The 144,179-nt window shown below is 37.5% G+C and overlaps 2 protein-coding genes, 1 long non-coding RNA gene and 1 pseudogene across 3 annotated transcripts in view; 1 reads left to right on the forward strand and 3 right to left on the reverse strand.

The window, feature by feature from the left end:
- Positions 1-264, reverse strand: part of FABP7 (fatty acid binding protein 7) — a 3,771-nt gene extending 3,507 nt beyond the window's left edge. Inside the window, exon 1 of the mRNA XM_037139630.2 lies at positions 42-264. Within this exon, the coding sequence (XP_036995525.2) occupies positions 42-114 (73 nt within the window). The 5' untranslated portion in view covers positions 115-264. The remainder of the gene's footprint in view (positions 1-41) is intronic.
- Positions 265-5,787: 5,523 nt separating this feature from the next.
- Positions 5,788-15,221, forward strand: LOC128627371 (uncharacterized). The gene is made up of 3 exons (XR_008391552.1): positions 5,788-6,175; positions 14,696-14,859; positions 14,975-15,221. It is a non-coding gene; the product is annotated as an uncharacterized LOC128627371 (long non-coding RNA).
- A 19,778-nt stretch (positions 15,222-34,999) lies between these two features.
- On the reverse strand, positions 35,000-114,355 carry PKIB (cAMP-dependent protein kinase inhibitor beta; the record flags this gene model as incomplete). The annotated part of the gene is made up of 3 exons (XM_037139642.2): positions 35,000-36,179; positions 39,112-39,288; positions 114,217-114,355. Coding segments are annotated over 3 exons (384 nt in total), but the record flags the coding sequence as incomplete, so codon positions are not given.
- A 12,518-nt stretch (positions 114,356-126,873) lies between these two features.
- On the reverse strand, positions 126,874-129,466 carry LOC119045017 (60S ribosomal protein L7-like 1; annotated as a pseudogene).
- Between the last annotated feature and the right edge of the window lie 14,713 nt (positions 129,467-144,179).

Here is a 144,179-nt window from a genome sequence, read left to right on the forward strand (position 1 = left end):
GAAGCTGTAAATGAAGAAGGGGGCATCTGATTTTTACCCACCTAGAGCCTTCATGTACTCATCAAAGTTCTGACTGTCCGTTAGCTTCCAGGTAGCACAGAAAGCCTCCACCATCCTTACCCTTTCCCGTTAGCCTTGAAAACAGAGTAAGGACAGGAGCGAGGATTTCTGAACCCTACTGCAATTCAAAAGACCCCTGTGCACTTCAGAGCAGCTCCAGCCTTCTTATTTGGAAAAGGGGCGGGCAGAAAGCCAAGGACTTAAATTGCAAACACACTCACCCCTCCAGTGTCCTTTCCAGGAGGCTGTAGCAGGGGGAGGGGTGTGGGGGGAGGCTCAAGTGAGGTTCCAATCCTCTTTGTGATTGGCTCAGGCCACTGGGTTAGCGGAGTAGGTCGAGGTCCTCCCAGGACTCACGCTGCAGCCCTTCTGCCTGAGAAAGCTCTGCAAGGATTCAATGGAGCTGGACGCAGGGAATGAACGGGAAAATGAGAGGGGGGTCTTTCAGGTTCCGCTCGAAAACTTGGCAAAGGCAATTTCAGACTGTGAGGAAAGAAAAAAGATAAACAATAGGACATTCAGATTGATTTCCGTTAGTTAGTGGCAAAGCTGGTTCCACAAAAGAGGAACCCCCCTTCAAGAAAACCACTGAAATGCCAGCCTTTTCAAAGAAGGCTGAATGGTGTCTTTCATTTTCTCTCATATTTACAGGAAAAGTAGAATACAAACTAGGATATGCCAAACTAGAAAAAGAAAAAAGGGGAAGATTTAAATGCCTTTCCTAGATTTTACAGCTAGAAGGCTATTCTGACTATCAATGGGACACTAATTTTGGCCTCTTCCCAACACAAACTGAGTGAATTTAAAGACCCCATTGTTCTTTCTAAGAATGTGAGAAGCAGACTAAGATAGAAAGGGGACCTAAGGAAGAGTATAGTTATGATTCACTAACAAGGTATAAAAATAAAGGAGAATGTTTTTTTTCTTCTTTCTACATATTATACAATCCATGTTGTGGAAACTAGACAGATTATTTAGTAAAATTTTAAATAACCTGCACAATAGACTTTTTTTTCCAAAAAGGTCTATTTTAGGATTTTTCCAAAGCCACAATTACATAAATGCAATCTACATATTAGCTGGGAGTTAGCAATGGAGGAGGTTAGGAAGTGGAGGAGCAGTGAGACAGACTTTAAGATCTTTGACTTCTCTTCGTCCTGGGTCGAGGTACCCCAGACTGGCAAAAGGCCTGACAAGTTTCAAGCAGAATATTTAAAGGAGGTCTCTGAACCTCCTCTTCACCAAGAGGTTCTTCCTGCTTTTCTAGTGTTCACTGTGTAGGAAAAGCGTGTTTCCTTCTTGTTTACAGAACAGGGGAATCTGCTTTGGCAATCCCTGCTCTTCTCTTCCTTCCCACTGAAACTTCATCCACACTGCCTTTCAGTTTCCAAATAGGAGGCAGAGCTCAGGATCCATCTTATGACTGCCAGCTCCACGATTCTACTTTGGTGTCTCAGAGGTACCTCTAAGGTGCTCATTGAACATAAACTCAATCTTTCCCCACACCTAATCTTCCTCCTGGCTCCCCCCCGTATGGGAATGGGACCATGATCCACTCCACTTTAAAAACCAGAAAATGTCAAATTATTTCTAACACATTACCCTCTGAAATCAAAGTCAATGTCAAGGCCTATCTATTTTGCTTCCTGAACATTTCCCTAACTTGTCATTCTCCCCTTGTCCCCACAACCACCATCTTAACTCCAGCAACCACTCTGTTTTACTAGTCCTATGACAATAACCTCTTACCTGTTCTTTCTGCAGCCGCCCGGGACCCCCAGGCCTTCACTGCACTGCAGCTCGAGTGACTTCGTAAAATAGAAACCAGCATCTTCCTGGTGCCTAATGATGCTCAGCATCTTTTCATGTACTTCTCTGATATTTACACATCTTCTTTGGTGAAATGATGATTTAGATAGTTTGTTCATTTTCAATTGGGTTATTTTTCAGCTTACTGAATTTTAAGTCCTTCATCTATTTTAGATAAAAGCCATGTTGAATATGTGTTCTTCAAAAATTATTTTCTTTTCCTTTCCTCAATTGTGATAATACTTTCATTAGTGTGTCAAAATTTATCGGTTATACACATTAAATATGTGCAACTAATTTATGTCAATCATACTATAGTAAAGGTATTTTTTAAAATCTGTTTTTTATCTCATCAGTCTCCTTCTTAAATTCCAAATGGCTGTTTCCTGATTTCAGGTTGAAAAGCAAAATTTCTACTGTTGCCTAATCCAGGCCTGCCCCTCACAAGTGAAGGGCTTGAAGTGAGAATCCAAACAGAGTTTCATATGCCATATGTCTAACCAATAAAAATGATCATTCAAAGGATGCTAACAACCAGTAGGTCTCAAAGCTTATTCCTTCCCTTGTTCTGATAGGCTACCCTACAGCTGCCTGAGAGTAACACAGATGAGGGTAACACAGGACTGAGCAGTAACACAGATGTGGAGCAAGCAGGAGCTGGTCTGGAACCCAGGGTTTCCAGTCAGTGCCTGAAATACCCTAAACCTGGGTTTGGGGCCAGGTTGGTGTTATGCTGGCATGAGTCTGATAATGCTGGAGGCCACTGTGAAAAACCAGAAGAAAACTATTCACACTCTGTGGCATTATTTGAGCCTTTGAACCAAGTCCCTAAAGCCATGAACTTTTCATAAATTCTCTTTTTTTTTCTATCTAGATGACTACTTAGTTCATTTATGTAATTATGGTAGAGGTTTTCAGACCAATTTATTTTGTTACATCAGAATATCCTTATATGTCTTATTTAGTATAAAACATTTAAAAATCTAGACTTTTTAAGTCCTGGCTGGTGTAGTTCAGTGGATTGAGCGCGGGCCTGTGAACCAGACAACCGCGGTTCGATTCCCAGTCAGGGCACATGCCTGGGTGGCAGTCCAATTCCCAGCAGGGGACCCATGAGAGGCAACTATACATTGATATTTCTCTCCTTCTCTCCTTCCCTTCGCCTCTAAAGATAAATAAATAAATAAATAAATAAATAAATAAATAAATAAATAAAATATAAAACAAAAATTGGACTTTTAAAGTATTATTCTAAAATATAATGCAAAATTATTCATGTTTTCATAGTCCAAAATGTAAGGTCAGCAAGAGCTTGACCCATGTAATAGATATCTTCGTCTTAGCGCCTTATAGATTGTGGTGCTTAAATACTCATTCATAATCACTTATTTCTTCTACTCTTTATATAAGGAATATCAGCTGATGATATATTTATTCTAACTTAAAGCATATATTTCTGTAATTCTGATCTCTTCATACTTTATATGAAATATAAAAGCCCAGCAATTCAGAGACATGCTTGTTGTTGCATGTCTAGTAATAACTGGAAGAAAATATTGCTATAAAGATTTCTAGCGTAGAAATTGTAGGAAAAGGCCCTGGCTGGTATAGCTCAGTGGACTGAGTGCAGGCCTGTGAACCAAAGGATTGCATTTTGATTCCCAGTCAGGGCACATGCCTGAGCTGCAGGCCAGTTCCCAGCAGGGGACACACGAGAGGCAACCATACATTAATATTTCTCTCCCTCTCTCTTTTCCTCCCCTCTAAAGATAAATAAATAAAACCTTAAAAAAAGAAATTGTAGGAAAAACCGCTTAGCTATTTTGTAATTCTCTGAACTGACATATTTAACCTTACTATTTTCAATCATTATGTAATCAATAGATTTATACCTAAGAATGATTGTTTTCATATAGTAAATTATTTGCTCTGATTATTAAAGATTTTAATGAGAAAAAATTGAAGTAATAGAGAAGATACTGTTTTATACTAAGAAGAATTAAATGAACAGATTTTTTCCAATCTTCCCTAACTTAGGAGCAATGTATGATTTTGTTGTGGCTTTTTTTAACATAAATATATTTACAGGCTTGAAAAAGGAAAGATTGTGACAGAGCAACCCCTTTCTCAGGCAATATGGACTCTAAATAATCCATTGTAAATATTTTTTAACAGTGAAATAAAAGGAATAAATAAGGAGAAGTTGCTTTGGGAAATCTCAGCAATATTTCCATATGGGGCTAAATCTCCTGACATCTGCTTTGTGGCAATTTTTTCTTCTTTAGAAAACAGAGGTTAGGAATCAATTTTTATTCACTACTCTTGGTGAAACTAAGCCAAACAAGGCCACAACACTATTTCATACAAAATATCCAAGAGAGGTAAGAGGTGAAATGACATTCAAAGTGCTTACCTAAGGTTCTTTATTGTACTAGATCATACAATAAAAATGGCAATAGAATATTTCTGTAGTTGGAAACATGTCATTACACAATATAATTGTAAACTACCTCATGATAGGAACGGACAAGATCAGACAGCCCCCTTTTCTGAAACAGTGGCAGAAAGTTACCTGGGGACTCAGCGGTCGGTCACATGCACCCTTGTCATTATCTCCCATACACCAAACAACCAACCAGCTAAACCAGCTTTAGGTGGGAGGAGTGAAGATTTCAACCTTCAAAGGGGGTTTAATGCAATATGCATAGTGGATGAGAGAGAAGGTGTGAAAAAATTGTTTATTATATGTCCCTTGATGTTGTGAAATTTTTATATTATTGCACTTTTTAAAATGGGAAGTAGACCAGAGAAAAGATATACCTCCAGGGGTGGCACGCTCTTGAAAAGAAGTGGTGTACTTCTCTAGTGGAAAATGAAAAGCTAGTAAAGACAATGGGATGAAGTATCGACTATCTTTCCTATGTCCTCATTGTTTCCTGTTGCCTGCGGGTTCTCCTCCTTTTACTTCCCATTAGCTAAGTAGTCCACTCTCCATATTTTCTTGGGTGTGAAATGTAGAGGAAGTCCTTGACCATGTCACCACATGGTTTTATTTATGTCTTTTTAAGCATACTGTAATTTTAATTTAATACTATTGTGATCAATTGTTTAATACCCTTCTCCCCCATTAGAATATGAGCTTCCTGTAGCATCTATTTTAGCATTCATATTTTTTATTCTCCATTGTGCTTTAACTGCATTGTCTAGCACAGTGTTTGTTTAATGAATGTTAATGGTATGAGGCCATATATAGAGTGAACACAAGGAATCAGAGAATTTCAAACAAAAGTAGGGATTTGAACTATTGTACGTATGGTCTTTTCTAAGTTTCTATCTCTTTGCCACATATAGCATATAATTTCCTGGGAAGGATATCCAAAACTTTTCCTCATTAAATCTGTCATGTTAATTTTAGGAGAAAATTACGACTCATTGTTTTCAGGATTTTTTTTTCTTTGAAGTAAAAGCTCATAGGGTAATCTGAGAAAACATCCAAGTACTTGATTCATTTATTAAATGCAAGAGTAGGAAGCCTTCAGGACATGCCATGTACAGAAACCTGGTGCCAATGAGTATGCATGGAAAATGGTCTTTCAATGGACTTGCCAGTCTCCTCATTAAACATTATTGTCATTTGTAAATAAAACCTTTATAAGATTTTCTTTGGGGGAAGGTCTTAAAATCTTTGAAGATCTCTGTTAACTCTGCATATGAAATGCCAAAAAAATCATTACTTTGTGTAATGATTGCCAGATGAGTAGCTAAAAAAGGAAAGCATTAATCTTGGATTAGTTGAAGATTAAAGTAACCACTGTAGCTAGTTTAGAAACGAGGCAAAATGTAGAGAAGTCAATACTTAGAAAATCCTTAGAAGAGTCAGAGGGCCAGGTTTTACGCTGAGCTGAGCTTTTGGGAACACTCCCAGACACAGGTACGTCACAGAAACTGGCCTCAGGAGGAAACAGCCTCTACTACAGTTTCAACGCTGAGGAATCAGGAAGCTCTTTTCCTCCCTGCTGGCTCCAGAAATACTCTGCTTCAACTGTCATTCAGGAATCACGGAGCTTCACTCAGAAATACTGATTCTAGGGCCATGCCACATGGGCCAGATGTCAATAGCAAAGTGGATGTCTGGGGTACATTTTCTCTCACCACTTCACTGAATTCTGAATTCAAGTCTTGCACAAGTGCATGTGACAGGCAGTACCTAAATCAAGTGTAGGTATAGGAGTTTGGGAAATGTTTTACTCTCCGCTGTCTCCGCAAACCAGAGAGGACCACAGAAGGCAGTGGAAACAGAAGTCAGGTGAGTCAGTTTATCACACCCAATCCACTACTCAGAGATGACTGAATATAGTTTAATAAGGCCATTTTTTAAGAAGGCGGAATTTTTAAAAAGGATAGAGATTTTGTATGTCTAGAAGTATTCCACAATAGTAGTTCCTAAAACTGAACATTAGAATCAACTGGGGAGATTTTTGATGCATTTTAAGGTTTCCAAGAGATTTTGATAGAGGTAATCTTAGGTAAGGCCGGACATTGCAGTAAAAAACAAAATCTTAGGTTAAAATTCTATGTATGCTAATGCATTTAATGACTTGTGAGTTATAAAGTCAATGGTATATTTCAGCATGCCAGAATCATATGAGTAAATATGCATTCTAATATTTCTTCAGTGCTTAAATACAAAATAAATATAAAAGACCAGTAATGTGGCTAGTTCTCTGACCCTACCCATGATTCCAGAAATGGTGTGTAATTCATACCAAGGATACCTCCACATTAAAAATAATGTGTTAGGTGAATATAACCACTACCCATAAACGAAGACAATAGTGTTGTGATGGCCTGAGGGAAGGGGTGGGGGTGAGGGCTGGGTGGAGGTAAGCAAAGGAGAGAAATGGGTGGACATCTGTAATAATGTACATAATAAAAATAAAGTTAAATTAATAATGATGATGATGCATTATATGATACTTAGCAAAGAAGAAACATGACCCAATTACTCTAAGGATAAAGTGTGTAAAAACAATCTAACATATAAAGTTCTGTATTGCAATAGAATATATCCAAAATCATAATACAGATTTCCAAGATTCATAAATTTAATCAGCACTCTTTTCATTTATATTGAGGCGTTTCTGAGGACATTGAAAAATCTTATCTCAAGAGAGCACATGGGTCAACCTGCACCTTTAAATGAAGAAGATATTTTCATACTCTTTTACAAAAGAAACAAAACTTTAAGTCTTTGCAACACATATTTTCCAGATAATTTATTGTAGTAGCTCTTGACATAGTGTGACAAATAAAATCACAACAAATTATAAATGAGCCATAGACATTTATAGTACTTTGCACCCATGCTTATTGAAATCATAGTGTTATAAGCATATGTGAATGCTAATGATATAAAATTAAAATAAAATAAATTTGAGGTAGTAATTTCTTTTTATTTCAAAGCAACTTTTTAAGATGGAAATATCCATTGCATCCATTGTTAATTATCATTATATTATTTTTATTGTTGGTTTCACACACATAAAAGTAACTTTACAAATGTTAGTACCCATCAATCTGATAAAGTGTGAGACTCCATTTGATATTGTTAAAAAATGTCAGAATCTCATAAATTTAATGCTTTTTTATATTACTTTTCTATCCATTTAGAAATATTTATTATTTTAAAAATAAAATTTGTGACATAAATATAAATGACCCCATGGAGAAATTTTAGTAAATTACAGTATTTCTGCAACTTAAAATCACTCACCAAATATATATATATCTTCTACCTTTTGGTACACATAAGAAAATGTTTGTTATTGAAGAGTGAAATGGTTCTATGTAAAACATGTATAATAATACATTTTGTGTATTGATGTGTTTTTACAAATACAGCTTAGAAAAGAATTGTATAAATTATATGTTATATTTTTTCTCATAAATATAACCTATAAATTATAAAAAGCAGAAATGTCGAAAGACTATTAATCTTGAGGATTATATGCTGCTTATATCCCTAATCTGTAATCTTTAAAAGAAAACCAAAGATGGATAGATAGCATTATTTGGAAAGCCTTTTCATGTCCTACATCATCGTGAAGGACACATCATCGTGATGATATCTTCAAATTTCCTGAGACAAGTTTTCATGAGTCACTTCCAGATTCCTGTTGCTGTCAGCCATAGGAATTTCAGGGTATGGCCTTGTAGCCCTCAGGTACTCAACATGATTTGCAGTGTGTCAGACAGATGAGGAACACAGAGAAAATAACTAAAAGGACACATTTGCAAATTCGGCACATTTTCCTAAAGTTTTGAGAAGTCAAAGTGTACGTTACAAAAAATGTGTTTGAATTGTGTCATATCCTCACTCTTTTCCCCATTTTTTCCTACAACCAAATTCCTATTTATTTCTTTTTTTTTCCATGTACATTAACATTTTTTAATTCAATATCTTGGGACGACACTAACCACCTCTTTTATTTCCTCGACGTCTGCAAATCCATGACTATACTGTTAATTACTAAAGTATTTCTCAACCAAATTCAGGTCCTTCTCTAAGAGAAAATTCTGATTCAATCTGATTATTATCTGGGACACCAAGTTTGTTTATACTCTTTGGTTATTGCCATAATCTTATCATTTGTCTCTACATGGCCAATTTTAATTTACTTGGTAAGTTACATAAGTAATTGTTTTCATTAATATAATAAATGAACACATGTCAACCTTTCACCCAAAACCAAGCCTAAGACTTTGACAACAACCAAATGGTTTTTCTGCATCCATGTCCCTGCCTCTTTCCATCAAAATATTCATCTTCCTGAATCTCGTATTTATCACTTCCTTGCTCTATGTAGCTTAAATGTATGTATATGTTTTTCTAAAACACATATAGTGTATTTATCTTTATAAAATATTTTACATCATTATATAATATCCTGAAAATTAACATTTACATCTGCAATATTTTTGTTATATTTTGGGGGGATTTTTTTGTACATAGCTTGAATTGTAATTGCTGAGTCATATGTCTAGACAATAATGTCAAATTATTTTCCAAATTGGCTTTGCCCATATGGGCATTCACCAGTGGATCCACATCTTCCCCAACGCAGTACCGACAGGTTTTTTAATGCTGGCCAATCAAAAGCATGTAAACTGCTAATTAAATTTGTTTTGATTTATATTTTCTTAACCACTAATGAAGTGAACATCTCTTCACGTGTTGATTGGCCTGTTGTTTCTTCTTCCGTGAAATGTCTGTTTATCTTTTGCTCATTTTTATGTAGGTAGTGTTTTCCTTATTATGTATTAAGTATTTCTGAGTGTGGGTGTCATGAATATCTTCTGCAGGTCTGTAACTTTCACTTTCTTTGATGTAGCTTCTGATGGCCAAACTTTTCTTTTAGTATTTCCAAGTTTATCAATGCTTTATTTTATAGTCAGTGTGTTCTGTGTGTTGTTTAATCAAACAGTCTGCACAAACCTCCAAAATAACCATCTATATCTTCTACCAGGAGTTTTAAAGATTTAACATTTGAGTCTTCAAATATTTGGACTATTATAGTTGTTTCCTCTTTTCTGAACTTTCTTTTTCCTCCAACACCTTGAAATCAGAGAAGGATCAAAAGTAGCATATTGTATCCTAATAAGTGTAGTTACAGATACAAAAAAACACTTAAAGCAGTAAATTATGAATATGGTAGTTTTTCCTGCTTATGTGTCAAAAGCATCAGAGACTTAGGCTGTAGGGCAGAGAATATTCCAACTCATTGCACAGTGGTTTCACAACCGGTAGCTGGTCCTAGCATCCTCTAGCTAAGCCAAGCTAAGCTCTTATATCTGAGAGGAGGGTTCTACCAGTTACCCTCTGGGAAGTAAGCTTAGTTAAAAAATTTTAAAAACTCACCCCTATTGTTTGTAACAAATCCTAGGTCTGGATAAGTATTTCTCTTCATTTAAAGAGGAGAGGCAGAAAATAATAATCAAATGTAGGGTCAAATCTGTGGGTATATCTACTAAAAAAGTAGCCAACCATTATCTGGACAATAGAGAATAAGAGTATATCCTTGAAAAATGACTTATCAAAACAAATAGTAGAAAAAAATGTCTATTTGGAATATCAATAGGTGCAAATGGCTATACAAAGTAGAAGCAAAATGCCATAAGAATAAAATAGATTGAAATAAAAAGATGATCCGGATGAGAAACTTTAAAAATAAGATGGATGTATTCAAAAGACCCAAGGAAATTAATAACTAAATAGAAGGAATTAGGTCAACCAAGGGGAGAGTAACAAATAGAATGATATTGTTTGAAGAGAATTTCCAGAATGAAGAGACATTATGAATAGTGGAAGTGAAAATGTTAGACACAAAGAAAATGTAAATACAGCCCGATAAATATAGATATTACTAAGAAAGACATTGAAGCAATTAAATGAAGATGTATAATAAACAAAATTATAATTGAGGAAAACTTTATGTGACTGAAAATTGGTATCAGTCTATGGATCAAAATGCCACTCCATTTAGTGTAATGAAGGAAAAGAAAACAAAACTCTAATTCTAGCAATATTTTTGAATCAAATGTAATTCAAATAAATAAATCTAAAAATAAGAAAAAAATCCAGTAAACATTCAGAGAAAAAGATGTGTAAAATGGTATAAGTATGACTAGCCATAGTTTTTCTTTCTTCATTGTAACATTTATATACCAAATAAATATGGAGCAATGTTACAGAGGTTTTTTTTTTTTTTTTGGGGGGGGGTGTGACTCAAGTTTTTTGTTATATGTAAAGGTACAAGAGATTAGCTCTTAAAAAAAATCAACCAGCATTCTTGTGATATGGTTTTCACATGTTGCTTGTCTGCAAAAATGAGAATACTTTCAGCAATGAACTTGAGAACTCAATTTGCTCTACAATTATATTTCTCTTTCTAATGAGAACATTCTAATTACATACTTCAGTCCTAACAACCTAGTTGACTTGTGTCTGCCACTGAGACAAGATCAAGTTTTACTCTCAAATAATGTTTCAAAATACTCAGGATCAAGTATAGATTCTGAATAATGACAAGCACTTTAATTAAGACATGGATTTTTAATTTATAGGAAAAATATGCATACATATCCCTTCCCTGGGGGCAGGGTCTTGGGTGTAGGACTGGCGGATATGTGAAGTTTAAGAAACCAAGGTCAAAAGGACCATTGTTTGACTTGCAATGGCAAGAGAAAACATTCAGTTTTTATCAAAGAGAGAATAGGTTGTAACAATTGAAATAATGCCTCAATTCAGGATTTTGGGGGATCCTTCAGGAGATAATTGTTTTCTCTCTTTAATCATCTTCTTTTCTATGTTTTAACAAATAAGAATTGAGTTAAAATTTATTTTTTAGAAATGATTGTATCATTGTTACATGTAGTCTTTCAGTTTAGACACCAAAAAGTTTTATCTCCAAGCATTCAAAAGTGTAATACTTCTTTTGTAGCATGTTTATTTCCTGCATATAATTCTGTGTTCTTAATCCTTTTACTCTCTTCAAATAGCCTTGGGTTACAAAAATAATTAAAACAAAATGAAGCAAAACTCCACAACCCAGATATTAGCATTCTTATTGTGTTCAAATCCAGTGCATAAATAAGTGAATATAATAATCTCTGACTGCCCTATATTATAATACTATGAGATGATTTTCTTGTTTTGACTTTGAAAGATTACTAGTCAAGTTCAAAACAGAGGGCTCTTCCATGGACTGTGTATTTACCTTCAGAGAAATTATTTAATCACTTCAGCATTTGAATCATAGTCTGGAAATGATGGTTGCTGGTCTGGATCATCAATTATGCTCCTTCTTCTCTAATGTCCCAGGGCTTTTGGTTGTTTCTACATTTAGTTGGTCTGTTTTCAGATGTTAACTGTCACCCAGCCTTAGAATACTGAATGCTTCAGGTCTGAAGAGGCCTCAGACCTCACACCTCATGAAATGGTCACCCTGATGCATTCAGTATTCTAAGGTAGGGTAACAAAAAATTCTACTAAAGTAAAACTTTGAGATAGAAAACACTTTAAATCCTCTTCTGAGGATGGAATTGAGAAAGAGAGAAGGAACTAAATCAGCTATTTATGATTGATTTTCTTGGGTAAATCAAGTTAGATTTAACATGAAAATTTCATAAATTTTGCTTCAATGAGAGTTGACTAAAACTCTAATTATTTAGTTAATAAAGAACTATGTACCAATCACTTAGAAAACTACAAAAGATTCATTTTAACTTGTTGTAGTGATATATGCCCAATTCACTCTTTTAAGTATTACAGCCAACAAAATTGCCCTAATTGACATCAAAGAAAAATCTCACCAAACACTCGTTTTTCTGTTTATATCAATTTTGAAACAAGTTGTGCATTAAGGAAGTCACACTTACAGTTTTGTCTTTCATAAAAATCCATCTTTTCATTTCTGGTGTTTTGTAGTTTTTGTTATATCTATTTTGGCAACCATAACAGTGTTATTTAATTTAGATAAAATCATTTTAATCTAATGTTATAACAAATCAAGCTATTCACTATTATTTTTAAAAGCCACTTATAAAACATTAATTGCCCAACTGACCAGTTTAATAATTAATGTAAATTAGTCACCAGTCATATTTTTGTAGTCAAAATATGAAGTGAAAAGACTCAGAGCTAAAATGTTTTTTAATTAATTAAAAAAATAGAGGGAAAAAGGAACAAAGAACAGATGGACTTGGACCAATAGAAAACAGAGTAAGATGACAAAACTTATATCTATCCCAAGTACACACTGCCCACAAAAATGTATTTAATTATAAAGTCACATATGTTAAAAGTAAATAATACCCCAAATATCACGCAAATGCTAATCACAAGAAAGCGGAAGTACTGTGTTACTGGGAGACACAGTGGAGCAGGACAAGGAACTTACCAGAGATAAACAGGGACATTTTATAAAGATGAAAGGGTCAGCTACTCAATGGCTATTTCTTGCAAAGGGATATGAGGGAAATCCATCTTAATTAGTTTATTGGATACTTAGATGTGTACATTTGTCAAAGCTATCATACAGTGCACTTTAAGTGGCTTTATGTATTGTACATACATTATACCTTAATGCAGTTAAAAAAGAACAACTATGGTCATTTGCCAACTGAACCATAAGTGAGCTAGGATAGTATTACAGCACAGTGATTCAGAACATTATACTCGTTGGCCAGATTGCCAGGGGTTAAATCCTGCCTCTACTTCTTACTATCTATAACATTAAGTAAATTAGTTAACTTATCTGTGCCTCAGTTTCTCTTTAAAATGGGTATTATCATAGTTAAGTGGTCACTGGATTACATGAGTTGATACAAATGAAGGGCTTATAATAGTGTTATAGCAAGTACTCAGTAGTTGTTAGCTAGCATCCTATTTTGCATCCTCTGCCTAACCCTGATTAACAGTGGATTCTTCTGGTAACCAGTAACTGTTTTAATGTAGCAAAAGGAGAAAAATAAAGGAAGAGGAGTAAGAAATGTAGCTCTTTATTGGAAATCAGTTTTTAAACTAGGAATTAACTAGAATTAATTTGCATGCCCAGATTTTTTTTAGCTTGAGCAATGAGAAACTCTTCTTGTAATTTGATTTGCATAGTGTGCACACGCCCTATGAGGAAAGATAGCAACGGAATACAATGTAAAATTTATGCCAAGAATTCTTGTAACTTGGTTTGGAAACTCTCAGCAGAAATGTGCTCTTTCCAGTCACATTCTACACATAGGGTATGCTTAATATGTCTGTTTGAATAAATTAATGAACAGGAGGGTATGGGAGTGGTTCTGAGTATGTGACACCAGTGACTCTGCTTTATAACTTTACAAAGGAAAAACACAAAGGAGAACAAAACATGATATTGGTCCCAAGGGAGTTTGTTTCTTTCAGAAACTTCTTACAGCACTGTGTAGCTCTAAGATTTTCCACTGCAGTACTTAGAGACAGCCCTGCCATTCTAATTGCTGTCCTATTGAGAGATGGTCTCTAAATATATTTTATTTTGTGCTCCATCAGAAAAATGTTTGTCCAGCTCATATATGTGTATGTATTTATATTATTAATATTACAATGCATATAAAATGCAAATTAAAAACAATGAGATGAAGATAAAACAATATTTTTATATATTGTCTTGTCTCCTATTACAATTAGCACTATTGTAGCTAGCCCCATATTGCTGTTAGCTATTATTCCAAGACCAAATATAAATATGTACTTTAGATTGAATATTATTTTTCATAATAATAGATGTAATTCATAAGCCAAGTGGTCTTCTTGTAAACTTTGTGAACCTTAGCCAACTTTTCCTGCTAAAGTTATTTTTATGTTCCCAACTTACACCTTAGAATATGGCTTACAACTTATACTAAGAGTAAAACACATATTAACACATTTTTGTTGTCAGCTTGTACATTATTAGAATTATTCTAAATCCTCAGTTTTGTAAAGACATTTTTCCAGTCTTTCAATCTCATTTTATAATGCTTAGCTTAAATAAAAATGCATAACACTATTTATGAATTCACATAATTGGGTCTACATACAAACAGTAAATCATAGCTGAAATGTATGAAAAACGAGACTGCCCCTGTCTATCATGTACTCTTTCCTCAGGACACTTTGTGCCAAATGACTGACATGTCTGAGTAAATGACCCATGACAATTTATATATAAACCTTAGTAAAGATGAATTTACATTTCATTTATATAAAATTAGATATGAATGGGGGCACTAATACTTTCTTTTGGAACCTCAGTGTGTCATATTGCAGACTCGCAGGGATTCACGTCACATGCCCTCCTTCAGAACTCAGCCAGAAAAGAAGGCCCACATGCCACATATGAGAGAGAAGTCCCAAAGATAATGGGCACATATTTGCAGTCCAAACCTACACAGAATAATGTGCATCTTTGTTTTTATGTAAGTGAACTTGATTATTGACTCAACTTTTCATATTTAACTAATTGTAAAAATTCTTATATAGTCCCTTTTTTCTGGAAACTTGGTGAAATCTATGATTATTAATGCATTTCAGGTTTTCATTAAGTCAGTTCAAGGCTCCCCACTTCCTCCTTCATGAGACTTCATCTGAGATCTGAAGACAAAGAATGAGGTGAAAGGGCCAGGGGCCAGAAAGGAACTGGCTGTTATGGTGACATCACAAATATCTAGTCCTCAGTCATCTTCTCTGACATGACATCTAATGTCAAATGTTGCATCTCACAGCCACCGTACATCTGATGCTGATATCACCTGTCCTGCACGCGAGGAAGGCCAGTGTAACGTAAGATCACGAAACATTTGGTTGGGGCAACATTGAATTGGGATTCCATTTAGTGCATTGAGGAAACGAAGGGAAAGACTGGATTAGAAGAGGTGAATCAGCATTTATCTTTTAGAAATCATAAGTTTAAAATGTCTATTGTGCATTTGAGGCAAACATCAAGTAGACTTTAAATATGTCTGTCTAGAACTCAGAAGAGAGATTTATGGCTAAAATATACAGTTAGGAGCCACCAGAAACATATAATTGATCTTTAAATCATGGAAATGAATTAGATAATCTGACTTTTGAACTCCAAGGAATGAGTGTAGAAACATAGATAAGTGATTCATTAATAAATTGGTTGAAGTTCCAGACAAGGAAGCTGAGAAGTGGCCAGTGAAATGGGAGGAAAACTAGGGCAGCCCCACCTATCAGAAGCCAAGGGAAGAAGAACCTCAAGAAAATATGACTGATCAATTTTGTCAAATGTGGATGAGAAATGTGGAGAGATAAACACAGTTGATCTCCAGATTGGGTAACATGGAAGTCCTGGATACTTTTGAAACATTTCTGTAGACTGGGTGACAGTGGGTTTAAGAGACACTAAGAAGTTAGATGCTGTGAGTGTAGGGAAGTCTTCTAAAAAGTTTGTCATGCAGACCGGAGCAGCTGATACAGAGAGATCTGACCCAGTCACTGGGAAGGAGTAGGGGGGGGCACAGGCAGAGACAATGGTCTAGGGTGCGGTTGGCTGAGAAGTTAAATGCCTCCAGAGCTCATGGAATTATGGACGAGAAAATGTGAAATAAAAGGACTTCAGGGCTTTCAGACCAGCTGGCTCTCGGGCTTGCTGACTCTCTCTTTCTCTAGGGTGCCTGGATGATCGTGATGAAGCTGCCTGCATTTCTCAGCGTACAATATTTTAGATGGGAAGGAATGCTTTAGAGCCATAAAGGATGAGTTATGAGTTATAAAAGATGACCAGGGAGGCTTGGACATCATGGGCAATAAGACCATTCCTAATGATTGTCTGCAAGGGGATGTCAGTTTAGTCCTCATTAAAGTCTCTTGGAGATGATGATATGTTTGACTATTTGTAGTAACAAAAAAGTGGAGTGGTGGGAAGCAGTGGTGGTCTCAGCAAAGGTACTGTCAAAGTTCAAGGAGACACGGTGACATTGCAAATCAAAATGCAATAGGATAATACATTTTCTACTGTTTAATCAATGTGTTTTTCATCCTGGAAATTCTCTTTTACTCTATTACTCTTCAAAACACCTCTTACTACCACCAAGGAGAAGGAGGGTTGGGCGAATGGGGTAAGATAAAAAAAAATTAGAAGTTAATGCTTTTGAATTGGAAAGCCTGATCTTCCAAACTGCTTGATGGTCTCAGGGAAAATTAAGAAAAAGAGTATAATTTCAGGAGATGAGACCTTGAGAAGTAAGAAGGACCTGGGAACTGTAGCCTGTAAAAGACTTGCTTTAGGAGCAGTAGGGACATTCCCTTTATTGAAAGAGATGGGCAGGCCAAGCATGTGGACACCGAGGCAGGGAAGCTAGTAGACTTAATGGGAGAAGATGAGGAAATAGTTGCCTGATTTTCTTTATAATATATGACATAATCATCAGCTAAAAACCAACCTGAAATGAACTGAGATTAACTAGAACTGACCGAGATTATTACTTTGTAGAACTCCTATTTGAAATGTGGATGAGAAAGGGGTTCTGTAGAAAGTAACTTCATAGGATAATCTGATCATAAATTCCTAACTAGCTAGGCATTGTGGGTGGTGCCCCAGGTGTAGAGCTTGTTTAGTAAAAGGTTATCTTTACCGAAAGCACTTCCTGCTCATTGTTTCTGAGCATCTAGATTAACACATTTTGGAAATCTTTCTTTTTAGACACCTCCTTCTCAGTTAATTTTAACTGCCCTTTAATTTAATTTCCATCCTTGTTTTCTCCCACCCTCAGGTAATCCCCTCTACATTCCTTAATTTGTGCTTTAATCCCTAATGTGTAAAACAAACTGTTGTTCTCCGAAGCATTTGAGATCTTGTTCCCTGGCTGATGTTGTAAATTTGGCTAAAGTAAACTCTAAAAATAAATTTTCTACAGGTTTGCACATTTCTTACATCAACAGAAACTAACTTTGAAATTAGAAATGTAAAGTTACATTTTTAATACAACTGGGTCTTGTGGGCTAATAGTGGTAGCCACTATGCTTAGGAGTCTTTCTGTAACAATACATGCTCACCTCAGAACCAAATTATCTTGAGCTGATAGATGGGAGGGAATTTTCATGTGGGGATGAGGCAGAGTCCAAAGTTAATACTAATTTCAGATAAACCACTGCATGTGAGTAAATTATTGAATGCTTTAAATTTTCTAGGTAGTTGCATAGGAATCTCTGGACAAGAAAAAAAACGAGAGGCAACAAAGCCTTGTAAATTGCTGATACAGACAGTCAATTCTCTAAATCTCCAGAGAGCACCTAGGAAGGAGTGAAAGTTATGTGTAGAACCCATTCCTCAGATTCTGAATTTCTCTTAAAAGCTGTCTACAAGAGCACAGAAGGACAGAGAGCCTCTGTTGCCTCATGGAGCTGCCATCAAGGCAGTGGCCTGGAATCTGCAGTGGGAGACAAACTGTGCCTTGGAAGGGGAGCTGTGACTTGTGATAAAGCCAGAAAGAACTACTTAGTCCCAGAGAGAGAGAACTGTTCTAGACAGCTGCTTACCATTTAGTCTGGAGTAAGCACTCTTTGTTTTGTTTGCCTATATAGACACAGCCTTTTGTTCTTAGTTGAGATTCTTAAAAAGAAACCAAAGCTAAAAACAACAGAAACCATGCAGACTCAACAATCAGAGAGTGGCCAGTGGCTCTATGGAGCCTATCAGCCAATATTTTCTTGAAGTAGACAATTGGTAGAAAGACTGAGCCGTCCCCATGTGGATAGAGTGGATCTGGTTAGAACTTCAAGTTGGGAAATCAGCTAGATTGCCTGTGAACTGTGAGCGCTACAAAGCTGCGTTGGCAGAATGAAAGAGAGTTTATCCCAAATCACATTTATTGTCCTGGAGTAATTATTAAGTGTCCCCTTTTACTTTCAAAAGTATCAGAAGCTAAGACAAAGGGTGCAAATCACCCTATTTATAAGCAAAGCTAACTCTCATGAAGGACAGCTTCCTCCTGCATAATGGCCAACGTCCCCAAAGGAGGGAACGGAGGGATGGGAGAGGCCCAGGCCAGCACTTAGAGGAGGCAATCCCCTGTCAAATGACTGGCAATTCTGGTCATGGGAGATGCATATAGAATCCACTATTTAGACTTTAACCCAGGAGAGGGAAAGAAAATGTAACCCAGAGAACCACAGGCTTCATTGCGTAATGAGGAAGTTACTCCTCCAGAGAAACAGATTCTGTACAAAAACTGGTTCTTGCCCTTTGGATTACAAACACAGCAAAAGTACCTAAATGAGAAGTCGTTTCTTTTTCAGAGCACAAAGAGTTGCTAGAACAAAGTATTATTTTAAAATATAAATTTTGGGTTCTTTTTGCTCCTTGGCCTTTCTTTCAACCAAACTAACAGATTTCCTGCTGGCCAACTGAGTCACTAGAAGAGGTTTGCCCACAGGAAAGCAGGGAGTGGGGGATGAATAGAAAGCTGGGGTGGAGCAGTGGATTTGCAGTGATAGATATCAAGTAACTTCGGTTTGGGTCCTTGCTGAACCCCATGTCCTCCACTGTCCTCTTTTCTACAGGCTGAGTCCTGAGATGCAGTACGAACAGCAATCCTACACATGACTGGAAAGATCTGAGAGGCTATGAGTTGGCTCCTCATTTCTCAGGTGGAATGAGAGGTGATAGCAAGCTTTCCTGGGTTCCCATTTTACCCAGCCACATGGCAGAACATTGGAAGAACGGTGGCCATTTGCATTACTTACGTAGATGTGTCTGACACAAAATTTTCCTGAGCTAAGTAGGTTCCAAACGACCCAAAGAGGTGTGGAAATTGGTGAGTGTGGAGTGAACCCAGAAAGGCCTTGGAGAGAGCATGGGGTGGTAACCTGAGTGGAAACAGGAAAGGAACATGACTGTTCAGCTGGCGTGCACAGGTGATAGAAATCAGAGAGTAACACACTGGCGCCCTACCTTGCTCCCTCAGGAACTACCACTGTCACCTGGAATGCGTCCCAACAGTGAAAATGAGGGTGGAGGCAATGATAATGGTAGCAAACATATAGGGCTTTCCCCAGACTGGGCATTACTCTGTGCAGTTTAATTCTCACATCTCGCCTATGAGATAGGCATTACTATAAAACCCATTTTACAAATGAAGAAACTGGCACACTCAGGTTAGCAATCCTGAATTTACTTAATGAGGTAGAATTAACTGACATTGGTTTCATCACACCTTCTAGATGAGTGTGTTCAAAGAAAAACTTAAGGGTACATATTTATTTGTGCACAGATTTGTTACACACCTGCATTTCTGCACAAAGGTTTAAATCCATTAAACAGATATCTAATGTGAAGGTTTAATTATGAGTTTGTTTTGTATACCAGATAACAAAGAATTGAAGTAACCGCATATTTAGCAAAAAAAAAAAAAAAAAAACAACCCAAAACAAAAAAACACAGAAAAAGTCATAGTAAACTCAAGCAACCCAGAATAGGAAAAGTTCCACAATCCATCCTTTCCTCATCTGCACACACCGGTTCTTTCCACTTTCCCTTACTCTGTCCATATCAGCTACCTCCTGACTTCATTTTTCTCAATTCACGGGCCTTGCCCTGGAGTAAATCGTTCCAGTGTTCCTTTTATCACCACTGTAAACTCTTTCACAACATCCAGGTTTAGACCAAGTTTCTTCTCTGTTCGTCTTGCCTTTAACACTACTGGGTCCCAGAGTCAAAATAAAAGCAGAGACATACATACTATTAAATACATGTTCTATCCCCTGGCTTTGACAAATATGCCTTCATAATCTAACACAATATTTTGAAAATTAGCAAAATGTGGAAGGCAAAAGAATTTAGTTATTATTGCATGTTTGGATTGTACTGCTAATAAACTATCAATGTATGAATAAATTATAATAAGAGGCACTATCTATGAATTATTATATGACTATTCTACAAAATATATTTTTGCCTTCATTTAAACAAAATAATTATGTAGTAATAATGAAGATTTTCTACCTCTTTGGTGTCCTACTCACAGCAATTATAAAGAATTAGAAGATATGTAATCTTATTAATTGTATACAAGCTTGAACATAGCTTCATTAAAAGTGAATTAAAATAATAGATAAAAAACTTAAAAAATTAAAATTATTTTTATGTTTTCAAAGCATTTTTCCTGAAATATCAATGCTATCTATGAAATTTATAAAGCAAATTCAAATTAAAAATTGAGTGTTAAACATATTAAAATAAAAAGCAAAAATTTTATTTAATTTTTCAAAGATTTTATTTATTTATTTTTAGAGAGAGAGGAAGGAAGGGACAAAGAGAGGGAGAGAAACATCAATGTGAAAAGAAAACATTGATTGGTTGCCTTTCATACGTGCCCCAATCAGGGACCAAACCCATGACCCAGGCATGTGCCCTTACTGGGCATCAAATCAGCAAACTTTCACTTTGAGGAATGGATGGTACCCAAGCAACTGAGCCACACCAGTCAGGGCCATTTTATTTAATCTTTAAAATTTTCATAAACCTTGTATATGTCAATAAAATTACAACTACTCAGAATTGGAGCATGCAACCTTCATCCAGTTTGAACTGGTAGCACAATTCATGTTACATCTAAAAGTAACACAAATTGCTTAATACTATAAAATGTTCCTTGACCATCAAGTGCAACTGTTGTGAATTTTTATAATTTATGGTTAATTCTAGAATCACAAATTATGACATGAAAAGAAGCAAGAAACACTATGTCTGGTATTATGGGAAATATTTTATAGTGCAAGAGTCTACTGCAATCTAACTGCCTGTGAGACAGAATTTGTCAAGTGCATTTGTCTTTTTTCTCAGCTAAATGATCCTCCTCAACATCCCCTGCACCAGAAGCATTTTTTGTCTCTGTCAATGGCAAGGAAACTGCACACAAACTTTCAGGCATTAAGCATTGTTGCCTTTCATTTCAAGAATACGGGCTATAGGCAATGATATGTTTTATGTCTATTATCTCTATATTTCTTGGAAATTATGTACTCTAAATATGAGTAGCTGTAGATTTATTGTAAACATATTAAATAACCTAGAAGATTCTCTAAAAATTTTATATAAAATAATAAACAATGTGGTTAAATCATATAGTTATATGATTAGTAAAAATGTTCTGGGTTTTCCTGTAAATAAGTAAGTTTATTGAATTTAAGTATAAATTTGCAAGCAATTGTGTTTTTAAAGCTATATAGCTCAAAATGTTAGGGACCTGCGGCATTTCCAAAAATTTTTTTGAAAAAGTTATACCTCTAAAAACACACCAAATACATTTCTTAATTTTCATAAATAGAATCTCATGTGAAAATTTTCCAAATAAGATATAGAATTTTTAATGAAATGATAATAAAACATACTCTTCAACAAACATTGGTAAGTTCACTGCCTTTGCCAAATGATTAACAATCTAGACACATTGAATTTATTGGGGTTCTCAGACTGAGACTGCTAGATCTCTTTTCCAATATTCTTAAAAACTATTGAGAGCATGTTAAGTACTCCTTAAGATTTTATTAATACATTATCCCAATTGTTTATTAAAATATGTGTCACTATACATTTTCACCAGCATCAGAGCAACAATAATATATTAAGATTAAACTCTCGATATATGCTACATATAAGCACATTAGAGTAATCCTATTTAAATTGTCATTAATCCCTCTATGGGTAAGTGTCATGGTTATTCCCAGTTTACAGTGGGAAAATGCAGACTTGCCCAAAGCTTGCGATCTGTGTGAGAGACACAACAACAATACAACAACAATACCCAGCACATTGCGCATGCTGTACAGCTAATGCACTTAACCAACATATGTATTGCCTTAACCTAAGTAAACAGTCAAAAGTTAAATTTCTGTTTTTTCGCATTCTCATATTTTCCAAACTTTTGTTTTTCCTCCTTTGTGAACTATTTCTGGTATTGTCACTTATTTCTTTCTTAATCTGAATACTAATGCTTTTCTTATTGTTTTGTATGTCTAAGTAATTGTAAATTTTTCCCAAATTTTTATCTTTCCTTTAATCATGTAAGAAATTCTTTCTTAAATAGTAAAACTTAGAGAATATTTTCAGAATAAAATGATTAGAAGAGTATCTAAGCCAACTGCATAATATAATATTTGAGGAGAATCAAGGTCATACACCCAGGTAATTGCCTTTTTAATTCTATTGTATTTAATTGTTATTACAGTTGTTACAGTTTTTCACCCTTTGTCCCCCTCCACCTATCACCCCCCATTGTAACTTGGAAGGCAGCAGCTAAGAAATATACTATATTACCTTTATAATACAAATTTGATTGGAATTTTCAGAATTATTTAATGTAATCATTATTTGAATTAGATTATTTTTTACTCTTTTGTAAGGCTTGCTTAGAATTAAAATGTGTGGCTGCCAACACTGGGATAAAGACCTAAAAAAAATCTATACATACATACATAAACTATGCCTAAGTAATTCAAAATTAGCAGAGATATATGTATACCTGACTTTTCTTTCAGTGTTACCTACATCCAGTAAAATAAATAAATATAAAAAGACAAAAAATCCAACCTATTTTCTTGACTGTCTCTGCCCAATTTCAATTTTGGAAAATATTTTGGCCTTCATCCAGATAGGTGGCCAAAGATTAAGTACTACATTTGCTTTACTACTAGTCCTGCTGTTAGCTTCTCAGACTAAACTTTGTTCTGTTAGATGAAAGTAAGGAGGAGTAAATGATTGACGAAATCAATTCCAAGGAGGAATTTCAAACATTTGCCAAAAGCCAGAGATACTTTTTTTGTTTTATGCTATGCCTTTGCAAGTCATTGTCTATAAACATACATATTTATGATCTAGGATTCATTCTATCCTGCAGAACAGAATATGATTTTCCCTTATAAGAAACCTGTGTTAATGTGAAGGAAAACTTCGGTGATATAATCAAAGTATGTTTCCAAACAGCAGCAGAAATTCTTACACTCTTAACTTTTATTTTTGTTTAGGAAAAAGAGATGATGTGAGAAATGTAACTGAGTTTGGTAGCTTCCATCTCACTGATTCACTACTCATTGTGTAAAACAGTCTCTCTAAACCCTGTTGCCCCCTGCCCTGCCCTGCTCCAGGCTGCCATAAACACACACATTCGCAGACCAAGAATTTAGCCCAAGATACACAATAGAAATGGGGTTATTTGTAAAAAAGTAATACTAACATTTCCTGAAAATACCGTAAACTACAGGAAAGACGAATTCAAATGGGAGCAGTCAGGCTTTTTTTTAATGCTTTTGTTCTTTAATATGCTATGATTTTTTTTAAGTTAGAATCCATGAAACCTGCATACAAATGGAAAATAAAAACTACTTTGTAATATAAAATTTCATTTGTCTCTATACTACACAACCTCAGGTATGTCAAGCTCTTTACATGGAAAAATGTTTTTCAGCAGCATACTTGTCCAACTGTAGAGTTGATCTTACGCTGCCAAATGGACTTTGAGCTGCCTCCTAATTTACTTTTTCCACGGTGTGTTGCTCAATGTTACACATACTAATGTACCATCCTAGGCTAATCTGACTTCTCAAAAATTTCACCATCCTGTATTTCAATCTTACTACTCCTCTCCTTTTACCCTCTAAATTATTGAAATCAAATTTCTCTACTGTTAGGAAAATAGTATAATATGGAAAATAGGGTGCTCATAACTATTATGTCTGAAATATGTTTGTTTTCCAGCTGATACCGGCAGAGCCAACAGACTCTAAATACCATGTGCTCTTCAACAATCATTCAGTACCAATAGAACCACCCCAGTCAAGTTTCCTAGGCAACAATTTCATAAAAGATCTACAATTATATTTTTCTCTTACTTTTTTAGATTGATTAGTTCCCCTTTTTTTTCTAATATTTATTCCTCCTCACATTTCTCTTTGTATGTTATCTTTAAGATTTCTTCTCCTCTTGCTTTTTATAGTCTCTTTGTTAGATTAGGTACTTAGACAGAATGAGGGGCCGGGTACAGAAGGTCACCAGGGTGGAAAGCCCTGGCTGCCTAGCAACAGGCAAAACTGGGAAACACGTATTATAGGATGGGACCCCACCCTCAGGGTAACCTTTCCTCCCCAAGCATGTTGCTGATCATGCAGTTTAGATTCCCTGACCTTTCGTTTTGCTGGTCTTGTGGTTCAGACCTTCCCCTGACCTTTCTTCTAACACTGGGGTGTTGCTAGTCCTGTGGTAGAACCTCTCAGATGAGGAAAAATGGGGGCAGAGAATAGCTTCACATGACTCTCACGCATGCTCTTGCACAAGCACTCCCTGAAACATTAAGCTCTCAAGACATGTTCCAGTCCCCATCAAATAATCTTAAAAACAAAGCCTTGAGTCTATTGCACAGAGATGGTCTAATTGGAGATAACATCTAAGCCTCAGTTGTATTTCAGCTTCAGGTCCAGAAAAGTAGCAAAACCAGGCTAAGCAATGCCATGGCTGACATCAGGACCAGCTGCAGGGACTAATGACCACCCACCCTAGTGCAAACCAATTATTAGAGACCATGACATTTGGAAGGCTGATGGGTATTCTATTAAGATCCTCCCCTGAATCCTTCCCTAAAATCCCCACCTTTAGAAACCAGATAAAAGCCCTTAAGTCAAAGGACCCAATGCTCTCTCTGTCTCTTGCTAGTGCACCCATGCCTTTCTTCCCCCTTTGTTCTCCTTCAAGGCGTGTAACTGCTTTCTCTCTCCTAAGTTCCAAGGGCCCTACTTCTGCCTCTGTAACTTGTTTCCTGAGTTCACACAGCTCAGCTGACTCATTTCTTCTACTCCTGTGACTGTCTAAATAAACTTTCATTTGTATTTGAGTTCTTGGCTCTGAATTCTTTCTTAGCTGAACTCAAGGACCAAGGTCTAATTGAGCCAGTAACATCTGGTGCCATTCACTATTAACATCTTTGCTTCTATTAATTATCTAATTTTCCCCCTTAGGAAGGCCATCAAAATAAGTACTTGCCTTTAAAGTTAGCCTGTCAATTACCATCTGGTTACCCTTTTGTTTCTTTAAAAAAAAATCAACAGTCAACCCTTCATGATTATGGAAATTATGCTCATTTATACTACCAGAGCATGGTTATTAAAAATGGTTTTTTAAATCCAGCTTATTAAAATGCAGAAATCTTAATTATAGAGACAACAGTGATGCAGATTCCAATTTCCACATCTGCCTGCTTCTCTGAAGGCCAAGGGAAATTGAAATGCTATTTATTAAGGTGAAGAGGTTTTTATCTAAGGAGAAACTGTTTTTTGTTTTCAGATTACCAGCTATGCAAAAGGTCAGTCAGATATGCTAGAAACACATTGAGTGTTCTGGGAAGGGAACATGTGAACATTGACTAGTCATTTGTGTGTATTTGGGATTCTTACAGCATCCAGGTGTTGTCCTTGGGTGTGGAGATCTTTTCAATGAAGTTTGCTAGATTTTGTTAGGTGCTACCCGTTTATATGAGAAGAAAGTATGAAATACTTCCATTACCTAACTTAAAAAAATAAAGACGCATGATAAAGTTTATCTCTACTACTCAAAAATATTTTTGAAGCATTCCTATTGCCTACAGGATAAGTAAGGTCCAGAGGCCTTCCTCTGATTTCCTCAGGTCTCTAGAAATCTATTCTTAATCTCACTTCCAGTTTTATTTGCCAATACCCCACTCTGCACCTCAACATCAACCACACCCACCTATTCCTCTCCAAGTCTGCCTGGGGCAGGCATTTCTGCCTCTCAGCTCCTCAGCCCCATCTGACAAGCTCTCCCAGTCTCACAAATTGTGCCGTCCATGCCCTGCAGCTCGGCTTGTATTCAGAGAGGAAGTAGATACTCTCTCTACAAGGATGCCCAGAAAGGCAGCCACAAGTGGTTTCCCTTCCTCCCTTTCCTGACTACTATTGCCACAACCTCTCAACTGTGGTAACTCCAGAGCCACACAATGAGAAAGGGAGGAACAGAAAGATTATCTTGAGGAATGAAAGACTTAAGGGAGATAAATGTCCTTATATGGTCACTGGCCACTGAGATGGGTTAGTTTCTTACCAAGTGTCATATGGTATTTCAGGACATACAGGTAAGTCGGACAGGTGTCAGTGTGGAGCTGCCTTTTTCCACATCTTGAAAGAAACAGTGAGGAGAGAGTGAGAAGAGCTTCAGGAAAGAACACAACTGAATGAAGTTGAGTGAAAGTTTTATACAGCATTGTTTGCTCTGCACACTCTGATCATTTCGATTTAATACTAAGAATTTTTATCATCACTCACTTGTTAAGTATGCAGTTCTGAAACTGCACACACAGTGTCCAGTCTGCTTCTTCTCAGCCAGGAAACTGAAGTGAGTTGCACAGAAAACAACTTTAAAACAAACAAAACAAAGTATGAATTTGTACATATGCTACTATTGCTAATATTTTTACTCTGTGAGTTTTAGTCTCTCAAAATATCTTTTAAAATGAGTCCAAAAGTAAAAGAACATCAGAATTAGGTAGAATTTAGGGGACTTCTCAATCAGCAACTTCATTCTACATAAGAACACTGAAGTTCTAAAAAAAAAATTAAAGCTATTTTGAAAAGAACCTGTGAATGGAAAAAAATGAAACACTCTTTCTTCTTCTTTTGGATTTTCTATCCCCCCTCATGACAGAATCATGAGGCCCCTTGACCTCATTTTCTGCTAGGAGATGAATGCGTCATCTCCCCGGGTCTTTGCCCTTCTCCTCATGCTGTCTCTTGACCAACCATCTGGCTGTCCATTGCTTTAGGGAGGCAGTAGAATCATCGGAAGAATTGATTTCACTGTGTTAGTTACAGCAAAGAGGACAAACATTTGGGGAGGAGTCCCAAGGCCACTGTGGCTGTGGGGGGAGGGGAAAAACAGGTAGAAAGAAGCATCAACAGAGGGCAGGATGGTGTCCAGAAGCAGGTGAGCTTCTGTGAATCTGCTTCAGAACCTTGTGGCTAAATCATCCCTATCTCCAAATTTAGCACTCAGGGCAGAGGAAACTAGTGTTTCTTGTTCTCCCTCTATATTTAGTGTCTTTCTAAAAAATCCCAAACTTGATAAGAGTCACTAAGAGAAGCTCATCTCTGCTTAGACCAAAGCCACCAAAGAGAGGCAGTGAGATTCTGGGGCAGTCTGGAGGGTGGGGGCAGGGGGCATCAGTGGCAATAGGCAACCCTCAAGAAAAAGGAGAAAAGGGGGAGGAGGTAAGAGCTACTCTCTACCTGCTGTGTAGCCTTTAAATGGACTTTGTTTTAAAGTCCTATCTTTAAGCACATTCTCAACTTTCATCACTATCTTAACCTTTCAACTGATCTGTGCCTCAGTTTCCTCAGGGGTAAAATGAGGACAATACCTATATGACAGGGTTGTATTAGAAGAGTTAATACAGGTAAAACACTTATTACAGAATCAGTATCTGGCACCTAGCATTGATGGCATTGATGCCAGTATCTGGCATCAATGAATAGGGGGCTTCTTGGCCAGGGACAGCACTCCAGAGCCATTGAGAAGCTGTGCTCAGGGCCTTTTGCCTCCCCAACAGGGACTTTGCTGAGACTACTTGGCCAGCACCCCCTCTGTGCACCCAGCTTTCCCACACAACAAACAGTGGGGTTTGCGGGGAAAAGTTTTCCGTCTCTATTCCTGCCCTTGGAAGACTAGGAATAATCTCTTAGTTAACCATTTTTGTGAACCCCGTTTTTCTGCAGAGTGGTGGGGGAAATTGTCAAGTGACAGGTAATGTTTTCAATTAGATCAATAATGAAGTTACACACTCACATATCATTTCCTTGGGTTCAAGGTGCAGGGAGCTTTTCAAAAGTCTCGAAGTCAAATTCAAAATAGTACATTTAAAAATAATAGTATGTTTATATTTAAAACCATCAAAGGTCTGTTGTAAATCTAAGATTGTTGAATACTAGGAAGTGCTTTTAACTTGATTTTACTGACTTGTGTGCATGACTATTTAAATTTTAAAAAGGAAAGAAATCCAGCCACATGGAAGTAAATATTCCGGCCTTTGCATTCCTAATATATATTATTTTGAAAATGCATTGGAACACTCTCTTTTGTTACTTAAGAACGAAGGGTATTCTAAATAACCAATAGGCAAAGATTAGCACACATTTTATCACTTTCTATTATAATTTCCTTTTTGTACAGCCTCTCAGAAAAATTGTGGTTGAAATGCTATAGTTTGTTCATTCTATTTTGTGTTTTCAATAGTCCTGGTCAACACACCTAGCAGAATTGGTAAAACAAAATAAAATAAAACAAAGTGGAAACCTTAGGAAACCTAATTTGACTTTTGTGCAGTGCGTCAGAAGTGTGACACCAGCACCACCTAGTGTCCATTTTGAGTAAATCTCGCAAATGAAAACTAAAGAGGAAAACAATTTATCCAAAAGCATACAGTCAAGTTAGGTTAAATTTAGGTCAAAATCCCGGAATAAAACCTGAATTTATTGACTAAAAAGCACCTAAATTTCCTCCGTTATTTTCCACAATATCACATAGCAAATATTTAAAAAGCAAATACTCTTACTAATATAAATTCAAGTTTGGTGAAAATTGTATTATAAAAAGGGAATATTTGAATGCCTAAAATGTCTAAAGAACTGTGAGAGCCTTCAGGGAGCTGCCAAAATCAATTTCTTACACGGTAAGGTGTGGCAAGACTTTTTTCCGATTTCTTGCTTTGAGAAGAACAGGTGATCCGCATGGAGTACCTCTGGGGCTTCTCTGCTCATCAGTACTGCCAAACACCGTCCAACCTCAGAAACACGTCTGCATGGAGCAAAGGGTATGATTCCGTCTGCCTATGTGGCCCCAGTTTTAAGATATTTATAGAAATGAGGCAATCCCTAAATCCATTCTCTTCATCTGTAAAATGAGAAACATTAATAATTATTTTATATGATGATTATAAATATCTCCCGCAGAGGTCAGTGCGCCCTTTCCATGTTCGTGGTTGGGTGTGGCGTTTCTCTGCCGTTCAGCTTTTATTCCCTTTGCCCCACTCTGGGTACCACCTCCCGCCCAGAGATCCACCGGCTCCTCACCACTTTTCCATTCTTTCAGGGTCCTGCAAGTTGATGACATTGTGCTTACCATAGAAAATCTTTTCTGGAATAAGGTAAAAATATGAATGAATGACAAAATACCAAACAAAGAAATAAAATTGCTGGGCTAAGATAGCAATGCCTTTGATGGCTTATGTGATATACTACCTATATAAAACTTTTGAATTTTCGGTGAAATCCAGACAGATTTGACCATTGAAATAAGCCAGCCAGAGAAAAACAAATATGATGTGATCTCACTTATTTGTAGAATCTCATGAACAAAACAAACAAACAAACAGAACAAAGAGACTCAGATACGAAGAGACTGACAGCTGTGGGGGGGGTGTGGGGCTGGGTAAAACAAGTGAAGGGATTAAGAAAAAAAAAAAAACCCCAAAACCCCACAGACAGAGAGAGTGTGGTGGTTAGCAGAGGAAAGGGCACAGGGGCTGCTAGCAAAGGGTCAAGAGGGATAAATGGTGATGGAGGGAGACTTGGCATCGGATGGTGAAAAAAGAATACAATATACAGATGATGTGTTATGGACTTGTACACTTGAAACATATATAATTTTATAAGCCAATGTCACCCCAACAAATTCAATTCAAAAAAATTTTAAAACATGCACACACAAAAAAAGATTCAAGGATGCGAGGGTTTGGGGCAAAGGGAACTTTCAGTGCAAGGGTGCAAGGGAGGCAGCGTGCTCCTGGGTCTGAGGACCCTACCTCCTACCCACTGCTGTTGCTGCTTTCTTACCTGCATGAATTCTCAAAGGCAATCCCTAAATCCGTTTCCTTCATCTGCAAAATGAGAAACATTAACAACTGTTTTCTACGATGATGCCTATGACGCTTCAAAAGGACCTTCTACTGTGTTTAGTAATCACCAGTCACACAAAGCATGACTATAATAACAAAATTACTCCTGTCGATATGCGCTCAATAAGAAGTCCGTCTGTTCTAGGATCCTAGCAGGCAGCAGTACCACTTTCCCTTAGCCCCTCATTTGAGCCAATGCTTCCACTTTAAACGGCTGCGAAGTTTTGTGCTAAGAATGGTTACCTGTAACTCTGATTATTCAGTCCTAGTTTTAGCTAAGGAGTTGCTGATCATGAAAAGAAAAGAAAACAAAAAAATATAAGGAAAATCTACTTTAGCCAATAACATAGAAAAATATAAACAGATGTAGGACATTCACCTTAAGGTCACGACCACCCTTTTTGCTCATGAAATTAATAATAATAATAATAATAATAATAATAATAAACTTTTGCTATGTACCAGGCACTTTCCTTAGTGATTTATCAGTGTTCAGTCATTTAATTTCCATAATAATTCACTATTTTTCACACTGAAGAAGTTGAAGCACAGAGAGTACAATTACCAACGTCTTAAGAGCAAATGGCAAAGCTGTAGTTTGACCTTGAGGCGTCAGTTTCCGTAGATAAGGCATCGGGCTGGCGTAGTCACGCTTCCTCTTCTTCTGTCTCCGTCGTCATCTGCCCAAGCTGCCCGAGTCACTTGAGCTGGCAAAGCTGAAGTGGACCCAACGTTTCTTTTTGCCTCCCATTGTAGTCACTCACATTCTAAGGAGATTCAAATCTTCCAGCTAGATTACAAAAATATCTTTTGTCACATGACACAGAGCAGTTTCTTTTTGTTCTTTCTCCTCCTTTGTACGGAATCGAGTTTCCAGATAGCTGGTTAATCATCCCCTTTTGTATCAGTTTATCTCACAGTATTAATTAAGACTTTACAGTCATTAAAGCAAGAGGCTCATAAAAAAAAAACAGCAAAGTTTTTCATGGGCATGGAGATTTTTTTTAATGAGCCCCAACTACACAGCTTTGTGGAAAGTGTCTACTTGCTACAACAAAATACTGTACCATACATTCCCCCAAATAGCCTGATTTTTTAAAACAGATTGGTAGTTGAATTCAACTTTTCAAAAAATCCTCCCCCAAGGATATATTTATTGATTTGAGAGGGGGAGGGAGAGAGAGAAACATCAACGTGAGAGAGAAACTGATAGATTGCTTCCTGTGTGAGCCCTGACCAGGGGAGAATCAAACCCGCACACTTTGGTGTGTGGGACGGTGCTCCAACCAACTGGGCCATCTGGCCAGAGAAACTTTCTCTTTAAACTACTGATCTCTTCTTGTTCTCTTTTGTCTGAATTCCTTCACAGAAAAAAAATCTTCTGCTGGCAAATATTCAATAAGCTTGATACCTTATGTAACACAAAATACTTATAAATATGTATATAACGGGACGTTTCTGTGTGCATTGGGATGAATAAGTGATTCAGCATGTACAGCATTCGGAATATATGTCGTCACGAGCAATAATGAGGAGAAACGTGGCTTCCTTTCTGGCTTCTAAATGAGAGATAAGCACCAAACAGCACTGCGACCCAAGAGATATGTTGCTTTCTTTCTCTTCTACATTTTCATGGAACAAGTGACTTATTCAGATACTAACATAAAATTCCGTTTAGTTGCAGCAATCGTCATAAAACACAAGTGAGTGACTCACTATTAAAATGTCGGCATCTCATTAGCATGGTTGAATTGGCATTAATGGCGTAATTACCATGAACTGCCCAATTTCATCGTGGTGTCTTCCTTGTGATAAGGCAGAGGAAGGCAGAAGATGCCAAAGGAACAGATCCAGAGGCCCCCCACCTTCCCTACCGAAGAAAGATGGCAAACACACCTGGAACAAAAATGATGGTGGTGATTGGTAATATTTATTGAATAGTTGTTCTTTGCCAGGTATTAGTCGAGTGTTTTACATGTACAGTAGGTCCTCACTTAATGTCACCAACAGCTTCTTGGAAACTGTGACTCTACGTGGAGTTATTTGTAACGACATCAAAATCCCTAGGCTGATTGACATAAAGAAGAGTTCGGCCCTTGTAGATTATTTCTGGTCACAAACACAACACCAAACTTCTAAATCAAGACCCAAAACACTGCCCTGACTGATTGGCTCAATAGCTTGGGCATCATCCCACAGACTAAAAAGTTGCCAGTTTGACTCCCAGTCAGGGCACATGCCATGGACCTGGTCCCCTGATGACATCAATGTTTCTCTGTTTCTCTCTTCCCCTCGCTCTAAAATTAAATAAAATCTTTAAGAAACAAGCCCCCAAACACATCTAATATTCAACACTAAAATGTAAGCTATACATAAAGTTAAGAAATATTAATAGAAACAATGAAGAATTATTTTCCAACTTGCTTGTTCTAGTTTAGGGGGCAGGTGGCTGGCTATCCTGCCGGCTCAGGCACAAGATGGGAACCAACCCTGTGCCGGCACCATCACCCCCACCCCCACCCCACTCAGACGGATACGGTTCAGACACTCCGAGTCACCTAACACGCATACCTCTGGGATGTGGGAGGAAGCAGGAGTCCCAGAGAGAACCGGCCCAGACACGGGGAGAGTGTGCCAACTCCAGACAGACAGTGGCCCTGGCTGGGAATTGATTTTTCTTCCTCATCAACATTGTAACAAGACAACATTGAACAAAACCAGCTTATTCGAAGACCTGCCGTACTATCTCATTTACTACTTCCATTAGCCCAATAAATTATGGGTCTTATTAATACCATTCCAAGAGGATAAAATTGAGACCTAGAAACATGATTAAATTGCTGAAGATCACACAGGTAGTGAGTAGCAGAGTTCAAACCCTGCTAGAATTCCAACCCTGATCGTCTGAAGCCAAAATCCACCTGCTTGACAGTTAAACCATCAAGTCCCTTGACTTTGCCCGCAAAGTACCCCCATCTGCCACGGACAAAAGTAACACTACCAAGACATGATCTGCTTGGGGAGGAGAGGTGGCCAATTTCTCAGAGGAAAAAGGCCAGGAGCCCCTTCCTACAGGGGCTTTTATTAGGTTGTAATACACAGGAATACGGGCAGTAAGGATCAAACAGTAGATAACATTTCAAAGAAATCTGAGGGCTTAGTCTGAGTCAGTGTCTGTCAGGAAAGGGGGTTGCAGAAACTTTGGGAGACATACTCACTTCCTGCTCAGACCCTTAACATATGAATGAAAGCACTCTTAGCAAAGCAGGCTTCACAGGACTTTTAGGAATTCTTTCTTATGCCAGATCACCCTGGACCCCACTCTAGCCAGGCAAGAGGCTGCACTGCCTCCCCCATCACAGGTTTTCAGGCTTAAGTGGATTAGAACCATGAAGCGCTTCTCCCAGATGGAAATGGGGACTTGGGCTATGTCAGAATAGCCAGGGGCGGGGAACAAGAATCCATCTCTCCCTCTTTGTTACAGCCCCCCCCCCCCCCCCCGCCGAGTCCTTCCACGATGGCCTCCCAAGTGATCATGTCTCGCTTAGGTTGCCCCTCCTCTGAGGAGTCTATGCACCAGTCATGGACTAACTGACAAAGCTTTGGGGGCAAAGGAGGAAGCAGAGCCAGCGTTTGCTGCCAGAGACAAGCTTTGTCTCCTTAGTGGCTCGCATTCTGGAGGTTCCTCACTCAGCCTTAACCATGGGGGACAGTTACAACTCCTGAAACCAGGCAGAGCAGTTCCCAACAACCACACTGCAGGATTTCTCAGCCTCAGCAACTAACACACACACGGCCAGGTAATCCTTTTCTCTGAGGGTCTGCCCAGTAGGACTGCAGGACGCTTAGCAATTCAGCAAACATCGCTGGCCTCCGCCCACTAGATGCCAGTAGTGCCTTCTCTCCCCAGACCCCTCCCCTGCCTGTGGCAGCCAAAAATGTCTCCAAACAGTGTCAGATGTCCTTTTGGAGGCAACATTGCCACCACCCTCCTCCCTAGTTGAAAACCATTCTTCTACTTTAATCCTTCTTTGTAATGATTGTATAATGTCCTGCCATTATATAACTCAGAAATACCATTCTAATGATTAAAATATGTTTTCTTAAATGTTAAATTAGTGTTACAATCAAATAGGATTTTTGATTTTTAAAAAATCCTGACCTGTGAATATCTCTGTTGATTTTTAGGGAGAAAGGGAGGGGGAACATGGATGTGAGAGAGAAACATCAATTGGTTGCCTGCCATAAGTGCACCAACCAGGGATCGAACCCCGAACCTATATGTGCCTTGACCAGGAATCAGCAGCCATTTGGTATATGGGATAATGCTCCAACCAACTGAGCTGCCCAGCCAGGGCAGTAGTTTTGATTATTTTATAAAGAAAAATTTATATTTGAGAACTTAAAACAATCAGGTTCTTTGAAATCTCCCTCTTTGGTGTATTTTACATATAAAGCTAAACTTCATCAATGAAATAATAAGAAAGAGGTGTTTTATATTGCAAAGACTCTTACCTCCCTGCTTTAAATGCGCTACTGTTTTTCACCTGGTGTCCTTTAGAAGATAAAAACGAAGGAGACTTGTTTCCATAACAGATTTGACAGTGAAAGAGTTTATTTGATCACTGTATACAGAGATGGCCTAAGTTATAATCAAATAAAATAAAAATGCATGCATATGTACTTGACAATAAAAATAAATTCATTAGTCAATTATTTTAAAATTCATAATTCTATTATTTTCCTAAAATGTCTAATAAATCAACACAAAAGCTTTGGTTTTGGTTTTGTTTCATTTAAAATATATACTTAAATATATATTAAAAGCAAGTATTTTGCTATTTCTACCTATATCATTCACCAAATATTTAAGTGCCTACTCTTAGGTTACCTACTTTAGGAAAGATATAAAAATTAAAGTCAGCATTCCTGAGAAAATTATTTTAGAAACTAGTCATATATACACATCACCCTAAGAATAAGAAAAGACAGTATAAAGCAACTAATACGGTGTTTTACATAATTCACATTAAAGAAAAACAGACACATACACACACCAAAGTTAAGGAAGATAGTAAAATTCATTTACTAGGCATGTTACATATAAACAATTTGTCACAATTTTTTCCTTTTAAGAGTCCACATGAAAAAGCACAGTATGCATAGACCAGAAGCAACGTACATCAGACAAAAGCATCCTGGAGAGATTTAGGTTGTTAAGCTTTTACGACTTTTCCCCAAATCTTTTTAGGATTTGGGACAAAAAAATTTGGTTAAAAGCAAACATTCTATCCTTATGGTTTTGACCTATTATTCCTTCTTACCATAAAACAGAAAAAAAACATAATTTGCTACAAATTCCATAAAGTTTTTAATTATGGTGTTTAGTCTATAGTTACTAAGAAATGTTTTACCCACTATCATAAAAATAGAATTAAGAACACATCTGGCTAAATAAATCCAAAAGAGAGCGGTGGATTTTATTGAGTTTATACACAATGATATGTATTTAAGTGATGATACATTTTTAACCTTTTCCTGGGTGCAGTTTGGAAGTAAATTGCCTTTTAATAACCAACACGGGGCATCATGGTTGCAATCCAAGCAAGTAGCATCGCAACAAAATTATCTAGTACACACATGTTGCTTAGGGCTGTGCTGTTACCATAGTTACTACCGGATCAAACATCTCAGGAAAGCAGAACCACTAGTCTTTTAACTTGCAGGAAGTCAGCACTTTCGACAGATTACAAGCCTTCATTTTTCTTCATTTGGGGGCTTTTCCAATTGGTCTTGTGTTGCTTCTTCATTTTTCTTCTGTACATCTAAAAATAAATAGTTTTCATTCATATATTGAATATCCTAAGATATATTTTCTATTACATTGTAATAAAACCACTGGTCTTTTTCCTTTATGTACCCCAGTCATTTTCTATTTGGTTAAGACATACTTTGTCATCGGCCCAGCTTTTGGTTTTTATTAACAATTAGGAATGATTAATTTTAAACCCTTAATAATATTTGTAGTTAGATAATTTTTTAAAAATAGGCCTTAGATATGCTTACTTATAGATGTTTAATAAACATTGTCTCTTTGTCAATTTATCTACCTACATCAGTAAATGCATTTCCTTTTGTGTATTCTTTGATATCTGGAGTTATATATTGATTGTATTTTTAGCACTTTAAGTTTCTTAGTTGATGTCTGACTTTATTTCAAAATGATTTAAAGGAACATACAAAAGTAGTAAAAATATTCTTTCAGATAATGGTTACTTAAGTGACTAAAATGAAATGATGAAAACTATTAACTCTCCTACAGTACAGCTGTTCTATTTTCCTTAACTAATGTCAACACGTATTAAGGTTTTGTGTGTTTATTTTGGCCTTTTATATTAACAAGTAGCTTCTCTACCTCAGTAGTTGCGGATGGTCCTTCAACAGCTACATCATGTTCTGATAATCACAGATTAGTCCCCACTTTATCCACCCACAGTTTCACTTTCTGCGGTTTTAGTAACCATGGTCCAAAAATATGAAGTGGAAAATTCCAGATAAAAACATTCACACGGTTTAAACTGCGACTGTTCTGAGACGTGTGATGAAGTCTGGTGCCACCCTTCTCCCTTCCACCTGGGATGTGAACCGTCCCTGTGGCCAGCATCCCCAGCAAACACTTCCGCCCGTTAGTCACAGGGCAGCTGCCTCGGACATCAGACCAAGACCTCGGATCACCTGCTGCTGTATTGCAGGGTTGTGCTCAAGTAACCATTACTTTACTTAAAAGGGCCCCAAAGGCATTCCCATAATTTTTATTCCAGTGTATCATTATAACTGCTCTATTTTATTATTAGTCATTGTTATTAATCTTGGACTGTGCCTAATTTATAAATTAAACTTTACCATAGGTGTGTATGTACAGGAGAAAACATAGTGAGCGCAGGATTTGGTAATAGCTGTGGTTTTAGGCCATTACTGGGGGTCTTGGAACATACATCCTCTAGATAAGGGGGAACTTCTATTATATGACATTTTCAAACTTACAAGGCCAAAAACATTACACATATTTTATTTCTTTTCTTTTTATGTCTTTCATCTCTTTTCATCTTATGTGTATACTATTCTACTTTTACTTGCAGTGAACCATCTGAGAAATGCAATGACCTTTAGAAAAAGGTAAGATAACCGTGGGACTCCAGGATCTGACCACAGTCCCTTGCCTAACAATGATATATTTATTTCATAGCGATCAAACCAGGAACATTTGTAACTTTACCCGGTAATAACTTCCTGAGGTAAAGAACCAAGAGCCCTCCTCTGGGGCTAGCATTAATGGGGTAAATGTACAGAAGCTTCCAGCTCTTTTTTGCCTAATTGCCACCAGGAATAAATTTCCACACACATGGAGTCCACTTCGACATCTAAAATGGGATGACCTGGCAATTCCACTTCAAGGAATATATTCAAAGAAGCCCAAAACACTAATTTGAAAGAATATGTTCACCCCTATATTCATTGCCATGTTATTCACAATAGCCAAGATCTAGAAGCAGCCAAAGTGCCCATCGATAAATGAGTGGATAAAAAAGCTGTGATGCATTTGCAAAATTGAATACTACTCAGCTGTAAGAAAGAAGGAAATCTTACCTTTTGCAACAGTGTAGATGGACCTGAACAATACTATGCTAAGTGAAATAAGCGAGTCAGGGGAAGAGAAATACCATATAATTTCACCTATATGTGGAACATAATGAACAAAATAAACTAACAAGCAAATTGGAAATACAATCATAGATACAAAGAATAGACTGACCGATATCAGAGGGGAGGGGGTTGGGGGACTGGGTGAAAAAAGGTAAGGAGTTAAGAAGAATTAAAAACAGGCGTAGCTATAGACAGAAGTATGGTAATTGCCGGAGGGATGGGGGTGGGAGGAGGTGGACGAGGGCACAGGAGAGACAAATGGCGGTGCGTGTACAATACAGTGTGCAAATGATGTGTTACAGGGTTATATGCTGGAAACCAATGTCACTCCAATAAATTCAATTAAAAAAAGAAAACAAATAAAATAGGGCCCAAGCCATGGGTATTTTGGTAACGACTTAAAACTGAAATTATCTTTAACCTCTTTGAGTGTTTTTTAAATGAAGAAACTCTTTTAAACCTTTATTAAAATTATCATTGCATTTAATTCTCAGAAAACTAACTCTGCAAGCTCTATGAACTGTATGTAAACCATGGGAAGAAAGAACCAAGATTTTCTTTCCTTGGCTTGACAGATCTCCCTTTTTCTTAGTTCAGCTACTGGTGGAAGAATGATCACCTTTTATACAACTACCTTAAAGATCTCCTTTCTAGTTGATAAGTAAACTTCTAAGAGAAATAGCTAAGTTTATAGAATACTGCTGTGAAGCTTCCAGGATGATTTGCCAATGGATGGCAGAAGAAAAGTTATATTGTTTCTGAGTACTTCTTGATTAATTGTATAAGTTTATTGAAGGAAAGAATAATTCCCAGTCATAAGGACTGTGCTTGATAATACAGATCCAATGAATAAATAAATGTTGTTTCCACCTACACACCAGGAGATAAAAAGATGAGATTGTCCACTTTCAGAAAGCCTGAAAAATCTACTAGCCTTAAACAAAAGCTGGAATGTTTTAGTAAACAGTAAGGAAAAAACACTTAAAAAGGAGACTTTCAGAGGAAGGAATTAAGAGAGAAGCTTGGCTGATTTTAATGGAATTTTGCAGTTACCTTCTTTGATGGAGAGGGCCTGCAGTTCAAGGGGCAGCCCTGAAATTCCGCCTGTCCCAGTAGAACCCTGGATGTCTGGGATGGCATTCCGGCGGCCTGCCCTTGCTGAAGATGCAAAATTGTTGGCCGCAGCCTCCACATCAGTCATGTCTGAAGCATCTGTCCTTATAGCAACATCTACAGATAGAATGTGAACATAGAGAAAAGGATGAGCCTATTCTGAGGCAAATGTTCACACCAGTGGCTGAAAGTCATGAGTTGATCAAATACACAACAGCCTTGAAAATCTAATCATGGATCCCACCCTGCATCTGTGTCCACTGGGCTGGCGCTGGAGTTTCCAACTCCACATTCGCTCAGTGGAGCAGGAAGTTCTCAGTGTAAGCCAGATTGCTATAGGTAACCCCTGAGCCAAAAAGAGCCACACGGATGTTTTAAGGTGCAATAATCTCTTACCTTTTGTTCTGCTTTTCTATGGAGGGACCAGTCAAAAGGGACTTGGAAGGAAATGAACACTGACTTGTTTGACCATTCTCTTACAGATTCTGCCTGCCAGGATTTGCTTTGGGAACTCGTTCAGCTTGAAACCAAATCACTGTAATTTGTGGGAGCAAACAAAACATATGCTGTTCCTACTCTTTAGAAATAAGAAATTAAACTTTGTCTCAAAGGCTTTTCCCTCCAGTGACAGCTGTGTATCTTTATCTGTTCTCTTCTTAGACCTAATTTTCAATGCTGCATATTCATGCTGGGGAGAGTAGGACTTGTACAATCTTTTCTTGCTTTCAAGTGGACATGGTAATTACTAGTGCTTTCCTAAGCAATCTTCATCTTCCCAGCATCTGTCTGTCTCTATGAAAAGATTCTCAAGAGATCATTTACCATACAGAGAAGGAAGGAGCAGATATTGCTTATTCTAAAACTCTTTCATATGATTTGTTCTTTTATTAACCTTTAAAAAATTTTAATTGCAGTCGATGTGCAATAATATATTAATTTCAGGTGTACAAGCACATGACTAGACATTTATATAATTTATGATCACCCCGACGAATCTAGTACCCATCTAATACCATATATAGCCATTACAATATTACTGACAATATTCCCCATGCTGTACTTTACACCCCCATGAAGATTCTTTTTTTTGATTTAATTAATTTTATTTAGTTATTTTTCAAGTACAGTTTTTTTGTCTATTTTTCCCATCCCAGCCTCCCCCACCCCGTGCTCCCCACCTCCCTCCCATTTCTACCCCCCTTAGTTCTTATCGCTGTGTCCTTCCTATTTGTTCCTCCAAATTCCTCCCCCTTTTCCCCCTTAACTTCCCTTCCTTCTCCCCTCTGGTCACTAAGTACATCTTTGCCCTTTTTTACCCATTCCTCCAACCCCCTTCCCTCTGGCAACCATCAGAATGTTCTCTGTGCCATACGATGCTTTCTAATGAGTCTTTCCTAAGAAGTCAACACTGAACACTATCTCAAAAGCAGGAGCAGCAGGAACAGGAGGAGCAGGAATAAGCATGTGCCAAGAAGCTGTTAAGTGCTCTCAGCTGGGCAACGAGAGCACAGAGGCACGATGTATTCCCTGTGTTTAGGGGACTTGCACTCTCAAAGAGAAGAACAAAGGTATATGCAAAGACACATCACATCATAACACAGAGTGAGCTGAGTGGCAGCCAAAGAAGGGAAATGATAATCATTTGTGCACTGGAGGGCAGAAATACATGCACCTTGGCCTACAGAAAGCAAATCAAACTTTTCTTTGTAGTTGGAAGAGAGCCCTTCCCAATCAGTTAACTTCAACTCAGGAAATGCTAAAAATGAAGGGAAACAGTTACAAAATATGGTGCATTTGATATGAAAAATGCAACTCTTGGTCTATAGCACTCAAGAAATGCACATTGACCTTAGTGTTGCCCTGAGGAATCCAGGAGTAATCTAAGCTACATTCCAGATATTTTTATCTTTTTAGAAATTAAGGAAAATTTGAGGACAATGCTAGATATTCAGACAAAATTTTGGAATCAATTAGACTTCTGTCTAATATTTGCCAACTGCCTGGCATTGACAGTACAGGGTAATGTACAGAGCACTGGGATATCAGTCAAAAAGAACATTATAGGCTTACAAGGTGATATTGGTTAATCCGTTTAATTTCTCTAAGTGGTGGTCCCTCCCCTATATAGTGAGTATAAAAAGATGGCCTGACTGATTCACAGGATTCTTGTGAAAAACTAATGAAATAAAGGACATAGAAACTCTTTGTGACTATAAAGCCATATGGTTGATTATTGGCCTCATTGTTCATGTCTCACTGAGTTTTATTTACTCTACTACTCTTCTAGGTTCCCCTTTAACAAGAAATATCTTCCTATTGGAAGACCTCTTAAGTTTTCTAAGAGGGAAATGAGTTTTCTAAGAGGAAACCTAGGAGATAGTAAGGAGTAACCCTCACTCCATGGACATGGAAACTGGAGCTCAGGGAGGTTAAGTGACGTATTTGAAGTTGCCCAGCAGCTAATCTGGCATCCAGGGATGTAAATTCAGTTGCCATTTACTCTGAAAGCAAGATGACATGGATTACCACAGAATTAACTTTCTAAATCTCTGAGATATGTATAAATACCCACACAATAGCAAGTTTAGATTCTGCCTTACGTGGCTTTTAAAAATATATGAATAAATAAATGTTGTTATCTTGTGAGCACCCCTGTGATACATGGGTGATCTTTCCATGAGGGATCGCATCTCTCCTTGGGAGCAGGACCTGACACCAGTTTGGAAACGGATCTCATTTGCTGGCCTCCACTCTGTCCTCACTCAGTTCACAGCACATCCGAAGCCATGGCAATGATCCAATGTTAATAATTTCTGTGAAACATCTTCCTGTGAAATTACAACTAATTATGCTAAGCCTGAAGCAACAGTTCTATGAATAACATGATTATTACTGGCCAGATAGTCCAAAATCTTAACAAACTTGAAAATAAAGGCAGATTAAAAATTAAGATAAATAATTATATGCCATAGAATTTATGTTAAGTATATGAGTAAACTGGGTTTTTTTGTGTTTTTGGTTTTAGCAAAACAGGATGAGTGGAAGGAGCAATCAAGTTAGCCTTTGTATGTTGAAAGACAACTTCCAAAAGGTGGTCTGTAGAACAGGCTGTCAACATGGAAGGAGAGACTCTGGGCTCCAAGTGTATTTCAAGGTTTCTTTGCTACTGGCTGCCATTTTGGAAGTTTTGGCTTTTACCTTATTATTTTTCTAAATTAGTTCTTTTGTGGATTGGTGTTAGAGAACAAGCTCATCACAAAACTAAAAGTTTGACAAAGTTAGCTCATTAACTCTCCTTTTAAGATAAAAAACAAAACTGGATATGCGGGGAGGCCAAGCAACAGGCTGCTTTTCTCTGGAGCTTCACTCAGTCATTTCCCAGCCGCCACTCGGCACCACCTTTGCTTCAAGCCCAGCACCGATGCTGAGTGACCAGGTCTTCTGGCTCCACCACAGGATGAACAACTCTCCCAGCCCAGTCCCACGGGACTGTGGGGAGAGGAAGCTTGTACAGTGGAAAGTCGTCTGATCTTCCCGACAGAAGGTATCTGTGACTTAGAGGTCCTTAGATGACTGCAGTATACGAACCCACTGGGTGATTCTTAACTGGATTCATTTAATTCCCTGGCAAGGAGGAATATTGCAGCATTGATAATATTCCAAAAGCCCATAAAAGAGAAAATGGTTAAGAAAGTGGTATATATTATATTATGAAACATTATACAGCTGTTGTAAAAAATGTATTAAATCCAATCAGATCTATCTATGGGGATGTGTCCATGATAGATTTTGAAAGAAAACAAGTTTAAAAAGTAATATGTATAGTCTGTGTATGTTGGGAGCAAATAAGAATATAATGTGATTTCAACATTGTAAAAAGAATAAAATCCTAGCTGGGGATGTGAGAACAAGGAGAATATTAACCGTTTTTCAGTACCTTCTTACATATTTTAACTTGTAATAATGTACCTATTACTTTTGTAATTTAAAATAATTAAAAGATAGTCACCTGGCAAAATTATGAATACACAGATATTCTAGCAGAGAAAGGCTCTAAAAATAACATTTGGGTAATTTAACCAAAAATAGCATCCCTCTAATTAAAAGCTTCTCTGTCTTCCTAATAGTCATCTTACTTGTCTGTTACTATCCTATGCAACAATGATCGCCTATGCTTTATACATATAAACGTTGCTCTCTCCAAATGCTTTGCGTAATTTAAAAAGTGTATAGCCTATCAGAAGATGAAGAAACACTGCTAAAAAAACAAAACAGAGATTAACTTGCAGGTTCTTTTACTGTTCTGAGCTTAAAAAGCTAAGTTTATGTTTGCTCACCAAGACAGCTGACTCACTAGGAATTCCCTTTTTCTTCTACAGAATTAGAAGAGAAATTTGGATGAGTTCTGCTTTATCAACTGTGGCTGCTTGCAGGAGCTGAAACCATTTGAACATTTGGAGATTCCTCAGAAGTCCTTGCATGCCCACAGCAAGATAATGTGGTTAAGATCGCCTGCGACAAATTCCTATCTCTATTGCAGACACACAAATTTCAGGATGCCTTAACCAAAGACTATTACAGAGGCATATACACACATATTGTATAATCCAGCATCTTTGCAGTCTTTGGAGCAATAGCAGCACCACTGAGAAGGACAAATATGTTTAAGCTAAATGGAGCACTGGAGGAATATATACATTTAAAAAAATCACTGGTCAACTTTCAGTGGGCTCAAAAGAGCCTGTAATGAAAAATATATGTTATATAAGTATGCTTTTAAACAAATAGGTTTTGCAAACTATTTTCTTCCCAACTGAAACAGTCCATACTTTTATCTTTCACTTATTCTTTTCTGAAGCCTTTTTTAAAAAGATTTTATTTATTTATTTTTAGAGAGAGGGGGAGGGAAGGAAAAAGAAAGGGAGAAAAACATTGATGTGTGGTTGCCTCTCAGATACCCCCAACCAGGAACCTGACCCTGCAACTGAGGCATGTGCCCTGACTAGGGACTAACTGGTGACACTTTGGTTCACAGGCCAGTGTTCAATCCACTGAGCCACACCAGCCAGGATTCTTTTCTGAAGGTGCTTTACTTGAATCCAAGCCTGCAAGAAGGTGGATACCTCTTTTATACTCTCTGGATGCATAGCACTTGCCCCATCTCCCACAATGAAACTGTTACTTATTCTGCATGTCCAACCTGAAATAAACTTCTTATCCTCTAAAGTAGTTCTTTGTGGGTATGAGTCAGGCTATCTGAAAAAAACACTTAAGATAACAAAGAGGGAAGCAAATGCATTTTGGAAAGACAGCATTCTTCCTGGCCAAAAGACATAGAAAAAAATACTGATACCCACTGGTCTTAGCTGACAACTGTCTCTCCAGCTTTTAACACCTTAGTACCTCATGCCAGAGTTCTTTAGTTCTCTGCCTACAGATCATTCTTTTGTATGACTGTTTGGAAGATACAAACCTCTTCCAAACAAAGAACTATGACAATTGCCTTTTAATACAGACCAACAGCAACAGATAGTTATATTGTCCAGTCAACATTTATTGAGCTCCTACTGAATTATTAAGTGCTGGGCCTTTTGCTAGGCCCACAAGCTACAAAGAGGGACCCCCAGTCTGGTGAGAGCAAACACATTCTGATCTTTTCAGAGACATTTCCTGAACTCAACTCCCGTTCTTTGCAAATAAAGTAAAATTATCCACTCCAAAATGTGAATCTTTTAACATATCTCTTATTCACTTAAGTATCAAGACCATTCCAGGCTAAAGAGAGCTTATATGGAATGTGTGTACATGTATAAAAATTATATTTTTAACTTAGAGACCTTCCTCTTCTGCAAAATTCCTCTGTGTATGACATTGCTGTGGTTCAAGTCTATGCCAAAGGAGAGTCTATCTCTTGTCTGTTGACAGACTTTTTTGCATGCTTAGGTTCTTGCCTGATAATGACTTAAATGGACCCTTCAACACATCATGGTGGACCTATGGAGGCAATTTTTATCACAGAAAAATTTTGACACCTTAAACCTGTAAAGTTCAAAGTGAAAACCCAATGGATTTTCCTATAATCTTCCAGGTAAAGGAATGAACAAATCCGAATACCTACCTTCACAACACAATGACACCGGTTATACTAAGATAGCATCACTCAGGATAATACTATGGAATGATATGAATAGAGAAAAAAAGATTAACTGCATTAATCCACATAACCCTCTTGAGTGTGGGGGGCACATCTAACTGGTCATCCTACTCTCCTTAGTTTCCTGCTAGAAAAACTTCTTTAATACATTAAGGATTGTTGGCATTTAGGTTGACAGAGGGCTTCTCTTGACCCCTTGCAGCTTCCCAAAAGGACCATAAAACTTTGCCCATTATTGCAGGAATTTAAATTTAAAAAGACCTTACAGTGCAACCTTTCTGACCCTAATACTTAAGTAATGGTAAGTAATTTGACGCCAACTCTGTGCAAAATACCGTGCAAGTTTCTGTGGAATTAGCCACAATAAGAAAGGACTTCCCCTGCCTCAGCTGAGAACTGGGAAGACTGTGGGCCAGGCAGCTACTCACATACACAGAGAAGGGGTGGTTAATTGCAGGAGAAAATGCACAGGGCTGCCCAGGGAACACAGCATTGGAGTGAGGTTCCAGAGAGGGAGTAAGCAAATTCCAGGGAGAGACTGCTCTCAGAACATCCATGCTCCATCTTTGCCCTCTTCCAACCATTTTGGACACAGTGTTCCTAAATTTCAAAAGGAGCACAAAGATTCTCCAAGCTCACAAAAGCCCAAGGGCTTCTTTTGCACTAGTGAGATAGTGATACAATTTTGAGGTTCATGTGATGTGCAAGAGCACTTCGCACGTCATAATGAACACAGCCTGTGTGTGCAGGGGGCTTTAAACGCAAGACCTGAGAAGTCGGTTCCTTTTTTAATGAGACTGTGGTTTTAAAGTGACATCAGTGGGAAGGACAAAAGGAGAAGTTAACTCTGACCAATGTGGTCACCTTAGAAATGACTCTGCCTGGCCTGGTACACGGCCTTTGTATTCATATATAATATAATGTTACAATAATACTGTGTTTAAAATATAACATATTTTACAGTAAACTGTTTTGAATTAAAAAGTATATATTACAACACATCCACAGTTCTTACAATGTATGGTGTTAGGGCGATACTAGACTTATTGGGGTGACCTTTTTGAGTTACATAATGTCTAATCACTATTTGTACACCTGGAACTAATATAATATTGTATGTCAACTGTAATGGAAAAACAATAGTTGTTAAAAGGCCGTATGTTCCTTTTGATCACCCATCTCTTTGTACTAAGCAGACTTCCCGCTTTTTTCAAAGCCGCCTTGTGTCATTTAGACTTGCGTATGTATGTTCAGAAGAAAAGTTTTCAAGTCAAGAGTTCAAAGGAAAGCTTTGAGCAATGACATTACTAAAGTACATTAAAGTCCCTTGGGATGACAGCCCTTAAATTAGTCCTCATGTGTGTTAAACTGTCTATATGGAGCACCAGAAAGTTTGGTTGACTAAAAGTGTACATTCCTGAAGTTGAGTCCTGCATTGCCTGCATTTGTGACTTACAATAAGATTTCTCTGTTAATTAAATTCCCACAGTTAATAAAAGTAAGATTAATATTACCTACTTTATTTACCTTGGAACCAAACAAATCAAGAGATATATAAATGTACTTGGTTAGCAACCACATGGATAAAATTTGTTTAGAAATCACTGATATTAATTTATAGGCACTATAATAGATTATCATTATAAACATCAATTATCTTGTTAAATTCTAGTATTGATGTGGCTTAAAAGCTTCTTATATGAATTATAAAGACACAAAGAGATTAACATCGATACATTACCAGAAACTTGGTGTTCAGAAAAAAAAAAGAGAGAAAGCATTAAAAATATCCTTTACAACCCCTCCACCACCACACACACACACACACACACACACACACTCATGCTCACTCACATGCAAATACCATAATGGCTACTTTTGTGCAATGTCTGTTCCAGATAAGCCACCTGTCCTAGAAGTCCCTGTCTCCCTGAACACTCATCAGAGTTTCTCCCTAAGGGTGAACCTTTCATATACTTTGAGCAAAACCCCCCCCAAAAAACAACATATTTAAGTCTTTATTTAATACTTAAAATGGGATTGAATTTCTCAATTTCTTCATGATGCCTGAAAAACAATTTTTAGTCACAGAATTTGTGAGAAAACTCTGCTTTCTCAGTAAGGCTCGTGCTGACCACCCTATTGGAAAAGTGTCTCCTCCTGTAGCTCCTGCTCCCTTTGACCTTGCTCTACTTCCCCCTAGGACTTAGTAGCTTTAATGAATATGACTTATTCTGACTGCACTTGCTGTCTACTGTCTGTCTCCTTCCGCTAGACTGTAAGCTCCACAAAAGCAGAGGCTTCAGTAAGCTGTTAATTGGGGCAGTGAAGAGAGACTTCACAGAAGCTGTAGTACACATTTAGAAGCTGTAGACCTTAACATTTAGAAGGAATTTGTACAGGTAAGAAAGTGAAAAGGCTTACCAAGACATAAAAATAACAGGCTAAACCACTAAATTTTGAGTAAATTGCTTTTGGTTAAATTTGCAGAGTAAAAGCAAGCCCCCCAAAAGGAAAAGGAAACACCTGATTGTAATAGTGTTATATCATATAGAGTTGGAAAACTAAGTTGGACCATAGTCATAACAAGAATCCAGTTGCAAAGGAAATAAATACTATTAAAAATGAGATTGTGCTTCTTCCTGTGAGCATTGAGGAGCCATAAAAAATTTTAAGTCATATAATAAAGGTGTATAAAAGATGAATTGTCTGAAAAGAGAACTAATGTGAAGGATGATCATTAAAAGGGACGTTTTGTAATCAAATCCACCATAATAACAGTGATAGGTGGATTACAAAATTTATATGTCAATGCAACAGACCAAGAATAGCTTCTTACTTAAAAAAAGAGGGGAAAAAGGAGGACTTAAACTATGAGATGTAAAGATTCCTTATAAAGTTTTAAGGACTTACACTTTCAAATATAAAGATTCGTTATAGAGTATTAGTTATTAAGATAGTATGGTATTCTTCAAGGATAGACAAGTAGAATAATGGAATAAAATAGAGATCCCAGAAATAGACACATATGCTGTGATTTGTGACCAGGGGCAAAACTGCTGATGTGGTCACTGAACTATTGCTAGTGGTCTTGGAAAACTCGCAGAGAAAACACCGGAAAAGCTAGATATTGATGGAAAGATTGTCAGTCATAGAAAAAACATGGAAAGTATGCTTATGACAAAATTCTAGGATTATTAAATAAATAGCTTCCAGTGACCGTATCTTCCCTTGAATTTTCTATTTACATATTTTCATAAAGAAAAGTTGAAAGAACAATGTATAACTTTCACTCAACACCAATAATTGTTAAAAGTTTGTTAGTTAATTTCTCTTTATAAACACATACACACACACAATTTTGTTCCAACATTTGAAAGCAAGCTGCTGATACCATGACACTTCACATCCAAATATTTTAGCATGTATCTTTTAAGAACTACATTCATCTATATATCCATATTACCATGATATTTCCACAGTATTCTCTTTGGCATGCTGCAATTCTGAGATAAAAGGAACCCTTTTCTCTTTAGAAATTCCTTTGAGAGAGTTACTGGTGTTTCTATGTTTGAAAAGTTCTATTTTATCCTTATTTTTGCAAGGCACATTGCTCTAGGTTTATGTTACCTTCTAAACGTATGTCATAATATCATCCATCTTTATTCCATTTTTGCTAAGAAGCTTGCTGATTGTGATGGTTAATCTTCTGTGTCAACTTGCCTGGGCCACAGGGTGTCCAGGTATTGTTTGAACATTTTTCTGGGTGTGGCAGTGAGGGTGTCTATGGATGAGATTAACATTTGAATCAACAGACCCGGTAGAGCAGATTGCCCTTCCACCTGTGAATGGGTATCATCCAATCCACTGAAGGCCTATATAGAATAAAAAATCGATTAACGAAGCATTTGCTCTCGCTGCCTGTCTCAGAACTGGGACATTGGTATTCCAGTGCCTTCAGACTCGGACTGTATCTCCAGCTCTGTCTCTTCTCAGGCCTCTGGACTCAGAACAGAATTACCTTACTGGCTCTCCTGAGCCTCCAGCCTGCTGGCTGCAGACCTTGGGACTCCTTTACCTCCATAATACCTTGAGCTAATTCCTTATAGTAGATAAATGTACATCCTATTTGTTTTGTTTCTCTGGAGAGCCCTGAATAATACACTGAGATATAATTGTCATTTTTTTGTGGTTTATATAGTCTTTTTTCTGGTATATTTAAAGGATTTTACAAGGTGCCCATATACCTTCTTTTTCTTCCTAGTATCTGTTAGGATACCTAAACTTGAGATTTTCATCAATTATAGAAAAGTCTCAGGTATTATTTTTTTGAGTATTACTTTCCATCCTTTTTCTGTTATTTCACTGGGAATTTCAATTAGACAAATGAAATTAATAGTCTCATTCTACTGACCAAGTCTCTCAACCTTTCTTTTATATTTTCCAGCTCTTCTGTCTCTCTGTCCTACATTGTGCATAGTATCTTCAAATCTAATTTTCTGTTCACTAGTTCTCTCTTCATCTGTGTCTAATCTGCTCCACTAGGTACACACCAAGTTTTCATTTCTGATTATATTTTTCATTTCTAGATAATCTGGTTCTTTTTCAAGTCTGCCTCATTGTAGTATAGTATCTTATTCTTTAGTCATACATAATTAAAATACCCTCATTTATTCTTTTCAAATACAGTAAGCTCATATTTTTAAATTTCATTTAATTCACACATCTGAATTCTTTATAGTCTGATTCTGTTATTGTTTCAGTAAAATCTCTCTCACATTGGCTTATTTTCTTGCATGTTTTATGACTTTGGGTTCTGAGCTTATGTTTTTCTAAAAACTTCTTTGAAGTTACCTGAGATATGAATTTAAGTGTTTTCCTCTACTTAAGCATCTGGGGTCACTACCAAATTGGTACACTTTAAGTTCTCAACATGGACTTTTTCAGACTACACAGTTTCAAATATTTCAGGTTCTACTTCTGGTAATAAATAATGAGTAGTGCTTTTCCCCTCTTTTCTACCCAAGGCAAGGCTAAGACTGACAAGTATCCTTGCTGTCTTTCTTTGAAAGTTGGGATTTTGCCATGTTACCCTATGGCTGAATATGTCATTCTGCAGCAGTCTAAGTCTTATTCTGGGAACCCAATCTGATTCCCTACCTTGAGTGGGTCCTAAGTTTCCTTCCTTTATTCTTTAAATAAAAAAATAAGATTTCCTCCCTAAGATTCTTTAAAAGAGAAGTTCTGAGGCATTAAGGAACTCAGGGAGCCTCTGACTATAGCACTCACCTGCGTCTAGATTTGTCTTTCTTGTTTTTCTGGGTTTAAGAAGTATTCTCATAGTTATTTGCCAATACACACATTCATTTGAAAAGAGTTTTGAAAGTATGTTATCCTACATTTTAGTGTATTGTGTACTAAGACTTTTTAAAATTTTTATTTAGTTATTTTTCAAGTACAGTTTTTTGTCTATTTCTCCCATCCCAGCCCCCCCCCGCCCCATGCTCCCACCTCCCTCCCATTTCCTCCCCCCAGTCCTCATCCCTGTGTCTTTCATACTTGTTCCTCAAAATCCCTCCCCTTTTTTCCCCTTAAATTCCCTTCCCTCTCCCCTCTGGTCACTGCCCACTTGTTCTCTATTTCAGTGTCTTTGTTTTTATTCTGCTTGCTTGTTTTGTTGTTTAGCTTCCTGTTAAAGGTGAGATCATATGGTATTTGTCTTTCAATGCCTGGCCTATTTCACTCAGCATAATGCTTTCCAGTTCCATCTATGTTGTTGCAAAGGGTAGTAGCTCCTTCTTTCTCTCTGCTGCATAGAATTCCATTCTGTATATGTACCACAATTTTTTGATCCATTCATTTACTGACAGGCTCCTAGGTTGCTTCCAAGGACTTTTTTATTTTTTTAATATTTTACTTATTTATTTTTAGAGAGAGGGGAAGGGAAGGAGAAAGAGTGGGACAGAAACATCATTGTGTGTCTGCCTCTCATGTGTCCCCTACTGGGGATCTGGCCTGCAACCCGGGCATGTTCCCTGACTGGGTATCAAACCAGTGACCCTTTGCTTTACAGGCCCATGCTCAATCCACTGAGCTACACCAGCCAGGCTTGTGTACTGAGACTTTTAAAAAAGCATTGTGTTTCATAGTGCCAGAAAAGAAAGTTCTAGCTAAATTTCTATAATTTCACATCCAAGTAATACCTAGATACCCATTTTGTGCAGTCAAAAAAATGTGCTATAATGTAACTGCATTAATTGTTAACAGAACTTACTTCAACTCACAGAGCTCCATTTTTCCTTCACAGCAAAAAACAAGTCTCATAATTCAAAGTAAAATCATTCACTCCTACATTAATCCACAGGATTTATTCCTCTGTGTGGAGTGAGGCCTAAAATTAGGGTTTAATGTTACATGCTGCCCTGACAGCTAGTAAAACTGAGAGTGCTCCAAATATTGACTCTTCCCTCTGTTCCTGTAGATAAGGCGCTGTAGCCAAATAACACCCTTTTCATCAAAGGGATCAGGTACAATTCCTGCTTATTCCTGAGTGGTGCTTTTCAGTTCCTTGCCAGCCTGTGTAATTACTCAACAAGCCGATTATCATCCTCTTGTTGGAATCAGGAGGCACCACACTCTCTTGTTACTACAGTTTGCTTCCTATAACCCTTGGTTATTTACTCTGTTCCTGAGTACAGTCCCCATGTAGCCCTGCATGACCTATGCTGTCCTCCCTGGGTTGTGAATATATGTCGCTAGTAAACTACTGTCTATCTCACCTGTTCAGCGTCAAGTGTTATGTGGTAGCCAACTACATACCCTTAGGGCAGGAATCTTTCCCTTAGCCATAGGGTGAATAAAAGCCAATATAATCTGTTGGTGTCACAAACCACATGAAATGTCCAGCCATGATCAGTGTTAATTAGCTGCTCTTGGTGAACTGGTTTTGTAATATAGTGAATGCTGCCTGAGAAGGTAGCATTAATGCTGCCGGGCTGGAGCTATGTCCTGTGTGGCATTCTGTTGTCTTTACCAGCCATTGTCATCTCTTTCTATCCTAAAACTCTCTTGCCCCCAAGACAAGACTGGTTGTTATTTGATATTCCCTGGTAATCCCTGGTGCTGTCAGGTTTGGCCTGTGTTTGACAAGCGGTCTCTGAGGCCTCTACGTGTGAAGGCAGTGAAAACACAACACCTTAACCAGTCAGAGCTTCAGTCCTGCTTACCAAGGGTTAGATTAGGCCACTGCATCTAGCCTGATGACCATCACCAGCTGCTTTGGGAAGCTATAAAGACATTGTTGGTGATTGTGCACCTTTGGAACAGGCCCAAAGACAAGTCCTTTGTGAGGTTAATGCAAAGGAAGGAGACAACCACCCCGTGGAGAATTAAGCATGACAATCCCAATGTCGTTTTTCACACAACAGTAGTGACCTTGCTGATCTCCTGTGCTGCTGCTTCCCTTGCTGCTGTTGCTTGCACTCTCCTGACCCCCAATGGTATCGAGATGTACATCCATGGTGGCCTGTGGCCCACGGGCTGATAAAGACAAAAAAAGTATGGGGAGGAAGGAGCTGTGGGTACTTAACTACTCTCCTAATGCAAAATCCACAGCCAATGCCCCTAAGCTTTTTTACTTAACCCTTACCATAAATGTCAGAGATAAAAGGTAGAGGAGATTATCTCTATAATTCAAATGAGATGACAAATTAAATTTTCTAGATATTAGGAAGTTTCTCTAAATTAGGACTTAAGCTCTGTTATATGTGATTTGAAGACATGGGATATGAATGATTTCATTACATTGCCTCCCTTCTAGAGGAGGCAATATGTTCAGAAGAGATTAAAAGAGCATAGAAATACCTAGGTGTAAACTTAAGGGGACCCAGAAGGCATGTAAAACTCACCTACTATGCCATCTACCATATGCATGAGTCATTTCTGCAAGAACACTTCTTTCATTGAACTACATGTTCTCCTTGGTGTTAAACCAAACTTAAAATATTGCTCAATCATTTATCTAATATGAAAACTTTAATTCAACTTTGAATCTTAAAAAATGAAGGTCATATGATTGAAATAATTTGCACAACTTTGAATAGAAATTACTTTTTGTTTTCCTTATAATTGTCATTAACTATCATATAATATACATAGACAGTATAACTACTAATCGGTGACCACACACATTCAGATGTCTTAAAATTCTCCCCCAAAATAACACAGATGCAAAGTCCTTTTGCTGAGGGTATGATTTTTTCTGTAATTTAATTATTGTTATTATCAGTTATGTTAGTTTTAATTTTCAACTAATCTCCAATGACAGCAATAAGCATTGAATATAGTTAGGAAATTAACTTTTGTTTAAAGATTCTAAGTTTTTTGGTGTTATTTTAGACTTTATTTATTGCTGCATTTTATCTTTGCAGTATTTTGTTAAAATATGAAAATAAATTTGCATTTAATAGAATGTCATTTTCTGATAACAAAGGAGAGAATGACCCAAAGAATGTAGCAAAGGAAACCCAATATTACATTCCGTGGATGTAACTGACTGTTGACTCCACTGTATTTATCATACCTTTTAGTGATTTTTAACACAGTAAGAAAAATAAATATGCATTTTACTGTACAATTTTGAACTTTCCCCTTGAAAGCTGTAATTGTGATTTGGTGACCTCCTCCAAACTGCCCTAGCTATGTGCATCTTGGCCCAAATGTCCTTTTAGCTCAGGAGCTGCTAAATGATCAGACACTCAGCTTCATCCATCTGCTCTAACAGTGACCTCCCTCAATTTTTTTAAAAATAAGCTCTGGATATTTTCTTTTTATAGCTTTGCCAACTATAATCATGTTACATCCTGACACCAGGCAGTGTAAATTAATTCCTCTTCCGTCTTATGAGCCATGCCACAGAGAAGAAGTTGATTTTTCACCTTAACCCTTAATTAAAATGAAGAAAGGAGAAGACAAAAAAGTGAGGTCTATGGAACAGTTGAACTCTATGTCATGCTGGAGAATAGCACAGTGATTTTAAAGCAAATTAGCTTTTCTTATGATTAAAAAAAAATCTTAATGGCCAAATTAGCTGCGGGTGGCTGGTCTCCTCCGCATTGCTCTCTTGGTGAGGAGCATGGAGTTTTGCAGCCTTTTTAATCCGTGATTTTTTTCTTGCCAGTGGCAGTAGGGCTCTTTCAGGGGATTGCTGCAAGAAAAGCATTTCACACCCACGCATGAAAGCTTGTGGTGTAGCAAGATTTATTCAGTTGGAAATGGAAGGCTGCCCCTGTGTCCCATATCTGTCTGTTCTGCCATGGAAAAACTCCAACAGTGTCTTTAGCAAGGCCAAAACAAACGCCAGTGTCCAGAGTTTCTGATTCACTGTTCCGGCATTAGCAGTCTCAGCCCCCATCAGGGTAGTTTAGCACTATTGCCAGCTGCCTCACTGCACGTAGGCTCTCACCTGGAGCCTGTGTTTGGAGTCCTTGCAGCCATTGGCCAGTAGACCTGCACAGTTACTATGGAGAGGATGCGAGAACAGGGTGAGCATGGGTCAGTGAGCCTGGGGAGGCCAGGAGCTTTTATAAAATAGCCAATCAACTTCCCAAGTATTCACAGGCTTCTGGTGGATCTGCCTTCCAGTTGGAAGGCAACCAATTCATTGTTTTTCCACAGATTGACAGACCTCAATGGTTGCCATTTTGGCTCCCATTGGACATGTGCTTATTGTTTTATTCCTTCCCCTGCTGACCTTTGGGGTGACCAGTGGTTCCCTGGGGAGCTTATGAAGGTGTAACCTCCTGGTGGAACAAGCAGACTTATGCTTAATGTTGTTTATGCTCAACAATGCCTGATTCCCTATGCTTTCTTTCTATATTAATAGCTAGCTAATGACCAGTGGTAACAATATGACATGATTTATGACATTTTAGCCAATTAATCACATCAAAGTGGCAAAGAGGTGCATCTATTCTTCCACTCCCAAACTCCACATTGATAATTCGATTAGGAAAGGGTGCATCCGTTCTGCTGGTGCTTATGCCCAGAGAGAGCGTGGAGCTGGCTTTCCTCTATTAGTTTAAATCAAAATGAGCAGAGGGAAGAAAAGTGTGAAGAAATGGGGAAAAAAATCTTGACAGAGGAGAGAAATAGAGAAAGAGTGAACAAAGGTGGGCAAAAAGCCTATAATCCTATTCCAGATGAACTGAAGTAGTATTTCCTAAACTTGTCTGCTGGGACATCTATTAACAATAGAGACTTCTAGTGCCTTACCTACAGCCTTCTATTCAGTGTGTATGACTCCGTATGTACTGCAAGTCCTCTAGGAGATTGCTGTTTTCACATACATTTGACAACAACTGAACTGGAATGAAGGTTAGGTAAGATTCTCCTCCATCTTTCTCTAACAACATACTGAAAAAAACCATAAAACCATAAATTATTTTGCCTCAGGGTCTAACAGTCTGTATTGCCCAACAGAATAAACTATTTGCTCATCATTTTAGTGAAATATACCAATGCATACACATAGCCTTGGAGATCTACTCATCCAATATCAGACCTTATTAAAAACTTGCCTTGAGTAAATTAAAAATTAAATGAATCACAAAACTAACTTTGTCCAGACCTGTTCTATCAGAATATATACTGATGGCCCTGGTTATATCAGTCATCCCCTGGACTCTTTCACCTTTTACTCTGATAACTGACCCTGAAGTTCACCCCTAAATGAGATTAATATGTTGTTTGCTAAACATTCTATGTGGATGACTTGTTTTACCCCCCAGAAGAGAGGCAAGAACAATTAGGTTCTAAGTGTAGGTAGTGAACAGTAGGTATTCAATGAGGACTTTCTGAATACATGTCACATCAATCTGACCATGCAATCCACATCATTTAAAGATACTGTCTGTGTGGATAGGAAGTTTATGTTACTGAACTTGAAAAAAAGAGCTGTTATTTTAAGTGAATACCCTAGATTTGCAGTATATCTGAACAAGAAAAGACTTTTCAAGTCATCCTGCCACTGTTACCCAGGTCACTTCAGATTTTTCATTGTTATGCTTTGACATTTGATTAATGATGCTGAAGAATGTTAGTTGAAAAAAATTCTCCCATAATTCATCATAATTAAAAAAGCTGAAGAAAATACTAGAAAGCTGATTCCATTTGTAATAATAAAACATTACTGTGATTACAGACCTTTTCAAAGATCCTCAGTAGCAGGTGTAGAGGAGGCATAAAGGAAGCACAATACAATCGAAAGAGCAGAGAGAATTGCTCACCAAAGCTTTTTAACCCTGGCAAGTGGGCCTGAGAAGCCAGAACACCCTAGATGATATTGAATAAGATCTCTCTGGGTATCTCAAAGATATCTTAAAAAAGTTAACTGAGAAAAAGGCATGATTAAAAAGCTCATATGATTAACTAATATTTGGGGGGTATCATTTTCAGATAGATGGTCATCTTATGAAAAAAATTAGAAATTTTTTGAAAAGCAAAGTAAAACAATTATCAGTAATAGGACCTATACTGATAGTAAGGATAGACAACACTGCAAGACCACTGCAAAACACACTTTAGCACAATTCCACTACACCAATGGGCTCAGCCTCTGGAGAGCACAAATTCCTTGCACTCTTCACCATCTTCCTTCATCAATCTTCTCTTGTTCTCTCTCCAGCCCCACCCCATCCCCTTCCACAGACCTTCCTGTGCCCTCTTTCTCTTCATCCTAGCCTAACTAGCTCTTGGAAAATACAGGGGTGGTTAATAATAATAATAAATAATACAATAATTAATAAATAAATAATACAAAAATAAACTATGTTTTGCATACTCACAACTGTAAACCTACTTTTGCCCACCCCTGCATTAATTTATTCACAGGACTATGTTCTATATGTGGTACCCTACAGGGAAAACTCCAGGCAAAGTCTTACACCAAAGAGGCAAATCATTACTGGTGGGGTGGCATTTCCACAAATTAATTGAAAAGGAATTTTTCACAAATTAATGTTATTGGGAAAAATGAGACATTTTCCTGAATTATCAGCATTTTATCCTCTGCCCATTTTTCAGGTTGGTGGGGGTGTTGGAGTCAAGCAGGCATTCCAAGCAGCACCAAGTACGTAACACTGAGCAGATCTCCTAATGCCTGTGAGCCTCAGTATCCCTGCTTCCTGGAATGTTTTCATGTTTTCTCAATACCTGAAATATTCCTCTATTTTTCATTTGCAGTGTGGGCAAGGGAACCCAGATTTTTTACAGTTTCCTTTCTAGTAATTAAGTAGCTTTTGGCTGTCTCTTCTTTCACTTTCTTTACTATACGCAAATCTACTTAAATAAAACACACCTAAATTTCCCAACCATTGGTCAAAAATAGCCAAGAACTAAAGAGGAAAGTAGTGATCCAAGCATATTCTCATTCATTTATAAGCATTTAAAAGACAATTTATTTTACTTTTAAGACTTATGGACTAGGTGTATTCATTACAATAACCTCAAAACTTGGAATTTCCTTAGCTAGATGGATAAAAATTACTAAAAAAAACCAAAACCTTACTTGCACTAAAACACATGAGCTCAAATAAAAATCTAATCAGTATGTATATAATAGATAGCTCTTGTTGCATTTGAATGAAGAGTGTTCGTTTTCAACTTACTCTTGTGTTACCAGGCAAATGTCCCTAGGTCTTTCAGTCTTGGAGGAGTTGACTCTTAAATCCCTTGATACACACTCCACCTTACAATACTTGCATTTTGGAATCTGCAGGGCAATGACAATAATCCTACATCACAGGGTCCAGAGAAGCAAGCATTTTGGCATTTTCAGAAGCCTCTATTACGGCTGTAGAAATAATAAAAAATGATACAAATATTCATTTTTTGTTTCTGTTTTTACCTATTTGTGTGTGTTGCTGTACTTAGCAAATCCTCAGTCAAGCATGGAGAGAAATCAGAGATGCCCATCTTCTGTTAATTTGAATTGTCTCTGTATTTTAAAGTTTTATAGCCAAGATTACAATTCAAAAGCTGTTGGAAAATTGTAAATCAGAAGGCTTTCCGTAGTCTAAAACACTGTATTTCTCTGATATATTTTTTAAATAATTTTATTTATTTATTTTTAGACAGAGGGGAAGGGAAGGAGAAAGAGAGGGAGAGAAACATCAGTGGTGTGGTTGCCTCTCATGTGCCCCTTACTGGGGACCTGGCCCGAAACCCAGGCATGTGCCCAGACTGGGAATTGAACCAACGATCCTTTGGTTCATAGCCCTGTGCTCAGTCCACCGAGGCACACCAGTCAGGGCTCTTTGATGTATTTTCAATTTAAGATAATATAGTCCAGTCATAGCAAAATATTTCCACTGAGTGTTTTTAGAAGCATTTGTTCTACCAAGGCCACAGATAGTGGTCACTTCACTGCTGTGTCTGTGCAACAGGTAAACTCTTTGGAACCTAAGAATCTTCTCTTTCTTTAAATTCTCTCTCTCACTTGCCTCCAGATTCATCTGGGAAACACCTGCTGAGTCGTTCTCATCTCTATTTCTCATATGCATAGTAGTAATTACAACTATAAATAGAATTTTTAATCTTTTTAAAACTGCAAATTTAAATAAATTCTGCACCCTGGCCTAATCTCTCTGGTTTGTTTTAGAGGTAATCTCCATCTTTTAAATTAAGAATACAGTGCTGTAAACCTACTATTTGGCCTAATTCTACCACCATCTATCACTAGGGGCAACTATCACTTTGGTGACTAATTTTTCAAAACACGTTTTTAATGACCTGTGAGGTTCAGTAGCTGGGTGAAGATTATGTATTTTCTGAATTTAAAAATATGTAGAATTTTATTTATTTATTTATTTATTTATTTATTTATATTTTTATTGAATTTATTGGGGTGGCATTGGTTAATGAAATTATATAGGTTTTATATATACAGTTCTATGATACATCATCTGTATATTTTATTGCATGTTCACCACCCCAAGTCAAGACTTCTTCCATCATCATTTATCACCACATTACTATATGTTGTGACAGCATAGAGGGACTGAGAGTATCACACTAAGTGAAATAAGCCAGTTGGGTCTACGGCCATACCACCCTGAACGCGCCCAATCTCGGAAGCTAAGCAGGGGAGGGCCTGGTTAGTACTTAATGGGAGGGAGGTGGGGAGCACGGGGGGGGGGGGCTGGGATGGGAGTGAAAAACAGAAAACTACTTGAACGACAATTAAATAAATTTTTAAGAAGTTTAAGAAAAAGCCAGTTGGGCAAAATACCATATGATTTCACTTATATGTGGCATCTAAAGAACAAAATAAACAAAACAGAGACAGAATCCTAGATACAGAGAAGAGACTGACAGCTGTCAGAAGGGAGAGGGGTTGGAGAGCTGAGTGAAAAAAAGATGAAGGGATTAAGAAAAACCTCATAGGAATATTTTAATAGCTTAATTTTTAAAAAGATTTTACTTATTTATCTTTAGAGGGGACGGGAAGGACAGAGGGAAAGAAACACCAATGTATGATTGCCTCTTGTGTGTCCCCTGCTGGGAATTGGCCTGCAACCCAGGCATGTGCCCTGACTGGGAATCGAACCAAGATTCTCTGGTTCACAGGCCCACACTCAATCCACTGAGCTACACCAGCCAGGTTAATAGCCTAATTTTTTAAGACTGAGATGGAACGTTTTGCAAATTCAAATGTCTATCTCACCTTCACCACAACATACTTAATTATTTCTTTTTCTTATTTTACAATTTAATGGAATTAATACAAAGTCAAACTAATCAATGTCATAAAAGACAGTCAAGAGAAAAATGGAACAATTGACAATCCATAAGTAACTTAGAGATATCTGAGAATTTTGGAGCTAGAAAAAACTTTAGTCATCAGCATATTAATAAATAAAGAAACAAAAAACACATGATTTTAAAGATAAAGATAGGGTGACCAGATTGTTTGTTCAATAGAAATCTGGTTAATTTCTGAGTCAAGGTTAAATGTCATGTTACTGGATATTTGAGTCTGTACTTATCCCACAGGAAAGGCGGTTTCTAATTATTTAAGGATAAAAATCACTTTTTAACAGATCTCTTGTGTGGACAGGGTGTATATAATTTGTTAAGGGAAAAGGCCCAGTCTCTGAGGGTGAAGTGGGGGAGGGTTGACCTTCTGTCAGCCATTCATGTGCTTGGGGAATGGTTTCTGATTGTTGAATCTGAGAGACAGACATGTCCATATCTTGACCTTGAGCCTTGCGTAGAAGTCAGTCTGTCTTCTAAAGTTTTTTTGAAAAAAATCAGTCATCCCTTTGATTGGCAAAGCTCTTTTACTTAGGAGCAGATTGTTGGGGTGGAGGTGGCTTGGTTAAATGAGAATTGCACTTTATAATAATGACATTCAGACAATAACAGCAACTTACTGTTACAATTTAAAAGTTGTATTCATTGGAATCTGAATTTTGTAGCTGCCCGAATATGACAATCATCAACAGATACTAATTTATGTGGGTGCAAGGAGAGGAATTTTAGCCTAGATTCCAGGGAGGCAGGACAAGCTTGAAACCACCTTGCCTGGGGAAGGTGGGAGAGACATGAAACAAGGTGATAGGCTGGATGCTAAAGAGAGGCAGTAGGGGACCCCTGTGAATAGGCACAATTAATGGATACTAGTAGTAATAGGGTTGAATATCCAATTCAAACTTTTCTATATCTGCACTAAGTTCTCTTAAATTATGCTCAAGATTTTGATAAAGTTCACTATGCACCACAACCATCAATCAGAGTTATATCTCTGATTTGGGCTACAAAGTGAGAATGCTGAGGACAATCTTAAGGTGATATAGATTAGAGAGAGCTGCAGCGGCATCAAAAAGCTTCAGAAGACAGTAGGGGACTGAGCAGAGGGACCAGGGCATCAGACCAGAACAAGTGACAGGTAGTACTAAGGACAGATTCATGGTATCTGAGGATTCTCAGAAATGCTAGGTGCCGGGAAGACAAAAAAATATTGCACATCCTGTAATATGGGAGCCATAACATGTTTATTGAGATTTAAGTGCAAGATGATCCCTTAAGGTTGAAGAACCAACATTTTTATATATCTGTTAATTGAGAAAATATATAACAAATGAAGTTACTATGAAGTATTTAAAAATCAATCCTTATTTTATAGTAATAATCTGTGTTTTAAAAATGGTAGTATATATTTTATGTGGCAGTATTTATTCAGACAGATTCATGGCTCTGCGGACCCCTCTAATAATTACACAGAATCCAGGGAGACCAGGACCCCGTGTCAACAGACACTGGACTGTGTCATAAATCATCACCCTCGTGGCCAGCACCCTGTCCTTTGTAACAACCATAACTTTGACCTCTAACATGCAAGTGTTCTTCCACCTACTTTTAATTCACCCCTTCTTTCATTTAGACTTATAAACTGCTCAAGCTACAAAGAACTGTTTAGAATTCATCTAATCTAATTCCATCCGCTGGCTCTTAGAGACTGGAAGATTACATACTCGTGATGGTCAATGTTCTGCAGATAGTTCTGGGGAGTCTCAGCAATATTATCTAGAAAATGGAATACAAAAATCTCTCACGCTGAGTTCCACTCTACAGTGCAATCGTTTGTTCAGTCCAGAGTCCTGCGAGCCCATAGTAAGCACTGCCAGCCCACCTTCACTTCAGGGCTTGGGCTGACTTGTTAGTGGCGTGCTTCCTGAGGCCATATCCAAGTCCTGTTTGTTAGGCTATGAGAGAGTCACATGGCAGGGGATCATTCTTGAAGGAAAAAAAAAACGAAACAAGATATCACCCCTGAACATTCTAACTTATTTTCAGCAAGTCTAGGATGGAAACGTCTCATTTAATTAACAAGTAAAATAAAGATGTGATATTTAAAAACAAATTATAACACATTTGGTACATCATTCAGGGTACCAAATTCTTCATTGGTACCCTGAATGATGACATATGGTTCTGTTATAGTTGCCATTTCCAAGTTTTAATTGCTTTGGTTTAATTGGTTTCACCCCCCACCCCCCCAAAAAATGTCAATTCAGTAATTACCTGTATGCTGTTGGAATTAGCTTCATTTATGGAGCACACAAAAATTGACTTCAGAAAGGGAAAACAATTACAATATCATACCAGAGAAAATACTATATTATTGAAGTATTGAAAAATCAATGTTGTATGTGACTGAAACTCAGTTTATTTTTATAGGAAAAGACTAAAATGTTATTTTTTCACCTCTAAACAAGAATATACCAAATAAATAGTCAGATATAAATTAGTTGATCCTGAATCACTTTCATTCATTTGTAAATTTATTAACTTACTTGGAAAATATCTAGTGGGTGGAAAAACAGTCATATAATTGCTTTTATGGAATCTAATGGGTAAGAAAGAAATAACCAGTACAAATCCATGCATAACTATAAAAAGTCTTAGATGAAAAATTACAAGGTATTATGGAAGTGTATCAGAACCTGATTCACTGGCATTTAGAGCTGAGATATGAAGAAAGAAAAGACGTCAGCTATAGAGATGGAAACAGAGAATTTCATACAGAGGAAAAGACCACAGGACATTTCAGGAACTGAAGGAAGACCAGCGTGGCCTGAGCACAGAGAAGAAGGTAGAAAACGGCACAAGATGAAGTAGATTAGTTAGCAGGATACACATCACTGAGGTGTGTTAAAGAGTTGGTCTATCCTAACAGCAACTGGGAAGACAGTGAAGGTTTTTAAGCTATGGTATGATGATCGAAATTGAACTTCGTAATGATCACTTTGGCTACAACAAATGGAGTGGATTTGGACAATAAGAAGAGTAGATTCAAGAGATGAGTTTGGTGGCAACTGCAGTATTCCAAACGAGAGAGAGTGGAGAGTACATTAGAAAGTGGAGTTTATACCTTCAATGTAACACTCCATAAAGTCTAAAGTTATCTGTGTTCTGCAAGTGGCCTACTTTCACAGAATTATATGTGTCAGAGCTAAAAGGAAGGTGCAGTGATATAATAGAAGGTACAGGTGCTATAAAAGGAAATACCACTGGCCTGGCACACTGGTCTGAACTTTTGGCTTCACCACTTATTGACTGAGAGACCTTAGGCAAGGCAATAAGCTCTCTGCGCCCCAGCTTCCACATCTTCTGGAGGCACATAATAATATCTCCCACAGCTGAGAAGATTAAATATGACAATGTGTGATATTCTCAGCATGTAAAAGCCAGTTAATAGTGAACAACCCTAGGAGAGGTCAGCAGTTCTCACCCACTCAGGTTGGAGACCTTCATCTTCCTTTTGAAACTTGTTCTTGCTCCTGGGTTGTCTTTCTCAGTGTACAGCACTATGATCCACCCAGGTGCACAGGTCACAAGCTCAGAAGGTATCCTTTCCCCTCATACCTCATAATCATCAAATCATATAAACTTTATTCTTTAAATAGATGTTCAGTTGATGGACCAACTGCTCTGCTCACCCTCTTTTACTACCCTAAAGTCACCAGCCTCTCCATATCTATCCTCTTCATTGATTATCCTGCCCCTCCTGTTGTCCATTTTTTTAAAAATTTTATTTAGTTACTTTTCAAGTACATTTTTTTTAATCTATTTCTCCCATCCCACCCCCCCCCCCCACCCGGTCTCCCCCCTCCCTCCCATTCCCCCCCCCAGTCCTCATCTCTGTGTCTTTCATACTTGTTCCTCAAAATCCCTCCCCTTTTTCCCCTTAAGTTCCCTTCCCTCTCCCCTCTGGTCGCTGCCCACTTGTTCTCTATTTCAGCGTCTTTGTTTTCTGTTGTCCATTTTTTACACTGCCAAGCAAATCTCATCATTTAGTCTTTTTGTTCACTCTCCTTATGCCAGAAAAAGTCACCCGGTTCCTTAATTTAACAGCATCGTACATGAGCTACACTCTGCTTACTCCTCAGGCTTACCTCCTTCATTCCTCTCTGATCCTGCAGTTGAAAGAAACTGCTACCTATTCATCTACAGGTTCGGGCCAGTGGATGGATGCAGCTCCTCCTGGCTGGAGTGCTCTCCTTCCAAAGCTTCTCTTCCCCAGGACAACAACTACTCAAAACTGAGGCCTTAGTTTAGACAGCACTTTGTCAGGGAGGCACATTCCCCCACCTGACTGTATCCCAGTACACAGGAGGGCCTGTAACATGACTTTCACTGTTTGAGTAAACCGAACACACAGACTCCTGGGGAGTCTGATTGGAGTGCTGATGACCACACTGGTTGGGAGCGGTGGTGTGAGGAGACCCAGGCCTCCTGCCACGTGCTGCATGTCTCTTCCTCTCCGTCACACTGACACCTGCCTTATAAACCTCGGTTGCATCCGTTCTCTTCTCTAAGCCTTTGATAATGGTCTTCCCGTGTTTCAATATGTTATACCGCGGGCTGTGATTCTGGCACCCAAAATGGACCACTGTCACCTCCTTCCCGAAGCCTTCTTGGACTCCCCAAAGTAGAGGCTTAAGCTACCTATGGGACTGAGGACTCCTGCAGCATTTTCCATACCAGTGCCCCTCCCCGGATACTGTGAACTCCTCCGAAACTAGGACCCTGCTGGATTCATTTTACCTAAGACTGTTCTCGGGATGAAATAGTAACTGGATAGTCATTGAACTTAATGCACTCAGTAATGAATAGTGTCCCAAAAAGGGCAATGAAAGATATACAAATGCAAGGATAAAAAGACAGTGCATAATGATGATAGCTCTGCCACTGAGTGACATGGATTTTGAGAGAAGGCATGGACAATTCTGGCTAAGATAAAGAATCAAGAAGTTGGTGAAGATGGTGCCACTGCTGGAACAGGCTTGCCTCTCCTGGTGAGGCCTCTGTTCCACTCTCTTGGCGGACTGCCTGCCTCTTTTTATCGGTGGAGTTGGAAAGGAAGGAGTTGTCCCTTTCAGACAGCTGGACAATTAAGTAGGGAAGTTCTTTGCCTGCCTTGAAGACTATAGCCAGCACTGAAAAAGCTGTTTTCACAGGTGTTGCAGTTCTTGAAATGGCAGAATCAGAGCCAACCAATTGTAATGGAAATGGACGGAGCCGGGGGCAGAAATCCAAGTGTAAGACCAGGTCTTGCCCTGTGGCCTTGGGCAAATATCTGAGCCACCCTTTCTCTCTCTGTAAAGGAAGAGGTTTGAAAGAGATGGTCTCTAGCAGTCCTTTCTTACTAAGGAATTCTGCAGTTTATGGGCTTGGCATTTACTTAAAGCTGAGGTACAACCAAGGGTGAGAAGACTGTCAGCATGGTTAACACATGTGAATGCAGATGTGCAAACTCATTCTTTTCACTCCAAACTTGATCTGGACTAGTTGAAACACATACACATGATGATTTCCCCCCTCCACATATAGTAAGTACTGTGAAAAACTTTTTCAACAAAATTTACAGTGAGGCCGTAAAGCAGTGGTTTGCAAATATCAAAATCAGCCTGGCAACTTTTTGCAAACACAAGTTTCAAAGTCTGCCGAATCAGAATCTCCAAGGAGAGACCCTAGGAATATACATACTTTACAAAGTTCCCATGTGATTTTGATGATCAACTACTGTAACTGGGGTATCATTTTCAAAGAAAAGTTAGTGTTTTTTTAAGAGTAGCCTGTAGATCACTTTCATGTGAATTAGCTAAGGTGCTTGTTAAAAGTATCCAGGAATATGGCTAAGAATCTGCATTTTTAACAATTATTTTAGTGATTTAATAAACATCAACTTCACTGACAGAATAGCTTGTGTATATGGATAAGTAAGGCTATTATGTGAACAAAATGTCAAATCTATGAAACAATAAACAGAAAAAGTTATGATTGTAGCATAGGCTTATTTCATTATTGTTATTCTTGTTACTTAGATTGTATTGTTTCATCATTTTATTTAAGTCCTATAACAAGTCTGTTAACACAGTAACAAAAATGCCTGGTAACATAGGGATTTTACCCTCATTTTACCGACCAGTTATAGAATTAGAGAGTTCAGATAACTAGCTCAAAACTGCAAGATTCACAAACAGATGGACTGGAACAGAAGACTAATGCCACATATCTAAGAAACAGACTATATTGCTACAGAATGTGTAATTAAGAGTTCAGTACACCTTCCAATTAAACAATTTTCTGAGATCTTATCTGATGAAGCATGTTAGAACTCTGTCTCAGTTTCTGTTGGTTGGATTTATTAGCTAGTACACAAACATTAATGTAATTATAATAATCACAGATCAGACAACATAAAACAACTATTAACTACCAAAGAACGATGTTTCAAGGACTCCCTGGAATCATAAAATCGCCTAAAGTAGTGATCATTTCTAGCCCAAAACCTGCAAACCCAAATGTTTATTATAGTTGAGAAGCCCAAAACTGTCCAAGGTTTTACACACCTAGCGAGGAATCCATCCAACTCCAGACCTTAGTTACTTAACTCTGCCTCCCAAATCCGTCTTTACAGGCACTGAATTCTACCGCTCTTCAACACGATACACTGACTCTTTGCTTTAGTGCTAGAATAGGACTACATGTCTTTCAAGGATTAAATACAATATTTTTAGGATAAAATTTTTTCTCCCTCACTGGTTCTTCTCAGTTCATCCAATAAAATACCTGTTTATGGAAAGATATGCTTGTCTTGATCTCTTGTTAAATTGAATAACAAGGATTTCCTAGATTCCCCATTACTGAGATGATCACTTTGGAGCTTAGCACAATAATAAGCATTTCAAAAATATGATGAAACTGAACGGACCTTCGTTATCATGATGAAGCTTTTAATTTAAAAAAATCATTAAAATGTTCATGGAAAATAGAAAGTTCTTCAAAGCCATATGACTTTTAGCAAAATGCAAATTCTCCCCTTTCCTGCATTCACACTCTGCACTTTTCCTCTTCCTTCCCATTGATGTTGCAGATTTTCTAAAATATCTGGACACACAGATATTTTCACAAAGAGAAATAAATACTGAAAATGACATCATGAAGAGAAATGGCAAAAAAATAAATCAGATCTTTACTAGCTGTAGATTGATTTGGGAGGGTTTTATGACTGAGGCTTTGTTTTGTTTTGCTTTTTGAGGAGTGATTTTTGTGATTTTTTTTCATTCAAATTTTACATGCCAACTCAGATCATATAGCTATATCCTGTGAAATATTTTACTGAAAGAGCCATTTCTACCACAAAAATCAATATTTAATTTTCCAATAAAAAAGAGAAGGATACTTACAAATTGTCAATTAAAATATGTTATTTCTAAGATAAGTATAGGTAGAAATTCTGATGAACTTTCCTTCCTACAAATTAAAAAATTATTAATGAAGAATCAGAAAAAGCAAAAATCTAGTAGATAATCAAATGTTAATCTTTTTTTTCACTGAGGTAAAAGTAGTAAACGCCATAACTTGGCTGTTTTCTTGGGACAAGTGAAACCTCTAATCCACACTGAAATTTTCTATTAAAAGTTCAAAAGGACTTCATTTTAAGCAACAGCTCTTAGTACCTAGGATTATCAGCTACAAAATGCAGTGGATAATTACTTCATTACTGCATTTAGGGATTAATGCCAAGTTGAGGAAGCAATCCCCTAAAAATGACTGACCATTTCCGAACACATGTGTAGGCATAGAGAAATGACTCTAAGAAAATGCTGGGCTCAACAGCTTTTTGTTTTTTTCACAATAAAATTTTGTGATTCTATAGGTATAATAAAAAGTAATACTTGACATAATTATACCTTTGGGAGGTTATACAAACATATCACACTTTTGGAATATAACTATAGAGAATTTTTACTTTCTTATTCTTTAAGTGCCCTGAGGCAGAGGTACCCTTCCACCATGTGGAAGGTGTCCAATCATCTTTCTCCTAGAAATCAAGATAAACTACCAGATGCAATTACTGTTCACAGAATGGACCTGTATCTCAGGGCTTAGCATCTGACACGAGAAGGATAAAAAGTACTAGGAGTATGAACCATTAGTATTCACAGTAGCCACTCAAGGAAACAGGGCAAATTCCTTCCACTATACTTCTACTGCCTTGTTCAGCTTGCCATTCATTCTTCCTGGACTACTGCAACAATGTCCTAAAATAATTTTCTTGTGCTCCTTCTGGCTTTATCTAAATCCATTCTTGACACAAATTGTAGATGAAACTACTTCAAAGTAAATCTACTCATGATCAGTCTATGATTAATCCTTCATAGCACCTCCATCACCTACAGGATCAATTCCAAGCCCCTTTGCAGGGTGCATGGTGAACTCCAGGAGTTGCTCCCCACCCGCATCTACCTACTCTTCATTTTCAGCCCTATTTGATCTGCACTAATCCTAAAGCTCTCAGGTACACCTAGTCAATGGTACCTATGTGCTTTGTTTATTGACTTTGTGATTAAAATTCTTTGCCCTCATCCCCCCTCCTTATTCCCTAGCTAACATCTATTCATCCAGAGTTAACTTGGACATCTCTTCCCAGAAGCCTTTTCTGTCCCCATGGGCAAGGCAGTTCCCTCCTATGGGCTCTAAATTACTCTAATGTATCTCTGTTGTTGAACTTTTCTCATATATAATAAATTTCTGATTATTGCCTGCCTTCTTACCCCCACTGCACTTTTTAAAAAAGTATATTTTATTGGTTGTGCTATTACATTGTCCTTATTTTTCCTCTATGCCCCCTCCACCCAGCAAACCCACTCCCTCTGGCAATCTCCCCACCATTGTTCATGTCCATCAGTCATGCGTATAAGTTCTTTGGCTACTCCATTTCCTATACAATACTATATATCTCCAAAGCTATTCTGCAATTACCGATTTTTACTTCTTAATCCCCTCACTCTTCACCCATTCCCCTACACCCTCCTCCTATCTGGCACATAAGTTTTTTTAAGCCTTTTGAGGGTATGAACTGTGACTCATTCACCTTGCACAAGGTTTTGCACATGGTGGGAGGAATGCAATAAATATCCATTTGAGTGTCAAGGTGCTGCTTTTCAGGCTCAGTGCTGCCTGACTACACACTCTATCATCCTGGGAGAGTTTAAAATGAGAAGCAGATATTTTTCAACCTCGTTCCTATCCAGCTCCCCACATGGTTTTCACTTTTTCTCTCACTCTGTATCTAGGACTGTTCCCCTTCAATTGAGCCTTATTTCTCCAGGCTGAATATAAGGAACTGAGAAGAGGAAGAGAAACATGAACGAAAAAAAATCATATGGGAAGTAGTAGCAAAAATAAAAATTTATAAACTTTATGTAATGCAATGCAAATATGCACTCCTAAAAACAAGATTAAGAAAACATACTTCTATAGACCTAATTTTTTCACACTTGCATACAACTCTTGGTAAAGATCTAGCAGAAATGACAAAGGAATTCAGTTTAAAGTCAGATAAAGCTAAACATTATCATTTGTGTCTTTAAAATGCATGTTTAAAAATCACTATAATTGTTATACCTAACCCATGATTAAATCTGTTTTGATTTTGGGAATTTCCACCTAACTCTGCTCATAGCAATAGAACCAAAAAACAAAAACAAAACAAAAAATAGAATAACATATTTATTTTCCTTCTCCACTTTTTTGTGCTTCTATTACATCCAAATTTACTCATCCAATGGACTTTGAAAATAATATCCATACATATTTTTGATTACTCACACACATCAAAATTCAGATTTATGGGGATATGCTAAGCCCAAATGTCTAAAATATTAAAAGACAGAGAGTCTATATTCATCTTTTATCAGTTACCAAAAATTTTACTAACAAAACAGAAGTAATCCTGAAATGATTCAAGAGTGGCAGTCTCCTAGCAACAATAAAAAGTTACCTTGGGCACACATCTCTTATTTATGAATATTTACTTTATAAGTATTACTACACTACTAGACTAATTATAATTTATCTTACATTATAATCATCATATTTGTTAAATACATTAACAAAAACTTAAATATAACTAAGTGTTCTATTATACTATGCTCTTCCTGAACTTTAGTACAGAATGCAGAATTCGCAAGATGTTGCTACTACACAAGGCCTAGTATCTTGGAACTGAAATTAAATCTAGAGAAAACCTGGTGATAAATATGACAGCTATGAGATATTCAAGCCAGTGGTCTCACCAAAAGGTGGTGCATGCCTTGCAAGGAAAGCAAATTACAGGGAGGGTGGGTCAGCAGAAATCCAGTGTATCAGAAACACGTGCATACTCAGAGCTGTGAATTAACAGAGATCTTGAAACTCACCCAGTACAGTGATTTTAAAACTATTTCTTTTTTAGCTGAGGAATTTTTTTAATGACACTTTAGCAGGTGGCCAATACACAAGACAGATACAAACAGAACTTCTGGCTAATACAACGTGAGGGTTTGAGGCTCTACCTACTTACTTTTCACCCTCTTCTCCTCCCCCTCCAGGAGCTTCGTTTGAAAACTACATGACCACATTGCCAATTTGGGAAATAAGCCTCCCGGATGGAGGTGTGAAAAGAGTAGACATTTCAAAACAATGTAATAAAGTAGCTTAGAGTATTAATCCTGGGTGCTTGCCCATCTCCCCTTTGGATGCCCCTGCCTTGTTTTCATGGACTGGCTTCCCTGCATATCCCTATCTGATCCCAGTTGTAAATGTAAATAATTAAACTGTGATCCAACAGGATTTAAGGTAATGTTTGTTTGTAGGTTTCAGTAAAAATAATGAACCCTTATTTACCCTGGTTGAAATATATATTTTCTAGATTGAATGTTTTAATGAATGACTCAAGCAGATAGCCATGTTAGTACGCAACTGATTTGCACAAAGAAGGATCCAGTACCTCAAACACAAGAGATTTCAGGGGGTCCCCAAAACCTCAGAAATCAAGATAAATAATACTTTAATGTAATATTTCTCACAAACCAAAATTAATGCAAAAACATCCATGAACAAAATATCAAAACTTTAAACAAAGATTTGATCCTGCACTTGTACAACTTAGCCTCTTGCACCTCTGTATAGCATGGGACCTGGTCCAGAAAATTCTCTGGAAGAATAAAGAACAAATATGCAAATCATGCCAGGTTAGCTGTGTTACATACATGTCTGCCTCTATAATACCTAGGATTATAGAAGGAGAAGAAATGTAGTTTGAAGAGCAAAGCCCGATCAGGGTGAGTTGTGTGCAGAGACCCTCAGGCTGCAGAGCTGAGGATGAGGTTGTTTGGAAACAAAGAGGCAACAAGGAAACTATAACCCATGAAGTAATACTCTGCCCATGTTTGCGTTTGAACAATTTTACAGTTTCAGTGAGCTGCTAAATCTAGTTAGAGCTGCTCCAACAGCATTCTTTTCTGTTGATGTTTTGTTTTCAAAGGCAAATCATAGTTCTAAAATGTATAAAAACCTAAAAGTTTAAAATGCCAGGTGATTACCATCTGACTCCTAAAAGTAAGTTATCCACTTCAACTGCAAGGCCTAGTTTTAAAAGGCTGTCCTTAAGATGCATTAACCTCTCAAGCATTACAGTGGTGAAAGCAACCATGGAAAGATGAATCATGGTGATATTAGGGAGCATGGACATTCATGAGGATGTTTCCTGTCCACAGATCCCCAGTGAACTAGCTTAGGAAGTCAGGTGGCTCCATCCTGCCTAGCACATAGTAGGCACACAACAGATGATAAATAAATGAGTTAATGAACGAGGAAAAGTTGAAAAGCACTGGGAACAAGTAGAAAAGGGCAAGATTATAAAGAGCTTTGAAACACTTTATGCTGTGAGCTATTAAGCAGAGGTTTAACAAGAAAAAAGTAACTCTTTAAAAGAAAGAATGGGTGAATTCATAGTGAGCAAATAGTAAATCCAGCCATAGGTCTCCAGAACTAATCTTGGCATTGGGCAACAAAGGCCCACCAAAGTTCAAAGACAGTAAAATCGGAAGTAAGGAAGCTATGGCAGAAACTGGTTGACTCCCAAGAGCTCTTCTGCCCTTCTCTAAAAATATAAAGTTCAGCTGGGTACATAGCTAAGGACCATATGACCAAGCATCCTGTGCAGCTAGGTATGACCATACAACTGGATTTTGTCATTGAAACATGAGCTATGAGCAGAAGTGGTGTGTTCCATTTCTAGGTTACACCCTTAAAAGGAAGGGAGTGTGGTCCCTTTCCTTCTCTTTTCCCCTTTCTGAAAAGAGGGCCGAAGCTATGGGGGTGAGCCATCATTCTCCAGGTGGACAAGGACAATAACTTGGGGATGGCAGAGCAACAAAACAGAAGGAGCCTGCATCCCTAACATGGTCAAGGATTTACCCCACCTCTGGACCATCTACCGGGGTTGTACATAAGACAGAATCAAACTTACAGTGTGTTTAATCCACTGTTATTTTGGCAATGCCAAAGGTATATGTACAGTAAGTAATCAAAACTATGAGCCTGAAACTCAGACAATAGGAGAAAATTAAAAATGAATATTTCGGTGAATTGTTATAGCATATATAGTTGAAAAGATGAGAACTGACAGCATCTCAAACTAAAAAACATCAGAGTGTGTCAAAAACTGACCTATGTAGCATCCTCACAGAAGGCAAGAGGAAGAAGCAGTAATGAGCAAAAGAAAAAAAAGTAAAAGACAACATTATTATCTTAATAAGGTAATGATTGAAAACATGAAACAATAGAATTAACTTTAATTCAAGATGACAAACCAAAAAGGACTTTGATGTGATCTAAACTTCATAAATCAGTGTTTTAAACAATCATTTCTTGAAATATAAAAGCATTCATTCTGGACAAGCCAAGTCTAAATCATACTTTATTTTCAATTTAAACTTCCAGAAGGCCCAGGGAGCAAAGAGCAAACATCATTCTCTCCTTCCTTTCCTGACATAATAGAGGAGAGAATGAGGTGAAAAAAAACAGGGAAGTGGAAGCAGAAATGTTTTGCTACTGTTGTCAGCCTTGCAAAAGGCTAATGTTTATAAGCGAAAATGACGAAAGGAAACAAAAGCTTCTCCCCAAATGTATTAAGTTGTATTCAAAGATGCGGGGGAATCTAAATTCCACATTCAAACTTTGAAGTTAATATAAGGCTGGCAATAAGGCAGTCAATAGATATCCAGTTTTGTCTATTTGATAATTTTACAGTAGGTCAGTCTCACTAATTCTGATAGTTATCAATGATGCACTTTCCACAGTGACATTTAGATGAATGGCATTTTTAATAGTCACATGGCTTTTGACTGTTAGACTAATCAAAATAACTAAAAGGGGTTAAAAAGAAACACTAAAACTTCAGATTATGTGCAGTTATGTAGCCATTTCACAGTTTCTTTGAGGTATAATGCTTAAACTCATTGTTCTTAATAGCTAAGCTTTTGTTGATTATAAAATTATAACAGGACATTTCTAAGATTCTGAGTTAGCAGGGTTCAAAAGCATTTTGTGAAGGCAAGCAAAGTAGTGAAAAAGCAACAACGTCTTTAGTTTAGCTATACATCCTCCCTTTCCAACCTGAGAAATCCCAACTAGTTTGCACATTTGATTCTGAGAAAGATGATCCCTTCTAGCAAAGCAAGCAACAGAGTTGGAACGTGATGGTCATCTCCCCATTTCCTTGTTGTAAAGTGGAATGTATTCTGTATGTGATTTACCAACACGCATTTTATTTTGTTACTTATTATTTAGACATTTCCTTAGCACTTAAATTTGTGAAATTAAGACCACCGAAGGGTACGGTTTTAGAGAAACGGATGTTTCAATAACCCACAGAACATCTGTGATCTTTCTACAGCAGCTTCAGCTTCATGCCAACATTTCATGTCTTTGAATATGAGTTAAAATTATCTTTATTATAGAAGAACAGACTAATAAAGAAAGAAGCAGGAGTTTGGAAATCTGTGGCACCTCCCAGACACACCCTGATCATAGAAGGTCATCAGCCTTCCACAGTGTTCAGGTACCGTTGCTGTACCACACACTCCCACAGTCCCTGTCCCCCCGGCCCCACCCATCCAACCTGGAAGGCATTTTCATGAAAGAGATCGCTGGTTTTCATTCCACTGCCCACTACAGATTGACAAAGTTCACCATGTCAGCTTTATCTTAAGATTATTTTCTCTCTCACTTGATTCTGCAGACTGTACATTAAAGCCACGCAGGGGACATCAGGGAAAATTTCAGGATTCTTTGACACTGGCTACATTTTCATTGAAACCAATCATACCAATTTATTTTGTATAAGCAATTGATATTCCCTCTTTCCCTTTGAGCAAAAGCCTGTGAGTAACCTCCTGTTCCTCTTCACATAGTGACTGCATTGTCCAAGGTCTTCAAACTCCTTCGGGTATAGTTTTTGCCCTTGTTTTGAGCATTATACTTGAGTTTCATAGTAACTCCTCTTTTAAGTTACTAATACCAGCTTGAGTTTTAGAATTCCTCACCATCGCTCTTTCTTTTTTTAAAGTAATGACCAGACATTACAGTTCCTCCAAGTAAATCAGGGTGGGAAGGTCTGCTTTAAAATGACCGCTCCTTTATAAGGGTTGCAAACTACCCTAACAAAGGTTGCATTACACCATCAAACTAGCTTGAGGAAGAAAAAAGCTGTTTTTAAAAGTTAGTATAAGGGAAGAGTATCTGAGCTCAGTGGTGGCAGCAGGAGGAATTGTGATTTTTGGTACTTAGTATTCGACATGCAAAATTGTCATGCTTCACGCCCATCTGCTCCTCCCATCTCCTCGGGTGTGGTTTGTGTGGGTCTCAAATTCCTGGCATTTAACATAATTTGAAAGCCACTCTGATCATTCAGGAAAGCCCCTTTCTCTACCTTCTTACCATGCGTCATATAAAAACCACAGCACCAAAGCACCAAACAAACATTAACTATAAACTACTCATTGCTTCCTAAGGTTTGCTTGCACAGCTTCAGTAAAGGAACTACCTATACAATTTTTCCAACAGTATTAAACTTCTTATCCTATATTACTTTCTTCGCTGTATCATAATCTTCAAACACCAGGAAATTTGCTCATAAGCCTCAGATGTGTTGCATGTGGCTCGTAACAGTTTAATAGCTATATCTGGGGCTAAAGAGAAAACAGGCACCACAGTTACAAAGGAATTTTGATGTTACTAATAAAATAGAGTTAAATTTCTAAGTACTGACCCTCATACTGTTATATTCATACTAGCAGATTCAGATCTGATGTTCAAACATTTATACATGCAAAGAAAGCCAGTGAAAACTATATTGTACAAGAAAGTGAATATGCGAACTTGGGAGGGAAAGAAGCAAACGGTTCTTGAGTGCTCATGATTTTCCCGATGTCTTAAGTGTTCTCTCAGTGAATCCTTGCAAAAGCCCTCATAAATAAATAGCATACCATTGGATGTCTCAGGAAGCCTGAGGTTCTCCTAAAGTCAGTACCAAACTGGCCACATTTGAACCCAGGCCTGCCTGGAATAAAGTCACAGTGACTCAGTCATTGTAGTGATGCTTAATAAGTCAATGCATAGGAGTAGCAAAGAGCAAATGTGGGAAAGTAGAGTTGGGGAACTCTAGAAGTTGTTTGGAACATAATTAGGGGTTTTTATAAGACTTTCTATTAGTGTTATATTTTAACACCAGATGTTTCATCCCCACCTTAATAAGATCAGTAACCTGCTCAAAGGAGCCTGCTCTATTTTATTAAAAGCACAGAAATGTCCTTGAAGTCAATTCAGGACCAGCATTAAATGTGTTGTCACTTTGCATATTTTCCAGAATGTGATTTGACATACTCCTAGAGTAACAGAGGTGGCAGGTGGATAAGGAGTGCAAAATAACATAATAAATGCCCACTTTTAAAAAAATTTAAATAAATATTATGATAGTGTGGTACTCTTTAGGGAAGGCCAAGATACTCTTATAAAGTGGACATAGTGACCTTCTAACTAAACATTAAACTCTTTGGGCTTTAATTTCTGTATCTCCACACATGGACTTTAGGAGTTTTAAGGATTTTTGTGATGTTTACTTTCTTGTGTCTGGCTGAGAGGCAATGTCAATGGTGACAACATGGGGCAAAGAAAATCAGACAGTCATCACAGTCCGGTCAGAGAAGGTTGCAGCTGTGAGAGATTCTGACACTTGAGACAGTGCAATGCTGCACACATGAGCTTTGGGGCCAGATTGGCTCTGGAACGTGACAGCTATAAGTTGGGCAATTTCAGCCCAACTTTCCTTATTTATGAAGCGGAAATAAAATTTATTCCTCACAGTGTTATAAAGATTAAATGAGACAACGCCTGAAAAGTACTTAGTATAATGCTTGACACATAGTGCTTAACAAACAATGGTCATTATTAGAATTTCCTTGTACTGAAGAAGACACCACACTTCAGAGGATTAAATGACTAGCACAAGATCACAGACCACTTCTTTATTGGGGAATAGGGAATATAAACAGCTTCATCTAAAACCAGATTGCCTCCAGATAATGAATTACCAACACTGAACCAGAAAAGGTCTGTGAAAATCTCCAATGCATTTAATGTTTTTTTCGTTAATAAAACTGATTTTATGGCCAACTTTTTATCACTTTTTCTGACCTCCATTTCTTTTCAAAACAAACTCTGAATTCCTGTGTGTTTTCTTGGGCTGAAGAAATATATCTCCCCCTTGAATCTACTTTGTCCTGATATTGTGAGTCATTGCTATTTCCTTCTCCTGTGGTCTAAAAAAGCAGACATAAAAGAGCAAAGTGTTAGAGGAATCTTATTCAGGGGCACTTATTTTTGCTAATAATATAACATGCTGCAGATGTAGATGCTTCTATGTAAATGAGATAGACTGCTTCAGATTTGGAATCACATTAAGAAAATATGAAATAGCATTTTGAGATAAATCCAATTTAAAGGGTCTATTGAAGAGTGACTCTTGGGCACTATCATTAAGAAGCTCTGAGAAGTCAGTTAAGTTAAGTTTTCATAATTAGTTCATCAGTAAAGAGGCTCCTTTCTGGTTTTCCTATTTATCTTCACTAAGGGACAAAGCCTAGCCTCGCTTCTTTTTTGCTGTCATTGTTCTCATTATAGTCCTTTTGAAAATTTTTAAAAATCCAGGAAAATAATCAACTAAAAAGAAAAAAGCTTCACTTTTCTAATCCACGATCCACCCAGCACTGGAGAGGCAATTACAGCAGACCCCTGGTCTGCCATTGCATTGTCATCCAAAGGACACTCACAGCTGAATTTTGAAGGAAAGAGAGTCTTGTACTTTTTACAAGGATATATTTTGTTACTGTTGTTTAATTAGGCACACTAAATTTCTTACATTAAATATTTTTGCTTTTTAGACATGAATTAATTTATCTAGATTTACTTCAAGACATTAAGTTCAAGACAAGGAGATTATAGACAGGGCAAAAAGAGACACAACTCAACACAAATATATTTAATGCCAAAATTATGTCATTCTTTGAATTGGAGAATGACTACGTGTCTCGTCCTTCCACCAGCCACACTCATTGCTAGCTGAATTCACACCTCCTCTAAGAGCAGCTTGCTCACGTCAAGATTTACCGGACTCAGAGAAAAATGGCAGGTGCAGCGTGACTCACTAAAACTAATTCTCAGTGAGGCGGCGGCCGCTGACGCTGTGCTCCAGGCATCAATCATTTCCTGACTGTCACAGCTTGTGCTGTCACGTCATCTGCTCAGTCCCTTGATTTTGTCATTGTTATTTGGATTTCAGTCTTACTGTTGTCATATCGTACTGCACTAGTGGAAATAACACCACCTTGTGGACCTCCAACTATGAGGAAATCCACATAATCATGAAAATACAACCATTTTGAGATATAAGTGATAAAAAGAAAATTTATCCTAAATGCTAGCAGACTGACTGATTTTCAGCAAAACAACCCCACTCATCTCTATGCTTCTCTTGGGAATTGGCTTCCATGAGTCACACTCCAGCAGTATCACAAATACCAGATTTGGTATCATGGGCTGTTTGTGTCCAGGAAAAGATGTGTTGAAGTTCTAACCCCCAGTACCTGTGAATGTGACCTCATTGGAACTAGAGTCTCAAAAATCTACGCAAGTTAAGATGAAGTCATACCTGAGTAGGTTAGGCCCTTAATCTAATATGACCAGTATCTATATAAAAACTGGGAAGACAATATGAAGACATTCATATGAAGAGAACATCATATGAAATTGGAGGCAAAGACTGAAATAATGCACCTGCAAGCCAAGAATTACCTGGGTTTACCAGAAGCTTGAGGAGACAAGAAAGTATACCGCTGCAGAGGCTTTGGAAGGAGTATAGTCCTGCCAACACCTTGGTTTCTGAGTTTGCAAGCCACCAAATTTGTGATACTTTGTATGGCAGCCCCATGGGGATCCCCGTTTGGCAATGGTGAAGGAATATGAAGAGCTCTTGGAGAGCACGGGTATATACCCTGTTGACACAGGACACCACAGTGACTCGACAGTCTCGTCTCTCAGTCCACATTTACTCAGATTAGAGACTTTTCTCAAATTAGAGCAGCCCTAAGCATGTTGGCCCAGAGGCTCCTTACACTACCCTCAACTTTTTGGATTTTTTTTCTCCTTGCTGTTCTGTTTGGGAGTTTTTGCTTTCCTATGTTCCAAATTGCTGATTTGATTCTTGGCTTCATCCACTCTACTATTGGTTCCCTGTAAATTGATTTTTAAATTTTGATTGATGTATCATTCATTTCTGACTGGTTCTTTTGTATGGATTCCATGCCATTTTTATGCTATTGAAGTTCTCACTAAGTTCACTGAGCATCCTTATAACCTGTGTTTTGAACTCTGCATCTAGTAGCTTGCTTGTCTACATTTTGTATTGTTATTTCTCTGGAGTTTTTCTGTTATTTTCATTAATTAATTAATTTTTTTATTGTGTTCAAGCACAGTTGTCTCCATTTACCCACCATATTCCCCACACCCCAGCCATCCCCACCTCCCACCCTTGATCCTATCCCCCCTTGGCTTCGTCCGTGTGTCCTTTATAAATGTTTTTTGACAACCCTTTCCCCTTTTCCTCCCATTATCCCCTCCAAGCTCCCCTCGGTTTACTGTCAGTGTCTTCTTTATTTCAGTGTCTCTGGTTATATTTTGCTTGCTTCTTTTGTTGATTAAGTTCCATTTATAGGTAGAATCATATGGTATTTGTCTTTCACTGTCTGGCTTATTTCACTTGGCATAATGGTCTCAAGATCTATCCATGCTGTCACAAAGGCTTCCTTTGGGCCATGTTTCTTTGTCTTTTCATTTTGGCAGCCTCCCTGTGTTTGTGTCTATGTATTAGGCAGAGCTGCTATGTCTCCCAGGCTTGGGAGAGTGGCCTAATGCAGTAGGGCTCCTGTAGGGTCCAGTGGCACAACCTTCCCTATTACCCAAGCTGCGTACTTGAGGTGTGTGCACTGTGTAAGCTATGTACACCCTGCTGTTGTAATTGAGACTCGATTGCCTTTGGCACATCCAAGATCAGTCACTGCCTGTGTTCTGACCAAGGTCACACAGCATAAGCTGCAAAGTGACCTGCAGATGGCTGCTACTTGTGCTGGGCTTGGAGGTACCCAGGCAAGGCCAAGCTGTGAACCAAGGTTGATTGCTGCCAGGGCTAGGCCTGGGGCCACTTAGCAAGAGGTATGGGGCTCGCTGAAGCCAGATGCTGCTTGTTCGAAATAACTTAGGAAGATCTGAAGCATGGCCCAAGACAAGCCATTCATATGGAAAAGCCACTAAATATAACTTGGGTGGACCCAGAAGTAAGGAGGGGCAGGGCCACAGGGATCACCAGGGTCAGGTAAACTGTGTGACTCAGATATGGTACCTGCCTGCTGGCTTTGTGGCTCTGTGGAGGAAGGGGCTTCTGCTAGCACTTCTGTCTGGGAGAAAACTGCTTCCCAACTCTCATGCTGGTGCTGGAGAATTCACTTCCTCCCTGTATGTCTCTGATGCCTTCAATCTGTAATGGAGCTCAGAGGGAGTGAGTCTGAGCAAGTCCATGTGTGAGCCCTTTAAGAGGAATGGCCTGGGAATCCAGAACTTTCTGTCTGCCATGGCCTCAGTACATGCTGGTTTTTATAGCCAGCAGTTGACGTCTCTTCCTGTCACTGGAACCCTGGCCTGGGGGCCTGGTGTGAGGCCGGGACCCTTGATTCCTGAGATATTCCTCCCAATTTTTATCAACCACAGGTGGGTGTGGGGACTAGCCCTTTCCATGCTTCCACCTTTCCTACCTGTCACATTATAGTTTCTCCTTTAATTCTGTAGTTGTAGGACTTCCATTTGGAATGATAGCTGTTTTACAGTTTAGTTGTAATTTTGATGTGGTCATGCTAGTACATGAGTCATGTTTACCTACACCTTGATCTTGACCAGAAGTCCATACATTCTAAAAGAGCCTTTTTATAATGTACCAAGAAGGCACATAATGCTAAAACCACCCAACATTATCTTATTTTTTGCTTCCTTTTTACAAACTTTTTAATGTGAATTTCAGGTGTCTAAAAATAGTGCTATAGATAATGTCACTAGAGATTTTCCTCTACCTTGAAATTGGTCCATTCAAGAAAGAAAGGTAGATTTTATAGATACATTTTTGGATCTGAAGACTTAATATGATTAATATAGCAATACTCCCCAAATTGATATACAAATTCAAAAACAGGCTTCATCAAAATGCCAGATTGCTTTTCTGTAGAAAGTGACAAACTGATTCTATGTTTTTTGCATTCAACTGGATGCAAAAAACATAAAATAACCAAACCAATCCTTAAAAAAATAACAAAGTTGGAGTTTACATGTCTCGATTTCAAAACTGACTACAGTTACAGTAATCAACACCAAGTAATCAATACCAAGTGTGGTATTGACATAAGGATAGGCATGTAGATCAATGGAATGAAATTGAGAGTCTAGAAAAATGAATTTATTGCCAAATAATTTTCAACAAAAATGACAAGATAACTTAATGGAGGAAAACCAGTCTTTTCAACAAATGGTGCCAAGAGAGTGAATATCCAGATGCAAAAAATGAAGTTCAACTGACCCATATTTCACACTATACACCAGAATTTACTCAAAGTAGATCATAGATCTAAATGTAAGAGCTAAAACTATAAAACTTTGAGAAGAAAAATAAGAGTAAGTTTCATGACCTTGGGGTAGTCAGTGGTTTATAAATTATGACACTAAAAGCACAATTGACAAAAGAAAAAATAGGAAAGTTGAACTTAAGCAAAATTTAAACCTTTTGTGTATTAAAAGACACCAATCAAAAGTAAAAGGTGAACCGTGGAAGTAGAGAAAGTATTTGCCAATCACAGTCTGATAAATGACTTTTATCTACAGTGTCTAAGAGCTATTACAATTAAATAATAAAGGATTAACAACCCAATCTGGAAAATGAGCCATGAATATTAGAGGCATTTTTTCAAAGAAGGTTGAAAATGGTCAATAAGCACATGAAAAGATGCGCAATATCATTAGTGATTAGAAAAATGCAACTTAAAACCGCAGTGAAATACCACTTCATATCTACCAGGATGGTTACGAAAAAAAGGTGGACAGTAACAAATGTTGCCAAGGATGTAGAGAAACTCAAAGGTTCATTTAATGACAGTTAGAATGTAAAATGGCATAGACTTGTAGGAAAATAGTTTGCCAATTCCTCAAATTGTTAAACATTGACTTACTCTATGGCCCAGCCATTCTACTCCTTGTTATATACCCAAATGTTCCTCAATTGATGAATGCATTAGCAAAATGTAGTGTATCCTCACAACATACCATTATTTGGCAACAGAAATGGATAAAGTTCAGATATGTATCACAACATGGATGAACCTTGAAACTATTATGCCAAATGAAGAAAAACACATGTTGTTTTTTTTATATAAAATGTCCCAAATATGCAAATTTATCAAGCTAAAGTAGATTTGTAGCTTCTTAGGGCTGGTGGGGTGGTCGTTTGAGGGAACCAGGGAGTCAAAGCCTCTGATGATTTTAGGGTTTCTCTTTGTGGTGATGAAAATGATCTAAGGTTGATTGTGGTGATGGACATGAACATACTAGAAACTATTGTACTGTATACTTCAAATGGATGACTTTTATGGCATGTAAATTATATGTCAATAAAGATATTATTTAAATAAATCTACTCAAAGCATCCTCAGAGAGTGTTACAGTTCCGTGTGAATATCTGAGGAGGGGTTAATGTGCAATATGCAGATTAAGTTAAGAGCCATTTATTTGTTCAGCATTTTAAAAACACTTTGATTGCAATCCCATCTTGAGTTTTTCTTTTTTTCTAAACACAAAATATAGATTTAGGATGCTGGTATGCTAGTTTAACATATTTAGTACATATGCTACCTTTTGTTATTCTAAAATATAAATTTCTATGTATATGCATTCAATAAATATAAGTGCTTTATAAAAAGCATTTATAGAAAGGTTTATTGAATGGATAAGGTTTTTACATAAATGGTAATATTGATTGCAGAAATATGACAATCACTGAAATTCTGTAATTTATTTACATTCCAGTTACAAATACTCAGATAGTTCCTGAAGAAGTCACATATTTCCATACAAAGCATGCTCTCTTTGGCTATTTAATTCACACAGTCATCCTTCAGATCAAAAAATAGCATGAAGAGGGCATTGCCTCACCTTATTCTGATCAAGAATTTTTGCATAGACTTCTGCCAAGATGGAGTCGTAGGTGGAAGCACTGTGCCTCCTCGCACAACCAAGTTTTAAAAACAACAAAGTTTTAGCAACAAAAACACAGCCAAGCCACAGAAAATTGAACTACATGGAAGTCTGACAACAACAAACCCTTCAGTCAAACCAGTAAGAGGGGCAGAGACAGCAGCAGAGCTGGGTCGGGCAGGAAAGATCCACCAGACCAACCCAGGCATGGGACCCAGGCACTCCAGCAGCCGTAGGTGGATCCCAGGCATGGAGTAGTGGGCAGACTCACTGAGGGCTGATCGCAGTCACACATTTGCGCACAGATAAACCAGTGGAGGAGCAAGCAGCACAGGCCCCAGGGGCGGGAAGCAGCAGAGGGAACCACCATTGTCCCTCTCTGACCCCGCCACCACATGCAGCATCACAAAACAGCAACCTGGGTGGCCCCGCCCTGGGAATATCTAAGGCTCAGCTCCACATACGTAACTGGCACTAATAGATCAAAACATAGCTCATGAACAACTCAGAGCCCCAAAGCTGATAAATCTAAGCGACAAAGAAATAGCCAAACTTTCAGATGCACAGCTCAAAACACTGGTGATCAGGATGCTCACAGAACTGGTTGATTTTAGTCACAAATTAGAGGAACATATGAAGGCTAAACTAATTGAAATGAATGGAAATGCACAGGAAACCAATAGTAATGGAAAGGAAACTGGAGCTCAAATCAAAGGAGTGGACCAGAAAGAGGAAAAAAATGACCAAACAGAAAAGGATAAAGCAACAAGAATTTAAAAAAATGAGGAGCGGCTTAGGAACCTTCAGGACATCTTTAAATGTTCCAACATCCAAATTATAGGGGTACCAGAAGGGGAAGAGGAACAGCCACAAATGGAAACCTTATTTGAACAAACAATAAAGGAGAATTTCCCCAATCCGGCAAAAGAAATAAACTTCCAGGAAATCCAGGAAGCTCAGAGAGTCCCAAAGAAGTTGGACCCAAGGAGGAACACACCGAGGCACATCATAATTACATTAGCCAAGATTAAAATGAAGGAGAGAATCCTAGAAGCAGCAAGAGATAAGGGGACAGTCACCTACAAAGAAATTCCCATCAGACTGTCAGCGAATTTCTCAAAAGAGACCTTACAGGCAAGAAGGGGCTGGAAAGAAGTATTCCAAGTCATGAAATCCAAAGACCTACATCCAAGATTGCTCTATCCAGCAAAGCTTTCATTTAGAATGGAAGGGCAGATAAAGTGCTTCTCAGATAAGATCAAATTCAAGGAGTTCATCATCACCAAGGCCTTACTATATGAAATGTTAAAGGGACTTACCTAAGAAAAAGAAGATAAAAAAGAGGAACAGTGAAAGGAAAGCAAACTCACAGTTACTAAGAACCAACCTAAAACAAAAGCAAACTAAGAGGACAGCTAGAACCATAGAAATGAAGATCACATGGAGGGTTAGCAACAGGGGAGTGAGAGGAGGAGGAGAAGGGGGGAGAAGGTACAGAAAATAAGTAGCATAGATGGTAGGTAGAAAATAGATGGGGGAGGGCAAGATTAGTATGGGAAATATAGAATCTAAAGAACTGAGACACGTGGTCATAAACTAAAGGGGGGAATGGTGGGGGAGGGGGTGTGCAGGGTGGAGAGGAATGAAGGGGGAATAGAGCAACTGTAATGGCATAATCAATCAAATATATTAAAAAAAGAATTTGTGCATAATGAAATAGGAATATTTTAGTGCAAGTAGCCATAGGCTTAGTTAATTCCAAGATATTGATGCCTTTTCTGCTTTCCAGTGCTTACCATTCTAAACATAAATTCTCTTGGCCATGAAGTCTAAGCAAGGAGGACATAACTGCATCTGTATCAGAGCTACGGAACGCAAGATTTGGAAGGTGCCTTTGAGAGGAATACACTGAACTCTTTAATCTCAATCCTCCTAATTTCAGAACTGAGGGTCTATATGCCATAGTCTCTGAACCAGTTGCCAAAATTAAGAAGTGAGGCGGAATTAAGAGCCAGGTCTTTTGAGATTCTTCCCAGTGTTCTTTTCATCACATCATATGGTCTTTTCAATGCAGAAGGCAACATGGGCTTCTTTTCTATTGACCATGTCCTCAACAATGAGTGTGCATGCAAGTGTGATAAATCCACCATGTTTCCTGGGGCTTTTCTTATGCATGTCAGAACCCACTAGGTTCTGCTGTGTTCTGAAAACACCTGCAAATGATTCAGCACTTAGTCTTCTCATTCATCCAGAAAATTGTTGACATTTCCAACTCATTTGTAAAGGCAAACTAAAGTAGGTAATTAATTTTCATCTTCTTTCTGAAGATTTTAATATGCTGCACAGGATAAATGTTTTTTATTTCTCATTCATGTGGTTCTTTCTATTGCTGACTGTCATTTTCTGTGTCTTATCTAAAAGGTGGTTGAATTTTACTTTTTCTTTATTTGTGTCATCTAAAGATAGCGTAAGCAGAAATCTCTCAACTAAGAGATGTTCAAATTATTTCACTTTTGCATTTACAAATTTATTTTGCTACTTCATTAAGTCAATGCTAGCCACATACATGGACAACTCTACTCACTCTCCAAAAGTTTGAGACAGGGTTTATTAATTAGAGTTTCAAATGCTAATTTAAAACATGTCTCCCATCAAATAATGAAATCCTTGCCAATGGGAAGGTGAGAGGACTAAATGGAAGAAGGTGAGGGGATTAGCCAAAGAACATTTATGCCCAACCCATAGAGAAAACAGTGTGTCGAAGGCCAAAGGGAAGGTGGGTATAGACTGGGTGGAGGTGGACAAAGGTGGAAAAATGGGGGTATCTGTAATAGTATCAACAATAAAAATTAAGAAACAATACCTCTCTGAATTTGTAAATTAAAACTGACTCATCATTTAGTAAAGATCACTCAGTTATCATAACTACACAGTAACTAATCAGTGCCCATAACTAATCAGTTATTATGCCTTAATAACATCAATGCACAAGAATTATAAATTAAAACTACAAATAAAAAAAAAAAACAAACCCACAAATGTTATTAAGGCATAATAATAAATGACTTCACCCAAACAACTTTTTCATATAAAATATCTAATGCTACATCTAATATTTCTTACTGATTAAATTACTCCAACATTAACACAAAACCAACTTACTCCAAAAACATTTTAGAGACTTTCAGAAGATTAGTAAAAGTGCATAACATTTCTAATCATTCTCAGTTAATATTAGGATCCTGGCAGCTGTTTCTTTAACATTTGTATGAAAAATTAGTAAATTTAATTTTGCTGTATATTCTAATCAGTGGTGTAAAGAGCTTAATCTAGAGATTCAGGAAAAGAGCAGAGGACCAGAATTTGTGAGTGTTTCACATATCCAATCTTTGGCTAAGCTCTTATCTTTAGATACATCCTTTAATTGCTCTAGCAAGAGCTGCGTGGTTTCTGCATCTGTGAACCTGTAGTAAGAGGACCTTCATTGGTTATCTGAGTACAGTGAGATGTGGGTGAAAGCCAGTGTTTACATTGAATTACTCCTTAATCTTTCAAAGCTTAGAAACACACAGCTGAAAAGAGCTCAATAAATATCAATAGAGTTTGCTGAAAACACCAGTGTAAGAGAGATCCTATGCAGCTTTGTTTAACTATGATGAAAAAGGAAGCAGGCTGCAGATATCCCCAAAGAAAGAGAAAATCCAAATGCTTCTGTAATCACTCACTCATAAATTCCCCTCACTATTCATTCTATACATTACCTTGAAAGTGAAACCTAAATTAGTTCCAAAATATGATATTAACATCTGTCTTTGGTACCAATAAAAGTAACTAATTGCATGAACATAAATCATGATACCAAATTATGAAGTTTCATTTTGGGTGTAAACAGTCACCAACACCTATTGTAAGCCAATTGAATAACCACTCAGAAAAAAACCAAAAACCCACATGCATTTCTGAACATTTTGGTGATGTTCATGAGAGCTCCAGTGGACTAGGTAGCCAAGAGCAGCAATTTTAGACTCAAGCTGGATAAAGGGAAAAGCCAAGAGTGACCAGCTGAAATCTTTAACTGTCATTTATTCATTTCCCAAAAAAAGTATAGAAAAACTAGAAGCTAGTTTGGGGGTAGGTAACATGCTAAACAAGAAAGACAAGAACCTAAAGACTAGGGGAGATTATAGAACATACATAAGTAATCAAATACATAAATTACAGCTTGACAACAACCTAAAGACTAAGGGAGGTTATAGAACATATATAAGTAATCAAATACATAAATTACAGCTTTAATGAAGACTGTAAAGGAGGCAAATTTGTTGTTAGAGAATAATAAGAACAATCTAAATTAGATGCAGAAATCAGAGATGGCCTCCCTGTAGAGGTGAACCTTATGAAACTGTGCACGACAATACTGGGGTGGGCAAAGTAAGTTTACAGTTGTGAGTACACTAAACACAGAGTTTATTCTTGTATTATTATTCGTTAACGATTGTATCATTTTTCATATGAACAACTGTAATATTAAGTGTGCTTTGGAGCCCATGCAGATTGCCCACGATGTTGTCTGCACTGTTGAAGTGATTTGCTTTTACCCACATGCCAGTTCTGCCCCGAAACCTTCAGTACCACATCTAAAATTCAGGGATGCCCCTGTTTCTCTTCTCTTCTACTTGCAGGAGTCCTGACTTCTCCATCAATCTCCTAGCCCCCTCATTCATCCCAGTTGGGCTTCTCGCTGGCTGGCTGCATGTCTAAAGCTTTCACCTGGTGGTCCTGCTGCATTATGTGGCTAGGGTTGGAGAAGCAAGAACACCCAGCTGACACACAAAGAGATAAATCTCAGCACTGGTAAATCACTTCAGCTAAGAAGCTTTCCATGATAGTATAGAAGAAATTTCTTAGCACAACAGCCTGGCAAATTTATTTTTCTCAAATTCGTGAAGTATATTTAAAATCTATTTAGTAAATAAATTTCATTCCATTCCCTATGAACTGATTCCTTCGTGTTATTTAAAAATATGCTCAAAGTCTTAGTGTTAAGTTTTCCAACAGTGGGGGGATTTCTGGGGGCAAAGAGGGACCAAATGGTAATGAAAATAAATACAATAAAGATTACATTTTTAAAAGTGAATAATACAAAAACTTAAAAAAATAAATAAAAATAAGATGTATGTTATTGTTGCTTTTTAAAAGAGCACCTAGAGTTTGATGACATAATTTCTAGAAAACAATATTATTTTCTGTAACAGATTAACTGGATTATTATTTAATGAAGATAAACATTATCCTGGTCAGATTTAGGCATGGACAGCTCAATAACCAATTGCTGTTTTTAGGTATAAACATTTGCAGGAGCTAACCCTGAAGATTCCTAGTTAGAAAAAAAAACTCCTAAGAATACTACCAGTCTAGGTAAAAAAATTTCATAATACCATGAAAGATAAATTACTATCAAGTTCCATAAAAAATATTGTTGTCACTGAGATCAACTTTGCAATTTTAAGCACCTAAACTTTCTAAGATTCAAAGCCTTATAGTTGGACAGAACATAAATGTTTTTCAGTGTTTTATAGATAGAAGAATAAAACCCAAAATGACTGTTTTCCTATTAACTTTCTTTTATAGGCTATCTAATTTCTTAAAAATTAAGTTACATTTTTAGCATTTTAAATAGTAAGTTTATTCTGTTTACCAATCCACACTTTTTGCATAATATGCATCACAAATTAGTAGCTATATATTTCTATGTTTATTTATGTCTGTCTTCTCTGCTAGGTTGTTACTTTCCTGAAGGAAGACACCATTTTAATTTTTAGTTCATATCCTCAAATCTTTAGGATTAGAGCTTGGGAAGACTAGGAGAGGGGAAAAAAAAGAAATTTGGCTTCAGGTGCTAAGATTATTTGGCCTAAAATAATACAGAAATGATATCAAGCTGATCACAAATGGAGACAGGGAAAGGCACCCAGTGGAAGAAGGAGCTGCTGATTGCCAGGAAGCCCCTACCCTCAATTATGAGTCATCAAGAACAAGATTAAACTATTGGAACAGAGCAGTGGCTTCCCTGAGGATAAAGAAATTCCACATATGGTTGTGGCTTCAGTTCCTGCCAAAGAGTTTCCATCCTGCCAACTTTCCCTATGGGTTTCAGACTCCCCTAACCAGCCTCCATAATCACATACACCATAATTAGAGTCCCTTTGTTGGCCATTTGCTCCTAAATGTGCTATAGAAAAAGGAAAGAAATAAATGAGCTCAGGGCTTGAAATTCTCAGTTCAAGGTCTACATAAATGGCCAAAACCTTTTATGTCAGCTCAGAAAGAAACTCTTACCCCCATAGCTGCAGGATTGAGATTTCAAACCCCAAATCTTATCCTCTAAATTATTGAATAACAGCACAAGCTGAATTCCCAAACTTGCAGAAATTACGGTGAAAAATGGTTGCCACTGAACTTGGACTTCTAAATGCAATAGGGATAATTGGAAGCTAGGGTGGCAGGGGTCAAGTAACAGCCCTTAATCACCAAAGATAAGGTAGCTGGGGTTACTATAATGGACAGCAGAGTGTATGCAGTAATCAGAAGTTGGACTTGCAAAGAGAGACCAATGGTGTTGACTAGTTGATCATGGTGTCCCTAGAAAGCATTATTGATAGATGAGCAATCAAAAATATTCTTACTTGAATTTTTTAATTGTAGGACCAAGGAAGAGATGCCTATTTTCAATGATCAAAACAGAATCCCAACCTTTCAATCAATTCAGTCTTGACCTACTTTCCAACCCAGAGACATTTAAATGAAGGGAACCTACAATACCATAAAAAATTCATACTGTTGATCTTTCTCCAACCTTCTCCAAAAGAACCTACACACATATACTAGAGCAATTGTGCAGCGAGGAAAGGAAGCTAATCAGAAGTGGCCCAAATGCACATAGCTCCTTCTCCAACTACATCACCTTCTCTCTACCAGCCCATACCTATTGCCTCAGGGAGAGCTAAAACCAGCTGACTGAGGAAGAGAAAACTTGAGCCTTGTTTACAGATGATTCTGTATGATGCTCTGGCACCACCTGAAAGTGGACGGCTGCTGCATTCCAGCCCCTTTCTAATACATCTCAAAGGACAATGGTGGAGGGAAATCCTCCCAGTGATGTGAGGTGCTCATTTGATTGGAAAGAGAAATGGCCAGAGATACAAAACTGTACTGACTTACAGGATGTGGCCAAAGAGTTGACTGGGTGGTCAGTAATTTGGAAAGAAAGCTATTGGAAAACTGGTGAAAAGGAAATTTGGGGAAGAGGTATATGGATATACCACTCTTGGGCAAAACACATAAAGGTATTTGTGTCCGATGTGGATGCTTACCAAATGGTCACCTCAGCAAAGGAGGATTTTAATAGTCAAATGGCAAGGTTGACCTATTTTGTGTATAATGTGCCTTTTCCACAGGCGCTGCTGTGATTGCCCACGGGCATATGAACAACAGCCATCATGGCAGAGGTGAAGATTATACGTGGGCTCAGTAACATGGAAATTGCTCTCACCAAGGCCGACCTGGCTGACAGCCACCGCTGAGTGCACAATCTGCCAGCAACAGATACAACAGTGAGTTCCCAGAATGGCACTGTTCCCCAGGATGATCAGCTGGTGGCAGATTGATTATACTGGCCTGCTTCCCTGTGGAAAGGGGGAGGCTTCATTCTTATTGCAGTAGAAACTCTGGATATAGATTTTCTTTACTGCTGCCAAAACTACTATCTATAAATTTACAGAATGCCTCACTCATTGTCATGGTGTTCCACACAGCACTGCTTCTGATCAAGGAGCTCATGTCAAGCCAAATGAAGTCAATGCTCATTCACTGGGATTACCATGTTCTCCTGTTGCCCTTCGAAATGGGCCTCTGAATATCAGGCCGCAAACCCAACCCCAGTGCTGGGCTCCACTGTCTGTGATCAGGCCTCTGTGTTTATCTGCCTGGATATCTATCACCTGCTTTCAGACTCTGGGTCACCACAGCCCAGCCACATGCTGGGACGCCATCTGTCACACCTTGCTCGTTTTCCTGGATTCCTTTCCCGTGTCTGTCAGGACGGCCTCCTCCTGTTGCCATCATCGTTTTCTCTAAAAAGCCCACTAGCTTGGCTGGGCCTTCTCCCATCAGCTGAAGTTATTCCAATGTTAGTGGCCTCTTTCACACTCACTGGTGGGCATGTCTTGTCTTTAACAAACAAACTAATCCATCCCTCTACCACCAAGCTCTTATTCTGAAGTTAGACTGCTCTGTGCCCTACAAAATATTTCAACCTAATAGATATCAAGCTCAATTAACAGAGACTGAACAGTTTAACAAGGAGTTATGGGTGTGTGATAAGTCAAAAGATAGAAATCATGCACCAATCTGGACTAAAGAAGTCTGATAAACAGTGAAATGTTTTCGCTGACACTACAGAGGTGAAAAGCAACTATCAAATTGTTTTCCAAAGAGCCTGCCATCCAATAGCTATTTATAAAGACAGAAATTGAAAAATGAAATAAATAACATTAACCCTTTAGGAGGTAAACAAAATGTCCACACAATGTGGAAACAAGTCCCACGTCATTGGGGCTACCACAGTCTCTACAACTATGAGATACCATATTTTACCCAGATTTCAAAGGATTTTTTTAGTTACACACGTGCCTTAAGTTAAAACAAATGAAAAAAATCATCAGTGGTTGAACAAGTAGCCGCTAATACTCTGTAGAAACAATGTCTTTACCAGCATAAGTTTCGTAAAGTAAAGGTGTGTTCAGCCCTGACTGTTGTGGCTCGGTGGATGGTAGATTGTCCCACAAACCAAAAAACTGTCAGTTCTATGCCCAGTAAGGACAGTTGCTTAGGTTGCGAGCCAGGTCCCCAGTTGGGGGTGTGAGAGAGGCAATTAATAAATGTTTCTCTTGCACATCAGTGTTTCTCTTTCTCCCTCCCTGCCTCTGCAGCAGCCACGCCCACACATATGAAAGTGTTATACACTAAAGACCTTCATAATGATCAGCAACTAAAACATTTATGATGTCTTCCAGAAACGCAGAGATACATCATCTGAGACAAGTGACAAAAATCAGCTCAGGTGCAGCTTTGGGACATTGATTTCATCCTTCGAAAGTTATATTCTTGACCTTTTAGAGTTGTGGTTAAAAATACAAGCCCTTATAGTTACCTACCAATAGATTTTTATTTTTAATTACTATGTTATAATTTTTACACTATGTATAAAACAGAATAACAGGGTGACATTAAATTAATCAAAATAGTATGTGTTCTCAACCATCTGTAATGAGTATTTTACAGAATGAATTTATATGTAAAACAATCAAATTACCATGATTAATTAAGTACATAATTAGGTACTTGATACTTAACACATGCTGAATCTTTCAATGTATAATTTACCTTACACAGAGTACCTTAGAAATTAAATTCTTTTTCCAGCAGGTAGTCAATATTACTGATTTTCTTTATTTTATAAATGTATAAAACATCTTTGGAAAACAAAAACAAATTTGAAATGAATAAAATTTAAAAATTATTTGCTAGTCTTTTAGTCCTAGGAGTTATATTAGTTTAGAAGTTTAAAATAAAAATGAAATGATGAATTACTTGCCCTAACTCCATGTACTATAAATGACATAATTGGAACACCACACTGTTATGAAAAGTGCCCGAGATTAGGCCTGGTAAAGGAAACTGAAGACCTGAGTTAGAACCAAAAAGCCTTGGTTAATTGATGAGTCAGTTCTCTGTCTCCCAAACAATCTTTGCACAGCCAAATCTTGCAGAAACAGATACACCACTTTCATTAATTAGCCAGCTGTTAACAAAACAATTAGGGCAAAGCCAAGCTGACAAGTAACTGGAAAAGGATGACTTTTGATCATCAGTGAAACCTGACCTACCTGGCCACATTCTGCTACCTCAAATGGGACTTTATCCAGTGGCGGTGGGGAGGGAGAAGGCAGTAATTAGATTTATCTAGGCTGGGAGAAAAGCAAGTATAAGAAAAAAATGATGGGTTAAAGCCATACTGTAACTAGCCATTCTGGAGGCAGGATATCAGGCATTCCTTGATGAGGTGGCCCTTAACTTACTTTTCTACATCTTTTTTAAACTTAAAAAGGAGCATGATGAAAAGAACAATGGACTGGAAAGCTATATATCTTCTGTATTTCAGCCCATGCAATTGTTTGCTTTTAAGATTTGGGCGGGGCATTTCAAGGGCTTCATTAAACCAAGTGTGCAATCCAGAAAGTCATTTCACTCCCACAACCTTGTTTCTTCGCATTGTACTTGCCTGGGAAAGTCCTAGTTTACTTATATTTTCCCAACTTCCCATCTGGCTTGGCTTTTGTCATTTGAAAAGGTCTCAGTGTTGACAACATATAAAGACATGAATTAGAATGATGTTTTCTCCTAACTCTTCCAGCAATAACATCCTGTCATCCAGGAGCCTAATTTAGGAGTAAGGAAGGCCACCAGATGTGAATAGCAAATGTCTTATCAAGGAAAACACAAATTTCACCAGGGAGAACAGAGCTAGAGCTATATATAACAACACAGATCTCAAAAACATAATGCTGTAATAAGCAATGTGATATCTTATTTTTGCAAATTTTAAAAACACAACCAGGACTAAATATTGGAATAGTTAATAAATACTTGGGAAAAACTATAAAACGGATTAGAACAATGGATCTAATGGATAGATGCTTCTGAAAGAAGACTGAAGTAATTGTAGCATTTTACTTCTTTTAAAAAGACTTTAAGCAAATATTATAAAATAAAGTGTCAATTCTGAGAGATGAGAGTTGATTTTTATTCTTTGTCCTTTTCTGTCTTATTTAAATTTCTGAATATATAAATGTAATAAAAATAGAACATGGACTAGTGAATCAAAGAGAAGGTGGATCTAATCGAGAAAACCTGGAAAATTGAGCAGAGTAATGAAATGACTCATTTCTTGCAGCCATTTCACAGTTCATAGTCAACCACAATCTGTTGAGTTGATGTTATAGGCGATCACTAATTGTTTTATTGGCTCATGATGGCATAACCTGGTTATAGCACAGCCACCTGAGGTCCTTCTGACTTTCTAAATGGCTAATTCAAATTAGTCAATGCCAATACCGAAAACATAACTAAAACATCAGAATTGCCTGCAACACAGATACACAGTTACAGCCATAGGTCATTGCGCATTGATCAAGATCCTTCTTGATATAACAGAGTGTGACAATATAGGTTCCCTGGCATAATTCAAAGAGCTACAGACTGAGCTATAAGAGGAATCTTTCCAATAACTAAGAACAGACAAATAATAAGCAAATGCTAACAAAATGGAACACTGGCCTGATGTGTTTTACAATGTTATGTGCTTACTATTTTCCACTGTACAGTTTAGAAAGATTGTTTTTTACAAAGCCCAGGACAGGGAGAGACTTACCTCATTTACGGGTATCATTTTAACTTTTTGGATTGTTTAAGGCAGTCCAAGTGTTCCCCAAGATGACAGACACTCTGGGTCCCTGGAACAGTACCATTTATCAAATGACTATTATAGGCTAAACATTATAAGTTAGTTCATTTACACTCATTATTGTATTCAATTCTCACCACAGTTCTGTGAGATATAGACTATTATTATCTCTATTACTTTAACGTAAGACTCCAAGATGAGAAATTTGACCATTGGCTAGGGGTTAAGTGCAAAGCTGGTGGGCTTGACTCCAAAGCAGCCTTACAGTCCCTCATTTCATTGTCTTCAGGGAAGCCTTTTCCATCAATGAGTTCAATAACAGATCCTGGAACTTTTGTTCTCAGAGATGAGTTAGTTCATTACCAACCCTCCAGCCACAATCCTTCATCAATGAATCTCCTGTGTGCCTCCTTCCTTCCTACTAGTACCAAGCTTCTGGGACCATCTCAGCTACCAGAAATAGCTTGTTATGATTACAGCAGCCATTCCTTCGATTAAATAAGAATGTCATCCCCTCATTCCCATTTAATCGACCAGTGTTCGCCTTCTCAATCCTACAGAACAGGTGACATTCCTTATATAACTGAAGAATGTTAGCATGTCATCCCTAAGACCTCCCCAAAGGACTAAATGTCAGTCAGTCCTGCTATGATGCTTTTTTGAGTCCCTCACGGACCTGCAGTCAGCTTTCCCCCAGATCAGCATTTCCATTCGGGCAGTTCACAAACCCCGGTTTACTGCGGCATCTACACATCTGTATTCTCAGTGACCAAAAAAGTGCCTGGCACAGGGTAAATGAGGTAAGAGCTCAATAAATACTTACTGAATGAAGGGATGAAAAGGAGTTTTGCAAACACTATGAACATTAAATAACAATGATATTTTGATTAGTACCAATTAGTGCTAAACTTTCAATGACCACCTCCACTCTTTGAATATATTCTTTTTTTCTCTCCTTTACAAGGGTATTTGTTCTGCTCTTTTGTTTGTCAGTTGTTTTATTTGTTTTGTCACCCATTTTATCCTCCAACTCATCACTTACAATGAGGCTTTTAACAGTTTTCAAAAAGTGACAGTCTGGCTAGCACAGAAGTTGGCAAGATTTATTTCTTCATCTCTGCTGTGGCGCTTACTTGATTTTGTTACTCATATTTAATACAAATGCCTAAGCCTCTCTTTTGGTTTTATCACTTATGAGAAGAAAACATTTTATACTATTCTTTTGGCTATTTCCAGGCCTTTTTTCTGAAGATGGTCAATAATATATGTACCAAATATATATCTACACACAAATAAATATTCATGCTTAAACCAATTTTGGTTTAGCAGGGGTACTTGAGCTAGGGTCTAAGTCTTATTATTATTATTGTTGTTGTTGTTATTATTGTTGTTATTATTTGGATTTAGACATTTCCAGGCATGTCTCATGAGTCAGCAAGGTGGATCTGCCCAGAATAAGACTTCATGAGTCCTTAAGGCAAGAACACTGATGAGAGCTGTTAGTCAACCCCCAGGAAGAGGATCTCTAAGCTTCCTGAGAAAAATCCACTTATTAACAGTCCCAGCCTTTGTGTCAGAGACAGAAAAATATCTTTCGAGTTTTGGGATAAAGAGAGTTAAAGAAAAATATTGATCCAAGTACAATGGTCAGGTTAGAAAAGAGGGCAAAGTGGGGTTAATTGAATTCCATTAACTTTATAAATTTATTTGAGGAATAATAAATATCACTATAATATTTATTATTCTCATCCAGGAATATAATATAAATCTCCATTACTACTAATCTTTTATGTTTCTCAATAAGATATTATATTTATTTCATTCTTGTATATTTCTTATGTATTTTATTCATAGATATATAATATTTCATTGCTACAATAAATGGGATTTTTTCATCATGTCTTCAATTTGTACCTGTTATAGGAAAGTCAATTAATTTACACACATTTATCTTTTGTATGACTACTTAACTGAAGTCTTATTCTAATTGTTCTTCAGTTGATTTTCTTGGGATTTTTAGTAAAAAAATTTACAGTTTTAAAGAAAAAATTCCCAGTCAGGGCACATGCCGGGGTTGTGGGCCAGGTCCACAGTGGGGGCCACAGGAGAGGCAACCACACGTTGATGTTTCTCTGTCTTTCTCCCTCCCTTCCCCTCTCTAAAAATAAATAAATAAAGTCTTTAAAAAATATGTTACCTTTTATTTAATAATTGTAACTTTGGGGAGGCAGCATATCATGCTGTCAAAGATTAAAGACTCATGAACTAAGCCACTTAAGTTTTAGTTCAGCTCTACCACTAATTAGCTGTGTGAACTTGGCTAAGTTATTTAGCTTCTCTGAGACTTAGCCTTTTAATTTGTAAAATGAGGATGACAGCAGCCTATATCTCCTGGAATTGTTGTGAATGTTAAATGAGTCAATATTTGTAATGTATTTAGAACTGTTTCTAATATACATAACAATAATTTTTAAAATATTAGTCTTTTGAAAATTAACTGCATTTGTTGGAATTTATAGAATGATGTCAACTATAAGTGATGAAGTTGGTCATGCAGTAAGCCTCTAACATTTTTCTGTTTTCTTGAAATTATTTTTTCATAATTTACAACATTTCTCTATTCCTAAATTACTAAGTTGTATGTGTGTTTTCTTAAAAGAAATATGGTTGCATTTTATCAAACATCATTTGGAATCTATTGGAAAGTAAAAAAATAGGGGTTTTATTCTTTAGCCTATGATTATAAAATTTTTTAAATAAATTTCAAAATATTGAAATATTTGTACATTCCTAGAACATACACCATTTTATATTATTTTATTTTGTTGATTTCTATATTCCTGTACCTAGTATTTCAATTAAATTTTGTAATTTTCTTTTTTGTGCTACTTTTACTAGGTTTTTTTTGGTATTACATTTTCCATTAAATAAATCAGGAAAACGTTTCATCTCTGTAGATTTTATAGACTATAGAATAATGTGTTCCTTGAAAATTCCTATTTTCAATCACTCATTATTAATACCTGATGAAAACAAGAAAGTTTGCTCCTCTGAACAGAGTCTTTTAGCTCCTGCCAAATTTTCTTATCAAGGCTGATCAAGGACATACAGGCTTAAGCATCTCACAAATTTGGCTCCAGTCCGAACTTCACCACCCAGGAGCTAAATGTGTACGCTCGGCAAGGTTCACTTTCATCCCAGGGAATAGACATACCTTCCTTGCATTCCTCACAAAGTTATTATGAGGGTTGCATTAGATTGTGTTTATAAATTACTATACACTCCACCTGAAATAGATTCCGTAAATTGCTCTATGGGTTAGTTTTTAATTTTCCTTAGAGATGAAATGAAGGCTGGTAATTTTACTTGCTATTTTTCTTTGTATGGAGACTATGGTTGTTAATGTAGAAATATAAATGTTTTTGATAAAATTATTTGTGTGAAATTGCTTCACAATAAAAGATGGATTTCTATTAAGACATTATTCTCTAGTGAGATCATTTAAAAGTTGACAGGAAAGTAAAGATACTCTGATAACAAATGAAAATAAACCTATTGTCACATCTAAAGGAAATCTCAGTGGGTTAATAGGAAAGTTGGACTACTGTGAGAAAGTCAGGCAATAAGCCTAAACCAAATTTAATGTTTTCCATTCTTTCCCGTTCCCTAGCAGCTGCGTTCTCATGGCAATCTGAAAGTGGGAGGAGAAAGCTCCTTTCCCCCGGCCGAGGCTCACTCCGCCTTCTCTGATCTGCCATCTGACCTGCAAGAGGGGGGCAAGTCTTTCCCTCCAGGGGCAAGAACTCGGCCCTAAGGGATTGCCGTGGCCTCAAATACGAATCCCACCGACATAAGGGTTTTGTGTAATATTGAGACTGAAACACAAATATACCCTCAGCATTAAAGGATATGCAATTTGTATAGGTAAATGTGAATGTATTCACTTATTTTACTGTATATACAGTAAAAGGCATATATACAGAGTGGGGCAAAAGTAGGGCAACAGTTCTGACTATGTGAAATGAAGAGTTTATTCTTGAATTATTATTTATTAATTATTGAATTATTTTCTACACATCTATATACCTATTTTTGCCTGACCCTGTATATATGCAGTATACATAGAATATATATAGTATATACACATGTGAGTATATATATTCATATTCACCTCCACAAACGAATGCCACTTATATGTATCATTGCATATATATGCTGTATATATACACATATATATATATATATATATACACACACACACATATACATACACACACAGGGATGGGCAAAAGTAGATTAATAGTAATAATAAATAATACAATAAAAAGAAATAAATAGCTGTATTTCATGTACTCACAACTATAAACTTACTATTGCCCACTCCTATACATAAAATGTGATATATAGAAGGATATATAGATATACATCATTAGAATACATAAACCTGTTTCTCAAAAAAGCATTTGAAATTTCTCTCCATTTTCTGATTATAAATCTTTTACTGTGTATGCTTGGTCTGGTTCCATAACTTTTTGGGCAGGACTATGCTTCCCCACAGGTAAAACATCCATAACAGTACCTATTACACAGAGCTGTTGGGAGACTTGAATGACATAAGCCATGTAGGACGATGCCTGGCACATACTATACTTAAGATGTTTTAAATGTGTTAATATTCTTAAATAACAAGAATAAATAGAATGCTCCTGCCAATGATATATTTGATAAAATAGTAAAACAAATCACTTTTGAACATTTAACTTTGAATAAGGCATCTTAAATTACATTTTTTATTACTGCTGATATATCTTAAGAGTCTACTTCAATTGAATGGCTTAGACACATCAGTGGGCATGCATGTATGCATTTGTAAAATCAAACATGTAATTTTTCTAAAGAATTTTAAGGTTTTTTAAAATTAAATAATATAAGTCCTTATAAAAGAGTGCAGACCCCAGTGCCAACAAAGTAGCTTCCCTTCTGTCCCCAGAGCAAAGCTGTGCTCCCTGAACCCTTTGGATCAGTGGACAAACAGCTTCTGTCCGAGGCCAGAAGTACTGGATGAAAAGGTAGCGGGGAAGGAAGAAGATAAGAAAGGTTTATATCACTTCCCTCCAGTTGACCAATGTTAATTATTTCTCAGATCTAATAGTTGCACGTTTCTCTACTTTACACTTTAGTCGCAGATGCCACTGTATTATTCTAAGATACTGGAAGAGCTGGTTTTGGCTATTCAAATATGTGCCTAAGATCTTCAGGAGGGGCCATTGCTCAACATCAGGGACTTAAGTCCTAAGAGCAGAACTCAAGCCTTCTTACAAAAGCTTAGTTTTGACACTTTTCAACTCACCTGAAGAGTCATCTGTGAACTGTGTTAAATATTAAAAATAAAGTAAGGTGTAGTCCTGGTGAGTTAGCTCCTGATATTTTATTCCTTTTTTTTTTTAGTTCTTACCCAAGGATATGTTTTTATTGATATTTTAAGAGAGAGAGAGGGAGAAAAAGAGAATGAAGCATCGAGAGGTTGCCCCTCATAAGCCTCCCGATCAAGAATCAAACCCACAACCTAGTTTTATTCCCTGACAGGAATCAAACCTGCAACATTTACAATGTATTGCACAATGTTCCATCCAGCTTAGCCACCTGTCCAGGGCACTCTTGACTTTTTTTATATAGAAAAAACTTCAAAGCAGTATCTCAAATATTAGTAGCAAGTTCTTGCATTGATATTCAGTCCTACTTTGCCATTTGAGGCCCACTTGACAAGAGCAGAGACAACTTGCTGGTTTTTCTCAAAGGTAGATATTTGCTTTGGCTAAATAACGGTAACAGGAAAAGTTACATATTTAATGTGGCACAAAGAAAAATTACTTTCCATTGACCTGGAGAATTTACCTTGCAACTAAGGCTGAAGGAGAGAGAAACCGGAATGGAAGTACTTGAAATGAGAACCGTAGCTGCCTCAACTACCTGCCTTGCACCAAGTTTATGTTTAATTGATTTTACATCAATAATTTCATACATTGCTTGCAGGTTCATAGAACATAAGTTACTGTCTTTGATTCTAAGGTCAAATACTTACTGCTAACAACCCTTGTGCCTCTGAGGGAGGCTTATCCCCCTGCCATTCTGTGCTGCTTCTCCCATGGTGGAGGACCGCAACTACTGTGAAACTGCATGGGGGGGGCGATGCCCCACCTAGAGCCCCAGGTTGCTCAGCAACAGTCCCTTATGACTTCTCCACTGGGAATGCTAAGCAACAACACTGACTCTGACCCAGCTGCTCCCAGTGCACTGCCTCTCAAGAGGGCCAGGTTAAAGGAGGCCAGGGGCTCTAACTGACTAGTTACATAATTTATACATATTTCTCAGAATGCTTGCCAAATGCTGCTAAGTAAAAATCAGAGTAGAGCTAGTTCCTACCCTGAGGGGTACCCTTGAATGTATTCTTAATTTAAGCTATCCTTGGATCTTTAGAGAAGCTGACAGAAAATTAATGCATCACACCCAAAATCCATGGCAAAAAAATGTGTTAAAAAAAGCACACGTAAACATTAAAGGAGGCCATTCCTTTTTAAACCACATTTAAAATATGACTTTCAAAGCTTTCATAATTTTAAAGAATTTTGCTATTGAGATAATATCTGTTAAAAGACAAAAAAGATGGGAAAAACATAAGAATTAAACCACATTAATCTTATGGCAAGCCTATTCCTAAAATATTTTAACACATAACTCTATTAAAGTATAGCAATTTCTAGGAAAGACCTTCAATTCTTATCTATAGTTAAACCCACATTTTCACCTTCAATCTCAATGTCTCTGTAGTTCTAGAATCTTAAACAAATTGAAATCAGTCAAGTTTTTCCATCTGCAGCTGACCTACCTCTTAGGACAAAGGCAACAACTCAGTCAACCAATCTAAAAACTTACCTGCACATTAAACATGAGTCCAGCCTTGCCCTATCTCCCTTACTGCCCCTTACCTCTCTGTAGTAAAGGAAGTGGTATATGACCCCGGAAGCATAGACTGGCAGCCAGTACACCACAGTACAGATATGATTCCATTACTCCACTAATTCAAAGTAGTCAAGCCCAAGCTATTTAGCATGATATGCAAGGCACTTCTGAAACTACTTCCCATGGAACTTCCAGCCACATATACTGCCACATGTGATTTAATTATAGTCTCCTAAACACATCACACACTTTAAGTCTCTTTCCTCTTCCTAGCTCACATTCTCCTTTGCCTGCTAAACTACTGGTTATCTTTAAAGATCTACCAAAACCATCCCTGATTTTAGAGTTACTTATAACCTAAATGTATTTATACTTGATTCACACTGCTATGGTGGTATTAGTCACATTGTTTTACAGTCATTTACCAACTGAGTATAAATCCCATGTTCTTCAAGGGCTAGTGCCTTGTTCTGGAAACCTGGTCTCCTTGGTACCTGGCATATTCCTCAGCATTAAAGAGGTATTTATACTATCATTTATTAAGGGTTAGAGAACTTTACTCCTAGGCAAAATTATAAACCACATTAGGATTGGACATTTTTAATTAACCAAGGATGGGTAATAAATCAACTCACCGAAAAACAAAAACTTAATCTCCTTAGTTTGGGCTAATCTTCTTCCCCCTAAACTATGCTCAATCATAGAGGACAAATAAATACCAGGTCCCTCTGCAGTGATGCAATCCATACAGTAATATGGCTAAACTAATCAGATGGCCCATGCCGCTTCTATTATAATAACATGAAACTAAGGGGAGCTATATGGTCAAGTAATCAAATCACTCAAAACTGTTCTGGAGCTAATAAAAAGGAAGGTAATTTCCCCTTCAGATTCACAGCCTTAAAGCAGGCTTTGCAGAAATCTTGGTGCTAAAGTAGGGAAGACAATATAAAAGAAACAAACAAAAATTAGGATTAAAGGAAAAGCAAGCAAACTGACTCTAATTTAAAACTTCCTAAAATAATACTTCACAAAACAGCATTTACTCAAAATCTGTCTCCCTGAAAGTACCAATTAAAAAAATAAATAGGAACATAAGCAAACAGCATACAAAAGGCCACAAATGCAGCTTCCAAATCTAACATCACAAAGCCACTCAACTTCTTAGCTCCTTACTTCTTACCACCTCAGGAGCTAGAGATTTTGGCTCCCATTGTCAAGTATAACAATGTTTTTATGCTTCTTCTATAACTTCTGAACTTCACATTTATGTAATCATATTGCCAAATATTTTGATATTAGCAAAAATATGACTTTCTCAATTATCCATGCAACACAAATCTTACTCAGCGGAAATCTGAATTGTTAACCTATCTGTGTTAAACTGAGAGAATTCTTAGTCTATTAATAGGCTGTGTGTTCTAGATACTGCTAAGTGTATGTATCTTCAAGTAGGAAACCTGTAACTTCAAAAATACTTGACTGTATGCTGAAGGTACTCAGAACCCTATGACAAATTTTCACATTAAATCAGTCCTACTATATATATATATATTAAAGCAGAATGAAAATTTTATAAAACTTTATAAGATGACTATAGAATTTTAAAGAACCTTTGCATTTTTCTATGGGCACTTTGAATTATGCCCCTAGATTTCTGGGAACTCTTTGGTAGAGAAAAGTGAGAAGGCCTCCTCTTGGGGATTCCCTCCTGGAATATGCTGAGGGGACATTTCTTCACTTTCATGTAAAAGTGACAAAAAGCTTTGGCTCTCGCCTATTACTACCATTGAACTCAAAGAGCTACTCTACTTAGACATACCATTACTATTTTATTGCAATTTAACCTTTGTAACATCTTCTTTATTTTGTAATAAATATTTCTTTTCTAATATTAGTCCTAAATCTTCCTACAGATACCTCACAGGAACAGTGTGAACCTCTGTATACGTATGGAAAAAACGATCTCACGTAATGGAGGGTGTACGCCTCCTGCACTGGATGCCAGAAATGTGCTGGGTACTTGACAATCATTAATCATAATAATCAAATTGCAAGGAATTAGTAGCAACACTACACTGCAAAAGAGAGATAAAGAGACAGAGGGAAACAGCCTACATGGGGGTAAGTAAACCCAGACCTAACTTTGAACCTTCTGCTTGTTTCTCTCACATTTCTATGTCTGCTTTCCCAAGTGTTCATTTCTTCTAGCTAAATTTCTCTATTTTATGAGTATTCCTTCAACTACTTTTGCAATAACTCACCATCCTGAACAACGTATGTGTGTGTGTTCATTTGTAGAATTAGAATGCCCAAAATCATTTGATCATGACAGAACAGAATTGGGACATCACTTCCCCTTTTCTGAATAACATATTGCTCTTAATACAACTTAAAAACATACTACCTTTGCTGGATATCAGCGATATTACCAGTTCATACTGAATAGTCCATAAACCAAAATCCTGCAGTATTTTTTAAATAGATTCTGCTAGCCCTGTTTGGAGCATGATCCCACACATAAAAAGACTGCAGGTTCAATTCCCAGTCAGAGAATTCACCTAGTTTGTGGGTTCCATCCTCAGTCAGGGCATGTGTGGGAGGCAACCCGTCAATGCTTCTTCTCACATAGCTGTTCCTCTCTCACATTGATGTCTCTCTCTCTCTCCTTCTCCCTTCCTCTCTCTCTAGAATCATTAAACATATACTTGGGTAAGGATTAAAAATAATAAAATAAAATAGATTCTGCTAATGATGATATCTTCTCTATCTGTTTTTCAAAATGTATACAACTCTTAGTCGAAGAAGAACTAACACCCACCCTTCTCGAACTATTCCAAAAAATTCAAGAGGAGGAAAGATTGCCAAGCACATTTTATGAGGCCATCTTTATCCTAATTCCAAAACCAGATAACAACACTAAAAAGAAAATATAGGCCAATGTCCCTTTTGAACATAGATGCAAAAATCCTCAACAGAAATATTAGCAACCTGAATCCAGCAATACATTAAAATGATCATATACCATGATCAAATAGAATTTATTCCTAGATGCAATGGTAATACAATATCTGCAAACCAATTAAATGATACATTACATAAATAAAATAAAGTATAATTTTATTAATAATATGATATATCAATAGATGCAGAAGAAGCATTTGACAAAATCTAGCACACAATAATGGCCATGTATCAGAATCCCATAACTAACATCATACTTAACAGGAAAAAAACTTAAAGTGTTTTTCTTAAGATCAGGAATAAGACAAGGATGTCCACTTTCATTATTGTTATTCAACATAGTAACAGAAGCCCTAGACACAGCAATCAGACAAGAAAAAGAAATAAAAGGCATCCAACTCAAAAGAAAAAAACAGAACTGTCCTTATTTGCAGATGACATGATACTGGATATAGAAAACCCTGAAGATTCCACTAAAAAAACTACAAGAACTGATGAATAAATTCAGTATACTATCAGGATACAAAAAATATTCAGAAATCAGTTTCATTTTTATACACCAATAATGGGCTATCAGAAAGGAAAAGTAAGAAAATAACCCCATCTATAATTGCATCAAAAAATAAAATACCTAGGAATAAATTTAACCAAGAAAGTAAAAGATCTGTACTTAAAAAACTATAAGACACTGAGGAAAGAAACTGAAGAAGATACATGGAAGCATACATCATGCTCACAGATAGGAAGAATTAACATCATTAAAATGTTCATACTACCCAAAACAATCTCTGGACTCAACACAATTCCTAGCAAAATACCAATTGTGTATTTCACAAAAGTAGGACAAATAATCAAAAAATTTATATGGGACCACCAATTGCCACAGCAATCTTGAAAAAGAAGAATGAAGTGGGAAGTATCATGCTGCCTCATATCAAACTATACTCTAAGACCAGAGTAATCAAAACAGCATGGTACTAAAAAAACAAATAAACATCAGTGGGACAAAATAGAGAGTACAGAAATAAACCTATGCCTATATGATGAATCAATATATGACAAAGGAAGTTAGAACATTAATGAGGTAAAGATCTATTCAATAAATGGTGTTGGGAATATTGGACAAATATATGCAAAAAAATGAAACTAGACTACCTTCTTATACCATATACATGAATAAACTCAAAATGGATTAAAGACTTAAATGTAAGACTTGAAACTATAAAACTTCTAAAAGAAAATGCAGGCAGTAAAATCTCTGATATTTCTCTTAGCAATATTTTTTTTCTGATACATCTCCTCAGGCAAGGGAACAAAAAAAATGAACAAAGGTGACTACATCAAACTAAACAGTTTTTCCATAGCAAGGGAAGCCATCACAATAAAACAAAAAGACAACCTACTAAATGAGAGAATGTATTTCCCAATAATATACCTGAGGAGGGGTCAATATCCAAAATGTATAAAGAACTCATACAAGTCAACACCAAAAAACAAACAAATAAACAATCCCACCTTGGCTGGGTGGCTTGCTTGGAGCATCAGTCCCATAGACCAAAAGTATACGGGATTAATTTTTGGTCAAGTAACTTACCTAGGTTGTGGGTTCAATCCCCAGTTCAGGCATGGACAGAAGGCAACCAAGCAATGTTTCTCTCTCTCCCTCTCTCTCTCTGGCCCTCTTTCTTTTCTCTCTAAAATTAATAAAAAATATCCTCAAGTGAGGGTTAAAAAACAAAATAAACAAAATCTATTTTTAAAAAATGGTCTGAGGATTTAAATATACTCTTCTTCAAAAAGGACATACAGATGACCAATGGGCATAAGAAAAAATGCTCGATGTCACTAATTATCAAAAAAATGCAAATTAAACCCATAATGAGATATCAACCTCACACCTGTCAGAGTGGCTATCATTGATAAATCAACAAACAACAAGTGTTGGCGATAATGTAGAGAAAAGATAATCCTTGAGCACTGTTGGTAAGAATGCACATTGGCGTAGTCTTTATGGAAAGTAGTATGGAGCTTCCTCAAAAAATTAAAAATGGAACTGCTTTATGGCTTAGCAATTCCACTTCTGGGTGTATCTAAAGAAACCCAAACCACTAATTTAAAAGACTACATGGACCTCTCTGTTCATTGCAGTGTTATTTACAATAACCAAGATATGAAGCAACTCAAGGCTCCACAACAGAGGAGTAGATAAAGCAGTGGTACATGTATACAATGGAATATTAGCGATTAAAGAATGAAATTTTACTATCTGCAATGGCATAGATGGACCTAGAGGATGTTATGCTCAGTGAAATAAGTGAGTCAGAGAAAGACTAGTCCCATATGATTTCACTTATGTATGTAGTCTACAGAAAAAAATGAACAAACAAAATTAAAACAGAATCATAGATAAAGAGAATGGACTGAAAGCTGTCAGAGAAGCGGGAGTGAGACTGGGTAGAAAAGGGACTAAGAAGTACAAATTGGTAGTTATGAAATAGTCGTGGCATGTAAAGTACAGCATAGGGAATATAATAAATAATACTGTAATAACTATGGTGCCAAGTGGGTACTGGAAATGTGGTAGGGAAATTTTGTAAAGTATATGACTGTCTAACTATTGTACTGTATACCTGAAAATAATACAAAATAATATTAAGTGTAAACTGTAATTGAAAAATAAAATTAAAAATAAAGCTGAAGGAAGAAAATGCTAGATATGTGTAGAAATTAACAACATGGAAAATAATGCAATACACAAGACTAGCAAAAAAATGTATATAACTGTTGCATTTATTTACATATAGACAAGTTGCCAAAATACTTTTTGACTCATAAAGTACACCACTGATTATATGACTTCCTACACAAAATCACTCAAGGATCCAAACTGCTACAAATTTAACACCAAAGTCTTTCTTCCATTATTTAAGATTCTTCTCTATAGCTCCAATGTAAGTTTCAACCCTTCCCTCCTCCCACTCCCTAAAATTCTACAGAACTCTGTCTCCTCCTTTCCCGTATTTATACATTTGTTTATACTGTTCTTGCAACCAGGAATGTTTTGCCCAAGCATTAAAATTTCATCAGTCCCTCAAAGATCATCCCAATTATTATATACTCTATAAAGTCTTTCTGATTAATCTCAGAATTTATCTTTCTCTTTTTTGAAACCCTACAGCACTTTTTACTTCTTTTGTGGCACCTATTACAGTCAGCCTGGCAGAAATGTTATGTGTATTGTTTTCCTTCATCTCCCACAAACAGATGGAATTCCAAGCTTCCTGTAGGAGAAAAATGGAGTCTCACTCATTCTTGTATGCAGCGTATCACTAACACAAGGATCTGAATCCAGGAGGGTACTTCTAAATAAATATTTGTTTATTTGATTTTGTTAACTACTCATCCCAGAGATGTATGTACTGACTCTAAAAATTCATTGAAAACTTTAAAAAAGACATCGTTAACAATCCACAGAAATGAACCTGACAATAAATGAGCACATATAGCACTAAAATGAGGAATTAAAGACTCTATTTAGAATAATACATGTACTTTTGCTCAATGTACTCATTTAGAGATGAAGAACCTAAATCATATTCATAGTGGTGTGACTGTGTTGACAAAAAGCTGAAATCTCAGGAGATTAGGAAACTTCTTAAGGTTCACATGACTAATTAAAAGCTGAGTCGGCCTCATGACAAAGCTTTTTCATTTCTACTGTAGTTATTTGTTCCACTACTACCATTCAAATCATCTGTAGACATGTTTTGTTAAATGCTAGCTGCAAAAATATTTATGTAAAGAAGAAAGACTACCTTCTTTCTTCTTATTATTTATCTTCAAAATATTACTTAAATGGGCAGAATTTTTAAAATGCATTAGTAATGATTAAAGAGGAATTGTACTGAACCGAATTTATTTATACAAAGCTTATTTATTTTGCAATTTAACTACAAAGAATACAATCAAGAATTAGGACATTTAAAAAATACTGCTGTTCAGTTAAAATAAATGTCATAAGATCTATGCACTAGTCACGTTCCCCTTCTTTACTCATAAGGCATTGCTGCAGGTTTAATCAAGGCCTGTTTATGCCTCTATTTTGTTTTTAACCTGTTTGTCACCAATTTGGATGGTAGTAAAAATTTTGCCTGCTGAACACCCATCTCCCCTTTGAGAAGCCTTCCCTCCTATGTTCACGCTACGTGATTCGGTTGCTACCAGGAATGAAGCTGAGACCCAGACCTAACAAATCAGAGCTCCATATATGTCCCTAGCCACTGCGATTAGTTCAGAAGTGTCATGTGACTCGAACACAGTCCCAGCAAGCTTATGACATTTTCTAACCCAGCAAATGCTTAAAGAGTGTGCTCATGATGCAAGTTAGTTCACCTTAGGACTGGTGCAAACCTACTAGGTAAAGGTGTTTTTTTAAAAAAAATTTAAACTTGAGAAGTTAGGCCTAGAGCTGATAATAGCTATTTTCTCACTAAGCACAGCCTGAGAATAAAGTCAAGTTGAAGGAGAATAGAGCCAAGAAGTAGAAGTAAATTGGGTCCTTAAAAAATAATTTGAGTTCTAGGTCAGCCTGTGAATAAATCTCGTCACAACCTGAGCTACATGAATCTGATAAATTCTCCCTATCTCCTCAAGCCAATCTGATGCTGATTTTCTATGATTGGCAAGTATAACATTCCTAACTAATGCACTTGGTTATCTGAGTATTTCAACTGCCACTAGATTAAAAGGGTCATATATAGAGAGAGGGAGAGGGAACAGTAAGAGCTACCACATACAGTAGGTCCTCACTTAATATCATTGAAAGGTTCTGAGACTTTAAGCAAAACAACATGTAAGGAAACTAATTTTAACATAAGCTAGTTGATATAAGTAAGATTAAGTTCCTACAGCATCTCACTGATGGTATAAGAAAATGACATCATTCAAGGACCTGCTGTACTTCCAATGAACAAATAGCTCATAGCTTAAAAGTGAAGATGAAGAGAGATGACATGTAAAAAAATAATGAATTTCAAAAATTTGAAGTCTTTATGTCAAGGACTTATTCCATGCGGCATTCTGAGAAATCCCTCAGTCCCAGGAAAACCAGAAGAGTTGATCATGCTCCTTGGAAGTACAGGGATTTTGCAATAATTTGCATGAATAAGAAGATGGGGGTCATAAGGTCATGGAGAACTCAAGGCAGGTGGTAGTGAGACTGAGGTAGCTGTAGTTGTAGGGAAGAAAGTGGTAAGGGTCTAGCAAGAAGCACACAGAATTCTTAGGTTCTCCATTGACTTGAGCTGATGGAAATGGAAAGCACTGAGACATGTCTGGCTCCAAGCAATAAGAGCACGGAGAATGAAAAAAGATGGGTCAAGTTATTGGCCATCCCAATGAACAAGCATAGGTGTGAATTTATGGATTAATGTAAAAAAAAAGAATATAGATGTTATGCCCAGAGAGTTTCTGAATTTGAAATTTTAGGAAAGAACAATTAATTGCACAGGATAGCAAGCCCAGGGTATGGCTACAAAAGTGGCTGGGTGAGGAGTAAAAGAGAAGGTTACTGCATGAGTTGTGGAGATAACTGAGAAGTTGTGTTGGATGTAAATATGAAGTCACCCAGGTTGAGGACAGGAAAAGATGACTGTATATCAGTTGCTAGAGTGTTCAATGAAGGAGAGATTTATTCAAATGGTGAGCAGATAATAGGAATGAGCAATGGTGGAGGACAGCACAGCCAGATGGCTCAGAGAGCAGGGGTGATTATAAGGCAGCAGAGAAATTGTGCTGTAGAGGCGGGATAATAGGGCCTGTGACCCACCTCCCTACCCTAAGATTCAGGAACCATGATGCTCAGGGGAGAGTCAAGTTTCAGGGCCAGGAAAAAAAGCAAAGGTTAAGAGGCGGTTATTGTGATTGAATAGGTGTTCCAGAGAGCACTATAGAATGATTTTGAAGTAAGAATAAAAAGAAATTAGGTGAGAAAGAGACAGAACAATGCATCATAAAATGTTAAGGCAGAGAGGAAAAAAATAAGTAGACAAATGATAAAAACAGAGAATTAAACCATTAGAAAATTATGTTTCTCAGAGCTAACAAAATGATATGTTTCCAAATTGGTAATGTGAAGGAAGAGCCCACAGCTATGATGCGAAACCTGGGTACTTTTTACCTGGATACTTTTTATGGGTGACGTGTGCGTGACAAGTGTGTCTCAAGGCAGCTTAGGGAGGCGGTCAGGGAGGCCGCAGTTAGGGGTCCGGTGTAGGCAGCCAGGCCAGAGTGTGGGCGGAAAGTCTTCGGGGCTTCCTGATGGAAGGGGCAACTATAAGGAAGTTTGGCTCCTAGGAGGTTCAGTGGGGAGGGGCACAGGATGGTATTTCGTACCAGTGGGGAAGGAATCAATTATAGAACAAATGAATTTAAGACGAGATTAGCCATTAAAAAATAACAAGTATAAAGTTAGGTTCCTACTAAAATAACTTTCAAAGAATAAAAATTTCAAATAAGAGAAGACATCCAAAGTACTATAAAAAGTGTAGTTGGGGATTTTTACAAGTGGGAAAGTCTTTCTGGAGAGTAACAAAATCAGAATGAGAGAAGAAATTGATAGCAGTTTTGACACCCATAAAATGAAAGTATTCTACAAAGCACTGTTCAGCAAGTAGTTAATGGCAAAAAAGAAGAAAGAAACTGATTAAAAATTGTAACATAACAGATACACAGAGTTAATATCTTTATGAATAAAAAGCTCTTGAAACAGACAAAAAAGGATTAAAATAGGCAAAAAATACAAAAAGGGAACTCATAAAAATAAATCCAAAATATTTGTTAAACATTTTGGCCAACTAAAAATATTCAGCCTCACTAGCAATCAAAGAAATACAAATATGAACTGTCAATCCTCACTAATTTCTAAATTTTTAATTTTTGAAACTGTATGTGAGTAAAAATGTTATTTTGACTAGAAATTGCTATTGGATGTCTGAAAAAAATTAGAATGTATAAAAAATCTTTAAAAAGTGAATATGTTTTCACCTTCCAATTCTGTGGAAATTTACTTAAAGGAATTAATCAAATAAAGTGTGCATAGTATATAAAGATTATGAATAGAGATATTTACTATGATGTTGTTTATAAAACCAAATTTGGAGAAATTGTGCATACTTACCCATAGGGATTAGTTTAAAATTTAATAGAATACTATACAGCTATTAAAAGTATAATTATTTTCTAGGACAGATATATTAAGATGATTTATTAAATGGAAAATAAGACATATATGGAATACGTAACTTTTGTTTTTAAAAGTCATATGAGCAAAGAATGTTATAATTAATGGTGAAAATAAATTCAGATACTTTTTAAAAAGTTGGTAAAAATAAATATGAGTGAATAAAAAAATTCTGTTTCCTCCCATTTTTGCAGTTAAAACCGAAAGGTTTATATTTCCTTTCAAAGCATTCACTCCTAGAACCCAAACCATGGACTTACCTATGCTGGGTTTTATTTGAAGTTTAATATTGTCTGGTAAAAAATCACAACATCTCAGAAAGCTGACACAGATCTGCCCTGTAAAGAAAATATTCCTTTTTTCCCTGAAAATTTTCACCCACTGCTCCAGGAAGAAAATGGATAAAAACAGATTCCTCTCCATGTGGTAGACTGGCCCCATTTCCACACTATCAAATCCATATGGTATAAATGAATGGAAAATCTGAAATAACCTTATTTAGACATGCAACTTGTTCAGTGGTATAGGACTTTGACCAGGTTCAAAAACGGGATTATGGTGATGATTTTACAAATTGGTAAAAAAATTTTTAAATTATTGAAAGGAGTAGCTTTCTAAAAGATTCTAATTTAAAATTTTAATTAAAAATTCACTAAAGAGAGAAATTTATTTAACAAATGTGATATTTGATACATTTTTAAATATCTTGCATAAAGATATTATTAGCCTTTGATATTTTGTTGAAGAAGTTCTGGTAAAGATAAAACAAAAAAAGTGACTCACTAAATACTTAAAAAAAAATTTTTTTCCTGCCCTGTCTGGTGTAGCTCAGTGGATTGAGCACGGGCCTGCGAACCACCCGATCGCAGTTCATTCCCTGTCAGGGCACATGCCTGGGTTGCAGACCAGTTTTCAGCAGGGGCCTGTTCCCAAACAGCAGGGTATGCACTGAGAAGCAACCGTACACTGATATTTCTCTCCCTCTCCCCTTTCCTTCCCTTCTAAAATAAATAAGTAAAATTAAGAAAAAAATTCCCAAAGTATATTTGCTTCAAAACTGAATCACTTGATCTTCCAAAACACCTATTTTGAAAATAAACTTACTAAAGATAGTGTTGGTGGAAGGATATGTCCAGCAGGGGACGTACTAACAGGAAAGAAAGAGGGTTTTTAAAATGCTGGTCTTAACCAACCTTAATTCAAAATCTACCCCATTACTTGAGCTTATGGCCATCAGATCTAATTTTAATAATCCAAATTCTCAGCTTTTGAATATTAAACCCCAGAAGAATTTTTTTAATGTGTAGCAATGTCAATAAAGAAAAGTATCTGGGATTTTGAATCTACATGTATACAAAGAGAAATGCAATACTCAAAATCAATCTAATCCAATACTTTTTCAATACCCAAAACATTAATATGACTTTTAGTGCCTCCCGCCCCGCCCTTAGGTGAATGTTTAAGTGATCTTCAGCCTCGAATCTCCACTTTCCAGTCCCGTACAAGACTCTGACTAACACCACCTGCAGTTTTTGGTTTCTTTCTTAATGTTTTTTTTAGTGTTTCCTGTGAGCCCCACTCAAGCCGAGCGCTTTTCCAAAGGGACCGAGTGGGGCTGTGCTGCGCAGGATAAGCTCTGCGAAGATGGGACTCAGCATCTCAGCATCGCTCAGCAGGAACTGGCCAACCCCAGACTGGACAGCTGGTAACGAGGATTCATCTCCCGCACCTCACCCCCACCCCTCCCCCCGCCCCCAACTCAGAAGGCACCGTCAGGAGCTCCCCGGGGGGGCTGCAGCAGCTGCCCTGGTCAGGACTCTGGCTCTCCATCCTCTAAGCCCCTGAGCCCACGTAAGGTTCGGATGTCTCCCTGGCGACAGCCCGGGTCTTAGGCTCCGGTAAAATCCAATAGCTGCCAGGGATCGTTGGGATCAGCCGTTCTAATTATCCCATATTTTACGCAAAAAAAAAGGTACTGGTGAGGTGAGTTGACCTGGTTAAAGCCCCTCAGCTCGATGCTGGCAGAGGCGGTGAGAACTCAGGTCTCTGCTGACCCGGTGGTCCGGAGCGGCTGCCTGGGAACCAGCAACCCCAGCAAAACGACGTGGCACTGCCTGCGTGAGTGGAAAAGGGCTCTGCAACTTATGACAAGTCACCAGTGTCTACCTTCTGGTCGGAGTGAGCAAAAAGCAGGTGGCCGGACCTCCCCGGTTACGTTCGCTGGCCAGAGCCACCCAGTTCATTCTTAAAGTACCCTAGTTTGCATGTGAATAATGTGATCACTCTAGCGAAGGGGGGCATCCACTTCGAAAAGCTCCCCCCAACCCCCTGCCGACTGGGTGTAAAATGGGGAAGTTGCACGTACCACATTTTCGCTGGATCAGTCTCCCCCGACTGTCCGAGTCCCTCCCGTCCAGTCTGGCACCGTCAACACCCACTCCCGCTGTCCCTCCACCAGGTACGTACCAGCCGCGTGCAGAGCTTCCCTCCGTGCTGGGCCAGGTGTCCTCCGGCGCTGGGGCTCGCCCAGCTTCTCTGCGGCCGGGAGCTGAGACGCGAGCTCTAGCTCGCTGCCGCCTCTACAGTCCAGAGGGATGCGGTGGAGTCAGAACTGTTGGGCTGAAGTGCAGCCGAGCGGTGGCAGCGACTGGGCGGAGGAAGCGGCCGCTGGGACCCGCCCCCAAGCTCCCAGAGCTCGGCGTCCTGCTCTTGGTGCAGCCCGGGTCCCAGTGGAGCTCTCTTGGCAAGTGCCACAGTAGCTCTTACACGCTGGCGACTTGGGCAGTACTCTTCCTGCGTGCGCGTTAGCAATTGATCATCCTTGCTCATCCCTGGGTAGCTGTTCAGGTTCTGTCAAGAATTTGCTTGATGTGAGTATGGGAATTTCGCTTCTCTCCCTGCTCCCAGACTGCAACTTCTCCTGCTGACCTGGTGTGTGCTCACCTCATGGTTTTGTGCTCCAAGAGTCATAAGATTGCCCTTTAATCTAATGGTAGCTGTTTGGAGACGGTAGGAATTACAGTTTTCTTATCTGCACTCAGAATCTGAGTTTTTGAGTTTATTAATAGATTGGGAATCAACGTGCAACGTTGACAACTTTGAGGCAAAGCAAAGCAGAAAACAATGTTAGGTACTCACAAGAAAAATGAGGTCCTTATTATTAAGATTTCATTGTGTCCTTTGAGTCCCATATTAAGTGGATGAGATACTACTGCAAAATTTAAGGTGCTCTTTGCTTCCTGAAAAGATGGTTTGTCTTCACTGAATTCCTGAGATCTCTGGTTTCCTGAAAGTCATTATTAGTGTTCAAAGTCTTCCTAACAACCTACGCTCACTGACGCTGTGTTCTGGCTTCCTCTTCAAGTCTAGGATACCTGCAACTTCACTACTACTTCCAAATTCTTTTTAGGCAATGGCTATGTGAGAAGTAAAAATATAATTAAGTAAATATTTTGTATAAAATACTAATGGTGCTACAATCAGGTTCTTTAAATTATATAATATCCCCAGGCTCACAATGTAGTAATAATTATCTCTATTTCACATAAACTGAGGCTTATCAAGGTTATATAATCTGAATAAGGTTGAAATACCTAGGAAGACGCCAAATCAGTTTTTTGACTTAGGTCTTTCTGGCTTTAAGGTTGATTGACATTTATTAACTGTGTTGATAAAGCGTATGATTTTTCTGAATGCTGACCAGTACACTTAATTTTCTAAAAACATAGTTACTTGTGCGGTCATAAAGATATTAATTAAAGAAATTGAGAGTAATTTAGATTTTTAGTGTGACTTGAAAACTTATTGGGCATTATTCCTAAGGCATATTACTATTTTATTACATAATAATAGATAATATTACCTAAGGCCAATTATTCTAAGGTCTATTTAGTGTAAATGGTCTAGAGAAGAGAGTAATGCCACAATGTTTGGATATATAAGCTACACTGCCATGGCTAGATTTTTATGATTCTGCAACTGTGTTTTTATGCTCACAAAATTTGTTTTGTAAAACCTATATTTGGGGTAAATTTGATAAAATCATTAGCCCTCAGTAATAATATTTTTAAGTTACATATTTGAAATCTTCAGAACCATTTGAATGTATGCTCCATGAAAACTTTACATTCAGTACCTAGAGTAGTACCTGTACAGTTAGATGCTTAATAAGAAAAATTTTAAATGAATAACTATAAGCTCATTTCCTTCAATTAAGACGAAATAACAAATTAAAACAGTATTTATATAATGCTTTTATTTATTTATAGATGATTGAAGTTTCTTAAAGATTTCATTTATTTAGAGGAAGGGAAGGGAAGAAGAAAGAGAGGAAGAGAAATATAGATGTGAGAGAGAAACACTGATTTCATACTGCCCAAGCTAGAGACTGAGTCCCTCCACCCCAAACCCACAACCCACGCATGTGCCTCTACTGGGAATCAAACTGGCAACCCGACCCTTCGATTTCCAGGAGGAGGCCCAAGCAACTGAGCCACATCAGTCGGGGCAGATTGAAGGTGTTTCATTGTCTCCCATTTCTACTAGGAAAGTAGGGGATATAATGCAATCTTACATGTAAGCAACCTGAAGGTTTGCAGTAGCTGGTGTTGGGAATGGTAAAGAGAACCTGAACATAAGTCAAAGAACTACTTCCAAGTCCATTGGTGGGAGCAGTATTTCCATAGTCATGTGAATCTGTATAAAATATATGTGACTCTAAGTGCAGAAAGTTCAACTAATCCAACTTTCGGGCTTTGTCAAGGGATCTGATGGAAATACAAGGAGAAGGCTTGGTTGGCATTTATTTTTAAGAGAGTGGTTGAAGGACAGGGCGATGAAGTTAAGGTTTCCTAGGAAAATAGTGAAGACAACAGGGGAGAGAAAAGGAAGTTAAAGAACTACAAATCTTGATCATATGAGAGGGAGAGAAAAATTAGAAGTTGTAGTCACAGTGGAATCATTTTCTTGAAGTTTTAGTAGTAGAATGATGTCACGGTTTATAGAAGAACTGGTTGGGTGGGGTTGGCTAATGTAAAGTGAAGGTCAAGAGATTGGATACTAAGGAAATGAAAAGGCTATTTACATGGACACCGAAGTCACTAACAGTGAGGCCATGAGATAGATACCAAAGACATCCATGAATGTGGTAGAATGATCTGGAACTGAATGGAGAGCTGTGTAGAGTTGAGGCAGAAGGTACTTATCCATGGAGCAGCGCCTAAATGGATCAAGGACATGTATATAAGACATGGTACACATTTCCGAGGCAATACCCGAGAGCTACAAGATCACATACGCCCATGGCCCTAGAGTGAGATAATAAGCATTCTACACTGAGGAGACCTACTATTCCCAGGAGAAAGCTGATTCTCACCTAATGCAAGAAGCAGAGTATGAGTGGATTATAAAGGGGGGATATTTCAATACTGAATAAGTTTCTTCAAGGTCAAAGTGGAAACAGTTCGGAGGCAAGCAATCTCATGAGTGTGCAATCTGTGGGGTAGCAGAAGACACTACTTTTATGAACACCCCATGCTTGGCTTAATACACTGCTGCCCCTGCCTTGAGATTTCAATAATTTTCAACAAGCGATGCCACATTTTCAGTTTGCATTTGGCCCCACAAATTACATAGCCAGGTCTGTTTGGAGGACGTGGAGAAAAGGGAGGTTGGTTGAAGCAGAAGCAGTACTCATCCACTGGGGATTAAAGTATGGGAAAGAGTAAATGCAGGAGACTGTATTTTGAGGTGAAACCAAGAATGATGGGAGAAGGTGTGTGGCTGCAAGGTGTCAAATGACATCACCTTTTTCCTCTTTAGGGCCAGACTAGTTGAGACCTGGGCAAGAAAGGCAGGCAGCAGTCACCATCAGCCTACTCCATGTCTCTGTATGCCAGTATATTATTTTTCCTAGTGTTGCCATAACAAATCACCACAAAGTTGGTGACTTGGACCAGTAGAATTGTATTTTCTCATGGTTCTGAAAACCAGAAATTCAAAATCAAGGTGTTGGCCAGGCAGTGCTTCCTCTGAGGGTCCTAGGGGAGGATTCTATTTTGCCTGTTTAGGGTTTGGTGCCTCTAGGTAATCATTGGTGCTCCCTGCTTTATAGGTGCATAACTCCAGTCTCCACCTTCACCTTCACACATGCTCTGTGTTTCTGCTCTACTGTCTGTATTCTTCTCTTCTTGTAAGGATACTTACTGGATTTGAGGTCCACCCTATTAATTCAGTATGATCTCATCTAGAGCTCCTGATCTCAATTACATCTTCGTGGGCACTTTTTCCAAATAAGGTCACATTCACAGGTACCAAGGTTAGGATGTGGACAGGTCTTTTTGGAGACCAGCATTCAGTCGACTTACAATGAGGTCGGTTGAAGCCACAGGAATAACCAGACTGGTTAATACTAGAAACTGATAGTTTTTCAAGTTTATTTGGCAAACCAAGGTAACTATAATAAACATGAAACTTCTTGATGTTTCTAAAGCTTTCCAACCATGAAGTTTAAACCTGGATTCAGAAGATTAAATGTGCCCAGAGAGACTTTAACATCCCTAGGAATAGCTATCTGTCCTTGGGGACAAAAGACCCTGGGGACAGGAGTCGCATATCTGAGACAGTGCTAAGTCTGGTTGCAGAAAACTGAGGAAAAGTTATCTCCGACTTCTCCTCTTCAGCCACCCTCTATTCTAGAGGGTATACGTGGTACCCTGGCACTGAAGGAGAGTCTACAGGACGACCACATTTCATCTCCCCCTAAAACATGAGATTTAGATGGACTGGAGGAGTGACCTTGTGAATCTGTGGTGGAGGCTGAGCTAGCTTCCCAGCCCATGCTTAGAAAAGCGAGAAAGAAATGTTGGAACTGATTCTAACTATGCTATCCCCATTCTTCCCCTCCAGCAAACAGGCACTCTGAGAAACAGACCAGCAGGTGCCACAGTCAAATTAACTCCTTCAAAATCCTTATACTCTTTGGTCTAATTCCCTTCTGTTCACAATAGAATAGGAGCCATAAATTCCATCAAAGTTTCCATCCAGTATTTTCTGGGTGATGCCAGTAAGAGGATCCCCACTGTGGCAATGGGACAGCAGCATAAGTGGGCTGAGGTGTCTAGATGTTGAAGGAGTGTTTATATTTGAGTGGCTTTAAAGGAAGTTGCTCTGAGACCAAGCTTGGTGATAAAGTAGCCTATGGCAAAAGGGGTTGGAGCCTGAGCTACATGCTGATGATCCTGCTCCTGTTGTATGGCAGAAATGACGTCCCAGGCCCACACCCACCAAGGAAGAGGCTGGGCAATGAAATGGCTGGAGCATGACTGGCTTTCATAAAATCAGAGGCTGTGGAGTGGGAGGCAGCGGGAAGGGGAAGTGACTGCTTTCTTAGTGAAAGCAGACATTCTGTAACAAAGTATTATGAATTATTACTGTTTTCATATGCTTCTCCTGCTCCTGGTCAACAGGATGTCATTTTGCAGAGTAACAGGGTATATAAAAAGAACACTGAAAACAGGTAAAATTGGGCTTTAATCCCAAGTGGCAATGCCACGAATGATGAGTAACCTCAGTAGTTAGTTTTCTCTGAAGGAGAAGTGTAAAACTAAAGGACTATCCTGATCTAAAATTCTATTAAACTCTGAATTGGCTTTCTGATTCAGGGCAAACTCCCCAACCCAACATTTAGAACACTTTACCCCCCCATCTCCATCTCACTTCCATTTGTGCCATTTCCCAGCACGAACCTTGTTTTCCAGATAAGCTAGTCAACTTGCCGCCCTATGTGACTTCCTTCTTCCAACGTTCATAATTGTTGCAGAGGGTAGGCTTATTTTTACTGCCTTCCACTCTTAAGGTATGCCACATATTTTCTTCAAATTTCTGTTCACAGGTAACCTATTTATGGAAGTCTATTGATGAATTTTTCCATCTCTGACCAATTCATTCAAATATATGCCAAACTGCTAGCCAAATTTTATAGCCTTTTTTCACATGTTTGTGGAGGACAGCAATTTTAAATGGAAAGATATTAAGATATTATTCTCTTAAGTTTGGGGCATGTATTTAGGACTTTTTCATATGTTTTAAGTCTCCTAACCATATTCTAAGTTTCTTAGCAGTATCTGTAACTGCTTCCATTAACAGTATCTTGTAACTGCTTCCAATAAATGAAACAAATGTAAATGTTTTAAGACTAATTAAAAAATTTACTGACCATCTAGCCAGCCATTCACTGGTACAGCATCAAAAAAGTGCTTGGTCAAGAACAGGCATTTAATAAATGTTTTTGCATAAATATATAAGTAAATTAATCTACACCTTCCTACTCAACTATAATTACATTAAATACACATTAAAAACATCAAACATTTTCCCTCCTCTGTTCAATATGATCACTTTAACACCTGGCAAAAACATCAAAAGAAGTTAAAGAAATCTAAGACTTAAATATGTCTTTGTGATTTATCAGTATGTAGTAATGTATTTGCCCAAGTAAGCTTTATCTTTGAAAACATAATAAGAAACACTTTAAAACATTTCAGTATATTTGTATGAATTATTTCTGTGTACAGATTTATAAAATGAGAGATAAGATTTTAAAGATTAGATGACCATCATAGTTAAAAAATTAACTCACAACTTCTAACACAGGGGATCTTGGTGTCTAGAATTTTCTCTTATTGTATTAGAAAATACACATTTTATCAGGTCTCCAGCAACTTTTTCATGACATTTATTATACTTTGCATGGTATATATTATTTATTATGTTCCTGAATTACTCAGAACTGTAGATAATATAATGAATGCTAAGTTGTCTTACAAAATGATTTGAGTTTTTTCAATTTGCTGCAAACTCTAATTTAACATAACTCAAACATCACTGTTAGAACTTAGGGTAGATGGAACTTTCTAAAAAAGGAAGCTTCTAAGGTATTCTTGGGCCATTGGCTTCTTAAAAATTTCCTTGGGAACTGAGAATTTAAACTTAACACTAATTGGGACACTTACAAAAATTCTTCTTATACTGCATAAGAGTTAGAAAAGCTATAAAAATTAACATTGGCCCATAAATCTCAGGGAAATAAAAAAAAATCCTTAAATCAAAGTATCCTAACAGTTGAAATATAATCTTTAGCATTTACCTTTCTTTGGATTAGATAACTCTCTTTATTAGTTGCAGCCCCAGACAAAATTTTAAAGTAAGTAAAGCCTTTCTGCATCCTCTTGCCTTCTCCCTCCCAACAATTTGAGGTTCTGCTGTGAACTGTGAGGAGCTACATAAACACGCTGACACTCTCAGTAGCTTTTGGTGCGACACTCTTTGGGGTCAGCAGTGAGGAGTGGAGCGGAGTAATAAACATGGCGGATGAGAACTTTAGGGAGATAATGTCTGAGAACAAATAATTTCCAGGGCGACAATTTAAGCACCACTTTGATACCTAGGAGAGGACATCTTTCTTTGAAAATCAGACCTTACCATTGTCAATTCACATGTCTAAGATAAATCTTCCCCACCTCGTATTGATAAAGTCAGGAAGGGAGATATTTGGAAAGAATGAGGAGGGGGTAACTGCAGATTTACTAGACAAGGCCTGTGCTTTCCTGACTGACTCCAAACTCTATAGTGAAGATCCCTTTCTCTTAAGTAAAAAAGAAGGACTTGGATACAGTATTCTCCTTTTCCCAATACTTTAAAAATGTTACTGTATTTTGTCCTATGTACGAACTATATCTTTTACTCTGTTAAGATTTTCTCTTTACCAGCAACTTAAGTAATTTTATTGTGTTCCTTTGGGTGGTTTTCTTTGTATTTTATGCATGTGAGGTCCACTGCACTTCTTCAATTGGAAACATTTCAGTCATTTCTTCAATTTCCTGCCTATTCCACCTTCTTGAGGATTTCAGTGAACACATATGCTTAAGAAGCTTAAAGGTGTCCCACAGATTAATGGTGCTTTGCTCGTTAGTTTTTGGTCTTTTTTCCTTTGTGTTTTATTTTGAATAGTTCTATTGCTATGTTGTCAAGCTCACTGGTTTTACTTTGCAAGGGTTTAATCTACTGTTAATTCTATACAGTGTCTGTTTCATCTCAGATACTGTATTTTTCATCTCTAGAAGTTGATCTGGGTCTTTTGTATATCTTTCATGTCTCTACTTAATGTGCTCAGCCTTTCCTCTCCTTTCATGAGCATATGGGTTATAGCTACCATAGCTTTTATAACGTCATCACTACTAATTTGATTGTCTGTGTCAATTTTGAATTGTTTCTATTGCTTGCTTTTTCTTTTCACTGTAGGCCATATTTCCCTGCTTCTTTATATGCCTTATAATTTTGTATTGGGTGCCAAACATTATGATTTTGCCTTGTGGGGTGGGTAATGGGTATGTTTGTGCTTATATTAGTATTCTTAAACTTTGTTCTTAGTCATAGTTAAGTTACTTGGAAAGAGTATATCCTTTTGAGGCTTTCCATTTTGTTTTATGAGGTAGGATTACAGAGAAGTTATTGGTTTAGGGTTTATTTTACTCCACTCCTGATTAATAACTTTGTGACTACTCTATCTAATGTATATTTACTTATACCTGAAAGCCCATGTACAGCAACATGAATAACTCTCAGCTCTGTGTGAGCTTTGGTGATTGGCTTTTGTGTGGTTCTTATTTCTGTACGTCAGTAAACTGATCTGTACCCACCCGAAGACCTGAGGGGATCTTCTGGAGAATACTGGAGCTTTCTGAAGTTCTTTCTGCTCATGGACTCTGCCTGCAACCTTTAGGTGTTCCACCTCCCCAGATGACCGGTTTTGTCTCTTCAGTTCCGAGAGCTGACCAGACAAAGTTCAGAGATTTAGCCTGGGTTCCCCTGCCCTGCACTGCTGTTGCTAGAAACTCTCTTCAGACACTGAGCTGAGATAATCATAGTGCTTCCCTTATTTGCTTCCCCTTTCCCAAGGATCTGTAGCCTCGGCTACTTGATGTTCCATATCTGGAAAATGTGCTTCCATATATTTAGTCTGCTCTTACAGTTGCTTCAGGTGGGTGGGTAAATCCAGTCCCTAGTACCCTATCTTGACTAGAAGCAGAAGTCCATTTAGTGATTTGTTTTTGCTTTTTAGTTTTTGTTTTGTTTCATTTTTATATACATCCTTTTCCACAAACTCATAGTAATAGTTCACTGCACACACAGGATTTTTTATAAAGTCCATATATTTTATATTAATGAAGTAAATCTTAAAGAAAAAAAAAGGAAATTCTGTTTACTTACAGTTTTCTCAGAGGAAAACGTACCTAGAGGACTTAGTTGAGGACACAATTCTGAGATAACCAGTTCTATTTTCAGCTCTGACCTGACAACTTTGTTGCTCTAACTTTTTATGCCTGTTTTCATATAAAATGGCAATGGATGTTGACTTTCTTCTCTAAAATTAAAAAGGTTTTTTTAAATTAGATTCAGACAAGTCTTAACTAGGATTAAATTGAAATCTGTATTGCTTTTGAAGTGCTTTGACAATAGTGAACATTATCTATGTATAAATTATTTATTATCAACAAGGGACCTATTACCAAGTCAAGCTCTGGAAATCATTTGATAAAGTCCCCGTTAATAGCAACACTGAGGCTCCATCTCAAAAATGGGGACAAATAAAAATTATTTCTCACTTCAATGGTGATAATCTCACCTTTTACATGAATTGAATGACAATGAACAAATATCACCTTTTCCCTACAAAACATGTCTATGATAGTTATACATAAACAGTTTATGCAAATTTCTGTTGTGTTTGAAAAGGAAAAGTGTGTAAACTGACTGCATCCAACTCTTTTCCCACCCTGTCCTCCAGTTCACATGAGGCATCCGTGGCATCCAAACTAAGAATTAAATAGCACAGACGCACGGAAGAATCCTGTCTTTAACCCCAAACCCAAGTGGATACATCTGTAGACACGGTTGGCTTGATGTGTTGAAAATTTAGTTTTCATTCCAGTAAAACGAATCCTTCTCAGCAAAGGGACAACTTATGGCTTAAAATATTGTCTTGGTACCACACACCATTACCATCAATATTTTTAGTTTATGAATGTTGCTGAGAGAAAGTGACTCCTGTTTATACTAAATTCTCTTGCATGTAGAGGAAAGTAATTTGCAATAAAAAATTATAGAACTCGATATGTATCCTCATCATGTAACTGATACCCTTCCAACTTCCAAAAGAAATTTATTATTACAAAAGATCACTATCTAAAATAAGACCGTTAAACTATATTTGTAAAAAATGTATAAAAGTAATAAAGTAAATATATCCATATGACCTGTGTTTATGGATATTAAACATGAAATATGGTTCATCACTTATAGGAAATTAAGGCAAAGGGGGAAACTATATAGCAAGTTAGCATTTACAATCCTGTGTCTAGAATCTACTTGAGGATATTAATAACACATAGTTCATTTTTCTTTTTAAAACTGTCTATTGAGATGATCAGTTTTTTGAACTACACTTTTATCTGAAGGGCTATATTTCTACAGTAAATAAAAGATGCTTAAATTTGGTTTATTGTCATGCTAACTATTGGATAAAGTCCAATATAAAAGAAAAAATTCAAATTCCACTGGCTAAATCCTGAGTAAATGACACTAGTAAGAACAAAGATATGGTTTAATTTTTAGAAATTAAGAAATAAAACAAAACCTTTCACTTGATGTTTGATTGAGTTGTATCTACCTGGTTGAAACCTTCTGTTTAGGTATCCATGGAACAACTGTATTATGGAAATAAAGTCCTTCTGCTCAATACTAATATTTACTCCTTCATCAGATGAGGACACTCGGAGAACCAAGAGTTGTCATGTGTGCTGGCACTGACTTATTTTGCGTCAGTGTTGGCATTAACATCAGAAACTGTTTTTGCCTTGGATTTCAACTACCATCTTGACAACTGACTTTAAGTTCAAATCTATGGGGAGTTATTTTACAAAGGGTGGTGAAGGGCCATTTTTCATTTCTAGTAAAGGAAGCAGTGGAAATCCATGTATCAATGAAAAAATTATAGTAACAAAAAGTAGTAGCCCTTCAGTTATTCAGAGAGAAAGCGTGTAAGCAACATGTGTGCACACGCTGGGGGAGAGGGCGTGGCAGGTGGTGCTGAGAAGTAGGAGTTAGACAAAAGAGAAACCTTCCTGACTACAGAACCATTTAAAAAGGAGAACCCAGAATGTGTGGAGTTTCCTGTCTTAGTGATAAGTGTGCAAGGTGAATAAATCACAATCTGAGGTTTCTTTTTTAAAAGTAAAGCTTGCGAGAGGCCCATGACGAGAGAGGCAGTTCTAAAGGAAACACACGGCTACGGAGCAGCTTACCACTGGCGGACGTTTCCCTGCCTTTACCTACTCCGATCTGTTTTCTCCCTCAGCCCTCTTCAGTAAAAGGCACCTACCCGCTGGGAGCAGAAAACAGCCCCACGGAGAGAACGCTGCGCACCCATCCTCTCCCCGCTCTCACCTTTGTCTCCAGTCCCCTCCCTGGCCTTGGTCGCACGCTCCCTTTCTTCTCCACCCACCTAAAGCAAGAAAAATGTCTGATTGTTCTGCTTTTACCTTCCATAAAATCTGAAAAGCTCACCGTGGGGATTAAACTATCATATCTTTTGTGTCTATAGTCACCAGATAACTAAAGAACTAAATGAGCTACACTTTGTTTTTCAGAACACGAATAAAGGCTATCATTTTATTGTTTGCCTATGTTTATAAACTGCTGCCAGAGGGGAAAAAAAGTAACTCTCTTCTTAGTTTACTGAGCACAGCTAAGCAAATGCTTTCTTTCATTACCTCACTTACTCCCGAGTTAAAACAGCCTGTGAGGTACGCAGTGTTATTTCATTTAACAAAAGAGGGAACTCAGGCTCGGATAGGTTAAATAAGTCACCCAAGATCTTTCTACCTGCAAACGCTGGAATCAGGTCTCAAAAGTGTGCTATGTCTAGCCTGTGATCTTCACCTCCACACTACATAACTTCCCAGTAACAAACCTCACAAAGTTTCACTCTGCATCACGTTCTATATAAAATAGAATTCATGAAGCTCTTCTTCCTAAATAAGCTTTCACTTTAAGATGACATCATATTTGCTGAGAGCTCAGAAAGATAAACACTTTAATCAGGTACTGCTGCTCCTTAACAACAATTTTGCATGTTTGTGTGTTTCACTATTTCTCTCGAAGTATATATGCCTAAATATCCCCCCTTTTTTCATCCTGCTTTCTACTCATTTCTTCTGATTTCCACTTATGTCTAAACATACACAGTAAAAACAAAAGATAAAATACTTTAGAATAGCCAAAGCCTGAAAATTATAATTTTATTCAGAGAATATCATATAGTGAGTATTTGAAGATCACTTACCTGGACTTGAGAAGAACTAATTTCTTATTAGTAACTAAATTAACTCTTTGTTGCTAAAAACATGATCAATTTTACTGTTTTCTTCCATTCCTACCCCATTATTCTGTACAATTTTTCCTTTTTCCTATAATTAAATATCAACAACTTATTCATATTCTCTTTATAAAATATGAGCTGGCCTAGAATGACAACCTTCTCTTGCATATCTTTATATTCTCTCCCAGCCCTTTTTGTGTAAGGTAATGTCAAAATAGAGACACATTTAGCTTTTTTTGGATAATGTGCTTTTGTTTTGTTTTGTTTTTGTTTTTGTGCTCTTGTATTTCAAGTTCTTTCCACAACAAGGCCTTAGTAACCCCCAGGTTCAGGTATGCCTCTGGGCTTTGTCCACTGCAGTCTTGTATTCATGCTTGGGTTTGGATATCTGTTCATCAACGTTAAACCCCTGGATAGAAGATGTGACCAAGCAGGACCCCTCTTCCGTGTCATGAGTCCTTTGCTGACTTCAGAGATGACAGCAGTGGCCAACGTAGAAAACCCAGTGGACTTTTCATATGGAACTGAGCTGTGATGAGAAAGAAGTGCCTGCCAGGAATATCATCATTTTTTCCATGACCCTTTCTCTCAAGTGTCTAAAGATATAGCAGTGAATAATTTTTGAAAATACTGGATAATTCAAAAAAAAACGCAACACCACCACATGCTTCCAATGCATTGTGCTTTCAGATATTTTGGGTTAAGTTCAGGTGCTGGATGAGCTGATGGATAAGTTCACCTCCACTGCCATGGGAGCCCACCTTGAGGAAACCTACTCAATTTGGGGGGTCCACTAAGAGATGGAAAGGGCACAGGAACCCTGAAATCTCCTGGAAATTCTTCCCTGGGAAGGCAATTTTATGAAAGAGGTCTTCCAAGCAAATGACACCAAACTTTCCTGGATGCTCCTCAATCACTGAGTTGCCTCAAAGGGATTTTATTCTTGACCTTGGCTTGTTCACATTTCAAGATGAGTTCGCTGTCAGACTTCAGATTTGGCAATACCCAGGTCACATAGATTTCACTATACACAGTGTTTTTATGGTTGGAGAGGTCACTCTGACAAAGACACCGCTGAAAATCTTCAGGCAAAGCCTTGCACTGGTCTTCTGTACCATTAAACTTACTCCATTAAGCTTTGGATGCTACAACAAAGGCCAAGGAATGTTCATCTGGCACTTCCAAACCACAAGGTTTCACTTTTAGTCATCTGAGGTGCAGCCTACGTTGTTGCTGCCAGGCATGATGCAAGCACTATTCCAGTCGCTGAAACCTGAGATATTTTCATCTGCTCCTCCTATTTGAAAGTGCCTGCTTTGCCTGGGTGGCTTTGAAAGCCTGAGAAGTCTTTCTCTTTTTTAGATTTTCTGGAATCAAAGGGGTCTTTTTTCTTTGCCCTTCTTCGCCGTCAGTAGCTACTGCTGTAGCTACTGCTCATGCACAGTCGTACCACGTGAGGAAGAGAGGACCCGCTCTATGTTGCCCTGACCATAGAGATGTCTCTTCTAGCTCACACGTGGGATAGCAAACTCCCTCTTCCGAGCAAGAACCGCTGAGGGCTTGCTAACTCTGATCCCTGCTAAAAGTTGCACGAAACCTTCACACCATTTCTGATCGTTTTAGAGCCCTGTGATCTTCAAACTCAAGCTGTTTTCGTTTAAGCTAGTCTCGTAATGCTGGTGGCTGGGCTATAAACAATGAAATGCTTCCCACAATGCCCGGATAATGTAATTTTAAGAAACTTTTCTTTTTTTTTTTTTAAAGATTTTATTTATTTATCTTCAGAGGGGAAGGGAAGGAGAGAGGGAGAGAAACATCAATGTATGGTTGCCTTTTGTGCATCTCCTGCTGGGAATTGGCCTGCAGGGAACAGGTCTGCAACCCAGGCATGTTCCCTGACTGGGAATCGAACCTCGATTGTCTGGTTCGAAGGCCCGCGCTCAATCCACTGAGCTACACCAGCCAGGGCTCAGAAACTTTTCTTTTACATTACACAAATAATTCACGAATGTATTCCGTTTTTTAAAAATTTAAGACATGGAGATGAAATCGAGCCACCTTTGAAAGCCACCTTCAACTGTTAGTCCTGCCATCCCCAACAGGTAACTGTCTCCATTACACGTGTCACATGTTTATTCCTCACCCTGAGTTAATGTTTTTTACCCAAATGTCTTGTAGGTCCAGAACGACTATTGTTTTTTTACACATCTGTGTGTTTACGTACCATATTTTTTACAACTTTTATTTTTATTGTGAAGTCTTAAGAATTGTGTTGCTATTACTAGACATAAGTCTGATTCATTCTTTTTAACTTGCATTGTATTTCATAGAATACAATATTAAGATCTGTTTAACCACTCACTCCCCATACAGAAACATTTAAGTTCTGGCCAAGATTTTATTATTATATATGCTGCTGAAATAAACATTTGAGTTTATTACTCTTTATATACATATGTCATTCTAGGGCAGACACTGACCTGGAGCTTCTGGCTTGTGCATAGGTCTTACACGAAGAGGCATTTCTGTCTAGAAAGTTACAGGGTCATAAAGGCTTGGGCACTAAAGGAAGAACCTCTTCAATCTTGGAGTCGAGAGCTTTAAAAATCCTATCAATTTAGCAGCAGTTGTATTTTTTTCCCATGGAAAACACACTGTAGCGGAAACCAAAGGAAATGGACACTAACCCCCTTCTGCTGCTAATTAGAAGTTAAGTGGCCTTTCCAAATTCCCATTTCCTCATTCTATGGTATTAGGGGGCGGGACTAGATGATTTATTTCTCAGAAATATTTCAGAAAAATGGCATATATCTATTCTTCTTTTATGGATTCATTCACAAGTATACACAAGGCATTACAATGCACGATGTTTCCCTAAGGACTAACAAGACACAAAACCAGGAAACAAAGCAATGTATAAACAGATAGGTATCATTTAAACAAATGTATCTAGGAAACAAAATGTGTGCTTTCTGAGAGAGAAAGAGAGAGAAGATAAACACTTAGATTTATTTAGTTTGCTTTGTCTGAATAAAGCAGCTGCTTGGTACAGCTTTATCTGCGAACAGTAAAATCTGGAATGAAGTTGCTGCCTCCTCCCAGTACCCTGCTCAGGCGGAGGCAGGGGTAGATTTGTCTGAACCAGTGCTTACCTGTTTCTCTGGCCCCAGTGTAGTCACTGCCAGGAATGGCTTTGGCCAACAGTGACCCTTGGAGTTCTGGGGGCTGCTTCTGTGTTTCTAAGACTCTTAGCTCCCCAAATTCTGTCTCAAGGCCCATCTGATGGTTGTTTTCCTAAATAGCTTCCTTTCATCTGCTACTTCATCAACTGTACTTAGCACACACCCATAGTACATAAAGAAGGGCTCAAGAAGGAGGAAGTGTACAGGAGGGACTTCCTCAATAAGAGACTTGTGAATATAATACTTTTTAAAGACCAAAAAAAAACCCAACTATTTTTTATCAAGGTTTTTAAGATTCCTCTTCTTCAGCACTGAGCCTATGTTTATTTTAGCTTTTTTTCCTTGAAGTTACAGTATCTTCAAAGGCAAAATGATTATAGGAAGACACAAAAAGATGAATCAAAATGTAGACAATGTAAAGTAATTCAAAACATTGAGTTAATCTTCTAGGAGGACAGCCAGAAATAAATTATATAATGTATAGTTATATTAACACTGCATTTACAATTACAATACAAATAATGAAAAACGTGACCAGGAAAGAACCATAACTCCCTGTCTGGCGATGCCATGCTTGGTCCAGTAGATCAATGCAGTTTCAATGTAGACTGTCTATCCACACAGAGTGGAAAAATTGAAACACTTTCTGAGTGGCTGAGTTCACAGCATGATGTCACTAAGCCTTTGACAATTATATACATTTGGTTAAGCTTAATTGAGTTCAGGTGACAGAATTTGATCTCTTCCAAAAGGAGTCTACCTTTCATTGGAAGTATTTCAAAGTTCTTAAACCTCAAAACCAAATTAATTCAGAATGTGCTACCTTTAAACAAAGAAAAGAAAAACAAACAGGGAGAGAGAAACAGGCTACCTGTATGTTTTGCAAGGCCTCAGCATGGTTAATGCAATAAGAAAATAATAGCTCTATAAACATTAGAAATTACTATTCTGGACAAGTCAAGGAAAATGTTTTTGCCCAATTTTAGTATTTTTTAACAAATTGCTTGAGAAAAGCAGGGTAGTAGCATGGAAAAAGCACTGGACTGGAAGTTAAGAAACTAGGTTTTAGCTGCTGCTCTTTCATTAACTTGCACTGTGTACTTACAGGATTTAATTTTACTTCTATAGACTTTCTTCAGCTGTAAGAGAGAGCGAGCATTCAATCTATGTCCTCTTTCAGCTTTAACCCAACAACTGAGTCAGCTATGACTTCCAGTTGTTCGTGTAGAAAAGTAGCAGATCAGGGAAGCCCACACAGTTCAGTTCAACAAAAGCCAAGTGACGTTGAAAGGCGTTCAATTATTCAGTGGACCGTATGCTGCTCTTTGTGTATTTCACCTCACTCTATTGGATAAATACTCCTCCCTAGATTGTAGTGCTTCGTCAGTAAGGTATATAATAAATTCAAAATTTTGGACCACAGAAAGTTCATCAGAAGTCTTATACTTGAGCCTGAACCTTCCACTTTAAAATCTTTTCCTAGTAGACAGGCTAATTCTCTGACCATGAATAAATAATATGGTAAATATAATTTAACATTTCTTTGTTCTAACCATTGTTAAAATTATATTTTAATTTCTGTAGTGTAAAAGTTAGTACTATCTGAGATAGAAAATATTTTTACTTAATATTTTTGCATATTTCTTCTAAATATGAAATGTAGAAAAATCCTCTAGATTGTTAATCACTATATCACAGGCCTCTGGCTTGCTGCTCTGTTATTTATTTTTTAAATTAATTTATGCAAAACTAAAACACCTGGTTAGAATTTATTTATGATTGAATTAATCCCAGATTTATTATAATTTTCAAATGATATTTCACTTTTTTACTGGCATATTTAACCTCTGATTTGTAGATATAAATATTAATTAATTTATATATGTGATGATATAAGACAAATGATATTTATTTGAAAAATATATAGCAATAAAGTGGAGATACTGCCCTAAAATATTTCACATGTAATCATTCCTACATTCATCTTATTTCTAATGCATTTTCTTTCTTATTGGAATGTAAAAGTTTTCATTAGATCTTTTTTTATACTTACAGTGAATCTGTATTTTAGCCATTTGCCCCACTCACAACCACTAATGGTATGTAAGACTTCCCCATTTGACAAAACAGGCAGAAGCATAAAATGGAATAAAAATAGCTTCTTCAACAAATGGCGTTGGGAGATCTGGACAGCTATGTGCAAAAAAAATGAAACTCACCTCCCAACTTACACCACACACACACACACACACACACACACACACACACCCTCAAGATGAATAAAAGACTTAAACATAAGTCATGACACCATAAAAGCCCTAGAGAAGAACGTAGGCAGGAAAATCCCAGGTAGTCCACACAGCAATATTTCCACCGATATGTCCCCCTAGAGTGTTTTTCTGCTCTATGCTCCCCACTTTCACAGGATCTAAGGGAACTGTTTACCTCTCAAGTCAAAAAATAGTTTAAATTTAAGTCTATGAAATAAATCAACTAATCGAGAAAGGATCATTGTTAATACTATGATTATTATGATTAATGTGTCCATTAGAACTGGTATTTGTGCCCAGAGGGAAACTAAAAAGACACACTGGGATTATAACTGTAGAATGCATGTGTGTGTGTGAGTGTGTGTCTCTTTTAAGTAAAGGCGGGTCAGCAGCGTGGTGCTAAGATAGTACCCTAAAATAAAAGCAGCAAATATTTAGTGGAATAACCTGGTGAATGAAGAAAAATATTAGAGAGGTATTTCAGAAAATTATTTATGAATATTGTATTCTTCCAGATGAGTTATGAGTCTTACCTTTAATATGTGTCATATTGATTTATTATCCATGTTATTATTAGAATGAAAATTCTCAATTCTGGGAATAATTTAATATTACTATTAATGTAATGTGTAAGTTCTCACAAAGAAGTATTTTGACACACCAATCTCATTACTTGTTGTGTGCAGTAGAGGATACTATTAATTTGTGTTAATGATAATAATAAAATATATTTCTGAAATATATTTTTAAGTAAAATTATTAAATCTGGAAAAGACATCTCCACCAAAGCTTAGCTTGTTTGATTTCTACAGTGTATTATTATGCAGTGAAATCAAATAGCAACCCACATAATCAACCTACTTGAAAGAAATAGCAAAAATGACAAGAAAACATTACTGAAAGAAGTGTTTTTCTATCTTGATTGCTAAGGCTATTTTGTATCTTATACTTCTTCATATTACTTAGTATTAATCAATACTCTGTAGGTGATTACAAAGTCAGGAAAACAAAACACAACTTGCATAGCCAAAGAATGCAATGCAAGAATAATGTTTTCATATTTGCGATCTTTCATATAATAACTATTTCCTCTGTGACTACTATGTACTAAGTACTGTTTTAACTCTTAAGATACATAAGAGAACAAAACAAAAATCCTTGACCTTGTAGAGCCTGTATTCCAACCTCTACTTAAAGATGTTTATGTATTTGTTGATACGGTCATCAGTTCCCTTATCACAGGCAGAACAAAAGAATTGCACCTTCTACAAACAGTATTCATAGACAAAAAAAAAAGCAGCTATTCCCCCATGAACACAGGTTAGAAAAGACTGCTGGTTAGAAATCTGTGTATCCAGCGCCTCCAGTAGGTAACACCACCCCTAGCTTCAATCCCTTTGAAAGGCCAATAGTACATTAGTAAGAGTGACTCTTAATTCAGAATCTGCTTGTTTAGCATCACATTATGGTATAAAACCATCTTTTGGCTTTGGGAATCATTCCCAATCATTCTCATTTGTATGCAAGCCACAAGCCAATAACTGGGTGGGTTGTTAAACAGTAACCACATCTCCTTCTTCTCTTATACATCTCTTATTCACTTCTCTTTTTCATAGTGAACAGGAGAAATGTGAGAGAAGCCCCGTGACATTACTGATAATGTTGCCTTGAAGATCCACTACCCTTCTGCATACAGGGGCCAATAGTATGTCACCAGCTTTTTAGAAAAGAAAATTATTTGCAAGTGGACTCCTGGATCTGGGGTTGGGGTAGGGTTTTAAATGGTAGTAACTAAGGGCTCATAAGAGTTATTACTGATTGGCTTTCACAAGTGTTATGCATAAGTGGTGCTGACAGGGTTTAAAATCCGATTCCAGGTCTTGTTGGAAATAGGATAGGACCAACTTGAGCTGGTTCTGCAGTTACAATAAGCTTGGCTTGATGAACAACATCACTGCATTTTGGGGAGACACATTGGGCTCAAGGAAGGCCAAGATGATTACAGCACTTTAACTTTCATTATTAGGATGTTAACTGTTATCACACTAGTTCCATGAAGATGACAGAAAATAAACTGCAGAGTCCTCTCATCTATTCAAGAGGCACAAACATTTTTTGACCAACACTCATGGATGAACCATAACCCACAGACTGAATGGTTCATAGTGGCAAAAGATAATTCCTGCACTTGAAGAAAAAAATCATATACATACTCTACTGCCATGAACAATGTATGGCTCATGGCTCATAGATATATACATTCATTTGTATATATATGTCTATGTGTGTGTATGCTTATGTACACACATCCATATGTTCAGATATATGATATGTACGTAAAAGAAGAGCATAAACACTTTAAAAATACAGAGTGATGTCATAGTCCACATTCAGACCACTCTTGGCCATGTAGGCAGAAAACTAGAATAAAATTTAAATAATTGTTATGCATAGAAAGATGGCAGTCATGAAAACAGATCCTCATGGCTCAATTAATTAGTATTTATTCAATAGCAAATACCTATGGCATAATTAAAGATTTGCAGTGCTCCCTGACCACAAAGGAGATTACAATAAAATAAGAAAGAAAAACCAAAAAAACACAAGAAGTACAAATGTCCATAGATAAATCACAGAATTACAAGCACAAAGCACGTTAAAAGGGGATTAATCTTGTGTAACAAAGAAAATGAATTTCTTTCAAACCTTTAATCTTGATCCTTGAAATTTTAAAGATCTGGTAATTGTTTTTCAACATTTATATGGCAAGTTAATTAAATGTAAAGTAGTCTGGCATCTTCCATTCTAAATATATTTAAGTCCTTGGGGAGGCTCTCAGACCAAGTAATTTACATGACATCTTTCTGCCCAACTATTCATGCCTACCATTGCCTAGATTTCATAATAACTAGCAATTGTAAGTAAAAGTGGAAAGGAAAATTTTACATTATAAAAGAAATGTGATAATAAAAATAATTCTGAGATAGCTCAGAGAGGAGAGGAAATTCCTCTACACAGAAAAACTACAACAGGATTATCATGGTTGCAAATCACCGAGTGGTATAGTAATTAACTTTTTATTTCCACAGAATGACTAGGGCTATTTGAGGAATGAACTGAGGTTCTGACTTTGCAATCACCATTTGGGATGCGAACTCATTTGCCGAATCCCCTGGAAATGTCTTGGTTGAACCCTGACTTTATTTCTGTCCTGTAGCTCCCCAGCCTCATTTCACTTGCAGCTGAAGTGCAATTGATCTTCCTGGCTCTTACTGTTTCCACCCACATTTCACTCTAACTACACAACATTTGTTCATTTCTCACCAGTCACACTTCCCTTTTTAACACTACCATAAATTCCTACCCACTAAATTTCACCCCTTCATCCTAAATATTACCCCTTCATCCTTTTTTCTCTTTACTGCGCTCATTTTTGTTTCTTGCCAGTTAATGCATTTTAAATAAATGTGTCTTTCTCATCTAAAATGAGAAAAACCCTTTTAATCTTTCCTCAGTGCTGGTTTCTGTATTTTTTATTGATATGTGACAGCAAATGGGCGCTGTATTTGATGAACTCACAAATCTGAACATCTTAATAACCTTTGTTCTGCAAATCTTTTTGAAATACAATGTAATTATAAACTCCTAGGACAACATATAAACAAAATAAGACCAAATTCAAGGCCCATAGTTAGGATATTGTCACTTTATTGCTTTTTCTTTGATGTCTTGTGAACTCTGCCTCCCTCATCCCAGGAAAAAGTTATTACACCATGGATTTCTTAAAGTAACATGACACATAATAAGTGGCCTAATGTTTGATGAATAAATACATGGAGAAATTAATGTGAAAATTATGTAGCTAAACCTAATAGCCATTCAGGGCACAGCATTTTGAAAGAACTATGCTTAAAATGTCATATCGATCTTCTTAATTATCTCTCCTCAGGTAGTCTTCAAATTGTTTAATTACAGGTAAAGCCAAATAAGTTAGAATTTTAAAATGAATAAGATAATATAGTATAGCTTAACGAAATCAGTATGTGATGTTAAATATATCCTTTTAAACAAATAAATGTTGTCAGTAATGTTTCTTTACTTATACAGGGTGGGGCAAAAGTAAGTTTATGGTTGTGAGTACATGAGACAGTTAATTCTTGTGTTATTATTTATTAGTTATTGTATTTTTCATATGAACAACTTGTAAACCTACTTTTGCCCCACCATGTAATTACATATAAATTAAATTATACTCTTTTCCATCATATTGCTCTTGTGACTTTTTATGATTATGAAAGTAAGATCATTCATAGTAAAAATTTAGCAAATGCCAAAAAGCATTAAAAAGTCATTCATAATTCTACAGCCTAGAACTACAAATATTGAGTTCATTTTATACATATGGTATGATATGTAGGATCATAATTCACGTACAGCTTCTATTCTGTTCTAGTTTTTCCCATTTAACATCACATTCTGAGTGTATTCTTTGTCATTAGACATTTTTTGAAAATATCTTTAATGGCCATATATGTTTCCTTTATAGACAGCACCGTATTATTTTTGCCTGTCTCTCTCCATATTAGGCATTTGGGTAATGTGTAAGTTTTTAATATTATATACACTGCTGTAAGAAACATTGCTATAATAAAATGACTATCAGGTGAATAGCTCTGAATGTTTAACCCTATTCTAAGTTGTTAATTACATTGTTTAATTTAATCTTCAGATATTTTATAAGATAAATACAATTATCCACATCTTACAGCAGAGGAAATATGTTCAGTGAGGGAGAAAAAAGTAACTTACTCTGAGTCCTATTATGAGAAAGAAGTAGAAGAGATATTTGCTCCAAGACATGTTTTATGCTCCAGCTTCTCTCTGACTAGGAAAACTATCACTCTGATTGGGCCTATATAAGTAAGTCCAAGAAGGCAAATTATTGAGGCAAAAGGACCAACTTTAGAAAATGCTATGAAGCACATTTGAGAATGTGTATGCCTCCTAACTGGCATTAAGAGTAATTAGATTTTGAATCTTTAAGATATTTAGAGAGAAAAATTTGAACTCTTATTTATATTTGATTACTAGTGAAGTTAACTAAAAACTGGTTAACTAGTTTCTTATGTTTTGCAGCCATTTTTATCTTCTGTTGGCAAATTGTGTGTTCATATACTTTTGCCATTTTTCTTTTGGGCCTTTGTGTTTTTCTATTGTCTGATTTCTATACACTAAGAAGATCATGTTTTTCTTCTTTGTGGTAGCATTCTAGTGTAGACAATTTTGTTTCAATTTTTTACATGTAAAAATTTGACTTTTGTACATTTTAATAGACTTCATTTTTTACAGCAGGTCTCAAGCAAAACCGATGAGAAGGTACAAAGATTTCCTACAAACCCTCTTTCCCCAACATGCATGATCTCTCCCATCATTGACATCCCACAGTAGAGCGGTACATTTGTTGTAATTGATGAGCCTGCAGTGACACATCGTTATCACCCCAAAACCATAGTTTATATTAGAATTCACTGCTGGTGTTGTGCATATTAAGGGTTTGGACAAATCCTTAATGACATGTCTCCACCATTACAGTATCTTAAAATTTGATGTCTTTTATTTGACAGGTACAGCTCTCTTATAATAGATAATAAAGTCCATTGATTGCTTTATTCAGGTGTTTGTACACAGATTTACTGGGGAAAATATACTACAACAATTTTTTTCATTTTTGGTTAAAGACAGAAACCTGCATTATCGATATTGCACCCGATGAGGTGGATTTGCACTTCTATCTTCCTTCTCACCTTCTGTGTGCAGTGTGCAGGTGTTGCTGCTCTTCATGGAAAGCAGCTCTTGGAGTAAAAACAAGGGTCAAGAAGAAGAAGGTATTAAAGGGAAGAAGCACAAGAAGGCCGGTTGGGGGCAGTTGCTGACCACCCAGCAGAAGCAGGCGGTGTGCAGGAAGGTCTGGCTGCTGTTCTCCTCTAACTCCTGCAGACCGTCACTAACATTCTTCACGTCTTTGTCCTCCGTGTGCTGAGTGCGCTGGCAGAGCTAATGGGTGAGGAGCGTCCCCGGGGCATTCTTCCTGGTTGTCTCGGATGTCCCCATGGGTCACAAACACCAGCTGACAGGTCTCCTGCTCTCTGGGACTCAGGTCATCCACCACCTGGTCTTACACTCTCTTTTTGTAGGCGAGGATCAGGTCAAACAGGTCTTTCCAGTTCTGGAAACTTTCTGGCCAGACTTGATTCACTTATCTCTGTCTGACGTATGCAAAAATGTCATTCTGTGTGCAGAATTCTTTGTCTTTTCTAAGGAGACCATTGTAATCTGATCATATGTGGTTTTGAAACCAAGCACATTGGCCCTGGAAGCTTCACGTGAGTCCCTGTTCCCAGGGACCAGACACTGAATCCCCCTTTGCAGAGGGTGTTGTGCACCTTGTGCGCAGGTCTGGTTGCTGAGCAGACCGCCGCCACCTGCCGCAGGAACGATGGCGCAGGCGTGCAGCACAGTCCGCACTCTCCTGCTCTGGGTCTCATTCAGCCACAGCACCTCCACACCAAAACTCTACATGTCTGAGGGGCACTGCCAGCACAGGCCAGGTGGCTCAGTTGGTTGGACTGTCATCCTGTGCACCAAAAGGTTGTGGGCCCGATTCCCTGACAAGGCACATACTTAGGATTCGGGTTTGATCCCTGGTCAGGGAGCATAAAGGAGGCAGCTGATCGATGTTTCTCTCTCTCCCCACACCCACCACTTCCTCCCTCTCTCTAAAATCAAAAATCATATCCTTGGGTGAGGATAAAAAAAGTCAATTTTATCCAATTTTTATTTCTTTTTTGTACTTGTAAAGTTTTTAAATTTTGAATATTAGATAAATATTTCTTTACAAATATTAGGTGAATTTTATTTACAAATATTTGTTTTATTTTATAGGGTTTAGGTAATTATTTTTATATTTCTGGCCTATAAAAAGCATATGGAACAATATAAATACAGAGCTCCAAGGCAGCTTAAAAATAAATACAAGCATCACTGAAGCCTGCTATATAACTCTCCCAATAACTTTCCCCATCTTTTGTGACAATTGCTTTGGTGCCAGAAGGAGCCCACGGTGTCCAGTTGTCAGTCTCAAAAACCAATTTAGTTAAACAATCACTGTGTCGCCCAGTGGAGATATTTGTTCCTTGGGAAATAAAACCTGAAAAGCAGCAGAAATAAGAAGCAAAAGGTGTTGATAAAAAGGCCCCTCCTAGTTCTGCACCTTGAATCCTAGGTGTGGGAGAAACAGTACCACACGTTAGTCTCAGATTCAGATGACATACCTAATCCTGAAGGCCATTACCGCAGCCCCCAAAGGTGTTGCTGTCCAGCTGGCACCGCATCTGAGTTTTTGAAAGGGCATTCCGTTATTCTATCAGGACAGCTGCTTCAGGGTGATAGGTAACATATTAAGATCAGTGAAGTCCATAAACATTAGCTCATTGCCACACTTCATTTGTTGTAAAATAATTCCTCGGTCAGAAGCAATGCTGTGTGGAATCCTATGATGTTGAGTAGGCATTCTGTAAGTCCATGAATGATGGTTTTGCCAGAAGTATTGTAGATAAAGAAGGCAAATCCATATCCAGAGAAGGTCTGTTCCGGTGAAAATAAAGGACCAAGAGGAAAAAGTTGGATATAATCATCCTGCCAGCAGGTGGCTGCCAAGACTACCAGAGGAAGGGTGCCAGATTAGTGTCTCGGCTTTTGTCTCTTGGCAGGTTGATCAACCTTATGTTGCTGAGCACATTAAAAACCATCATCCTAGTTTCTATGGTCACTCTCTGTGTTCATTTAGCTAGAGAGCGGTAGCTGGAGATGATTCTGGCAAATCCACAGAAGGGCAACTTTGTATTTGATTATTAAAAGCTTCCTCTGTGGGTGCCACTTTTTGGTGAGCATTAATGTAGTCATACACCTCCTCATACTCGACACAGTCAGAGTGGTCTACCTCATCTCTCTTCCCCTGTTTTGTGACCTGTTTTCTGATTGTGCTCCTTCCAAGTCTCTGACTGCTCATCCAAACATGTAGTTCTGCATTGCATCCGGGTAGATCCATGTCTCTAGCCATCTCTTCTTCCAGGCAAAAATGAACAGCCACATATACTGCTGTGAGTTCACCCCATTGGAAGGATTTTCTTTACCACCATCCTTTAAGGCTATCCCTGAGTGGAGCTATAGTCCTGCAGCTTTCCACTTCATAGTCGTGGTAGCACAGTGGTTGGAACCACCTGTAAACCATCCCCCAAGTTCTGTTTTTCCTCAGTCAGTTAGTCATAGGGAGGTCCCCATGAGGCCATAGGCACAGGGTGGGATGGAGGAAGCAACTTAGGCAGAAATACGGACCATGAGTGTCTAAGACATTTGCTCATACACTATTTTGTGCCTTCAGGACCTGCTTAAACCTAATCTTGTACATGTTACTTTCATTTGATGATAAAGTGTTATTGCAGCCCTGGCTGGTGTGGCTCAGTGGATCGAGTGCCAGCCTGTGAACCAAAGGGTCCCTGGTTCAATTCTCAGGGCACGTGCATGGGTTGCAGGCCAGGTCTGCAGTAGGAGGAGCACAAGAGGCAACTGCACACTGATGTTTCTCCCCCTCTCTTTCTCCCTCCTTTCCCCTCTCTCTAAAAACAAATAAATAAAATCTTTTAAAATGAAGTGTTATTGTATGTGCACAACATTTTGGCTTAATGCCAAATACTTGGTTCATGATGGACATGCAGGTGATTTGGTAACCTAGTGGTCCATGATCAAGCTTCCAGTTATTCATAGTTTGTCTAGCATCAAGCCAAAAGCTGCTTTTCAAAAAGAAGAGAGTTTTCTGTAAATAAGGCAAAACTTTGCTCCCAATTTGTTAAAGTTCCCATCTAGGATGTTATGTAGGGACCTGCCAAAGGTTCCATATGACATCCCTATTTGCCTCTGCCACTTCAAGAACCATCGGATCTGCTCAGTCATATGGTTGAGCTGTGGAACAGCTTGTGGGGAAGCTGGGACCTGACACACAGCCTTCTCTTTCCCTGGTCCCACTCGAAACTGGCAGCCTTTGGAGATACTTGGAAAATGAGTTAGAATGGTTAAGTCCAAATGACACATATGTTGTCTCTAAAAACCCAAAGAGGCCCCCAGCTGTTTGCCTCTTTGTAGGTGTAAGATGAAGTGAGATGCAGTAACCTGTCCTTCATTTTTAAAAAGGTGTGTCAACATGCCCCAGACAACTAGACCTCTAAAAACTGCACCATGGGGGAAAGCCCCTCAACTTCCATGGGTATTTCTGGGTTATACACATTCTTACATTTCCGAGGTGAGGAGTTTTCCCTTGCATGTTGTGTTGAGACAACCCTCCTCAGCAGTATGAGCACTAATAGGGAAGAGCCAAATGATAGTGAACAGGATCTTCAAACCCGTTATGAGTAATGCTCTGAAAGAGTGCAGAATGCTAAGATAAGAAATGGAATTAGAGGTGAAAGTCTTCATGGGAATTTGAAAAGAAAAAGGGGCCTGCAGGGTAGAAAACCATAAAGTCAGTATATGAAATTATTCCCCACTCCATACTCCAACCCCCACCAAAAGGAGAATGTCACATTCAGGAAGAATTCTGCAGGCCCTTTATCTTATCTTCCTCATTTTTAGCACTTAGTTATCTCTTCTCCTCTCCACCTAAACGTCGAGTTTTATCTGTTACCTCTGCCATGATCTATCAGGTTCCGACAGCTCACTGCTGTTTGCAAAAACAAACAATTTATAACCAAAGGGTTCTTTTAAATATTACCCCAACTCTCCTTCCAGCCTCAGGTCCCTAAACAGCCTACTCTCAAACCGTGTGGAATTCCTTAGCTTTTCTGGACTGCCTTGTATGTTTTAACAGCTTCCAGCTTGCACACAGTGATCCTTCTCCTAGGAAGGACCTCCCTCCCCTTATTCCAAATTGCTGGACTCATCCTCAAGACTCAACTCAAATATCATCTCTCCTCTGATTTCCCTGATTCCCCAAACAAATGAATCAATCTCATCCCTGAGTTCCCCTCAACATGTGATTCATAATTGTTATCGCACCACAAAAAATTGTTATTTTCCTATCTATACATGCCTCTCAGTGAGTAGACTATAGGAGGAACATAATGAATATTTTCTCAATAAATGAGTAGATGGATTTATTACCTTCTAGTTTGCCCAGACCATTCACTATAACATTCCATCTATTCACCTGAAATTCGCTGTTGATTTCTTTTCATCTTTAAGAGGGAACTTATTTTTCCAAAACAGCCATGTAAGCAGTTATCCAAAGTCACTAATGAATTGATTTGTTTAGGGGTCACTTAGAAAAGTCTGGTATTTAGTGTTTGATTCAATGATTTTTTTTCGGGGGTGAGTGGTCCAGCCTTGCATGAATCTGTACAAGAAAGACAAAGAATTGACCAGTTAGTTACAATGTTGATCTTCTTTTTATATTTTACTCTGTCAAAGTTACACACTTATCCTAGACTAGCAGACAGAGACCTCGATTAAAGTCCTATTTTCTAATATACTGACTATGTAACCTCTAATAGATAATTGCTTTACTGCTAAGTTATCTTTCCACTGTAGAATAAAGATACTAATCCTCACCCATCTTACAGATTTCTTGAAAATATCAGTGTTTTAAGAGAGTACAAGCACTAGTCAAATGTACTAGGAGTATTTTGTGTGCTTAATAAACATATCAGTACATTTAGTGAGTCATTCCTGAGACAGCTCATGTACTCTTGAGATTTATTTAACCTTGTATCTCTACCAACCTGAACTATGTTTGAACAGATAAAAACCTAATTAACACAAATGCAAATATCTAAATTTCAAAGGTCATTGAGACAGTACCTAAAAATTTCAGGAATCTTTGCTTCATAGTTGGAGTTCGTTTTTTCTGTCATTATTGTGGCTAATATCTTACTTTTATCCAAAAGACTCGAGTAGTTTGTAGTCATAGTAGTTTAGCAGTCTTCATGTAGGTAAAATTCCAGCCCAAGTATAGCCCAAGATAATATTATAAAATTTTCAATTGGTAAATATAAAGAATCTATGACATGATAAATTCTGAATTTTTTTCTGAGAACTATAGAATCTCCATTACACCTGTTAACCTACACATGTAAAAGTTCACCAAAATACTGCAATGCACTGACAATTTGTTTTACCTAAATTAGAAGTGCCAGTTTACTCTAACTATATTAGAAGTGTCACTTTGCCCTAGTTATATGAGTTGTGAAGAACTCCAACCTCCAGCAGGCCAGCTGCTTTGAAATAGCAGAGTAGTGCAGATGTAACCAGACACAGCAGTGGAAATACAGCTACACATCAAGGGAGTGCCATCCTGCCCTTTAACATTCTCCCCTCTCCTAAAATCTCACCTTGATTTTGCTTTATATTCACAGTTCAATTCTCTATGGAAGAAACTGTAAATTAGATTCCTGAAAAATTAAACACATTCATTCATTACACAAAGGTTATTGAGTTCTTAATATATGACCAAAGGGCAATGTGCTAGGTCTGGTAATAGAAAGAAAGTTAATGGATTTACTGTTAGTTCAGGGAGCTAGACCTGTGAAGGGCTTGTGCTATAAGGGAGCAATAGGTAAAAACAACTAATTTCAAGAGAGAGAATGGGTCAAGGAAGACTTTTCAGAAATGGTGGCACTGAGCAGTGCTGAGAGATGACTATGTTGATGAGTGAAGCTGTTTTTGGAGTGTGGAAACTGTGTGCATTTAAGGCCCAGGAGTATCAATCTGCTTTGTGAACCCTGAAAACTACAGACAGTATAGTGCCTTTGGACAAGAGATGAGCATTTAGAGATGACAGCAGAGTACACGGCAGTCAGGCTAGCCACAAGAATAAATAGATAGGTGATCAGGGGCAGATAGAGAAGAGCACTGCATACCATGCTGTTATGCTGTGGGTGACAGCCAACCTCCTTGGGTTTGAAGTACAGTCTCAAAAGGACTGTAGCAGTCAGGTCTGAATGACAGTAATTTGAACAGGGATAGTTTAACATAAAGAATTACTAACTATAACAAGGGATTGCAGTAACCAGGGAATAGCTAGTAAAAAGTAAAAAGGACTCTAGAGGATACAGAAATAACACATATAAGGAGTGGCCACTACCTTATAAGGAGAAGAATGTTCAACTATTCTCAAAGCAATAAGAGATATAAAGGCACACTCTCAAAAGAAAACTTATAGACAAGAAAGGGCTGGAAAGAAGTATTCAACGTCATGAAAGACAAGGACCTACATCCAAGATTGCTCTGTCCAGCCAAGTTATCATTTAGAATAGAAGGGCAGATAAAGTGCTTCTCAGATAAAGTTAAAGGAGTTCACCAAGCCCTTATTATACGAAATGTTAAAGGGACTCATCTAAGAAAATGAAGAAGATAAAGAATAAGAGCAGTAAAATGATAACAAACTCACAACTATCAACAACCAAACCTAAAAAAAAACCGAGCAAACAACTA

This window comes from Artibeus jamaicensis, unplaced genomic scaffold (genome assembly GCF_021234435.1).
Source record: "Artibeus jamaicensis isolate MK-2021 breed Jamaican fruit bat unplaced genomic scaffold, CSHL_Jam_final contig_387, whole genome shotgun sequence".
Taxonomy (NCBI): Eukaryota; Metazoa; Chordata; class Mammalia; order Chiroptera; family Phyllostomidae; genus Artibeus; species Artibeus jamaicensis.